This window comes from Carassius auratus, chromosome 29, assembly GCF_003368295.1.
Source record: "Carassius auratus strain Wakin chromosome 29, ASM336829v1, whole genome shotgun sequence".
In the NCBI taxonomy this organism is placed as follows: domain Eukaryota; kingdom Metazoa; phylum Chordata; class Actinopteri; order Cypriniformes; family Cyprinidae; genus Carassius; species Carassius auratus.
The window spans coordinates 8324189-8448199 of record NC_039271.1 but is presented as its reverse complement, the minus strand read 5'-3'; the positions used below and the strand labels follow the sequence as shown (position 1 = coordinate 8448199).

At 37.0% G+C, this 124011-nt stretch overlaps 5 protein-coding genes and 2 long non-coding RNA genes across 14 annotated transcripts in view; 3 read left to right on the top strand and 4 right to left on the bottom strand.

Annotated features, from left to right (window-relative positions):
• Positions 1-2966: 2966 nt before the first annotated feature.
• LOC113047990 (YY1-associated factor 2) lies at positions 2967-20604 on the bottom strand. Its single transcript, XM_026209471.1, has 4 exons — positions 20446-20604; positions 20029-20154; positions 9536-9688; positions 2967-4170 (listed from the first exon to the last, which is right to left on the bottom strand). Exons 1-4 carry the CDS (start codon positions 20469-20471, stop codon positions 3927-3929), a joined length of 549 nt encoding a protein of 182 aa, XP_026065256.1. The 5' UTR covers positions 20472-20604; the 3' UTR covers positions 2967-3926.
• Positions 20605-21645: 1041 nt separating this feature from the next.
• On the top strand, positions 21646-36744 carry LOC113047989 (periphilin-1-like). 2 transcript variants are annotated; one of them, XM_026209470.1, is made up of 12 exons: positions 21646-21820; positions 22885-22935; positions 23027-23074; positions 23328-23392; positions 23478-23687; positions 23922-23986; positions 26842-26976; positions 27078-27253; positions 28125-28160; positions 29376-29452; positions 31083-31214; positions 35924-36744. In XM_026209470.1, coding segments are annotated over exons 3-12 (1092 nt in total). In that variant the 5' UTR covers positions 21646-21820; positions 22885-22935; positions 23027-23073; the 3' UTR covers positions 36119-36744. The 2 variants fall into 2 exon arrangements, with proteins under 2 accessions (XP_026065255.1, XP_026065254.1); XM_026209469.1 differs by lacking the exon at positions 22885-22935.
• Positions 36745-36814: 70 nt separating this feature from the next.
• LOC113047988 (prickle-like protein 1) lies at positions 36815-60214 on the bottom strand. 3 transcript variants are annotated; one of them, XM_026209468.1, is made up of 8 exons: positions 59931-60214; positions 43765-43947; positions 41552-41665; positions 40911-41045; positions 39817-40020; positions 39529-39715; positions 38427-39272; positions 36815-38336 (listed from the first exon to the last, which is right to left on the bottom strand). In XM_026209468.1, the coding sequence occupies exons 2-8, from the start codon at positions 43933-43935 to the stop codon at positions 37411-37413; spliced, it is 2583 nt and encodes an 860-aa protein (XP_026065253.1). In that variant the 5' UTR covers positions 43936-43947; positions 59931-60214; the 3' UTR covers positions 36815-37410. The 3 variants fall into 3 exon arrangements, with proteins under 3 accessions (XP_026065253.1, XP_026065252.1, XP_026065251.1); XM_026209467.1 differs by having other exon boundaries at positions 59935-60212; XM_026209466.1 differs by lacking the exon at positions 59931-60214 and adding an exon at positions 46242-46468.
• Positions 58872-82306, top strand: LOC113047991 (uncharacterized). Of its 3 annotated transcripts, XR_003276383.1 has the most exons (6): positions 58872-58941; positions 59036-59122; positions 74910-75021; positions 77020-77163; positions 79950-79983; positions 80077-80510. It is a non-coding gene; the product is annotated as an uncharacterized LOC113047991 (long non-coding RNA). The 3 variants fall into 3 exon arrangements; XR_003276385.1 differs by lacking the exons at positions 79950-79983; positions 80077-80510 and adding an exon at positions 81550-82306; XR_003276384.1 differs by lacking the exon at positions 74910-75021.
• Positions 82307-110844: 28538 nt separating this feature from the next.
• On the top strand, positions 110845-113906 carry LOC113047987 (uncharacterized). Its single transcript, XR_003276382.1, has 4 exons — positions 110845-111163; positions 111701-111772; positions 112219-112321; positions 112485-113906. It is a non-coding gene; the product is annotated as an uncharacterized LOC113047987 (long non-coding RNA).
• A 76-nt stretch (positions 113907-113982) lies between these two features.
• LOC113047986 (pseudouridylate synthase 7 homolog-like protein) lies at positions 113983-117598 on the bottom strand. Of its 3 annotated transcripts, none has more exons than XM_026209462.1 (9): positions 117542-117598; positions 116532-117288; positions 116285-116444; positions 115707-115902; positions 115532-115630; positions 115365-115446; positions 114902-115194; positions 114647-114700; positions 113983-114550 (listed from the first exon to the last, which is right to left on the bottom strand). In XM_026209462.1, exons 2-9 carry the CDS (start codon positions 117277-117279, stop codon positions 114230-114232), a joined length of 1953 nt encoding a protein of 650 aa, XP_026065247.1. In that variant the 5' UTR covers positions 117280-117288; positions 117542-117598; the 3' UTR covers positions 113983-114229. The 3 variants fall into 3 exon arrangements, with proteins under 3 accessions (XP_026065247.1, XP_026065249.1, XP_026065248.1); XM_026209464.1 differs by having other exon boundaries at positions 115562-115630; XM_026209463.1 differs by lacking the exon at positions 117542-117598 and having other exon boundaries at positions 116532-117498.
• Positions 117599-117918: 320 nt separating this feature from the next.
• Positions 117919-124011, bottom strand: part of LOC113047985 (twinfilin-1-like) — a 7855-nt gene continuing 1762 nt past the window's right edge. Inside the window, exons 3-9 of the mRNA XM_026209461.1 lie at positions 123825-124003; positions 122234-122329; positions 122032-122136; positions 121002-121127; positions 120602-120752; positions 119622-119743; positions 117919-119462 (exon numbers count right to left, since the gene is read on the bottom strand). Coding sequence (XP_026065246.1) covers positions 119295-119462; positions 119622-119743; positions 120602-120752; positions 121002-121127; positions 122032-122136; positions 122234-122329; positions 123825-124003 — 947 coding nt within the window. The 3' untranslated portion in view covers positions 117919-119294. The remainder of the gene's footprint in view (positions 119463-119621; positions 119744-120601; positions 120753-121001; positions 121128-122031; positions 122137-122233; positions 122330-123824; positions 124004-124011) is intronic.

Sequence of the window (124011 nt, the reverse complement as noted above, 5' to 3'; positions counted from 1 at the left end):
ATGTTGACATCTTTCCTGTGTCTCTCTCCACAGGCCATCACAGCAGCTGCATCAACGGCTCTCACTGTCCAGGTGAATTCATCTTGTGCGCAACATCTCTGTAAATAAACTAGTTTTAGTTTTACTGAACACCATGAGTATATAAACTAGATTACAACTTATTTTCCAACAGACAGTCAGTGAAAGAAGGTGCTTCTCCTTTAGAAAATGTAGAATTTTTAAATGAGCCATTTTTTTTCTAACAAATTGCAGTCATGTTTGCAATAAACATTAAATGGACATAAGTGTAATAAGATAGACAAAGAAACTAACAAAACTAACTGTTATAATGGTTGATTAAACGTATCTAATAGGTTTCACAACAAAGAAAAAGATAACCTAAATGGGCTGATAAATAAGACCACAAGAAGGTGCTCTGTTCAGAATTTTTATTTTTATTATTTTATTATTATTTTTATTATTTTATAATAATTTAATTTGCAAGTATTTTAAAAAAATGTATGTAGACAATATACATCAAAAATAAACATAGAAAATTTTTAAAATGTAAAAATGTAAACTAAATGTGATAAATTAAACTTTTCATCTTTTAAACAAACTTGTTTACTCAAACTATCTTATAGGTTTTACAACAAAGGAAAAAATAAAACAACATTGATGATCTGATAAAATGATGGATTAGTAAATAAACAGTACCACAACTACTCCAACAAAATGAGCTGTTTCTATTCCCTAGTTATTTGCATTTATTTTCTAGTTTATAATTTTTGCAATACACTTTAAATAAACAAAATTAATGTAGATGTGATAGTTCTTAATATAACAAGTCTAAAAAAATTGTAATTAAAAAAATCTAACCATAATGTATTCATTGTGTGACATTAGTTACATGCAGTGTTCTGTATATATATATATATATATATATATATATATATATATATATATATATATATGTGTATATATATATGTATATATGTATGTATATATATATATGTATGTATATGTATGTATATATATATATATATGTATGTATATATATATATGTATATATATATGTGTGTGTATATATATGTATATATATATATATGTGTGTGTATATATATATATATATATATATATATATATATATATATATATAAATTTAATTAATTACCCAAGACTAAACCACTTATTTGCCTGTAATCTGAGCCTACCATCTGAAACACAGGTGTGCGTGAGAGGCGTGATTTGGCAGTTTGTGGTCTGTTGCATCACTGTTGAACATTTCATTCTCAACCATGTTGTCAACATGCCAGCGCTCTCCCTTGAACAATGAATCAGTACAGGTAGGTGTGAATACATTCGTCCATAAACAGTTCTCGAGTCTGTTTTAATGTGCATCATTTCCCGTTCATGTTCATGTGGATTTCAAGAGCGTTGGGCGTTTCCTGTGCATCTGACCTCTTATGTGAATAATATATTTCGCTGCAGCATAAACATACACGGAATGATACATTGAGAGAGAAATACTATGCAAACTCAAACACCATTTTGGAACAGACAAACTTATTAAAACATTATTTGCGTGAATTCCGCCGAACAAACATCCGCAGGTCTTAAAGGGGTGGCTGATTTCACTTTTTGAACAAGCATCATGTTTACTGAACAAAAATACTAAAGACAGAAGAGCGATGGCTAAGCACAAACTAAATGTAGAAACATATATACACGCTGATTCTACAGGACACGGACACTATTTCATTTGAAAAGTAACGTGACTCGCCCACTAATGACCAGCGATGTCCGGTTCAGGAACGAATCGTTTAGCCAAATAAAGGAAATGTTATAACGAAGGCGTTAAACATTTTTAGAACTGTGATTTTTACTACAGATTTTACAAATCTGAGTTTTTTATACATAAAACATGATAATAATAATAATTATATATACAGTACAGACCATAAGTTTGGAAACATTAATATTTTTTATGTTTTTGAAAGAAGTTTCTTCTGCTCATTATATTAGCATGCAAACACTATGCCAAGCCACATAATGACGTAATTATCTAAATAACTGCTGTGGCGGTTGTTTAAAATGATCTGTTCATAGGAACCGATTCGCAAATTTGAGTCAGGCAACTTACAGCAGAAAGACCCATGCTATGACAAACCCTTTAAAGATTAATTCCTCAAAACTTACTAGAAACTATTATCAAGATATTACTAGATATTTGTGTTACAGTTACTCATATTTATATTATTATTGATGATTTGATTTCTTATTAAATGCATTATTAACAAATAACTAATTTTCGTAGTTGGATTTTATAGAATTATGTGACACCAAATTTAAATGTTTGAATAACAAATCACAATTGTAACATGTATTTTTTAAGTAGGATTTTATTATTTAAAATTAATTCTTAGTATCATACCTACTAGTAAAAATGAAAGCTTAATTTGTGTAATAATAGTACCTAAATTGGTAGTAGTATCTTTAAAATAGTTCCTAATGTTTAGAGAGATGCATATTAAACGAAATAGTCACACATGTAGATTTATGATTTATAATTTAAGAGTGCCTGTGTGGAGCATAGAGGAACTGGACTTGGTGTTCTTTTCTACCAAGAAAACAGGCTTTTATAAAATCATTTTAATCAGAGGCAATAGGAATTAAATGTTTTCTGCTGTATTAGGCAATGTCTATTGAGAAATGGATTGTCATGTCGTGTTAAGACACTGCTGGTAGTTGTCAAGTGAGGAACAATACTCTTCCTTGTTTCTGATTCAACCCGTATGCCAAATATTGCATCACTCCTCATGGTGAGGTAAAAACCACAACACTTTGAAGACCCACAGCGAATATCATCGTCATGCATTTCACAGAGAAATGAACAGACAGCTCACCACACAAACAACCCAAATTCGATAATCACTCCCTTAAGGTCTTCGTTTGCCCTGAAAATAAGTTTTAGTTGACAACCGGAGTCTAAGTCTTACATTTTATTAAGAGATATTTCCTATACTGCAATATATTTATATACCACCGTTCATCATAAAGGAGGGGATGAATTCTTACAAATACATCTGTCATTTTTAGTCATAAATGTTATGTTTCTTTTGGAATTAACAGAATTAAATCAAGACAATCTAACACAAAACAGCGCTGGTAGAGCAAACAAGCCGCACAAGTGATGCAATCTATGACAAGTTTCAAATAAAACAACATGAACAACAACAAATTGAACAATGAATTTCTGAGTTTAAAGACTTTCTCATATAATTATACAAAAAGTACCAGCAGGTGCAACAAACAATGGAGAAAGGAAGTCCTGTTTGGGTCAGTTATTTATAGATGGCTTAACGCTCATCCTGTAATGCATTTAAGTATTTTAAAGTAACAATTTGCAACTGACATGTCATTAATGTAGAAGCAAATACTTTCACAACAATGGTCCAGTTGAAAGATTTTAAGCCCCAGGGCTAATTACCGAGATGTAATGGGTGCTGTTACAGGTTACAGATTGTTATTTAAAAAAATAATGGTCTATGAGAAATGGTCACAATAGTGAAGAGAGCGAGAATGGGTGTCAATGTCCAAATCCAAACAGACAACAAGATTTAACTAATTCATAATACTACCACATGCTATAGAAATTAAATTGTCAAAATAGCAAAACTCAATCATCAAAATTGCTTACAAAGTCTACAGTTTATCTCAAGCTGACCTTTCTGGGCACTGTAACAAACCAGGACGAGTGTATTGTGGTGAAAACCTATGTTTCTGAACTTATAACTGTGGTAGTAGTGAGAGATGGCTTCTATTGCTGGGTTAAGCCTGTGTCTTGGTAAGTCTTGGCATATATAAGCGCGCTCCTGTGTCTGTTCGTTTAAAATGGATATATTAGGTGCAGGAGGCTGGAAGTAACATTCATAATCCACGGGTTCCTAGTGAGATTCCCCGTTGAGTGAGGAACCCTCCCCTCGTGGGGACGAGGATCTGGAGATCCCCTTCTCTGTGTTGTCTGAGTTGGATCCGCTCTGGCTGTGGTGGTCTCCAGATGCTGCGCTGGAGGACGAACTGGAGGAGGGCTTACTTTTCTCCTTAAAGTCTGTTATGATAACCGTCAGATCTCCCACTGTCACTTCCAGATGTTGTGCACTGCTGCGGTCCACATTTTTTAATCTGGGCCTGCAGGATAGGGAGCAGAGAACAGATTAGACATGCTAGCCTTGTATTCACTTAAGCTGAATAATGACACTATTGTCTTCTGTAGAGCTTCTCTCATAGCGTTTCATAATTGATGAACTTGACAACATAGACACTGTCATTGAACTAAACTTAGCTGCACTGAGATACTATTGTCTTCCGTAGATCTGCTTTACAGCTGAAATTTAGTTTCATAATCGATGCATTTAGCAACATTAATACCGTAATATACCTGTTTAATAGTGAGAAGCTGCTTTGAAACATTGAATCTGTATTAAATAAAGTTAAATGGCTTGTTATATAAATAAAATTGACTTGAACTGCTAGTATAATAGAGCATAAAAGTGAAAACGGCAGCCTTGGTTTTCCAAGTATTTTCTCAATCATTTTTCATAGGCAATTTAAATTAAATCAAGGAGGCAATGAACCAATTTGAAGAAAAGTTTTGTATGTCAAAGCTGGCTTATCGTTATGCTGAAGGTATAAAGAACGCTCTGTGCGTGTAGTCAACTGCATGCACAAATGTGCCGGTGTGCGCTGTAGCCTGTATCATTTCATATTCAAGCGTGAAAGAAACTATGAGCATGCAAGTTAAGTCACGAAGTTACCAAAAAGGCGATTAAAGCTCTTTTAAAACCGTGCATCTATGCATGTATTTTTTATACATGAGTTACATTTAAGAACATGTTTCTGAAAATGCAGTGGTTTTCAAAACTGTTATGAAGCACTCCAGCACTGTCTCCCTCATCTAACACACCCAATTCATCTCATCAGCTCATTAGTAGACACTTTAAGAGCTGGAGTAGGTCAGAAAAGGTAAAGAGTTGTGAGAAAATACATGTCAGATCCACATCATGTTCAGCAGCCGCAGCTCTTAAAGGGGTGGCTGATTATGATTTCACCTTTTGAACTCTGCTAGTGTGTAATGTCGCTGTTAGAGCACAAACAACATCTGTAAAGTTTTCTGTAAAGGACATATTTTCTTTTAAAGAAATTGCTGTTTAAGGACTAGCTACAAAAAACGGCTGGTAGGGACTACAACTAGAGATCGATCGATATATCGATTTACTGATATTTTCCCCGATATTTAAGCATTTTATCATAATTGGATATCGGTTTTACCGATAAATGCCACCATTTTGTGGCTGTTTTGAGAATTGCAGAATCGCCATTGCAGAGCGTCTGAGGGGAGACGAGACAACAACGGCGTGCAGGTACTTGATTTGCTGTAGAAACTTTATTTAACATAACAGCCAGTTATGCACATATTAGCTGCATTTCATCAGCGGTTCTCAATTCCAGTGCTTGCGCACCCTGCTCTGCACATTTTGCATGTTTCTCTTATCGCTTCAGACATTTGTTCTATTGAACGGAAAGCGCCCTGCGAAGTGGACATTACAGGATTTTCCACCATGATTCCAAAGTGAATGTACATGTTCCATTCAAAGTGCACTGAAGTGTGCGAGACATGAATTTAAATTGTATTTATTTACAGAGGTATATGATGTCACACTTGTCCTTTTGTGAAGACGTTGTGCAGCACAAATCTGTGAATGAATGTTCCGAAGTGAGGTAAACTTCAACAGATTTCCCCTGCTCAGAGAGTAGGGACCATTTCAATGGGAACTCAGTTCATGCATGGAGCTCACTTCTAACGAGCTGGTTATCTGAAACAGGTGTATTAACAAAGAGAGATGCGCAAAATATTCAGAGCTGGAGGGCATGAGGACTGGAATTGAGAACTGCTGCATTACATAAATGCCTGATATGTAGGCTAGTTTATGCAGCTTTGCTCTAAGAAATAGAGACCAATCCCAGAGTCATGTTAAATAATCCATCAAGACGTAACTACCTGAATTAATATGTAGTCATGAATGAGCGCATGTTGGAAATAAAAGCGCTGAATTTAATTCTCTCTCTGTTGTCTATGCTCATCGTTGGCCTTGTGAAGTCAGAGTCATGCAGATAATCCGTCAATATCCTCTCCCAATAAAGACGTGACTTTGCATGAGTTAAATAATACAGCCATGAATGAGCACATGTTGGAAAAAAAGCGCTGAATTGAATTCTCTCTCTTGTGAAGCTGCTTTCATATTGCTGTTCAATTAGCTGGTTGATGTGGTTGATGCTCAGGAATTGCCCCAGCACGGCCACCGTATGCAACTTTTAACAATATTCACTTGTTTAAAATACCCTAAATTGTATTAACATTTAATATATAGCCATTATTTTGCTAATAAACATCTAAATAAATACAACCCAATGGAAATTATTTATTACTCCTGAGGCGTCTGCTGTTGCTTAGCAACAATGACGCGCTCTCTCCATGAAGACGCAGAAATTTCTTTAAAAAGGATAAATGGATTTCCATATACAGCTATGATCAGCTGTTCCTTCATCTTGGCTGAGCTTTCAACGTTGTTACGGGAAAGGATGGAGCTGAATGTTTAGTTCTTGTCACATGACCTGTGGTGCGTTTGCGGCATTCTGAAAAGTTGAGATGTTTTTAACTCGATGCGGTGCGGACGCGCCTGGAAAAATTATGAGCACGCATACCGCGCGCCTACATTGGAAATAATGAACTTGAGCGCGCAAAAGACGCGATATGTGAACGGCCCCTAAGAACTGCAGTCTTCTACAGTACTTCAAATATGCCGTGGAGAATCACAGAAAGTGACCGAATTCAAGAACATTGTTGCGGCATCTCTCAAGCAACGAAAAAACACCGCTAACTTGGAGAATGCAGTGAAAACTCCTGTTCTCGCATCTGCCCTAGACCCTCGACACAAACATGTCAGGTTTCTCGATGAATACATGAGAGAAGTAAGAAAAAAAAAAAACTTTTTTAAACATTATCAAAAAATTTTCCTTGATGCGAGTGGTGAGGATGCAGCCGCCGTCACTAACAATGAAGAGGATGCAATGCCCACTCGTCAGAAAAGGCTGAGCCAGTTCTTCAGCGATTATTACAGAGAGTCCAGCCGAGACGAGTGGGAACAGTTCTTGCTGGAGCCATGTATTCCACCAGATGAGGATCCCATTCGGTGGTGAAACCAAAACACGAAGCGCTTCACAAAACTTATTCGCTTAGCACACCGTTATTTGTGGGTCCCGCCAACGTCTGTGCCGTCAGAGCGCGTTTTCTCACTGCGGCCTTATTGTTAACCGACTAAGGAACCGACTTTCCCCCGAACATGTTTACATGCCCGTATTTCTTAACAAGAACATGTAAAACAATAGAAAAAAAAGCAAAAAAAGATTTGCTGACAGTTTAAAAGTTTAAAAGTGTAGGCTACGTTCTACAATAGCCTTAATTGCTGCAGGATGCTTTACGTTTTTTCTTTGTTCACTTTTTTTTTTTTTGATTTTAATCTGTCCTTTTGTTTGTTTGCACGCATTGTTAAAGGTTTTCAGCTACAAAACACGATGTGTAATGTTCAAGCTTATTGTGTGTAAGCTTTTTCAAAATGACAGAAACCATAAATGTTTCTGAAAAATAACGTCTGTCTCATTAAACTTAATTTAAATAAATTAATATTTGAATATTCGTTTATTGTGAGCTCAAATATTCGAATGTGATATTTTTGGAAAACGCCCATCCCTACTATATTCCAATATTCCAGAGAATATTATTCAGTGAATTAACATTATCGAGTGAATTATTCTTGACTCTGTAGCATTAAACAGCTTATAAACCTACTATAACGGTAGTTTAAAATCAAGTTGATACGACTCCTGTCCTTTATTTTCTCCATTTGAAAACATTAGACATTCAAATTTGTTTTGCTTATTGTTAATATTAGTGTTGTTGCTGTTGATGCCTTTTATAAATAACATTTTTATTGTAATATACAGATTAATTTTAACATGAAAGACAAATTTTCAACACTTAAAAAAAATGACTAAAAAGAGGAAAACCCAAAGTGAAGTATGTTCTTTTTTCACTCAATCATTTATTTACTTTATAACAGTTAATAAATATCGGTTGTGCATATCGGTTATCGGGCACATAAACATGCAAATAATTGGTATCGGTTATATATATAAAATAAAATAAAAAATTTCAGTCGATCTCTAACTACAACAAGCTTCTTATTGGGTTTGTGGCATCACTAACTCCAATGTTTACATTAACCTTGCCCCCGGGAACACACAACTACCCATAATGGTAAGGGTGCATGACATTTCTGGACGACGTGCACTAGGAGGTTAGCGAATCACAAACACACTGAGCCCGCAAACCAATCAGAGCCCATAGTGTATTTCTGAGGGAGGGGCTTCATAGAACCAGCAACTCAACAGACTGTTTTGAAGAAAATGGAAACAGTGGTGTAGAATAAAAGGTAAAATGTGAAAATTAGTGGGGGGTTTTTTTCTAATCAAGCATGAACATGTTAAACTGCACCCAATAAACACAATCAAGCTTTGGAAAAATGCTGATCAACCACCCCTTTAAAGAAGCCAAAATAACCTTATAACCCAGCTGCTATGTCTGTTAATCAAAGAACAATAGAAAAAAAAGGTAATAATAACTTCAGTAGCTTTAAAGATTAATCTATATTTAAATAAAAACAGTGTTTGATCATTTTATAACTTTTTTTATTTGTAATTTTCTATTTGCTGTAGGTCACAGATAAATATGACATTTATTATAATGGGTTTATATGAAGATTGATTTAAGTTTAAATAAATCAAAAGTTATTTTTTTAAAGTCTAATGTTAAAATGTATAGCTCTCAGTTATACTGTAATGTTGAATGGCTATAATCATTGGTTAAATACTAAGAAAAAATAAATTCAGAGACATCAGTAGTATTAGTACCAGTGGAAAACAAGATTGCCATTAAACAAATATTAAAAATATACTTTATGTTGTTTCTACATTAATTTGAATATTGAATGTGAAATTATTGCAATATAAAATTATATAAAAAAAACTTTAAGTGGGATTAATTGCGAGTATTGATACTGACCTTAAACTCTGTAACAATAGTGTAATATATAACAGTTTGTGAGTGTATTTCACATTGCTTCATGAAGGCATCAATCCCTGTTTCTCACTGGTGGAGATCTCATTACGATGCATGTGTAGTGTAAGTGTACAATTTGTTACAAATATTTGTATAAGTGTTGTATAATTCTCAGTGCACTGCAGTAGGTGAAATATATTTTATATTAAATTTATATATTTCATAATAGTTTTCAAAAGGACTGCAACAATACATGACATTTTTCAGAGTGAGCTACCTGCAATATATAAAATGCAAAAGACAGCCGCTTAATTTGTTTAGGGAGTAGGAACTATGCAGTAAATTTATAAACACAGAGACTGTATCGCAATATTTCACCTCATTTTCTTGTGGCTGTTCTTTTTCAGTGTCGGTTCTTTCTCGTTCTTGTCCTTCTCAGTCTTCTCCTTTTTCTCTTTCTTGGGCTGTGTGGGTGAAGCAAACTGCTGTGTGACTTGCTGTGCTACCAGCTGGGAAACAGGACGAGGTTTCCTGTGGGGGAAAAAAGGGAAGACTGAGAGGCGAGAAAGCAAGATATTTAAATCAGGATGACATGATTCAATCTCACCAGGGCCTGATAAAAAGGACTACGTGGGAAAGAGCAAGTTAAAACAGGCTTGAACAAACAAGTGTTGAAGCCAGTAGAGAAATCTTTCCTACATAGAGTAATCTGAGAAGAATGTGTTTTCTCAACTGTTGAGAAACAGCCGCAATTACACTCATCTGTTTTCCTTTCTACAGCAGGAAGACAAAAAACAGTAATTTAACTTCCTAATATAAGCTAATATCCCCTAATATACTAGTTCCCCCTGTCTAACCATAACATTGCAATAGCCTAACTATTATACTAATTAACACATTGACTTTGGCAGCCCTAAAATGTTTTATATATATATATATATATATATATATATATGTATATGTATGTATGTATGTTAAACCATTTAAAACACCAGATCCAGATTGAACCTATTGATGTAAATGGTCAGAAATTGTTAGAACAGCCCTTCTTGTTCTACTAACCTTGTCCTACTATTGTTTATTGGTAGGATACTGTTTTGCTGTTGTCATTTCAACACATCAGATGTTGCACCCCTAATTAACAACCTGACAGCTGCGGCAATTACAGATTCTATCTAGCCCTATGAGTTAACCATACGGATCTCAGATCAGAGCTCAGGGTGAAGTCCCATCAGTAGCATGGTGCTTTGAACGACAAGGATGCACTGTGACCGTTGCTCTGTCAAGAACAACAGCTGTTACACCAAAACCAGTCAACAACAGGGCAGTATGAAGGCCAGCATCGCTGCCTTCTGCTTTGCCAACACACACACATACAAACACAGTGATTTTAAAAACAGCTTCTTAGTATATGCGCACTGGTGCAATGTTTACGCTTTCATCTATAACCCCCGGGTGCTTTAGGAATAGCTAATGAAGTTACACATTGTGAAATTAAGACATCTAGATCCTTAAAGCATAGCAGCCAAGAATCGGTCATTAGCATTGATCCCAAGCCCAAGGCAAGTGAAAACAGCCATTATTAGTTGTTGTTAGCTGTCTGCCTACCTCACTCTGCTGCATGTCAAGACCTGGCTGCTTGCTGTGGACTCTTATCACCCTTCACACTCAGCGCTGTTAGAAGCACCATTCAGAGGAAATCAATCGATCACTTTGTGATGTATTACCTCAGTGCCAGTCAGATTAAATTGGCATTAATGTTGCTGATCCTGCTTATTTTTGTACATTTGTCATGATGTTGAGAGATTTTTTGTGGAATTACTCATTTATTAGTCAGTCATTATTCACTCTCCTTCTCACGTGTGTGTTGCAACTATGCTTTTATCTGTGCTATTAGTTTACATTTATCCCAACAATAATACAAAAAGACAATGAAAGCCAGTTAATATTAGAATTGTGCAACAATGACTCGCTGACTGTATATTATCCTACTTATTACATAAATAGTATCAAATAAAAAAATTCAATGTAAAAAATGGAATAAGTTCACATTTTTGAGTAAAGAAGAGACAATTCAGTGAAATGAGACATGAACAGCCATGTCATAAATCTAATCCATGTCAAAAAATTAAATAAAAAATCTTTGACTGTTCAATGCCACTAATCGAGAGATTTTTTTCTTTAAAGGGGGGTACAATGGTGTTTTGTGTATTCAGAGTTGTTCACACTGTTAAAGAGATGGATTCTCATGCTAAATATAGCCAAAGTTTTAAAAAATAATTAAGAAGAATGACTGAGAATTTCTGTGCTTACTTCCGGGTTTGTACACGTTTCGGATGTTTTTTTTTCGATCGTGGATCTAATGACGTAGATGAGAACGGAAGTCCTTATTAGAGCCCGACCGATATATCGGCCGGCCGATATTATCGGCCGATATGAGCTAATTGCATTTAAATCAGTCTCATGCTTCACTCATGTTATGGGGGTTGCATAGTTTGCCCACCAGAGGGCGGTCTACAGCTCCAGAGTTGCGGCAGCACCAGAAATCCACAAAGAAGAAAGCGATCAGTCAGCCACCTAGGTGAGTCTGTCGTTCGTCATGTGAAATGATTGTAGATTTAGTTCATACACTGTATATAAAAACGGTGTGGTAGTTCTAGTTAACGGTCCTATCATTATCACTTCTAAATATTCTGTAACATCACTTACAGCCACTAATGCATTGCTATATTAGATTAGCCACAAAGCTAATACCATGTTTATCAGTGGAAGAGCGCGAACGTTAATAAGAGGTCGAACTATAACGTTAGCGTTTAACTTATTCTTATTCTATTGCGGTGTGTTTCCCATATAATGACCGCGTAATGGGCCTTTCACACAGGACGCGGTATGCACAGCGCTTGCCACTGGGTTCAGCGTTGCCCTTCAGATACAACGCGATTTGCGCTGCGCTGCGCTATGGCGTAGGCGGAGTTTAAAAAACTTTTAGCGGGAGCTCTTTCATAGTCTGTTGTTCCTCCTTTCGGTCAGCAGCAAACATGTATCTGTCCCGTTGTAAGAAGCGAGCGATAGCGCTAGTCCTGCTGATGAGAATTAAGAGAGAAGCAAGGAAGAAGGAGGCTACCCTCAGGCCCAGGGAACAATTTGGTGAAATCAGGCTGGTTACGTTACTCTAACGCTAATATAGCTTCCTTTTTAGCTGGCCCCTTGAATGCTTGCTATTAACTTGTTTGAAGGTGGTTCTTCTCAAAATTGACAGCGGTGTGTTCATGACACTAACGTTAACCATTCAACTTCGAATTGATTCCATAATCTTCCGGTAACAGTAGGCTAACTTTACGTTCGCCAGCGCATGACGATGTTTTGATTCAGACTGCACAAAGAGAAGAGGAGAAGATATACGGGTCCGTTGTGAATGTGTCTGTGAGAGCAAATATAGTGTAGTTACAGTAACTACAGTAGGTGCGTCAGAAATGATTAAATCAGAGGGGACATGTAACTAATTGTGAGCTGAACAAGCGCTTTTCTTTTCTTTTTTTTCTTACATATTGTTTCAAAGCAGCTTTACAGACATAACAGGAATATGTTGAAATAATATTGTTAAATATAAGGAGGTTAATACCTATTGCTTGACAAATAAAAAAATATATATATATTTCTCATTTTTGCCTATGTAGGAGATCCCGGTTTATTATTATTATAATTCTAATGATGACATGAGTAATGATACATGGTGATATTATTAATACACATGCTTATTCTTTCTATGTCTCTCTTTCTGCCTACAGATGGCTGAAAAAGGTGAATGCTGTAGCAGCAAAGTGTGGGACTACTTCTGCAAATACTTTAACTTTAGTATTATAATTTATTTACAGTACACACACAGACTGTTAAAACCAGCTTCAACTGGAAGAAAGTAAAAGTGTTAAATGTTTAAAACCAGACTGTTTTTTGATCATTAAAAAATATATACTTTTGATGTGCAATTGTTTAGTGATTGAGACCGTAATCTAAGGCTTTTTTTATAACATTATCCCTTCTAGAAATTGGTTTATACAGCCCACATACATAGAACAGGCAGATATTTTGCTATTGAATGTTGTGTAAGTGCAGCTTATAGGAAATGGGTCTAATATCCAGTTTATTTTCAAAATCAAAATATCGGCTTATAAATCGGCTCTTTTCGAGTTAATATCGGCATCGGCCCCCAAAAATCCATATCGGTCGGGCTCTAGTCCTTATATGTACATTTCTCTCGGAAAAGCGCGCCTGCACACCTGTTGGCCAGAGGAAAGCGAGACCACGCACATCAATGCGCTTCAAAATCGTCAGCAGCGCTGCATATGATTTGTTCAAGAATGTCTCCAAATAAGTGCGTTTTTGGATGTGAGGAAAAGTTTACTGTGTTTAGCTTCCCCAAGAACCCAGCGATACATGAACAGTGGATGCAGTTTGTTTTTCCGGGGCAGCAACGGAGTGTATCAAGTGCGTTTGTGTGTTCTCTTCATTTGAGTGACGAATGTTTTATAAACAAGGCCCAAGTCGACTCTGGATTTGCACATCTTTTGCTATTAAAATATGGAGCCATCCCTGTGATAAAAGACCCAAATTAATGTAAGTACAATTGCACCAGATTTCTGTCTTGTGTTGAAAATCAGCCCATAAATGAATATATGGTAATGGAAAAACACGAAACATCAGTATTATTGCTCCACTCACGGCACGGTTCCAGGAGCCCTGCTTTTTCCGGAAAGAATCGGAAAGCTGTATTTTTCTTTTATAAATATGAAAAAACTAAACACTTTTTGGATATATGAAGGATGCAGTACTACTCTATAGGTACTCAAGATTAACATGAGATTAGGAGAAACTGTGTATGTTATGTACCCTTTAATTTGTAATGTCCCAATTATATTTTTAGGATGCATCAACCATTTAATAAAAATCAATCCATAAGGGATGCACTGCTAATTTAATAATTAATTATATAATACGTGGCTGCTAACTTAACTTACAATTGGATTGCAAATTTATATATATATTCTGTAAAACAAAAAATTTAATTAAATTACATTTATGCATTTAGTTTCCTTGTTTAATAAACCAGATGTATTGAATTTCTTCATATAATCAGATCAATGCCAGCTATTACATCAAAACAAATTTTTCCCACATTACGGTGTTAAGTCAGAAGGACACGAGGGCTGCTCTCCTCTGAGCCAAGAGTCTCTCAGATGTGTTCATATCTGCATGTTTATGTAAAAGCGTAATAATTGTACCAGGAAGGCTTGTGTACTCATGGGCTTGAATGATGGGAGGGGACACCATGATTAATGCGCTACACTGTGTGAACATGCAGTCTCCATACTGCTCCTCCTTTCGCTCCACTGCCAAGCCCGTTTGACAGATGGCACTCTGCTTCCCACCGTCCCACCTCTCCACACTATGTTTTTTGGTTCTTTCCAATCGTCTGCATTTCCTTTTAACTGCTTTTCAAAATCCCACACTGCAGATCCACACTGCTTCTCCCTCGCTTCAGTATCCAGCTTTCTCTCCTTTCATCAAAGCCCCATAACTGTCTGAATCAAAATGAGGCCAACTCATTTGAGACAGTACGGTCATGCGCCTTTCGCAAGCTTTTGCAAACTATACGCAAAATGTATCTAATAAATGACAACAGGCGCTTGTAATTAATGAAAAATATGAATGTTTTATGTGGCTGTTTGTTTATTTGGCAGAGGCATGATGGGAACACTTCCTCAGACTGCATTAGTTTCGCCTTTTTGGGCAAAGAGACGAGAATTCACAGAACAGCACTCTGAGTTTCTGCACACAAGCAATTAGAGAGGATTTCACATGCTGCTCAACTCTTTCAAATGCCACACTGTAGCAATTGACTATTCATCTAACAACTAACACCATATAGCATGTTAAAGCCTTTGTATAATTTAAATATAATAATCCATTATACAATAATAATAATTACAATATGCATTAAGTCAGGTGAACCCAGAACAAGCCTAATTATTCAACACTTCCTTTAGACCCACTGATTTATCGCATTCATTTAGCAACAAGAAAATATCACTGTGACAGCAGAATATGATGGTTAGATTTAGGCATTGCTCAGTAATCATTTGCAATTAGGGATGGACCAAAATGTAATTTCTAGACCAAAACCTAAAATTCGGGATGCATTTGGCTGAAAACTGAAACAGCTTTAAATAACTATTTATTATTTTATTAAATAATGTAAAGTAGTTGTTTTGAAAGACTTCATAATTTTAATTATACTGAATAAAAAAATAATAATAACCACACTTTTATTGAAAGTATAAAACTGGACAGAAAATATTAATATTAAATATCAATATATTATTTTTATTCAGTTCTATGCATCAGAATCAGATATAACCCCTTTTTGAATTATCAAAATAATGTACAGGTGCATCTAAAAAAATTAGAATATCATGGAAAGGTTCTTTATTTTTTGTAATTTAATAAAAAAAAAAGCAAACTTATATTCTAGATTCATTGCACACAAACTGAAATGTTTCAAGAGTTTTTTGTTTTAATTCTGGATGGTTATGACTTGCAGCTTAAAAAATTCAGCATCTCAAAAATGTGAATATTTTTCTCAAAGATCTTTAAAAAAAGATTTACAAAACAGAAATGTTCAAGATCTCCAAAGCAGGTTTAATCATGCACTCAATACTTGGTTGGGGCTCCTTTTGCACAAATTACTGCTTCAGTGCGGCGTGGCATGGAGGCAATCAGCCTCTGGCACTGCTGAGGTGTTATTGAAGCCCAGGTTGCTTTGATAGTTGCCTTCAGCTCCTCTGTATTGTTTGTCAGATGTTACTTATTTTCCTCTTCACAATACCCCATAGATTCTCTGTGAGGTTAAGGTCAGGTGAGCTGGCTGACCAATCAAGCACAGTAATATCATGGTCAGCAAACCACTTGGAAGTGGTTTTGGCCCTGTGGACAGGTGCTAAAGTCCTGCTACAAAATGAAATCCGCATCTCCATTAAGCATTTAAGCAGATGGAAGCATAAAGTGCTCCAAAATCTCCTGGTAGATGGCTGCATTCACTTTGGACTTGATAAAACACAATGGATCAACACCAGCAGACGTCACAGATCCCAAAATAATCACTAATCCGGAAACACACTGGACTTTTGATTCTGTGCCTCTATAGTCTTCTTTTGGACTCCAGACCTTGATTTCCAAATGAAATGTTAAATTTACTTTCATCTGAAAAGAGGACTGTGGACCACTGAGCAACAGTCCAGTTCTTTTCTTCCTTACCCCTGGTGAAATGCTTCTCATGTTTTTCTTGTTAAGGAGTGGCTTGGTTTTAGGAATGTGACAGCTGTAGCCCTTTTCTTGAAGACGTCTGAGTGTGGTAACTCTTGATGTGCCTACTCCAGCTTCAGTCCACTCCTTGTGAAGCTCTCCAAAGTTCTTGAATCGGCTTTTCCTGACAATCTTCCCAAGGCTGTGGTCATCCCTGTTGCTTGTGCACCTTTTCCTACCACACAATTTCCTTCCAGTCAACTTTCTATGAATATATTTTGATACAGCACTCTGTGAACAGCCAGTCCTTTCAGCAATGACCTTCTGTGGCTTACCCTCCTTGTGGAGGGTGTTGATGATTTGTCTTTTGGACAAATGTCAAGTCAGTAGTCTTTCCCATAATTGTGGTTGCATGTTCTGAACTAGCCCAAGAGGTACCCAGTATTTATACTCAAATTAATCAAACTAATCAAGCCCAAAATGGAATAATCAATTTTTTTGAGGTACTGTTTTTTTTCCCCCTAAGTTGTAAGTCGTAACCATCAGAATTAAAACGAAACAAAAAAAACTCCTTGAAATATTTTAGTTTATGTGCAATGAATCTAGAATATAAAAGTTTATTATTATTATTATTATTATTAAATTATGAAAAATAAAGACCTTTTCCATGATATTCTAATTTTTTTAGATGCACCTGTATAGTTCTACAAAGCTATTATTAACGTTTCACTGAAAATGCCTATTTGGGTGGCTGAAATTTTGGTGCATCCCTATTAGTAAACGAAATCCTCTGTTTGTCATCACCACACTGACAGTCATGAAGGATGATGGGTCCAGTTCTCTTAGCGATACAGCTATAGAGCTCACAGGTTATGTCAACAATTTATAACCGACAACCTTAAACTGGTTGTGACAGCACAAACATACATTAGTATCAAGTCAAACAGCACTCCAACATAAAAAAAAAACACATAATAAAGCCGCCTTCTTTCCAATCTGTCATCGTGAGAGGTCTTGAGTATGAAAAAAAAACTGCTTGGTTTAGAGGGGACATTCCCTCCATTTGTGGTAATTGAACGGTATAATACTCTCTCCTGCAGAGTGAATGCTTTCGCTGGAGGGCAAAATGTGTCGGTACACTGAAATTAGAGGTTTGCCGGCAGGTTCAGGGGGTCAACAGGGTAATGGCCTGAAATGCTCAACGAGAAGCTCTACAGCTTCATCAATTAAATGTCAGTCTGTCAGCGCAAGGTAACAACTAGGTAAACAAATCACTCTTCGAACACGAGCAAATATAGCCAGTCGAAATAACATTAAAAAAAAAACATTCACTTAGGAGCTTGTATTGTGTAATTTAAAAGGATAATTTACCCCCAAATAAAACTTGACAATTTTTTTTACCATCCCATTGTTCAAAACCTATATGACTTTCTGCGGAACACAAAATAAGATATTTAAAGCCCGTTTTGCCTGTTTTTGTCCTTACAATGTAATTCAATGGGGTCCAAAACAACTCAGGCCCTTATTGGCATTCATTGTATGGAAAAATTAATTTAGTATGCTACTCCTTTTAAAGAAGCTCTCCTTTCTTCATAAATAAGCGACATGTGAGAATCGCATCAAGAGGACATCATCACCTATCATTTGTGGCCATCCTCGAGGCATTATAACAGGGCAGATGTGCAATCATGGGTTTATTTATGGCCATGAGTGTCCGTGTGTGTGCATCCTGATGTGATGATCCCTCTTCTGATGATGGGATTCTTGATTAAGCCATTGAATGCAAATGAGTTCAGGCCGTCTGGACGCCAGCTGCTGTGGTGGCCTGGACAAGTGACAGCACCCCACCCCCACATAAAAATCCTCTGCCCTCTCACACGCATTTCTGCTGTGAAAATTTGTTAGCTTTAAAAAACTGCTGTAACAATGCTTTGATTTAGCATTGGTAATGGGATTTGAAACTTGAAAGATAATTAAACCTTTATAAACAATCTCCCTAAAGAAAGATGATCGTTATCTGGTGCTGTTGTTGAGAGCTGAGGTCTGTCATGATCATCATCTTCATCTACTTTTAGTGTGCGTTCATGTTCCAAAGCGCAGATGAGGAATGTCTTACTTCCTGATCTCATCAGGGAAATAACTGACTGCCGACTCAGTCGCTAACTGTTCCAAAACAGGATATATATGACACATGAGATGAAAGTGAGAAAATACAAGCCCATTAAATGTCTTCTCTGATGATCATTAGCACTGTCTCATGGATAGCTGCCATGGGAAAGACGTTATCTGTAAGACCAGTACAAGCAGAGCATTGGCTGACACTGACCGTAAAACCTCAGAAAAAACATTCACCTCATTCTCTATGATTAATTGAAAAAATATGATTTGGTTTGTCATTCAAAAACACTTAAATTGAAGCTCAAACCAAGCAGCTTTCTGTTAGTGAGCACACCAAATTTGCATGACCACCTTGAAGCTGTTGTGAAATCTATAGTAAATATTTCTCCCTCATGCAAAATTTCAATTCTTATTTATATTACAATTCACCAAATGGCAGTAAATGTGACCATATTTCTAGAAACATTAAACGATATTATGATATTACAATGATTTATCCTCCAATATACTACTAAATATACTTGAATTTATTACTCAAGAATATTATTTTCCATTTCTTCCCCATTTCTGTGAAATATTGCTGGCAAAAAAAAAAAACATCTGTTGTCAAAAGTGTAGTGAAAAAAAGCATAACTTAAACCGAAGTTTATTATAAAACCACTTTTCTATTGGCAAGCATGGTTAGTTTATATGAACAACTTAAAACCACTGTGTGGGGAAATCTTTCTCCCTCACACTAATTTTCAGATTCCTATTGATGTGACTCAATTTTGACTGGTAATATTTGAACAATGGTTAAAATTTAAAGGACAATGATAAATGTCACCACACAACATTATCATCACAAAAGCATTTAAGTGCTATACCATTAATACATGTATCTATCATAGATATTATCGGGTAGTACCAGTGCACCCCTAATGCTTTTACATCAAAACAAGAGGAAAGACATTACAAAAAAATACTTGCCTTATTTTTTATATTTGCCTTTTGACACACAAATTGTGAAGATTATGAAAATAAATATTTTTAACAATTAGAATTACATTAAATATACAATTATACAAGCCAATTTATTTACATTATTTTTAGATTGCTAATAGAAAAAAAGAACAGGATTAAAGAGATTTGCTCATAGGTTGTGTCATACCCAGCTAATGTAGTATAATTACACTGAACCGAAATTAAACCCCAATTACTTCTTAAATAACCTGCTTTAATCGGGTATAATGGATGTACAAACAGAGCGGTTTACTAACGTGACACTGACTGCTCACATTTGTTCCTGAGGTTATAAACATTGTATAAACTGTTATTATTAAAGACAAGGCTACCTCAAAACCTAGTGAGCTGGCTATCTCGAACGCATTCTGGGGTATCGAATGAAGTCCGAATACGAAGAGTGGGTCAGATATGAAGCACCAGTTCGCATTTAGACATCGTTTGGCACTCACCGCGTTGACGTGCCCTTCCTGACATCGCACATCATGCATTTGAACGCTTCGGCGCTGTTCTTGAATGTACACACGCTGCAGTCCCAGTAGCCGTCGTCGGAGGAGGGCTTCGCTTGCCGTTTCGGCCTTCAAAAAGCAAAACAAACAGAGAGAACATCACATCTCGGACTGTAGAAATCTCCCGACATACATATCTGATGCTATCCATGCACAACGTCAGCCAGACGCCTGCGCAAGCGACGCACTCTTTAATGAAATGACACTTTAGGTTGATAAAACAGCCAGTCCGCCATGGTGGCCACTCTGTTGCGTCTTTCTCATTCACGCGCGCTGCCTAACGGTCTGCTTCAAGCCCTGAGACGGTCCCGAGTTTCTTGAAGCCACCGGCTGTGGGAGTTTCTTTCTGTTTGTTTTTACCTCGTCGGACTCCTCTTGTCTCCCATGCTTCAGAAACTTTGTTCGAAGCGTCACAGGCTCAGCCGCCTCTCGCGCTCGGTCCTCTCGAGCGGCTCCCAGCTGTCGTAGAAACTCCAGCGCAGCGGCCGTCACGTGTCCCTGTTCGACCAATCCAGCGCCGATTTATTTTCTATAAAGAAGGGTCGTGGGGGGTTATATGAGAGTCGTGCTCCCGCTTCACCCCAAATCAACTGGGGGCCGAGCGAGTGCGAAATTATATATATATATATATATTATATATATTTAATAATAAATATATGCAAAATAAATAAGCTAACCTAAAGTCCACATGAAATCAAATTTTACTTTACTTTACTAGCGCACATAAATAGTCTTGAAATTGAAATTGCAATAAATATATAAGTTAACTATAAGTATATATAAGTTAATGCAGTGCGTGTGTGTGTGTGTGTGTGTGTATACATTAGGCCTATATAATTTGACAAAATACAGCACCTCATGGGTATTATATAAAAGTATTAAATAAACTCTTCATAATGTGCAAAAATTAATATACATTTCTCACTCAAAGAAGTGAAACTCACAGATATCCAACACACACGTATATATTTTTTTTAATAATAACAATACAGAGTACCTTCTGCAAATTGCTGTTTGACAAAGAGATAGGGATGTTAGACATAAACAGTGCTTTTGCTGGGCGCTAAAACACCACTCATATTTATCTCTGATATCTGAAAAGGAACAAATGGCATTTATCAAAATATGCAAAGACTCGAAATATGATAGTAAAAGACCTTAGGGAAAACATTTATTAAGTTATACATAAAAAAACAGACTTATTTAATCGCCAGAATCTTAATGATTTAAAAAAAATATATATATATTTATGTCGACAGCTGCATTTTTCACGTCTAATTTAAAAATAATTTACGTTTACATCTTATAAATCTTACTCTAATGATCGCAGCACGACCCGGAAGATAAAGAGGCGCCACTGTCACAACATAATTCCTTCTATCAGAAAACAAAGTAAAAAAAAAAAACTGCTACTACTATAAATCAAAGGTATTCATGAAGAACTCGTAAAATGGACATACAGTGAATACTAGCCTCAAATTTAATTTAACCGTAATTTTGTTAAGATCGTGGGGCTTTATTTTGAAAACAACATTTGATCTGAACCCGGAAACAGTGTGTTTTGGATTGTGGCGGTGGATGTTTAGCAACGGGCTGAACGTTTCACCACGTTTCGTCTAAAAATATTATTATTTAACAAAAGTTAATCGGCCACAAAAGTAAAAAAAAAAGCAATAATAATAATAATAATAAAAAAATAATTGACTGGTGATATGCCAAGCAAAGAGTGTGAACGGTATGTAAACAGTTATTTTGGGGTTATATAGGCATGGACTGGTGAAAGACGGTATTACAGCGTTTGATTTTAAGAGTTCGATGACTGGAGATGCACACGTAAGAACTGGAGTTGATTCCTCATTCCACTGTGAATTTAGTACAAACAAACAAGTAAACGCAGAAGAAATGTTATTGCTTATCGTGCGTGTGGTTTTGGTTCTAGAAATAACATTGCGCTAGAAATTATATTGCGCATATAAGTATAATATTGGTACGAATATAGGCGTTATATTGTAAGTAGATGTTATAGTAAAATAAACTAATTTACTTAAAAATAATAATAAAAAAAAACTTATATTTTAGTTAAATTATAAAGCGCCTAATTTTAGTTCTGTCTGTCAATAAAGCGTTCCAGTCGTCACGAGTGCGCGAGCTGTCTGCGTGATATCATATCAGGCCGTTATTTTTGGTACAAAGCAACGTTATGTTACGTAATGAACCGTACATAGATTGACTTGCTTACGATGTTTAATTAAGAGCAATAAGTTTTGTAAAAGCAAAAATGAACTTATTGTAAATAAAGTCTTGAACAACGCTGTCTAGACACAATTTTAAATAGTTCTGATTTTATATATATATATATATATATATATATATATATATATATATATATATATATATATATATATATAATCAGAAGGACAACATAGTGTTTTCTACTATGCAATAAAATGTTATAAAACTTCTTTTTTTTTTTTAAACGGGGAAAAACTGTATAGACTTATCAGCAATAATGAATGGTTATGGGCCATAAACTCGCTAGCTGAGAAGTTTGCGTTCTGCAAGTGAATAACACCTCGTGGTGCCATCCCAAAGAGGCACAAAATCTCTCGCATGGACCTTTTTCTCGACTGTTCCCAGGTGGTGGATCTCAATTCGAGCTGTTTTCAAAAAAACTCTTTCGTGGGCATCTGACCATAATACTAGCACTTACCTATTCTATTCTATTCGTTTTTTAAATTTATATATATAAAAAAATGCTGTGTGTACTGTGCTGGACTAACAGATTTGTCATATCACCAGTATACTGTTTCCCTCTTGCTGGTCTGATTGATTCTATTGTGGTCCTCATTTGTAAGTCATTTTGGATAGAAGTGTCTTTTAAAGGATTCAGTTTAAATACATAATAATGTGCCAGTTTCATGTACCTCTCATTTGTTCATAGATAACCAACCTACAACTGAAGACATTCATTTTCATTAAGAAACTAAAAGTAAGTTATTTAGATTTGATTGAATTTAGTGAAATATGATTAAATATGAACTTTAAAATGTAAAATTTGTATTACCAGTAAATGTTTTTTTTTTTCAGTTCTATGCAATATTTATAGTTATTTATTGTTTTGATGGTTGATGTATATTTAGTTTTAATTAAATTTATGTTGATGTAATCTCATGTGTAAGTGCCATATTGTTACTGAGGTTTAAATCCTATTAATATGTCATTTGTGTCTTTTTGTATCTCAGTGGCTTTCAGGAGAGATCGAAATATTAGAGATATTTACGAGGAACGGTTTCCTCCTGAAAGAGGGGTAAATACTTATTTTTTATAGCTGTTTTTGACCACAATCAGACATTTGGATTATGCTGTGAGACAAGCTTTGTTTGATTATACAGGGTCCATATCCAAGAGGAGCTCGAGGGGACAGGAGACCTCCCTTTGGGCGGCCAGACGAGGATTATGGCCGTGGTTTTGAATACGATGGACCTCGGTTTAATCCAAACAGTGCTCCTCGCAACTACCATGGAGAGGATCAGAGAGGATATCATGGAGACAGCCATCACTCATTTCCAAATGAGCACAGGGGTGGTCCACCCAGTCGAAGGGTAAGAATCAGAGGTCAAATATACAGTCATTTCTTTTCTTCTGTTTTTATTTCTGCCTTTTCGTTTTTTATTCTGGTTAAAGGTGCATATATAAAGGTATATATGTACATTCATTGGAATGGTTTCAGTTAGGTTTAAATAAAAAGAAGAAAAAAATCAGATATGTAAACACTCAACGATTGCAATTGTATATCTCACTTCATCATTATATAATTCTGTTTTGGATTTTAACAGGAAGACTTCCCGTACTACAGAGGGCAGCGAGAGGAGCCTCATGGTGGACGTCAAATTGACTTCAGGTATTTCATAACTTCAAAATGCCACAAAGGAAAAGATGTATTCATACATTTTTGATGGCCATATTCTAAATAAATTGAGCCATCTTTTCTCTTTCTACTCTTTGGATATGGTGGAATTCATGTATTCAGATTAGAATTCAATTAAATTCAGCTTTGTTGTCATTGAACATGTAAGGTACAAGGCAACAAAATACAGTTAGCATCTAACCAGAAGTGCAATAAGCAGTAACTATGTTACAAATGTACAATAAATATACATATATATATACATAATATACATAAATATACAGATAAGGCTATGGACATGGGTATAAGGCTATGGCCATTTAGCAGAAGTTACATAAATTGAGCCATCTTTTCTCTTTGGAATAGTGGAAATACTCACTATTTTATTATTGTATTCAGATTAGATATTGCAAAAGTTACTAATGCAAAATGGTTGCGTGCATTTCAGATAACCTTCAAACATGGTTTGAGTGGCCTTACAAAACATTTTGGATCCCCTTTACAATCTTTTTTTTTTAGTGCTGACCATTTCGGGATCTTAATACAGTGTGTAGACAGAATCAAGGGAGGATATTTCCATTGAAGCATGCGTCATTTCCCCAGCAGATGGCAGAACTGTTCCATCTGAAAACAAGCTGTGTTCCCTCCAGCTATAATGCCTTGTTTTTATACTTTGCATAAGTGAAGAAAGGAAACCAAGAAACAAAGTGAAGTTTCTTACGAAAGAGCATAAATCAAACTCTGAGTTGTCCTACATTCTCTGTTTTGGTTTTTGTGGTTCAGCTCCCATGGAAATACCCACAGACAGTCACTCTGCCAGCTGGATGATCAGTGCGCTTCCCAGTGGTTTTCTGTATCTCAAAATCTGCCTCTTGGGTAATTAATTGCAACAGTTAACAGCAGGATGGGGTGCAGCCAAATGAACTTTGTGTTGGACACACCCCAAAAAAAGCTCTAAATGGTGACATCATTGTTTTCTAGATGAGTAAAATTGCAAGACAAAGAGTCTGTATAAGCAAGCAGTATTTTTTGTAAAGTAGAAACAGAATACACTTGCATAGGATTCAAAAAACAGGAATAATTTTAATTTTCACTCAGAAATTGCTTGTCAATTTCACAATCGTATATATATATATGTGTGTGTGTATGTATATATATGTATATGTGTGTATATATATATATATATTTATATATAAGATGGTGGCGCTTTTGTAATTAGACAGTGAATCATGCTCGTCTAAACCTCTCTTCTTATTAAAGTTAGACATTCCCAAGATTCAGTTTCGAAGAATTACCTTTATATGGTTTTATAACGCATCTTCCTTTACCTATTCAGTGCTTTAATCTGTTCGGGATGGTTTGCAATTGGGAGAGAGGGGTTGACCTTATTTTTGGCTTGGGGTAATATCCTGGCTTCATATCGGCATTAAAGACAGACATGTGGTAATTTGCTCTGTTAGTCCAGGGCAGACAGGGTCACCTGCACTTCAAACAGATGTGAGGGTCATTAAAGTTTTGCGAGGTCACTGTGTGCGGACACATTGTCGTGTTTGATAGAGGGGAACCTGGCTGGGGTTCAGACCAGGGTCACTCAACCAGGTGCCTTTGATTCTGTTACGTCCTCCCTCTCGCCTGTTTGGCAGGCCGTATAAGTGGCACGTAATGGGCCTGCGCGACCGGAGGGTCCTGGTAGGGAGAGCGGGTGGAGGGGGAGCAGAGTAAACTGAAGGGTGTTTTACTGCCGCCAGGACAGATGTGTGTTAATGAATGTCTTGGCTGCGGGCGGACTCTGTTAGGCAGCGCTGCAACTTTTTACAAGCCTCATTTTGCCCTCCTCTTTGTGCAGTTTATATTTAGTTGCTTTTTACAAGCAGGATGTGAAGCCTGTGGCTTGGTTCTTACACAAATAGGTAAAGTCTTAAATGAAGCAGAGCTCAGTGTGGAAACTAGTTTAAGAGAATCTCCTCTGTGTCATCAGGACCGGGGGCGTCCTGCTGCATAACCAACAGGTTTTAAATCTTTAAAAAGTCTTTAAAGACATTTAATAGGCTTTAATGTGCATTACTAAATCAAAACTACCCCCTGCTTTTCTGAATATATTATTGACCCCTAAAAGCCTTTCAACACCTAAAGCCGGGGATAGTTCACCCAAAAATGAAAATGCAGAATCTATTTTTTTTTTTTTTTTTAAATTAGGATCTATTGTTGTTTTTAAACTTGCTGACTTTTATATTGTGGACAAAAACAATTAAAACAGCCTTCAAAATATAATCGTTTGTCATCCACAGGAGAAAGACAGTCATATGTGTTAAGAAAGTATATATGATACATATGAAAAGATGATCATTTGACCTGAGGCGGTGGAAACACTTGTCACCTCTCCCTTGACCCTTCATCTCAATACACTCTGCGTCTGACCCTACAGAGCACGGTTCATAAACGAGCATCTGAGATTAACAGATTGTCCTCCCCTTAACCCCCTTCTTAACCCGTAAGAGGACAGTGGACAGCTATTTAAACCACACATACTTTGATTTTTTTGCTTATTTTGTATATTTCTTTAACACATTTTGGCCATAAATTTTGCTTTTGTTCCTTTTGATTATTTTGGATTAATTTGATCTCTTTTTTCTAGTATTTAAACTTTTGTAGTATTTAAACTCTTCTGTTTTAATATATTTTAAATTGTAATTTATTCAGTCAGAAGATTGCAAAGAATTAGATTTTTACTTTTTTTCTATTCATTTAGTGTATTTAAAAAATGTTTGATGTGGGAAAAAAAATGCTTAATAGTTTTTATCCATAATGTGAATGCAGATATTTGTCTTATTTTCCTTTTCCTGTCTCAGACCGAGCAATCGTGCAGGTCCTGCCCCGAATAGTCGAGTCAAAGGTGCTTACCCTCCGGCCAGGTCTCTGCCTACAGTAGCCCCTGACGCAGGAGACGACACCCTCATACAGGCCATAATGAACATGGACAGGGGGTTTGTATTCAGACACGTTCAAATTAAAATACCCCGTGTTATTCTACTAGTGAACAGACACTCAAGAAAACTTTGTGTATCTGTACTCATCTCTTTCACAGCGAAGAGCGAGAGAACTTGAGAAGAAAGGCGCCCTTCCCTCCAGTACGTGAACGCTCTCCAACTCGGCGGGAATTCCCCCCTTCCCCTCACAGTCGGTCGGGGTCCAGCAGAAGCAGCCGCAGCTACACACCAGAGAAGGGCAAAGTGCACCCTTTCCCTCCCCAGCAGGGGAAAAGTATGAAAAATCCTCAGTCAAAATTCTTGTTCAGTCACTTCAAAGTATTTATTTGATTTTATATATATTTATTGCACACATATGTATAATAATGCATGTTTAATTTGTAGTTTAAGAGCTCAACAGCTCATATGAAATTGGTAAATGCCAATGATGTTCGCAGGTATAGACAGTCTGTCCAGCCTCTCTGCAATTTACTTGGAGAAATCTCATTGGTGGGATCTCCCACACACAGATGGTACAAAGGGTCAGTGCACAGCTTGAAGTGTAGTCTTTGACCTGACGTGGATTATTTGAAACGTGTTGATTAATTTAAGGGTTTTCTTGACTAATTTGCACGCAAGCGCATTCTAATACGCCCAGCTGCAGAGTGGAAGGACTTTCCCTGCTTGTTTATTTCTCACATAAACTAGATAAATGTCCTGAATGCTTCCCGGACAGGTTTGATTTGAGTCGTCGTGTTTGAAAATAGACAGGCTTGGACGTGACTGTACACAAGCGTCCTCCACAGACCTCCGATCACAGATGATGTCACTCAAAGCCTGTCCTAATAAAGACTCCCATCTGTGTTTGTTACACTGTGCTCTGTTACTATAATTAGATTCTCATTAATAAGCTCCAGAGCGATGCTTCGAGCTGCTAATATTGGATGCACGTTTTTGGGATGACATGATCTAAACGTCTCTATATTATGCGGCTCTGAGAAGATGGAGCAGGCTTGCATGAGATCATATATTCTGTCCTCTTATACTGATGAAGGAAATGCATCAAAAACACCTGAATTATTGCTAAAAAAAAATTGCAGCTTTTGGACAGTTTTTCTCTCTTGTTTTTTGATTGTGATGAACAAAAATGCTTTCCTGTGTTTCAGGGTATGAGGAGCCACTCGTGCCAGGAAGGGGAACGGGTGAGTAAAACATTTATTATTATTTTTTATTATTATTTTACATATTTATTATTATGCATCAGAAAGCCAGCATGAATTACATTTTGGAAAATGGTCATTTAGTCTAAAACAAAATAGTTTTTTGGTAAAAAAATTAGCAAAGCTTAATGGAACTTGTGGATAAATGTAATAATATAAATGTTTAATGTGTAATATTATTACTATATAACATTTTTTGTTCTTTTATTGTATTTTAGAATGTAATGATGTGATGGCTTAATCTAGGCTGAACTTTCAGCAGCCATTTCTCCAGACATGTCACAAGATCCTTCAGAAATCATTCTAATATGCTGATTTGCTGCTCAGTAAATATTTCTTAAAATGATCAACCTTGAAAACAGTAGTGCCGTTTAATGTTTTTGTACAAATGGTGATACACTAATTCTTTGATGAATAGAAAGTTTGAAATAGAAATCCTTTGTCACATAATAAATATCTTTAATTTCACGTTTGATGAATTGAATGCATCCTTGCTAGTTAAGAGTATTAATTTCTTTCAAAAAACAAAACAAAAAACTGCCCAAACTTTTGAGTGGTAGTGTGCATTTCCGTTCCAATTTATAGGATTTTTTTAGGAAATCGAAACTCCTCAAATCATACTCCTCTTAAATGCTGATAAGGACAGTGTAATGGAAGTTTAAAGGTCAGCCCGCAGTCACTGTAACTTGAGAGAAAGCGTTGCTAATCGCACCATCGTAGAGCCTCGTTTTGTTTGTCTGCTTTCCTCTCACTTCCTTTGGCCAGGGATCGTAAAAAGTCCACAGGCGTGTGTCTGATTGCTATACCTTTCCTTTTTCTCTAGCTTTCATTTGTTCCATTTATACTTCTCTTTGCCAGATGTTTGATGTGCATGAATACATGGCAAAGAGATTTAGATTTGAATCTTAAATCTGTGTAAATCTCCACATAACTTCTGGTTCTAGACTTCACTCTGCTCCAAATCAATTTTGCAACAGTCCTTGATCTCTCACCGAAGGAATCCGTAGGTGTTGAGCCCACAGCTCACACGGAGAGGGTCACAGGGTGACACCTGCGGTTTGCCTGCAGGTCAAGCAAGGCCATATTCCATGACTTTTCTGTTGATCCATGTAGAAACTATAGCTGCATTGTTGGATTGCGTCCTACAACAGATGCTTTGTTTCTTATGTTCTGATCCTGGTCTTTCATCTTCTACAGACAGGGAAAGGCCCCCCGGCCCCTCCGTGAGTGCATCACGTGACGGTTCGCCCCATAGCGCCGTATCAGCCACTAAGGTGAGTCACACAACACACACAGCTCCCAAACAGATGTACTTACCAGAACACTGTCTTTTATCCACTGAAATAATAAAGCATGACATGCCAGCAATTTCAGCTGATGGTGAAAAACACAAGTCAGTGACTGAAGATTTTTTTCCTTCTTTTTGAAAAGCTGTTTGCTTGTGCTTTCCTCTCTCTCTCATACGATGGATTTTAAAGAGTCCTGTTTGACGTATGAAAGCCAAGCGGCCCGTGTCGTGTTTATTCAGACTGTAAGCACGGTTCTGACACAAAACACGACAGGTCGCTGAAGGAGAGTCATGGACATCATTGGGCCACCCAGACTGCAGCAAGGCTAAAAAAAGAGGGAGAAATCCATTAGCTCAACTCTCGGCTTTAACACGAGATCTTATCGGCGACTCTGAGCACTCTGGACATGCTCTAGGGAGCACTGAGAGCCTAAAATAATGTTGTTTAGCTGTTACTCTCATGTATTCTACTATTTTTCCTTTTTTGCATTTAGGTGAACTGAATCTGAGAACAATCACGGTGAACATACAAAATATTTTATCTGATTTTTGTTTTTCTAAAAAGTGAATGAATGAATCTCTGTGAATATACAGTTTTATTTGTAATGCAAACAAGTTCTTTCAGTGATTCCCGAGACATGGGATGAAACTGCTTTACTTAAAATAATTTATTTGTAGTTTAATTTATAGTTATTTTTTTTTTTTTTGTGCATGTTCAGTGTCATTATGACATTTATTTTAAATTGTAATATTTATATGTAAAGTATATTATATAGTAAAATATTACAATTTAAAATAAATATAATGTCATAATGAGTATGTAAATATTTATTATAAAAACCGATATATTTCACACATTATTTTTGTATTTGATGGTGACCCATTTTGAATGATAGACGAGGAGAAACACATTTTGAAGAAGCACATTCGAATACATATATAAGGAATAATTTATATTTATTCTTTTGTTTCTTGTTCTTTTCCCATTACTCAATTCGTTTTGATTCAAGAACGCTTGAATCAAGATTCAGTTTCAAGCCAACACAACATGAAATGCCTTATTAAAGAACTTGTGTGCATTTCTTTCACCTCTGAACCATATAGAGATGAAAGTTGTTCTAGTTAGTGGACGTCTCAGTCCTCGAGCCTTTGATCTTCTTCCATAGCTCAGCTCATGGGGCATAAGCCATAACCTTGTGCCTTAGATGAAAAGTCTTTGCCAGTGTTAACTGGGCCTGATAGGCGGTCTCTTAAGTTCAACAAACACGCATGTTATGGGGATTCATTGTTTGAAGCACAAAGAATGCCTTGGGAGATCTCATCTTCAATATATATTCCTCTCCACTAACTACAAATGATTGTTATTAGCTTGGTTTGGTTGATAAGTGTGGGACAGTTCATTTTCTGAGACAAAAAGCCAACTTGTTCGACTTTTTTCCTGATTTGTTTCGGTTCTGTCATACAGTGCCGTTGTCCTGCTTTGCTTGTTTTCTGATTTGGAGAAAACAGGACTTTCCTGAATGTTGTTGTTTTCCAGCTTTTGTTGGGGTGTTTTACTCCGAATATGTTTCTGGATTAATGTAGGCTTTAAAAACGTCTTGTTCTGTGTACTGCAGGAGGACGTGACTACGGTGGAAGGGCCCCCAGATGAAGTTCCACCCACCGTTGATGAAGCTTCCTCCGTCATGGATGATGTTCAAGAACAACGAGCTCAAGCTATTTCCGCCAAGGCTCAGGAAATTGAGAAGGTTTGAGAAATGCCCCAAACACTTTTGAGCTTTTATTTCATTAGGTCTGTTGGTCTTTTTTTTCTTTTAATGGCCACATACTTGTTTTAACGCCTACTGTTCAGGATGCTGTATATTATTAATAGAGGTTTGGCAGAGTTAAAGAAATAGTTTATAACACTTTAGGTGAGTTACTACTTTAATGCATTGAAAGATTACATTATTATATTCAACAACAACTTTAAAAAAAAGCATTTTGAGTACTTTTGAGCACAACCACTTGCATGTATTTTGTCTTTTTCTTTCCTTTTTGGTCACTGCATTTACTAAGGAGATACAACGGTAAAATACCCACCATCTCAGCTTTCTGTATGAATTCAGAATGATCATATTAAAGTTCCTGCTCTCTTTTCCTCTTTACTGGCCCTATTAAATGAGAGATGGGATCCCGCAGGAGTGGTGCACCAGCCCTCCTGTTGAGCACCAGCCTTTGGCTCAAATGCTGCTGACGCTGCATGATTTTAACTGTTGGCTTTTAACCCAGTCTTGAGCTTTATTAGGTTATTTACATGTCGAAAAACAAATCAGATTTTTTTGTATGCATGGCCAAGCTCTCAATCACTTAAAAATCTTTTCCTGCATAAATGACTGACATATCAACATTTCTGTCATTTGTTCAGGATTTTAGTTTTTTCTTTGCTTCTTTTGAAGTGTGTTTTGATCTCCCCTGAACGCACATATTTCAGTGGCAGTGTGTGGATGCCTTTCAGGCCAAAGCCTGCTATTTCACAAACTGTGTGTGTGTGTGTGTGTGTGTGTTGTTTCTAAGTGTCCACCAGATGTTTAGCTTCTCCTTCAATCTGGTCTAGCCATCTCTACACTCTGCACTTTACCTTTTTTAAGCAAGTATTTAGCTGGCATGCGCTATACAGCATTTATATATATATATATATATATATATATATACACACACACACACACACAACTAAACAATGTACATCTAAAGGGTCCGTGAGACATAAAAGGATATATTCTGAATAATGTGCTAGTCGCTCTTGTCCATGCAGTAACATTGAGTGGGGTCCAAGTATTTTAAGTGTCAAAGCATCATAAAAATGGTCTGTGCAACACTTGAGCTAGTTTCCATGTCTTCTGAAACAATATGATGGCTTTCAAACAAGAAATCTTGAACCCTTGATCTCCTTGATTCAAACATGAGAGTGTATGTGATTTGACAATCAATTGTTCTTTTACGTTTGATCTTTTCTGTTCTGTTATCATTTGTTTTATCACTCAAAACTTATTCGAATGATTAATTCATGAATCGGACTGGTCTGGTTCCTGAGTTCAACACTTACTCAATGATCTGTTCACAACATTTAACGATTTACAGAGGAGAATTCAGTAAATAATGACTTCAAGTTCAGTTTGATTCTACCATACGCCATCATATGATTTCAGAAACCTTGAAGTATAGTGCACAAGTTGTCGTGGACCACTTTTGATTCTTTATGGTGCCTTTGCATCCTTTTTAAAAAAAATCTGTATACTTTTAGATATAACTTTGGTCTTCCAAAACTAGATGTGAACTTTCACTGAACCACTCTGAAAGTTATTAGTGTATAGATACTTTCCCATTCTTCTCACTTGCCTCTCCCGCCCTTCCTGAATAATTCTCTGCTATCTTAACTCCGAATCAGGAATGAGCCTCCCACAGTACAAAAATGACACTTGAAAGACTGAACAAGAATGCACACACTCTCAAGGTCCCGTTCAGCTTTCCTGTTTGATTGGGTAACAGAGGTGGGGTTCACAGGAAGTGTGTCGAAGTAGAGCATGCTCTACGAAATCGCTTCCCAGCATTCTTGGCATTATGAATTATTTAATCTTAGTGGTATTTTGTATGCTCAAGGTTATAAAACGTCTCATAAAAGGACACCATAGCAATATGAATTCAAATCATAATCAGTAATATTAAAAAAATGTAATCATTACAAAGCAGTAGAAAAATGGTAAGGGATAGAATAAATTTGCTTGAAAAATAGTGGTCGTTCAGAATTTCTTGTTAACCTCTACTTTAGATCAACCCTACTTTAGTTTATTAATGGTTTATTCTGTAAATAGGAGTCTTTTCTACTTTACTCAGATGACTTTCCGACAACAGTACCATGATCCCCTCTTCTCATCTAATTTGAATGTAATTCTAGGCCACACATACAGTTAATGCCCACATGGACTCTCAGTTAAGTTATTCATGGGAATCTTGTGTAATCTGACTCTCTCTTGCAGGGCCAGGATCTGTAACTCATGTTTGAGTTACATTTTACACATGGCAAACAATAAAATGGGCAAAAACAAATAGACTTTAAAGGACGTAAATATCAGAGAATGTAAAGGTGTGGTCACATTTACTGTTGCTCGATAAAATTTCACAGTTAAAATCGAGTTTTAGTAGGAATCTGTGCGATTCGAGAATTGACCAAAACAGATTTCTCAATCACGTTTTTCACGAGAGTTCGCTACATTACAAACAGTGATTTAAGATACAAGAGTGCATATTGATAAACAATGAACCTTTTTTTTTTCTGCTATATTTTTCTGGATTTTTGCTAATGTGATCTTGCCTTTAGACACGGACTGTATTGACTTGGACCAGTAAACGGCCACCCAAGAAACCATTCAAAACTCCTTAGCAACCACATAATGTCCTGGAAACCGCAAATTGTGCAAAGGCAAGCAGCGCTACAATTACTATATTACTACTAGGTTAAACTCTTGTTTCCTTAGTATACTATATGGTGATGATCTAAATTTATAACTAACATTATATTCTTATTTTTTATTTTTTTTAAATGGCACTTAGGCTACAAAGCTCCAGAAATCATTGGCTAAGCAGTAATGCAATTTAAACAGTCACACAGATTGACTTTTAAACTGCAGTCTCTCTTAACCTGCAGCCTCAGGCTACTGAGAACTTCCTTTCTACATCATTTATCCGTTCTATTCTGGAATGTTCTAATTAACTATTAGAGTCTTCTCATTAAACCTATTCGACTTCATGACTATTAGAGGCAGTTCTCACACAAGAACTCCGGGCTTTGTGTGTGGGCCTCGGTGATTCCTGGAACCAGGTGATCTCATTTTACTAGAACTTGACTCAGCCATGGGAAAGAGCCCTTATGTGAGAAGCTAATGAGGAGCTCACTGCAAAAATTATTAGTCAGCACAAATAGTTGGGTGGCTACATTTCTTTTCCAGACTTGTGGGGGCAGGTAGAAGGAATCACGGAAGTTATGATTTGTGTTTTTTTGTTTAATTATGCCCAAAGTTTTCAGTTCCTGTTATATTGTAAGTACTTCCAGATGTTGTTGTATGGTTATATAATGTCAGGGCCATGTCGGAAACTGCCGAGATGTTTAACCATCATTTTGTTTTTTTTTGGTTGGGTGCATTATTGTGTAGCTCCTTACCATCGTAAAGTCATGAGACTGATTTTATCACTGTCTATTATGATCTCCAGCTATAAGTTACATGTCCTAAGGGCTGTGTGTGAGTGAAGGTAATTGCAGAGGTTATGCAGACTCCCCTGGGTCTGAAGCATTGCTTTGATGTCCAGAAGTGTTTGATTATCCAACCACAGTAAACATAACTGAGCTCTGAGAGTTTTGGTTTGGGACTTTGTTCTATCGTCTGAATGGCAGTTCAGAAAGGCAGAATGTTCCCCAAATACACAACAAAACCGCTCTCCATCCCCTTGTCTTCTGTGAACAAAAAAACAGAAAGATGCTTTCATGGCCTGTTCTATGAGATGGGTCTTGAGACTGTGTCATTATTGTCTTTGCCATGAATGTAAAGTACAAGCACAGTATTTTGTTTCCAATTAGAATAATGCTGCATCTTTGCTGATTAAAAAAAAAATTCTTTTAAATGCAAATTTTCATTTAGAATAAATTGTCATTCATATACAGGTGCTTGTCATATAATTAGAATGTCATCAAAAAGTTGATTTATTTCACTAATTCCATTAAAAAAGTGAAACTTGTATATTATATTAATTCATTACACACAGACTGATATATTTCAAATGTTTATTTCTTTTCATTTTAATGACTATAACTGATTGTGCAGCCTACAGAACTAGACTGAGAGACCATTTAAAGGCTTTGCAGGTGTTTTGGGTTAATTAGCTGATTAGAGTAGAGGCACCAGGTGTCTTCAATATTGAACCTTTTCACAATATTCTAATTTTCTGAGATACTGAATTTGGGATTTTCCTTAGATGTCAGTTATAATCATCAAAATTAAAAGAAATAAACATTTGAAATATATCAGTCTGTGTGTAATGAATGAATATAATATACAAGTTTCACTTTTTGAATGGAATTGGTGAAATAAATCAACGTTTTGATATTCTAATTATATGACCAGCACCTGTAAATGCCAACAGGATAAGTACATATCTGAATGGTTTGCTTAGCAGAAAAAAATCTCGTTGTTCTACAGTATGAATTATTATCATCAAAAAAATGTTGTCTGGGCTTGTCAAGGCATGGGTTTCTATGTTGGTTAGAAAGCCATATGGTAAAGAAAATCACATTTTACAGTGCCACATTTAACACTGGAGATTGCCAATGACATTTGTATGCAAATAATCTTCATTTTTAAGCAGCAATTGTATATCGGACAATTTTACTACTTTATAATCTTAAATATTGGGCTGTGTTTTATAGGTCTTTCGTCAGGACTGTGAGACATTTGGCATGGTGGTGAAGATGCTGGTGGCCAAAGAACCCAGCTTAGAGAAGCACCTGCAGAACCCACTTAAAGAGAATCTGATAGAGATCCGTGAGCGATGCCTCGAAGACTTGAGAAACTTCATTGCTGAATTTGACGAGGTGGTACGACAGCCTGAACCTGCTGTCTGAGGTGGCCCCATTTTATTCACCCAGCATTTTGGTTCTTTTTACCCCCATGTACCTACACAAAAGTCATTGTTTTTATGGTTTATGTAAAGGCCATTGTACATTGTGTACTCTGTGTCCAGCTAAAAGAAATCTTCCTGGTCTGCAACAGGGCAAGGGAAAATCTATTTTATGCATTTCATTTATGCAGTTCCATTCATCCACTGACACTAGTCGATGCTAGGTTGTATAATCTTTTTGTAACCTTTCAATATTAAGAGGAAAAAAATATGTTAGAAAGCAAACACAAGGAAAGCAATGCCAGAAGGTTTGCTTCTTTGAAGGTTATTGCAGAAGTTATAGATATTTGATATTATTAACCCATTGAAGAGATTTACTAGATGATGGTGTTTGTTCTGATCAAATGTGCATAAACTGAAAGGGTTCTATGTTGTTGCCAATCAAGTCACTTACATTCAAACTGAGAAAAGTTCATGAATGAACTATGGTAAGTAATCTTTATGGGTTCAGCAAATTGCTGCTGTCTGTATTAAAGAATCTTGAACCTACTATAATGCATGTTTTTCCTTTGATTTAAGCCTTTTTGTGATTTCATGTTTGTAATTAAATAAAGGTGCTATGTTTAGTAATCAGTTTTTTTTTTAGTTTTCTTAAGCATCCTATGAACAAATGAAAAAAATCAAGTTGCAATGGAATGTATTAAATCTCTCTTGAATTATTTTATTGACATCTTATTAAAAATGGATAGTTTGGTTACCTGTAGGGAAATGTACATAATAGAGAAGAGATTCCCCCAACACTGTGTAAGCGCATAAGCATACTGTAGACAGAAAAATGTTTAAGGGTGCAGTGACACCAGCAGGGTAACATAGCGAGGCCATTAAGCGTATAAACAGTGCATATATATTTTTAATTTGCAAACACTTGGTCAATAAAATGTCTAACTTCTATTTTGTTGATCAGTAATTATAACTCCATCTGAGGCCAGGAATTGTGGTAATTAATCATTTAACATATTTGGATATAAAAATAGCAGTATTCCAATCTTAATTTAACAAAAATACATTGCTTGCACTATTAAATAATTATTTTGTTAGTCTACACAAAACTCACGAAATTTTGCTTTTTTGGAAATAATGCTTTTGCTATACAATAAAATATTTTACGTTACTTTCATTGTTCATACAAAAGCAACTCATCTGACACTCTGTACTTCTAAAGAAAGCTTCCAGCTTCTCTAGAATCACTCATGTTTATATCCCAGCTGCAGCAGATGCAGTCTTTCAGTCTAAAGTCTAAGAAATTATGCAGTTCTTGCCCTTATGACCTTTCTTTTTCAGTTTGGTCCGTGAGCCGAAAGGAGGTGTTAAAGCAGTGACTCGAGTCGGATAGTCCTCTGTGTAATAACGAAAACTTTGGGATCTGGGCTTAGGGATTGGCTGACCAAGAAAGAATCCCTCCTCCTCAGATTCTGAAGATGAAGAGGAACATGTCGAACACCAGTCGTCGTCGTCATCATCGTCACAAATGTTTTGGAAATGGTCCATTCGGATTATGCCCTGCTGAGAAAAGTCTGTTGGGGTTTGATGATAAGGGTGCTGACTGTGTGCTGAGTGATTTAGAAGAATACCGTTCCTGGGCTCTGGTATGCTTGAGCTGATTATCTGAGGCACAACATGCAATTTACCCAGATTTTTGGAAGGCAGGTGCAAGGCATTTTCTGAACGTGTTTTCCGGCCCTGTCTGCGTTTGTGATGTCTGTTAGCAGGACGTCTCTGTGGCTCCTCCTCCATATGATAGGTCCGTCTGCGAGTCCTCTCGCTCATCGGTGGTTGCCTTGAGCATAGTCCGCCATAATATCCTTTATCCATAACATCGTCGGAGAACTTCACTTGCTGAGGTCTGGATTGGGGCTGAGATTGAGACTTGGTCCTTCTCAGCACTGGAAGATGAAGTGGAGAGGGTGGTTCCTCTCCATAATAAGGTGGAATTCTGTCCTCTACTTCCTCATCTACTCTCTCTCCTTGCCCCAGTGTCTCCTCACGGTCCAGCTCAGAGTTTAAACTCCTCAAGGAATTAGCACTTCTGTGGAGCATTGAGGAGTTTAGTGTGCCCATGTTACTAATGTTATCACACTCATCAATCTCTCTTTCTTGGTCTTTCATGTTTTGGAGTGAGTAGATGGTCTGTCTGTCTCTGCTGTCTACATCCACCGAAGCTCCTGAGAAATTGGAAAGACATGTTATGAATAATTAAGATAAATTTAATAAGGGCTGACAAGTGCAAGACTGATAGAAGATGACCTTCCTACCTGTAATGTTTGAGAGAGCTAAAGAATCCATAGAATCTCCAATGTTGTGCTCTGCCTTCCGGAATTCACTTGTAATGCACTCCAGTGAGTCTTCATACCATTCCCTAGGCTTTGACCAGAGTCCAGATACTGCTGCCTGATCCATCTCCAGCTCTTGAATCTTTCTAGCACTAGCTGGGCCAGGGTGACTACCATAGGCAGAGTCTCCAAGTCCATCCTGAGACTGGGCCCAATACATTTCAGTGTGGTGCTTCGTACTTGCCAAATTATGGCTGCTGATCTTCATTTCTGGTTTGGTCCTGCTGGTCTCAGAGTCTTTCATCATCCATGGCTTGGCCGGCCTGGTGTCTTCCGTGTGAATGACACCACGATCTCCAAATTTCAGTAGCAGTTGAGTCATGTAGTCTTCATGCTCAGCCCAATCATCTACACAGTCCTCAGGGCCTTCCTGTTCATCCCGGTCTCTCCAGTAGCTGTCCTCTGCTAAGTTCATTCTCTCCAGCTGATGACACACGGTCTCAGTGTTGTCACCACAGAGACTAGAGTTCCTGTAATCTGTTGCTGAATAGAGTTTTGTCTGCTGGCACTGCTCTGTAGGGCGACTACTCTTGCCCATTCGTATGCTATGTCGTGATTCCCGTGATCTGGCAGACTGAAAAGCTGAGTCTGAAGAGTCAGAAGCATGGACATCCTCACCTAGGCTACAGTCCTTAGAGCAGTAGATCCGGCCCTCTTTTGGAAGGAAGGGGCAGCCCAGCAGGGAGGTTTTGCATTGGGCACAACAGAAGCATTTGTCAGTAGCATGCCAGTGTACACCCTCATATGTCATTTGAGCATGGTCGACTCCTGAATAAAGGTAAATCAACAAGTAAGAAATGCTGTATTTTTCAACCATATATTCATACAGGTGTAACAAGTCTGTTCCTTAAGGCCGTTGCGTTAACCCCAATTATATGAATCTAAACCAACCAATTAATGTCTTCAGGATTACTCAATATATTCTAGCAGGTATGTTGGAGCTAAAGTCTGCAAGAAGGTGACCCTCCAGAAGCAGGAATAGACATCCCTGCATACAATTTCAGTTGTTCCAGAGGTAACTCACCAATGTTCTCCCCACAGGCCTCACAGTACTCTGCATATAGTGACTCAAAGCATCCACAACAGAAAGGTCGGCCATCCTTCATGATGTACCTCTGTCCTCCCAGAACAGTCTCGCACTCAAAGCAAGAGAAGTGTTTCATGTGCCAGTGACGACCCTCAGCTTCAGTACACTCGTCAGCAAAGATTATCTGTGAAGAGACATGAGATTCGTTTTTTTTTTCTTTTTCTTGGCCATGCACGTTTAGTTTCTTTGTATACTAGCTCTTTAGAAAAATATAAATATCCTCACCTCATCACAAGCTGAACACCGTGGCTTCAGAAGCTCTGCATGATGTCTCCCGCAGTAGACTTTGCCATTGTGATAGAAATAGATGAGATCTACCAGAAGTTCATGACAGGTGGAGCAGGAAAAGCATGCTGGATGCCAGCACGGTCCAGGGCCTGCTCGTGAAGCAAACACTACCATCTCGCCACCCTTGATGTTCTCTTTACACTGCAATTCAGAGTAAGATTTTATGAGAATCAAAGGCTGGCATATGGTTGCTTTGGTCATACAAAGTCACCCTACAGTTTATTAGGTTTTACTCTGCATTCTTCTCTGGAACACAGACATGAAGTCTTAATTAAAATGGACCCCAATCTCTGTTGAAATGACCAACTGAGCATGACCAAATGCATGGTCATGGTCTTTTTATAAGTACTTTTGCCAAAGTATTCATTTCACAGCTGCTTCCCATTATTACTACATAGCTGTTGGCCTTGGAAACAGGGGTGTTGAGTGTCTCGCAAATTTAATTTTTTTTAAGCAAAGGAAACCAGAGACCCAAGATTAGCACTGCTCTGCAGTGTTTTGTATGGCAATTTGTGGTGAAGGGATACATCTGTTTTTCAGAGGTATTATGATGCTAGACTTTTTTGGTTAGTGTTTATAGGTCTTCTCAACAGGAAACAACCCTTTAAACTGGCTCTCGTGCTAACTTCAGTCCCCCAAGGAGATAGTATTTAGCCAAAGATTGCGTGTTGTAATACTTAATCCTTTCCATGAATTTTCTCTGTGCTTTGGTTGTCTTTAGGCCATAATTGGACCGTTTGCCTGATTCCAAGTTGTCTGATTTGCCATGACAAGTCAATGCTGTTTCCAAGTGAATGTAGCATGAAGCAGAAACTGTATGTTCATGACCGTAAGTAGATTTGATATTGCCAGAATTAACTGTCACAGAAATGACTACACTTCATGTGTAGAAGTTGATCAAATGAGTATAGATTAAAGACATTCACAAATCACGTTTAAGAGTTTGAATATGGTCTCTTTTGTGCTCTATCTTTAACTTTGATATGTGCAAGTTACAATTTCTACAGATGTGGGGGAAAATACATGCATACATGCTCGCAAATGTGCTGCAGGGCTCTGGCAAGCAGTTTTGGGGTTCCCCTCCCGAGTGCCTCTTTCTTCCTCTGAATGCTGAACATGTGGAGTTCTCGTCTCTCCTCGTCACTGAGGGACTGGCAGTATCGGATCTGTGTTGAAGCAAAGGTAGATATTTATCTGCTTAAATGAAGAACAAATGAATGGCTGATATAAGTTTTATCAAAGGCTTCATCCTCTTTTTAAGGGATGGGAAAAAATATTTGGGGCTAAGTTGAAAAGTACACAAATCGACCTCAACGTTTACAACAGACTTGTGGAACTCATACAAAAGACAAACAATTTGCTCTGTTTGGCCCTGCAGGGGGTAAACAATGATGCCACACGTGAAGAGCCTTTTAGATCTGTAACCCACAGTTATGCCAGGAATTTGTTAAAAGTACAGAGATCTAGGACTTACAGCAAGCATCATAAAAATCACAGACGTTTTATTGCTGCTAGAGGAAAGGAGAAAGATACCCCTGTGTGATAGTACTAACACATCTTTGCATGCACTTCTATCTGTGAGATCATAAAGTCCTCTAATAGAACCATTGTGTATTCTAGCAGCATGGATTTAATCTCTGTCACTTTCATTGAGTTTTTTTTTTCCGCATACCTCATTGTCATGTGGTGGCAGCTGATAGAGTAGTTGTCTGATCCTGTGTTTCTCTCCAGGGCTGTTGACATATGGCACCTTCTCCTCGGGCAGGCACGAAAAGTAGATCTGAACCTGTTGGGGAAAGAAGGTAAACAGAGTGAGAGGATTAGGGTTTGCTTTCAACAGCTGAAAGTTGAAATGAGACACCGGCCTCAATTGGTGCAACATCATTCAACATGTCATACAGATTTCTCCCGATCATCTCCCCCATCAAGTGGAAAGTGGGTATATCATTGACCGGGAAAAGTATTTTAACAGCGGTCTGTCAGTGGTGACCCTGAAGAATATTTATGGTGTGGTACACCATTAAAGACACTAAGATAGATGCCTGCTGGAATGTTCCTTGTGTTTAAGTGTTACTATCCAGATGAAGGCAGATTGTTATTTCTGTACCAGTGGGGTTGGGATGTGAGTGGGATTCAGTACCCAGAGCTGTCATACAAATTGCCCTAAATTCTCTCTTAAGTCTCAGGAATTGTGTTTTTGCCTTCAAGTTACAGTTTTTTCCTCACTCAAAGCTGCTTGCAGTGCATTTCACAGAACTGAGAGAAGAGCTTTCATGAGGATGTCAGGCCTCCCACTCCACGTTTTGAAAAACGCGGAGAAGGTGGGGGTTAGAAAAACACATTCAGCTTCACTCCAGACTCTCTTTCAACTCCAGAGTAGACCAACACCCACCCCGTTGGTTCTGCATGTGTGTTTGTGTATTGCCTTGTTTCAGGGAAGTGCCAACTAGCCCCTAGACACAGTCTCAGTTCTGTTTGCCTACTGCACACAGCAAGGCAAGAAAACAGGTTTTCTAAATGGCTGTTTTGTCGGGACTAGTGCTCGAACCACACAAGAACAATTCAAGCAATTTAAGCCAATGCACTGAGGAACACCAGTTTTGACAGTGGTAATATTTTTGAAATGGTAACACTTTACAATAATGTTCTATATGATAACTTAATCTAATTCAAAAGCTAATTTGTACTTCTCTAATTCTAATAGATAACTTAAAATATATTATTGGATATTATAATTTATGATTTGACATTTTTAACCTATATTAATAAATGCTGTTTAAATGTTTATCATACATAAATATTTATCATGCATAAATTAAAACTTTTTGTTAAGCGTTACCTTTAGAAACCATGGGGGTAGTTATATGGTTTTAATATAGTGGTGTGTAATATGGTTATTCAGTGAACAGTGGATTTGGGAAAAAATTACCAGACAATACAAGTTCTAGCAAACATTTTTGATTAATTGGCAGGCAAACTAAAAAGCCTAACAAGTCATTTGATTATATTTTTTTGAAAACAATGCTGTTAATTTTACTGCCAGACTGTGGCAGTAGTTTGTTTAAGCATTTTGCCATTAATGACTTCACTAGCTGAGACTCATCTCTGTGGGGAAATAAAATGCCTTGCAACAGCTTACCGCAGGGAGGATTCAAAGCAATTACCACTAATTCCTGTTTCTCACCATGGTATTTCTTTTCTACGAAAAATGGTTGACTTTTCAACATGCAAATATTTTCTCTCCCTGATTTTCTATCTCTCTGTAGCTCTTTACTAGTTGTTCTGCCCTTTAAAAATGTTCTGCTACTTTCAGCTATCAACACCCTGTCGGTCAGATATAGGTCACATGTTTGCACAATGTCAATGTTGAGAGGGTCCCGTCTCCACTCCGTAAGCTTGCCAGACTTTGCCCATGTCAAAGTGTATATTCATTAAGAGCTGTTGGCCTCCGTGCAAGGTCATGTGCAGCTGTGTTTCAGGGTAGATGAGATTCCAGCAATGCATGCACTGCATAAACCTCACATTCGGAAGCTCCGAAAATCTCATGCCCAAGTGTGAAGGCAGCCATCAAACTTCAAAAGCTTGACTGGCTGGTTTTATATCGCAAACCTAAATTGGCTGAGAATCAGACTTGAAGTAAAACCACAAGGAAAATGAGTTTTGTAGGGAATACTTTGAATCAGGTGCTTCTGTTTGGTGTGAAATCTGTCAAAAATTGTGAAGTCAGAAAGGGAAAGACAGTGTCTGCCTGAATTTTTGGATGTCTGCAGATAATTAGAAGTATCAAAAGCATGAGTAATGCTTTATACTTCTAGTTATGGCTGTCTGCCCTCGACTATGGTGAGAAATCTGTGCATGTAATGATAAATGAGGCTCAAGGTTTACCTGCTCAGTTCGTAGTCCAGGAGGAACCCATGTGTACTCCTCCAGAGCACATCCAGAGTCATCATCAGAGGTTGAGCTCCTCTGAAATCCTGTTGTCATTTTGGCTCCTCTCAAGTCCATGTCCGGTGCCCGAGTAATGGGCCAGATCCCTGATGTAGTCTCAAGACTCATCAGATGGGGCCACTGTTCACATAAAAACAAGAGAGGATTTGGATTTAGAAGTTTGATACCCAAGTTTTACAGCTGCATTTGCTTTGTGAAATATGCATTATCCTTATAATAAAATGTTCTCAAAACATCTCAAAAAGGAGATGGAGAGCAACCCCCAGTGCTAAAACACAGTGTGGGGTTTCCTTTATATATCTTGAGACTTGAGAATTGCCAGATATTTAAAATGAAGGGAAATTTTGCTTTGAAATGTCAGCCTATTCTTGCCTTTCAGGCCAAGCTTTAACACAATGTGTACATGAAGCAGGATTAAACACTCGTGGCTCTTTCTCCAGACCTGATTTATCTTGATGCTTTAGCACTTCAGAGTACTCTCTGTCAGATAAAATGCCTTTGGTCCCAAGGTGTTGAAAAGAATGCTACTGCTTCAAGTGTTTTGAATTGCAAATGAGCCCGATATAGTGTGTGGACGCCTTTGTTTGGGTTGAGATTGGTGCTTCACAAGCCCCCTCTCGGCTTGCCCCCGAGTCACAAGGAAAGTCCTAAAATCTCTTAGACCATTAAGTGATAGATTACTGATTGAATGTTTTATCATAGATCTTGATTGCCCACTATAGATAGATTTAGATGTTATGAGTTATCTGTTATTCTCAGTATTTCAGTTACCCAGAGATAATAGATTTGCAATACAAAGAGGCATCGATAGGTAGGGATACCTTGAGGCATATAGCATGTTCCCTGTTCTCTTAATGGAAAATGTCATTTGGATTGCCTCAGTTACAATACAGCTCATGACCCCGGTCAACTGAAAATGTGCATTCATTTCTCACATGAGTGCCCAGTAACATCTTAAAACCTTTGGTACTTTCTTTAAAAACGGTCTCTGAGAGTAGGATATGCCTGCTGTGGCTTCCAGAGCCAACATACACAAGCTCTCACATTACACCTTGTCACTCTCTGGCACGGACACAATGTGTTGCTTTGTGGCAAAAACAAAACCATTACGGATCAACCCTGCCCTGTTTTCAAAGGAACATACATAGTAGGAAAAGAACATTTGAAGAGAGGCCATTTTTTTTAGTCACAACATTAGAGAAATGTAAACGCTCCAGATGTTCGCCATTGATCTGACTGGCACCTCAAACAGGAAAGTGTGTGTTCAGTGTTGGCCAGGAGTTACTATGTCAAATATGAAATGCGTATGAAATAAACACAGACTGGTGAATGGATTAACTGAGGCTTGGATTACAACCATTTCACCTGAGGCTGAGGTTCAACAAGCCTGAGCTTCACAGAGCCAATATTGTCAAATCTAGGATATAAAAGTATCTCTAATGTGACGTGTCAGGTAAGCTAAGTGAGTTTGACAAGCTACAAGCAATGCTTTTGCCAAGCACTTATACATGCATATAGAGACCAAAGATAGAGCTAAAAGAAACCTGTAGCTCTTCATAAAGGCATAATGAAATTCATCCCATGACCAGTGCACTAACCAGTTTTGTGATTTCTAATAGACGTTAGTTGCCTTTACACAGAGAGCTAAGGCTGCTCAGTCCCTGCTCAAAATTCAATGTAAAGGCCCATTGCCACAAAAAAGCCAGACTAAATTATGCTTGCTCAGACCCTAGTCTCAAATTATAGTTGTAATTGCTGTGTAAATGCATTTATGCCACCTCTGAGCAGAATTAAACAATGTAAAGAAACCTAAAAGCCTATTTTGCCATGTACATCTGGCACTAGATAGTAAAGTTAAACAAAAGATAATGCGTCACATTTATTTAGTCCTTCAAATATTCAATTATGCATTATGTCATGTAAACTTGGACAGAAAAGGAGATAAATACCAGCTGAAGCGCGATTATACCTGCACATGCAATCTTACTAACCCAATGGGAAATGTCCTTCTATATTAAGACTTATACATGATAAATTATCATTTTTGACTTGGAACCTGCAAAATATTTGATTATTTTTATTAGAATGGTTACTAGATACTGTATGTTGATAAAATGTGTATATATATATATATATATATATATATATATATATATATATATATATAAAAGGAATTTCAAGTGTACATGTTGTGCCCCCTTATATCCCTTTTTTGTGACCGATTCTCATCTCAGCTACCTAATTCCAAACCTTATATGTATGGTCATAACATGTTATTTCAATTGCTACTTTCTGTAAGTCATTAAATACTTATCATTCAATCAGTCTGACTGTATGCACTGCATAGTCTAAAATTTCATATTTAAAGAGTAAGACTAATTTAGACTTGATTTGCATTTCGAGAAGCATCTTACCTGTGTGTAATGCATCCTGCAGAATTCAGGAAAAAGCCTCCAATTAGTGCAAGTTATGAAAGAAGGGTCTGGCAAGCATGACCACATCAATATCATGTAAATTTAGTCTAAATTCCCCTGAGGCTTTGAAGCTTGTATAGTCAGTGAGGATGCAGTTGTTTCCTGTGTTTCTGAACACGTTGAAATGAATGCATCGATGTATGTGCCAAGTAGCATGTCTCCGTGTAATCAGACCCCCCCTGGGCCAGCCCCCTTCACACTCAAGCCCTCCCCCTACACTTCAAACTGAAATCCACCCCCATCCCAAAACAACCTTCATCCACATTCCTGCTATAAGAAAGCTGTCCACATCCCACAGCAAACGCTCTCTAATCCACAGAGCCCTTTGTTTTGTTCCTAATCATTCAAAGTCAAGTACATCCTGGACAAGTTCATTCACCATTGAATGTTGCATCAAGGGCTTGTTGGTTTCCACCAATGTCCAAGAGTTCTGTTTTTTTTTTTTTCAGCTACATTTGTCACGTCAAGGAAGAACAGGGAGTGCTCAGGAAATATATGTTAACAAAACCAGATGGGGGATTGGAATAATGAATTATGTAATCTTACTGTCCCTTTATTTTTTTTAAGTTAACAGCTGTTGCAATACTTTATATCTGTGCATTTGTGTCGAAAATTGCTTTCAGGGAAAGTTTCCAAGTAGTGTAAGTTATGGAGGAAGTGTCTGTTCTTCCAGACCTGAAACCCTTCTGTGTAACACAAAAGAAGTTGTGTAAAAAAAAAGTTGCGTGCAATTTTCTTTTTTGCCCCAATGACTTTGATTTTAAGGAAAAAAATCATCTTTAACTTCAAAATCATCTTTTGTGTTGTGCAGAAGAAAGTAGGACAGGTTTGAAACAACATGAGGGTGAGTGAATAATCCACGAATTGCTGGCGTGATAAATTTATAAGGAGTAAATATTTGTAGAAAAAAATATTTGGTAAAATTTTTCTCATTTTATACAATGCAACTGGAAAAACACAAATATATGTTATCTGTTTTCAGTTAGTTAGTGTGTTTGATTCACTAAAAAGAACCGACTCATTAGAGTCATTCTATAAGGAGTCAGACTACATTGGTTGTGCTTTATGTTGTTGGGTCACTAAAAAGAAACGGCTCATTAGAGTCATTCGATGTCTTATCAGACTACAATGGTCATACGGGTTGGTTCCCAACCCTACTTGTGAGTCACTTTTCACAAGTTTTAAAGCATTTCCATAAGCTCAATATCCTCCTCCTCTTCTTTCCTTCAAGCTGAACTCGGTGTGTTGACAGCGACAATGGCCCCCCCATTGGCCATCTTTCACCTCCACACTTCAATCGGTTACAATGACCTTATTGTGTTGATTCCTTTCCAATTCTGGAATCTCACAAAGGAAACACCCCTGAGAAGACGTCATCTCAAGAAGCTGAATCAAGAAGCTTTAAGAATAACAGTCAAATAGCATAATAAGTTTTAGGGTTGTATTTAATCTCATAACGATACATTTTGTCTGTTTAAGTGAGTTTCAAGATGCCCCCTAAGTGTCTAATGATAAATGTGCCGTTTTTGTCATTATATGCAAAAGACACAAAAGCTGGACCCTCCTCACATGCATCTCTGTTTGGTCATAGCTACTTCATCACGATCCAGTCACATTAAGCCTATGTGAAACTGCTGGACTGAACAATTGCTAAATCATCCTGGTTAAATTTCAAGTCACCGTGAAGAACTTGAGCCTCTTCCAGATCTGAGAGGTTGTTTTAGACAGCAAGATAAGATAGCAACGTGAGTACAAGCAAACAAAGATGGATACCTCTTCGGGTTTTGGCAGAAGCTGTAAAGAACCACTTAACCACCAGGATGACCTTTGTTAGAAACCCCTTTCTCCTCTTGAGATGTTTATCAGGAACGCCATCGAAATGGCAGAAAATGCCACAGCGATTCTTAGTAAGAGGGAAATATGAAACCAACAGTATAACTCAAAGACGAACCTTATTTCTAGAGAAATTACACGTCATTGTGAATGTTCGTCTAGATATCGACAAACAAACCACAGTCAGCAGACCTTGTTCCCATCATTTCCTGGAGCAGGTTCACAACCCTTCCTGCTTCCTTAGAAAGTTTAAGTTGTAGTTTATTTCTTCAAAACCCTGCACAGTTACCTCTGCACTTAAAGGAAAGGGAAGCTACGTGCAAAACACCTAAGGTTCACATCCTCCTCTTTCCATTGTAAACAGTCCGACCTTCCCCTGGCAAGCTATTATATGCGATAACGCATATTTCACCTCATTGCCACGCCAATTGACAAGTGTTTAAGAATGGATGCTGCTCCGCTGCATTCACATGTCAGTGCTACCTAACTAATGACGCTTTTTTTCCAGTGACCCCTGACCCCTGCGCACACCCTGCTCCCTCTGCTCATCTCTCTAAGTATTTAGATTTGCTCTTTCCTTCCCATGTTAATGACAAGGCATCAAACTAATGGATCATGGCACAATTGGTTGCACGCAGCTGCTCCAATTACAGCAAAGCCAACAATTGTAAGCAAATACGGTCATGTTGGTGTAAAAGCAAAGTGTTGGATGCCTAGCTAGGTTTTTTGGGGGATTTCAGCATTACCTCTTTTCTCTGCATTCAGGCTTTGATAACTCTTTTTGTTTTCTTTTTGTTTTTTTGATAACCCATTTTGTTTATCTCAACCTAAGCAGGATGGTGATTGTGCTATTGATTTAATAACGACTGAATTGTAGAGTCTCACGCCGTATGTGTTCTAATTCACACTGTCAGAACAACATATCTGAGTTTCTCTCACCTGACAACTGCAGTCGGATGCCTTTTCTTTAGATCAGTCATTCTGATTTGAATAACACTGAGGAATGCGGAGGAGGAAGTGATGATGCATTGAGTACTCTTTCAGGGCATAACTGTGGATTGACACAGACTCGCTCTAACATATTTTCCCCTGTCTGAGCGTTTTTGTGATGTAATCGCATTATGACAAACAGAAATGTTGTCAGCCGTGTAAAATGATGACTTTAAGATCAAGCGGAGGCCTCTGCCAAACGGTTAATTTAGTAGTGGGATGAACACCTACTAACGCCTGCTTTTAAACTAATCATATAGGGCTCACGTCACATAATGTCATTGATGTTTTTTACACAAGCCGCTAGACACTGCATGCTTAGACACTGACAAAAAGTTAAAAATAAAAAGGTTGACTTTAGCTGAAAATATAAAATTTTAAATTCTTTGTTAGTTTAAGCCTAATTATTATGGTTGCAAAATCCTAAATCCAAGATTTCTCCAAAGAATTCAAAAAAATTTTTTTTTTAGAAAGAAACTTTAAAGTTTTTATGTTTTCAAATGGTTTCTCATATGAGTGTTAAAAAAGCACAATAGCTTGACAGTAAAGGAAGTTCAAATAATTTCCTAACAATTTACACAAGAAACAGCCAGAACGTTCTCAGATAATCCCAAGTAAAGCTACTGCTATTGTCACAAAACTTAATCCTAAACATCCATAGTTCAAATACACAAACTAAACAATAAAGGTTATTGAAATCTCAAATAGTCGTCCTTGAAATTTTCCATACAGTGCAGATCACTTTCCCTTCAATCACAAAGTCCTTATTCACACCCGTTATCAGTCCATTCACAATTCAGTCCACTAAAACTACTGAAGTCTGAATTTGAATTGAAGTGACTATTCACACCCGGAAACTGCCTTACAGGCATTGAAGCCTGATTTGAGTGATTATATTCTCACCCATTCCTGCCAGTCAAAACACCACATCCATCAGCAATGTTTTAGCAAGTGCTTTTCTCAATGCTGTGTTAATATTCATAGTCACGGAAGCGTAAAAAGACGTAAGCTGGTGTGAGATATCGGGTCATAAAAGAAAATGTTAAACTTGTCTGTGCCAGAACTTTATAGCCAGCCAATTAATGTTAGAAAGACACCTTCACAGGGCTGTAAAGCCTAATAAAAAACCAATAGTCATGTTCCTGAATTGAATGCAAGAGCAACGAAGGTCAGATTAGTCAGCATTACTGTCACACTGTAATGTGTAGAGACACGTTGTGTGATAAAGAGCTTTTTTAAAGGTTTTCACATAAGATAATTTAAAACCTTTTGACACCATCCACCATTTCAAAAGGCCAGCAATTACATAAAGGTCCCTGAATTAAAAAAAAAAACTGTCTTCCTATGTTAATCCAATGGGGATTTATGGTGTTTTGTGTTACATAAGCCACTATTGATAGTTCTCATAACTTAGTACAGTAAAACCAACATTATTCAATACGATTGCCACACAAATTATATGTATTGCACTAGACTGAAAAGAATCCTGTGGGTTAAAAAGATATTTGTATTTAGTCCTTTTTTGGATGGATGAATACCTCCATTCAGTTTGGGAACCTGACCTGAACCCGTGTTGACTGTAAAATACTGTATTAAGACTTTAAAATACTGTCATTGCATTTAGGTGTGACTGTATTATAAAAGTATATGGTATAATGTGGAGATAATTATAGTAATGATAATAAATGCGGTGCGTGTCTGGCCTCTCATCTGCAGGGATCCAGCTGCGTGTGTGCATGCATTTAGTTCATAATGGGCCCTGTTTTATTACTGGCCTCCATGCCCTCTCCTGCTTGCCTAATTTCATATTGTTAACTGATACATTCCACTTTAAAAAAGGAGAGGTCACACTAACCTCTCTAGACACAGGTGGGCTTACATGCAGAGGATATACACTTTCAGGAGTTTAACACTGGCATAAAAGACATGCACAAACCCATCAATTGTATTTGTATTGTTTGCTACAATAATGCCCATGTCTAATTTCACACCAAAATATAGTTTATTTTAAAGTTATACACTTTCAAGAAAAAAAAACTTGTCCCTGGGGCATTACCTTTTTGAAAGGTACAAATATGTACCATTAATGCACAAATATGTACACTTTAGTGCTAATATGTACTTTTAATGGACTTATATGTACCCTTTAGGAGTAAATAAGGTACAAATATGTACATTTTCAAAAGTTACCGCCCCAGTGACAGGTTTCGCACCTATTTTCTGAGACTGTACAAGAAATTATATATATATATTTTTGCATTAAGAAAATAAAGACTACATTTTGTGATGGATAGTAATTCTCCAATATATTTTTTCCCCACTGTATTTCCCACAGTTGACAATTTTGGTAATACAATGGTTTTATTTAAATGTGCATGAAGAATACAACATATGCATGCTTTAAATAATAAATTTTGATAATATATAAACTATTATTATTACTTTATATTATATAAACATTTTTTTTTTAATTTATTACTGTTAAGCACAACAAATAGGCCTATAATAGTAATCTGCAAAAAATGGCACAAGATGAAACCAAACAAAAGAGATAAGGCACACATACAGTGTCCACCTGGCCATTTGTCTGACAGCAAGCAATTTTTTATGTTTAAATGTAAATGTTGTACATGTGTGCATTCATTACTTATAATGAGCACAGAATTTAAAATCACGTGTAATTACAGGTTGTCTGAAAAATGTAGAGAGCTGAAGACCACCCAACCCAACAGCAACCTTTCTCAAACTCCACTAGGCTTCCACTGAGAGCAACGGTCCCTTACCTCTACATCTCCTAATTAAAATAATTTGGCTCATACTAAAAAAAGACCAAACATCTGCTCCTAATGCTGCTGACTGTGTTTTAATTATTAAGGCGATTATACTCCCAGGTCGACACGCAGAGGAAGCGCAACAGACAGGAGTAACAAGTAGAGGTACAAGTCCATGCGATTTGTTTTTATTAGCAAGGATACACTCTAACATGTTGAAGCAATGCGTCTGATATGTTTTGTTAGTTCGTTACTTAGTTTTTCCTGGCTCTGGATCATGCCATGCTGTTTAACCAGGTGCTGATGAAGAGATCACTGACTTAATGTAGTTGACGACCCTCACCGTCTAATGTCAGTTTACACTCATGTGGCTGTAACAAAAACAGCAAAGCATGGCTAGTGGCGTATGTGGTGACAGGAAAGCTCTAAGTAAACAACTTTTGTAAATGAGCTTTAAATGATCAGTTTTAACACTCAATCTTTTGGCTAATTGTATAGTACAGAAATGGATGTGAAACACAGACGCCTTTCACATGCGCAATTGTGAAAATATTTTTATATAAATAATTACACTCAGATATAGTACTGTTTTACTGTTAAAAGGACCAACCATATTTCTAATAGCCGAATGGAAGTCTTGCCCCATTGATAAAGAAGCCAGTCATCTTTTTTTTTAAAAGAAGTGCCGTCTGTTTGTTTACTTTTAAATGTATGTTAGCTTGACTAACCTGAAAAATGCCATTTTTATTTGCAGGTTTTGTGCTAAAGAAATAAAAACTTTTAATACATGGACATTTTTTACCTACCAGCAATGTTTTAAAGTCAGCATGAAATGGAAATTTATCTTATCTCCTTTAAATGCAAGATATTTATCATTCTAAACAATTCATCCATGTATATTTATTTATTTTCTTTGAACTCATAATTTGTATTCAAAATATCACAACTCCGTTGGCTGGTGAAGTGGCAGACTTTTCAGTAGTGACGTATGCAAGACTTCTCTGATCTTTTTATCTGCTAATTAAGCCCCTTTCACACTGCACGTCGGACCCGCAATATTGCCGGAACATTGCCGGGTCGCCTTCTGTGTGAAAGCAACCACGTCCCGGGATTGATTCCCACATTGAACCCGGGTCGGGGACCTAGTAACATTGCGGGGTTCGACCCGGGACGAGCGCTGTGTGAACAAAAGCCAGATCTAATGCTGTGTTGAAATGATTACGCGCGTTATCGCACGACTCTTTTATCGGCTGTTTTGAAGGAAGATCAACGTTCGCGACGAAAACATATGTGCAAACTATAATGAAGCAGAGATCAGTTTGTTCCTCACTGTCCGCGCTGACGCCGAGATCGTTCGCTTGCTTCAGTGAAAGTATAACGTGCCTTAGTGTTTTCGACTCGCAGATTACACGTCACGCGCTGATGTCACGTGTCGTTACGGGATCTTTACGGGTTGTGTGTGAAAGCACGCACATATCCCGGGTCATCACTGGCAGTGTGAAAGTGCAAAATCTAGCGACCCGGAAAAAATTGCAGGAACACTTTCCCTGTGTATTTGCCGGAATGGCAGTGTGAAAGGGGCTTTAATGACAGTAATGAGGGGTTAGGTTGATTGTAAAGGCTAAAAACATACATAGGTTGTTATACAATTCAGTCTGTTTCACATAATTCATAAGCTTGTAACATGACAAGCCTGGTGCTAAACACCAACCCTACTACAAACAAAACTGTACTTTACTTTCACTGCAAGGCTATTTATACCTTTTAGGATAGTGCTGGAGTAGCATTGATAATTTGTAATTCAACACCATGGGATGATATAGTAATCCTGGCATAATGCCTGTCTGTGTCAGGGGCCCCTCTGACAAAGTAATGCTATTCTGTTCCTTAGACCTGGGCTAAAGCTTTACTTCCTCTGTAGCTTAATCTTTTTGTGGGCATGTGGTTATTGTAAAGTGATACTGCACATCCTTGGTGCTCCAAAGACACTGATATGATAATTTATTCTTCTTTGGTCTGTAAATTGTCATCGATTTATGACACATTGTGGGATGTGTTGAAATGAATCTGTTTATCTTCTGCGGATACTCAAGTGAGAAAAAGACAATTTCGGCTCATTAAGAATTTAAGAATTGGGTCGTGGGAATGTAATGGATAATCCTCTTCCTCAAGTTTCTCTGAGGAGCAACAAGTATTATTGAAACGTAAAGCCCTTTGTACATGAAGAGGGGCCTTTTGAGATTTCCTGGGTTTCTAATGTAAACTGCATGCATGCACACACACACACACACACACACATAGCAATAGAGGCTATTTAAACTAAGTGCAAATAACAATATATGCTATTTACACTAAAATGATGCTATTTTTACTTAGTGTAAATAGCATGTAATTGCTATTTACACGAAGTTAAAATATATTTTCTTAGCATGCAGAAGCGTTTTTTAGTGATATGCTATTTACACTAAGTGCAAAAAGCGATAGATTCTATTTACAGTTAAAATAGCAGGATTTTTTGCCATTTATACTACTTATTGCAAATATTGGCAATTATCTGCACCTCAGTATTGTAGTACATTATAAAACCATACGCAATAAGTTAGTGAGTGTAAATTTACATTTTAATTCAAATTATTAAATGGATTGCCAACTTATTGGGACAATAAAGCCCACCCTACACTAACCCCCCAACCCAATACTTTTTTTTTTCAACTTTTTGATTATTTACTTTGTTTTCATTTAAAGTAAACGCATTTCTGAAAAAAAGTTTGCCAAAAGACGTATTCGAACCCGGGTCAATCTGCCAACAATGCACATGCAAGGCTTTTTGGTCACATCTTCTGCTTATGGTTTCATGCATGACGCTGAATCACACTGTATATGCATATATATATATATATATAATACAGTGTGAATTTCAGCAGCGTCATGGCATGAAAACCATAGAAGCAGAAAGGATGTGACTCCAAAACAAGCCTTTGCATGTTGCATTTCACATCTGAATGTGTTAAGATAAGGAAATCAGCCCGGGGGTTTTTCTTTTTTTTTTTTTTTTAGTAAAGCAAATGGTCTTGTTTCCGGGGGTTCATTCATATTAACACGGAGGATGATTCTATGTTACTTATGCTCGCTATTTAACCCCCCATACCTTTACAAGCTAAACAAGCATGCAATAAAATCGTTGCTTGGTTGCAGTGTGCTGGAAAGCCCCGAGCATTCATTAGTAAGCCACAGAAAATTTATAAGCACATCTTCCATCCCATGCTATGCGGAAGAAGCCATTACAGTATCTTAAAGGTGAAATGTTTTGTGATGTTAAAATACTTAATATGCAAATTCAACCATTATAAAATTTTTGTACAGGGTTCTTTCACACCTCACACCCAATGAAATGACATGACTTTTCCAATTGCTTGTAATTCCTTTGAATTATTGGATTTTTTTTAATATATATATATATACATATTGTGCTCACAAAGAACTAATTTGAGCAAAGAAAATATTTTGGAGCTGGGCATAACTAGAAGCATGTCCTATATGTTATGCATTTCTCATTACAGTTACTGTTAAAACAATGTTTCACCCAAAAATCTATATTTGAATATCCATTTGAACGTTTTTCTGCACCTGGTTTGACGTCCAAATTTTATCTAATGACTGTTTGTGATCCAATTTGAATGTGTGCAAACTTAATTTGCACAGATTTGCGAACTTATATTCACTGAATAAAGACTTAAACTTTGATATTTTCCAAAGAAATCTATTTTATAGGGCTAGAACCCCTAGAATATATAGTGCATGATTTTTCTGACTACTTTTCATTTAACAGTTCTCCTCATTTTAGGCAGAATTTTAGCACAATGGCGTAATGTGTTTGAGCACATACAATAACCACTATGCCACAGTTCTAATAGAATATTTGAGACTCATATGCCTGGTGAGTAGTCCATGAGTACATGTACTTAAATACGGATATCCTGATTGAATTTGTGACTTGGCTCAACGAGCAAATCAGCATTTTTAAGCTTTTTAAGGCCTGGGAATGTGACGCATGACATTCACATGAGAGTAATCTGAGGAGGAAGTAGGAAATCCATTTGCGCACAAACCAAGAAATATGTATCTGAAATATCACACCTGCTCCTATAAAACAGTTAGAGGTGTAATGTAAATGTGTAATTTATCTCAATGCCAATCAGACCGTGTCAGCACAAGCACTGATCTCTGCTCCTTCTCAATCCAAAGAGCCGTAATTAAAGCAGCATGTCACCTTTCAGCTGTCAGGAGGAGTGTATGATCACCTCCGCAGCAGCTGAGATGCCCTTATCTCCACGCTGTCGGAAGCGGCCGGCTGCTGAACGTCTGCTGCACGTGTTTACCTTGTTTCATCCTCACACTCTGATTAAAAGGCAGCTGCTGGGAGCCGTCTCTCTGACTGAGCCAAATCATTACCTGCCTTTAATCTTCTGCTCTGATACTGCCTGTTGTGGGTAATTACTACAGTGCCAAATCAACTTGTTCTCACTTGCATTTACAAAAAATTAAACAAGAAGAAAAGAAATCACAACAACTGCTCTGATCCCTTGGCTTTGCAAAGATTGACTCATTTTTACCTCATACTTATAATTAAAATTTTCTCTCCTCCCTTATGTTCTTTCAACTCAGATTATGGGATATGACGTGTTTTAATATCGACCTGCTGTTCCACAACATGTCCGTGGATATGATTTGGTTCCATGACCGAGCCAAGGCCAGACATTTGTGTTTCATTTTTCAGGCACCGAGTAATTAGAAACAACTCAAGCATCTCCCACATCAAGCCAGGCAAGCGCATTGACCTATACAAGCTGTCAGTCATGGCAGCTTATTTCCATTTTTCTCCGTTTTTCTCTGCTCACATTCAATCGGCTTTTCTTAGGTTTCAATAGGACTTTGTGTTGCTTGTTACACTATTGTTCAAAAGTTTGGGTCAGTAAATTAAAAAAAAAAATTATGTTTCTGAGCAATATCTAGACTGCATTTATTTGATTAATATTGTTTTATGTAGTTTATTCTTGTGATGGAAAAGCTGAATTTTCAGCAGTCAGTACTCTCCAGTCTGCAGTGTAACATGAAATCATTTGAAAATGCTAATTTTGTACTAAAACATTTCTTATTATTATCTAAGTTGAAAACAGTTTTGCTGCTTAATATTCTGCTGAAACAGCAATCCTTTTCCACCAGGATTTTTGGATAAATATAACGTTCAAAAGAACAGCATTTACTTAATATATTAAATATAAAAATATAAATCTTTTATAACATTATATAAGTCTTTACTGTCAATTTTTATGTGTCCTCACTAAATAAAAGTATTAATTTCTCTCAAAAAGAAAATCTTACAGAGGCCAAACATTTCAGTGGAACCATAAATATATAAGAAAACGTCATTTTGACCCAAGGTGCAAATATGGCTGATCATCCTCCTACCTTTCTGTCATTATGATTAAACTGGCACTAAAGACTACAATGACATCATGAACTTCAAACAACTACTAGCATTGACTTGCATTGCTTTAGACGATTTTGCTTTGCTGATGTTGTTCTCGTTGCTATCTGAGGAAATATGTGTTGCCTAAGAAGAGGTTTGAAGGGGTTTGGTAGTTTAAATACCAGCTGGCCTGTATCCGAATCTGAATGTTTGACTCAAAGAGCAGTCTGTCTCTGACCCCCTCTCCATGCTTGGCAACAATCACAGGCCGGGCAGATAGAAAACTGCCAAATGTGTTTGAGGTGTGGGGTGATTTGCATAGGTGAGCACACGTCAGGGCCTCCTAGTACAAATGGGCCACTGTGAACCTCCTCCGCTCGCCACTAGTAAATCAACACAGATACACATACAAGCAGTCCTCAGAGCATATCCTCCAGACTAGGATCTGGTGTTTGAATTGCTCTTACTGTCATTTGCGTAGCTACAAATATCCCTCTGTTTCACACATTCTATAGACAAATGTATTTATCATATAATTTCCGAACACTGTTCTAGCTTAACCAACTCAAAAAAAAAAGAGCTTAAACAATGCTTATTTTATTGTTTTGTTTATGTCCAAGACGAGCAAATTTGATTTCCCCATCTTTACCAACACTTGTCTTTATCTTAAAATCCTGATTTCTTTTTTTCTTTTTCTTTTTTTTTTTACAATTTCCATAATAGTCAGTTGCACAACCCAAGGCAACTTCAAACACGACTAAGAGATTTTTAGACCAAACAAGGGGACAAGACTACAATCACTCTCTGGTACCGTCAGCTGAAACCGAGCTTCACATGTGGCCGTAATGGCTCATCTATTAACCGAGTCTTTACATAACAACCTCAGATCTCTGGTGCCACATTTGGAAATCCGCCAGTGCTTCCACCCAATTCACCTGAGAAGCCCCAGGGGTCTATTTAACTGGTTTGTCATTCACTCCCACATGGAATGTCTTTTAAAATAGCAGGCATTGCATAAAGGAGAAGTTCACCCAAAATATCAATTCTGACTTAATTTAATTGTCCTTTTGTTTACTTAGTATTGTTTTTTTTTTAAATGTGACAAATTTCACTTAAGTCATTTATTTTCACCGATGTAATGATGTCATTCTGGCCTAACGCAAGCAATACAACACGAGGTTGAGTAAATTATGACGTTTTATTTTTGGGTTAAATATTACGCTAAATATGAGTACAAAATTGATTTTGGGAGGACTAGATTATGAAATTAATAAGTAATGTATTAAGATAGTCAGTTGCTCAGACGTTTTCTTCATATCTGTTGCTGAGCAACGGACACGACGACATCGTCAGGCCAAATCTTCACTAGCAGAACAACCGCTAGAGGACACCAACACCTAATTTACAGAGAACTCACTCGATATTCTCGATCAAAATAAGAAACAGCTCGATATTATGCAGTTCAAAATTTATATACATACATATACTACTCTCACGAAAGATGTAGTAAGAGTGTGCGTAAATCAGGCATTGTTCAATTCGCGCGCATACAAACTTTTCACAGAGAACCGACAAGGTTGAGTCTCTTCTATTCTACCTTATATGGAAATAGTCACCAACGGCTAGCATTTAAGAACTAACAGTATTCTTTTGTTTTTATTATGGAAAAGGTGAGTCTTTGGGTCATGGATCGGTAAGCTACATGTCAGGAGACCAAACGGCACCCTGATTGACAGGAAAGAGATACTTTAATGCCGGTAAGTTAGTGACCTGAGTGACAAGAAACAGCTGAGTGTGTGTGCACACATCTGGAGACCCGCGGGGTTTCACACTAGACGGCCATATGCTGTAACTCACCGTGAGTCTAAAAAGTTGTTAGGTAAAGTGTGGTGTTTCTATAGTTTAAAAATACAATTACCTCCTGAATCATTTGTGTTCATTCAGTCAGTTGTTTCATTAGTCAAGTTATTCAATTCAATAACGTACATTAAAATGTCACGCACACTCAAATGTTTTCAATGCTTTGGATTTCTGAACTTCTAATTGTGGATAGTAAAAAGTCTAACGTTAGGCGGTTTAACCGGAGACTTGCAATGTCTGTCGGAAATCTATTTTTTTTTTTAAATCCCAAAACAGGGAGGACCACTTTAAATCCCCCATAATTGTTATTTAAAAAATATCTGATATTTTGACAGCACGTATTTTCGTACTTTTTTCTTCATGGTTAGACCTCTTGACATTTTGTAGTCATCAAATAATTTTGTTATAACGACTTTCAAAACATATAAAAAACGATATGAGTATGGACTATTCTTTTTTGTTGTTGTTGTTGTTTTTGCATTTCTCATTTAAAAATATTATTTTATTTTTCATTGACCTACACGCGCATAGAAAGTTCACGCACTTTATTGCTTTCTATTATGGAAGACTACATTAAATTCATGCCTACGCAGCTGAAAAAAGATTTTTTGCACATCACAATACTAGAAATCGACATTTTATGAGTCTATACCAATTAAAACAAATCCGCGTATTTTAAGGGCATACGGAAATGCGCAAACATACTTACGGGGATGATATGAGTTGATTTATTTCCGTTGCTGTTAGAGAATATTCACAAGTTGTGTCATTAGCTCGAGTCCAGATGACAGAAGGTAAACCAGCGGTCTTTGTAGAGGACGTGGAGCTGTTCAGTATCCAAATAGCGTGAGCCAATGGGTCAGCATAGCGGAGACGCAGAAAGCGAGTCTGAATCCCAGCTGCGATAAGTAAACATGCAGTCTGCAGTCAGTTAAAGAGCCTGTGTGTTCAGTGCGCTGACATGACATGAGCGATACTCTCCGCTGATTGGCTCAGACGCGTGGCCCCCACCAGTCCCTCCACACACTCACATTCTTGCTCCTGCTCTCTCACTTTCCGAGGGGTGCAAAGCAAATTAAACATCAGCGGACGAATAAATGCGATGTTGTATATAAATGTTGAATGTTGATGTTGAATATAAACTGATTTTTTACTTTGATTTTTTTGAGTTTATATATTCTTTATTTGAAAAAAAATTGGTGGGGAAAAGTGAAATATAAACAGAATTGAGAAAAAAAAGTCGGAATTGTGTGATAAAGTCACAATTATGTTATTTTTATTTTTTATTTGACTTTTTTTTTTTTTTTTTTGCCTAAGGCGGAAACAAGCTTTAATAATAATGTTATTCCGTATTGTTAAAAATAAAGTATATAAGAAGTCCTGCACACTGATGTAGTTCTGCACATTTATTGAGAATAATATCATCTAATATCATGTGCACTTGTGTATATTTAAATATGAAATGTCAACATGCACCACACCAGACTTGATGTCAATGACAAGACGAACCAATAACACTTTATGTTATTGTCATCAAACCTGATGCAACAAGTCTTGAAGCATCATATTTTCAGGGCAAAGAGCACCCCAGTTGTCTGGAACTGTGAAAGTCTGGCAAGACAAGGGAGGCAGCGAGATTTACAGCACTCTTGAGGCTTCCCAAAGTGAAGTAGCTTGCTTAAGGGCACTTAGACTCCATCCTTGCCATGTTTAATTGAATATTTAAATTAGAGGCAGAACTTTGATTCATATTAATCAAATAGTTATTGCATATCTAGAATTCCCATCTTAGATGACTCAAAGTGCAATTATTTACTCAAAGTGCAATGCATTAACTTGAACGTTGACAGGTTAATGCTACCCAGCTGAGTTTCTTCAGCCGACAGTCTCGTCTGTCCCGTCCGTCAGTACCTAGTTACTGTGTGTTTGCGTTGAGACGTTCACTTTACAGCTTTAGAGTACAGAAACATCAATTTTCTGACACCTTGACAGAACCGGCTCCGCAGCTCTCGACAGCAGACGGCCTGGGCCCCTGATCTAATTCACAGGGCTGCCCCTAACGCACATACACAATGACAAAATGTTTCGACCATACATTTTAATCTCAGGGGCTTATCTCCCTATTCATCATTAGTCTGCACACACATTGACACACATACAAACACACACCTACCAGAACTGGAAACCTATAGTCAGCTTGTAGATTGTTTTCTCTCCCTGTCTCTCATTACTCTCTCCACCTGCTCTTCTCAGACAAGGACCCCTAACAGTGCTTCAGGCCCACAGACAACTGACACACTAATCCTGTTTACAATTCATTTCAACTTGTGGTTTAAAAAAACATGCTCATCAAAGAATTTGACTATCAAAGACACTGTGTGCATGAAATAGATTTTTAAATTAATTTTGAAATACAGTACAGACCAAAAGTTTGGACACACCTTCTCATGACTATGAAAATTGTAGAGTCACACTGAAGGCATCAAGGGCTATTTGACCAAGAAGGAGAGTGATGGGGTGCTGCGCCAGATGACCTGGCCTCCACAGTCACCGGACCTGAACCCAGTCGAGATGGTTTAGGGGTGAGCTGGACCGCAGACAGAAGGCAAAAGGGCCAACAAGTGCTAAGCATCTCTCGGGGAACTCCTTCAAGACTGTTGGAAGACCATTTCAGGTGACTACCTCTTGAAGCTCATCAAGAGAATGCCAAGAGTGTGCAAAGCAGTAATCAAAGCAAAAGGTGGCTACTTTGAAGAACCTAGAATATAACATATTTTCAGTTGTTTCACACTTTTTTGTTATGTATATAATTCCATATATAATGCCACATTTGTTAATTCATAGTTTTGATGCCTTCAGTGTGAATCTACAATTTTCATAGTCATGAAAATAAAGAAAACTCTTTGAATGAGAAGGTGTGTCCAAACTTTTGGTCTGTACTGTATATTAATAGACAAGACAAAAAGGAATGTCACATCATTGACCCTTTGTAGTAGAACACTGTCAACATCAAAATCCTTTTTTTTTTTTTTTTTACATACTGCAGGTCAGGAGCTGCTGTCCAATTGATTTCTTTGTCCTTGTTGCTTCAAAAATGGTGTAAGATGGCTTAAAATCCAATGAACTACACTTGTGTTTCACAGTTTATTCTTAATCAATCTAGCTAAGAATCTTAACCCTGCCAAAAGTAGCGAGTGATTCAATTAGATTCAGGGTGTTAGAATTTCAGAAACAGATCCACTCAAATTGCCATGACGTATCAGTTGTATGAGTTATATGTTGTATGCGTGATGATTCAGGGTAAATCACTCCTTCACGCTGTAGCCAAATCGATAGTCTGTGGTTTGGGTTGTGACCCAGTAATCCATTTTGTAGCATGTGAGAGAGTGAGTAGGTTTACAGACATTTCAGCTGACTCCTGTCTGTTTAAAACTAAACCTAATGGATTATTTTCATTTCTTCCCTGCATTTGCAACCTCTGGCAAGAATGCATGGCAAAAAGTCATTAATTTTTCATTAAGAGGTAGGAGGGGGTGTTAACTTGTAAGTCAGAACTTTTTTTTATATATATATAGCATTTGCTTTTTTGTTTTTACCAAAAATATGACCGCATCTTAAGTATGTTGGAAAAGTCTGATCTCCTTGAGAAGCCATACAAATTGTTGTATGCCGTACAGGATGATTGCCTAGTGTAATAATTGTTTAGGAGTATTGAAACCGACACACACGCACACCCACATGTTTGTTTTTGTGAAAAGTGGGGACATCCCTTAGGCATGATGGTTTTTATACTGTAGAAACTGTATATTCTATGGCCCTACACCAACCCTACACCAAACCCTAACCCTCACAGGAAACTTGGTGCATTTTTTACTTTCTCAAAAAAACTCATTCTGTATGATTTATAAGCGTTTTGAAAAATGGGAACATGGGTTATGTCCTCATAAGTCACACTCTCCTTGTAATACCTGTGTAATACCCATGTCATTATACAAAGTTGTGTCCTGATATATCACAAAAACAAGAGCACACACACACACACACACACACACACACACACACATGGACTCGACTGCCCCTGCCATTTGTTATTTTTGTCAGACATGTGATGGAAGTTCAGTGTATTCTTGTTCCTCCTTAATCCCTTTTATTAGTATTGTTGCTTCAGTTCATTCCTACCGAGTTCACTTCCAATCTTTCCTTAATTAGACTCTTGGTGCAGGATCCAGACTTTCTCTCAAAACAGGTCAAGCACACTTAAGTTCTTCACTGCCTGGCCTGCCCATCACATAAAGTCAGTCTTGTCCCTTCTGTGCCTTATTAGTGAGGCTTTAATTAGCATTGTTCTCTGGACATAATTGACAGAACGGAGGTTTGCTGTACATACTGAAACCTTCCTCAATTAGGTCAGATTATCCTTGTATGTGTATATATATATATATATATATATATATATATATATATATATATAGATAGATAGATACACACACACACACACACACACACACACACACACAGTGCCTTGTGAAAGTATTCATACACCTTAATTTAATTTTGTTATGTTGCTGCCTGATGTTAAACTGCTTTAAACTATTTTTTTTCCACATTAATCTACACTCCATATACCATAATGGTAAAGCAAAAAACTGGTTTAAACATCTTTGCAAATGTATATATAAAAAAAAAAAACACTGAATTGATTCCATTATTTGGGACAGTTAAAATTTAGCTCAGGAGCATTTATTTTGCTTATAGATGTTACTACAGTTTAATTGAAGTTAACCTGTGGCCAAATCAACTGAACAGGTATGCTTTGGAAAGGCACACATCTTAATAATAGGTCTAACAGCTAATAATGCATATCAGAGCAAATACCAAGCCCTGACGTCAAAAGAACTGCCTGTAGAGCTTAGAAACAGGTTTGCATCAAGCCACACATCTGGAGAAGAATTCAGAAAAGCATTCTGCTTCATTGAAGATTCACAGATGCATGTAGTCTCTGTTACCCTAATGGGAGAAATTTGAAACAACCAGGACTCTTCATATAGCTGGCCAAACTGAGCAACTGATGGAGAAGGGCTTTGGCTTGAGTGGTGACCAAGAACCTGATGGTCACTCTAGTTGAGCTCCATGATCATATTTGGAGAAATCTACGGAAGAACAAACATCTCTGCAACACTCTCTTCAGTTGAGACAATAGACTGTATAAAAACAGGTGGAGACGCATGAAAACATACGTTGCATAATTTGCAAGAAAGCACCCAAAAGACCCCCAGACTGTGAGAAACAAGAATCTCTGGTCTGAAGAACCTCAGTTTCAAGCATCAAGTTTGAAGGAAACCAGGCACTACTCATCACCTGCAGAGTACCATCCCAAATGTAAAGTGTGCTGGTAGTTTCTCAGCAGCAGGGACTGAGGGACTCAACAGAGTAGAAGAAAAGCTCAGTGAACCAAAATATTGAGATAGCCTTAATGAAAACCTAGTCCAGAGCATTCAGAAGCTCAGATTGGGCAGAAGGTTCACCTTCCAATAGGACAATGAATCTAAGCAAGAGTGGCTTATAGACAACTCTGTGAATGTCCTTGAGTGGCCCATCCACAGCCTGGGCTTGAACCCAATCAAATATTTCTGGAGAAACCTGAAAATTTGTGTCCGCACCCATCCAACCTGAAAGAGCTTGAGAGGTGAAGAGGTGAGGAGAAGAATGGCAGATAATTGGCAAATGCTGATGAGCAAAGCTTGTTGCATCAAATAAAAACAAAAAAAGACTTGAGCCTGTAAAGGTGCTTCAGCAAAATATTTAGCTAAGGGTTAGTGTTTTTAACTTCTTTTTTTTCTTCCTTTTTTTATACATTTAAGAAGAGACAATTCTGTTTTTGCTTTGTCAATATGGTGTATGGAGTGTAGATTGATGTGGGAAAAAAGTAATTTAAAACAGTAAAAAAGGCAGCAACATAAAAAAAATTAAGGTGAATACTTTCGCAATGCACTGTGTGTATATGTGTGTGTGTGTATGTATATATATATATATATATATATATATATATATATATATATATATATATATATATATAATTGTGTTATATTATTGTTTTACTGTATTTTTGATCAAATATTTTTACGTGACTAACACTAAAATTATGCTTTATGAGAAAACTGCTCCAAAAAGTTTAAACAGTCAGCATCACGACAGAGTTGCAGAAATCAGTGTGCAGGACCAGGCTTGCGAGTTGTGCGTTTTTCTCTGTTTCTTTGGTTCCAGTTGAGTACAACTGAACTGCTGTGGAGTTTTCCATATAATGAGTTTAAATTGAGTTTTCCTTTCCAGTGAACTCAGAGGCCAAGTGCTGCTGGAGATGTTGTTTTAGAGTTGTGGGACTCATGGTCACACTTTATTTCCAGTCTTTCATTGGCAGTTAGGAATTTTGACAAGTGGTTTTTCACCTGATTTGTGTTCTTTATCATCATTGACACTTCTAAATTTCTTTACATTTCATCACGCTGCTGACTAAAACCACAGCATCAACTCTGGCTGTTAATGCCAGATCTCTCATTAACACCATTATGTCTCTTGACACTCTTTAAACCAATATTAACCCAACGGATTTCAGTTCAGAACTTATGAAAGCACCTAAACCAACAAAACCTAGGGTGAGAATATCACTGATACTTGGAAGAGTAACCGGAACTGTGCAAGATCATTGATTGGAATGTAAAACAAATTGGGGGTTGTTGTGGACAGGACCAAGCAAATATCTAAATTATTTCCTGCTTGGCCTTGGGTGGTAGAATAGCATGTTTGGGTAGGATGGGGGGTAGGGAAGGGTCTCACCTTCTGGGTTGATGTTTACTGAGAAACAAACAGTGACAAAGAAAGGGACAAAATGAAAGAAAACACCATACCACCGCAAGGACTGTCTCAAACATATCTCCTTTAACTACTTGTGCACTTGATCATGTGCTTCTCAAAATTTTATGGACAGTTGTTTTCTTTTAAAATGACTAAACGGCACATTTAATACCTTTGTTTTACCACAATACATTTTTCATGTTTCTGGAAATAGCTGCTAATCTCCAGCATGTGTCGGTTGATCTTGATTTTCTCGTTTTAGACGCTGAAGCCCAAGGCTTCTTGGAGGGAAGGTTGTTTTCCCATCTTGGCAGAGAGGAAGTGGAGGGCGTCACAGAGCTCCAGGTTGTCTTGAGGAATGTCACAGTCATATAATAGAGCCAAGGGCCAAATAGAGGCCAGTGAGTCAAGATAGGAAGGAGAGAAAGTGGAAATGGAAATGTGGAGAAGAAAATTTGGAGAAACTGAGATTTTGAACATCAAACTGAGATTCTCTTAGCGTTAATAAGGGCTGAAGGACTTTTGGTTGTGTTGTTTTGTTTGTGCTCTGTTTTTGTTTTGTTTAGTTTTTTCTTTTTTTGTGTACCCCTTCGTTTTCTTTTGAGTTGTTTTTGTTTTCTTTTGTTTTGTGTGTGTGTGTGTGTGTGTGTGTGCGCGCGCAATTTTATTTTGGTTCGTTTGATCTGTGAACAAGGACCCAGAAATACAGTTTAAGCCAAATCTTCATTTTCACCCTCTTTTGTATTCTTTTTTTTTTCTTAAATGTCTGAACTTTAGTGATTAAAAAGTTCTTTATATACAATTTCGATATAAAATTTAGTTTTAATATGTTGGTGAATTTAGAAAAAAACTGTTGCTCTCATCAGATCATGCAAAGCACATTATGTGTAGCCTCTGCAAGTACTCAGAGTTAAAATGAACCAAAGGATCCGAATCCAAAGCAGTTTTTGGGAGGAATAGCACCCCTCTCCCCTGACAAATGGCTTTTCTCATGTTTCTGAGATAAGCCGGCCTGTGAGCGTCTCTAAAAGGCTGTCTGCACCAGGCTGTCTGCACCAGGCTGAGGTGAAGATCAGGAGGAAGTCTAGCTCTCCCCATGAGTCTCTCTGGGTTTGAACTTCTGCCCCTCTCCTGATCCCTCTCTGACCCAGTGGTCACTGGATGCTCTTAGGGGAGGGCTTTGCTTTTGGCGTGAAAGCTGGCAGCCGTGAAACCCTGAACCTCTATCCTCTTCTACCTATGACAGCCCACAACCATTGGATCTAAAGCCGTGTTCCCACCGCTGGAACTTTCCCCAGGAACTAGGGACTTTGTGCTGGTACTCGGTGTGTTTCCACCGCCGGAACCAGGATCTAAATAAAGTTCTGGGTAAACAGTTGACCCTCAGAAAGTCCCTGCTCGCGAGGTAGTACTTTTTCAAAGGTCTGGAACTTTCGGGAGCGGGACTTGGGCACTTAACATGCTGATTGGTTAAGTTCACCCAGCGTTGTGATTTCAACCACCATTTATTCGGATAATTTTCTAAATATTAGTGTTATTATCATGTTATTATATGTCATGAAATGTTTTTAAAGTATTTCAGGTGAGAATGTAATTGTTTAAAAGTCAAATCTGTGGTTTATTTATAAAGACAGCGCCTATTTAAAAATGTGTTTCGACGATTTCGGAGACTATCAGCTCCACGCGATCATGTTTACTGACAAGAGCCGCCTCAACTCAGCGAGTCCTTCTGACATTTGCTGCTGGCTCTGATGTCTCTTTAGTGGTTAAACATCAAATATAAATCTAACAGGTAATCTTTGGTCTTTATTTAATTTATCTATTAATATGAGGCAATTGAGGCAATTTATATAATATTTTGTTTCATTGTAATGTAGGCTGTATATGTTACACATTTCCCTGAACTACATTTCTGCGCCTATTAATATGTTTAAATTAAAACGAAAGAGACAGTGGTGTTTGATATCATATTTCATCTTATTGTAAATATACAGTGAGGAAAATTGCAGTAGCCAAGGCGAGCTGACTAATGTTATCAAGTATGCTGCTGTTTGCAGAATAACCAGACTTACGTCGTCCCGTTCGCGGGAGTTCACACTCTACAGAGTCGAATTCGCAAAATCTGAAATACAGAGGATGCAAGTCTGAAAATTTGCTATCTGCCTAATCTTCACGGTACTTTAGATTATGGTCGTCTGGGGGGAAAATATTTCCTGGGAAAAAAAGTTCCTGGTAGAATAGTTCCGGGTAATTTCAGTGGAAACACGTCATTAAAGAGAAATAGTTCATTGATGTTCTCATGGTGTTTTCTTTCTTGCATTCTTGATTTCTTGCTTTCCTTTTGTGTCACTAACTAGTTAGTTATTTACAATTCCGCTTTTATTTCCCAATCCCATTATGCCAGTATGGGCAATTTCGATTGGTTAAAAGGATAATTGTTTAATTCAACTGTTTTGAGTTTGCTTGTTTCTTTGCTGTCTCTGGAGTAAATTCACCTCTCTAGAGGAGTCATGTCTCATTTGAGGTCAATTGCATTTGCCACGCCATATGATTTGTTGCTTTTTGGGTTAATTAACCCCTAGACGTCAAGTTTTTTTGGATTGCAGGTATATTTGTCATAAAACATTATTGTAACTACTTTTTGGGTTTTTGCAAAACATGATTATAAATTATATTTTAGGGTTGCACGTTTCCTTTAAGGATTGTGGGACAACACAGCAGAGGCTACATTCATGCACATGCCTGAGCCTGAGTTGAACCCTGTGTTTTATAGTTCAGTCGGTTAAAATGAGTGCATTACAGGGCTTAATGATAGATCCTGCAGTAAGAAGAATTGTCATTGTCTGTGAACCCAATAATGCAAGCCTGGAGCAATGAACAGCTATTTCAAAGTAATCAGGGTTATACATTTAGTTAAGCCTCAAATGACAGGTAAAAGAAAACAGACTCTTAAAACTTGAAGCAATAATGCATGAAGTTTATTTTCTTTACTTCTATCAGTTATTACTATATCTGAAATTAATCTTTGATCCAGTGATTAATTTTCCAGGGTATTTACTCTCATCTATAGGAGTTTCCAGGCTGGCATTACAGATTTTGTCCCTGTAGTTAAAAGACAGTTCCTGGAGAGACATCTGTTGAACATGTGCCAGACGGCCTCTGTCCACACCTCTAGGAGAAGCTTTGAGAAATGGCTGCTCAGGGAAAACCCTCTACATGAGGCCTTGCTAAGACCAGCCCTTTCCCTATGTCCCTGAAGCAGATCCAGTCACAGAGGTTTTCTGTCTCTCTCACTCTGTTTTGGTCTATCCCTCATTGCAACTGCGTGATAACCATACTTTAATCTTTCTCACTCATTATGTCTGCCTTTCTGTGGAATTTGGGTGCTTTATCTTTTCTCCTCCTCTTTTTCTTTTCAAACACATCTATCATTCTTTTGTTACTTCTTTTTTTCCAGATTCAAGTTGTTCTCATTTCTTTCTTGTTTAAGTGTTTGCTCATTATTTATCACACACACACACACACACAAACAGACACATACACACATACATTCAAACAAGTCAAAAGTTTGGAAAAAAATATTTTGCTGTTTCACAATTACAAGAATGCAAAGAACGGACTTGTGTTCTTGTGGAGAACATTCTTGCTAAGCTTCCTTGGAAGAACGAACTTGGAAGGACGTGAAAACACAGAGCGCACCCTTATGAGTATTGAGATGTGCTGCGTTCTTGCTTAACTGATCGCATAGTCACAGCATAAGCAGCAGTCAATGAACCATAAATATAACATAACATTACAAAATTTTTTTATCATTTATTAAAACATTTTCTACTCTTATAGATATTATTTACATATAATTGTATATTGTTTTATTTTACAGCGTTATATGTTTAACTATTACCATGCTAAGATTCGTTTTAATATGCCAATACAAATACTGCAGACTTTCTCCGGGTCTTATAACTATTAAAATGAAGCAAAACAAAATGATAAATGTTTACCTTCAAGAGCCGTCAAGTATTTGCGAGAGCGAGTTTAAAGCTTGCAGGCTTCCGTACTCTGGCCACCCGCAGCGTCTTCTGGGATTTCTTATTGCTCGATTCTCTCAAGACTGCACTCGATGCATCCTTGATATCAAGAACACATCCGTGCACTTTCATGAGTCCTCTGTACTTGCGTTCTTGAGAATTGGAATTGAACTTCGATGGTTAATGATGACGTAAAGCAAGAACACAAGGACGCAAGATCACTGAAGAACGCATATTGAGAAACAGCCTTTATCTATATCTTTGTTCTGTTCTTCTGTCTGGCCCTCCCAAGATTTCTCAAACCATTTTCACTTTTCAGTTCCTTCTCCATCTTCCATTCCAAATAGCGTGCACCATCCTCTGTAAAATTTGATGTTTATCTACATGCATCAGTCTGTTCAGACGTGTACTTATTCTTATCTGTCTTATATGTCATCTCCCTGCCACACACATACACAAACAAGAAATGACACTGAACAAACCTGTAGGAACTCCAATGCATGCTCAGCACTGTAACTGTTGACTGAAGTGTAGCCAGGCCAGAGGCATTTAGAAACACACAGTAGTGTGACATGAAGCATTAAGCATCACCGTTGTAAACATGATCCTTGAGCAGAACACCTGTGCTGTTCTCACTCATAAGTTACACAAAAACAAACAAAAACAAATTCGTCATTGATTGCTGAATAATTCAGCATTCTTTCACCTGCAAAAATATCTGCTTTAATGTGCTGTGCTGACACAATTTTAACATGCATTTCGAAATATGTCCAAATATTACATGATAAAGTAAGCTTGGTTAAACACATTTTGAATGTTGGAATGACATAAGACACTAAACAATACTAAACAAAACAAAACACTAAATAAATCTAAACAAAAACCAGATAAAAGACATAAAACAAAACTAAAAACTAGACAAAACGGAACAAAACACTACACAAACACTAAGCAAGCCGCAAACAAAACTAAATGAAACAACAAACTCTAAAGCAAAGCGCTAAACAAAAATAAACTAAACAAAACACTAAGTAAAACAAAACAAAAAAATAAACAAACACCAGAGAAGACACTAAACTAAACCAAATAAAACAAAACGATATGATTGATAGTGACATACTGATATATTTTTCCCCAGTGAAACGTTTTACTATAGCAGAGAATAGCAGTGAAAACATACTGGCATTATGATAAATGGGTGTCTATGTGTATCTAAAAGTGTTAGTGCTTAAAGTGAGGTGGCCTTTCTAAGTGCTCAGATAGAATGTTGTCTGTGTGAGTGCTGGTGTGTGTGTGAGAGTGTTTTGTTCCCAAAGGACTGTTCACCAGTCTCTCTCTTTCTCTCTAGGCTACACCTGTCCTTGCCATCAGGATCTCTAATTAATCACAGAGGACCTTCTCCCCACTTTCTCCAACCAAGTATACTTTCTCATTGCCATATTTGGCCTGACAGATGGCTTCATAGCGACTACTTACAAACAGACAAGTAGATTCTCAACTTAACACAGCACGATGAATATATATGGCATCGTTGCTGCTTATATCAATCATATTCTCCAGACAAGGCACTTGGTCATATTCAATGGTCTGATCTCAGAGATTAAGTGGAAACAAACCACACTGAAATGACAGTTACTTAAAACAGTGAAAATGCCAGAGGCACATCTGTGTTTAAAAGCTTTTAAACTCTGTTAACCAGTTTGGAAGTGGCTTGTCACCTCAGGCCTGAGGTAGGCAGCTTTTCGGGTTTAGTGGATTTCCACAACCGAGCATGGCATCTCTCACCATCCCCACAACTATGTAAACACAGACCTGTGCCAGTGTAAACAGATGAACATGTGTAGAATATAATCTCTACTCCTTTATAGCGATTTGCACGGCTCGCAAAGTATTCTGTTGGATAGCTGCACACTGTAAAATCATTACAGTAATTCTCCCTCTCAGTGTGCTTTATTTCAGTAATTGAGGTTCTATGAGAAGAGAATAAAATATCTGCAAACCTTTTACAGTTATGTAAGTGAAGAACTTAACCTTTTAAAAAATAAACAGTCACTTAATGTAAAGGAGTTTAGGGGTCTAATTTTGAGATGTATCATTAACTAGTGAAACGTGAAGCTAACTTTGCAAATTTATGGCAAATTGGTGTCATGAAGTTCAATGCAACCCATTTCTTGAGTTGCTTTTTATTAATAATAGTTTTGGCATAACAATTGTTTTTGGAAAAGTGTGCTTTTGTCAGTAATTGCATTTAATAGTGTCAGAATTGACAATGGTCTAAAGAACTCTAAAATGCTCCAGAACTTCACTATATGTTATCTGGGAATCTTCCTTTTGTAATTCATAGATATTGATCCACTAGCAACCTCAATGTAGATGCCAAGCTGTACAAAAACCATGCAGCCACATTTTCTTCCTTTCCTGATGAAGAATAAAAAAATCAACAAACAAATCACCAAATAACATAGTGGATTTACAGCTCCCAAGGGGTTCAGATATTGAATCTGTTTAGTATTGTTTAATGTGAAAATTAGCAGTAGTATTATGCCTTATTTTTTTATTTAATTTAATTTAATTATTTAATTTCATTGCAGTATAGTATAGTATAGTATAGTAGTAAGTATTCTTGGCATTCAGCTTGTATTAAGCAATGGCCAGACCTAATAAGTTTTACTTTATAATAGTATATAATAATATATTATAATATTATAGTGTATTTAATATAGTTTGCTGTAATTTATTTTTAATGAACCGTAGCTAAAATTGCAGCAGAACTTGACAGCCTGTGATCATCATATCACTGCATGGAGAAAAAAATTAAGTTTTCACAAGAAAACATGCAATTTGTCTCTCATGTCACTCCAAATATTTTATCTACAAAAATCATGCTAATTATTATAAAAGATATTATCAAAGGGGAAAAAAAAGGTAAACATCTAAGGGGGAAGGTGCCAAATTAAAATGACATGACGTGACTTGTGACAGTGAAATTCACTATGATCTCATTTTGTGTAGAGTGTTGACCTGCACTTGGCCTGCTCTGGGTTCTTCTGATCAAGCTTAAAGTGTCAGACTTGACTCTAGGCATGTCTCCTGTCTGATTCAGCACTGACACAAAATGTCACTTCACGTTAGCTTGATTTAAAGACTCTACCGCTTCTTCAGAGCTCGTCTGGTTTGGATTGATGAGCCAGATGATGTTTTCAAGGCTTTGCAGCAGTTCTTTCTAAATGATGTAAGGGGTTAATAATACACAGTTTGGGAGCTATGAGGATAGAGTGGTATGTAGCTTTGTCATATGTTCTCCTCGTGGTGTAGATAAACATTGTGACAATGCTGTCCAGGACACCACGTTCTCTCATTCTCATTCCAGTCTCTGACTGCACGTGTCCTTGCAAATCATCTGTCACGATGCCCCTATGAAAGAAATCCCACCAGTCTGGGTCTCGCCAAATGGACTAGCAGCCATGAGAATGGGTGAGACCTCTGGCGCCTTTCAGATTCACTTCATGCCGGCATGCTATCTGAAATGGCGCCACAAACACACCTGATGTGTGACATTTGGATATGAAGAAATAACTGTTGTTTTGAAAACATATTTGAACATCCAAATATCACAAGCCGCTCTGGATGCAGTCGTCATTAGCTGATAATAATAATAAGAATAATAATATTTCTTCAGCACCAAATCAGCATATAAGAATGATGACATTTTAGACTGGAGTAATGGCTACTGAAGATTCAGCTTTGCCATTTAAAGATATAAATTACATTTTAAAATCAAATCAAATAGAAAAACACTATTTTAAATTGTAATGATGTTCCAGAATATTACAGTTTTTTTTTTTTATCAAGCAATTGCAGACATGGAGGGCATTTGCAGTATATATACACAAAACATTTAATAAATATTGTTTTGTATTGTTTTAGTATATATAATAACATACTTGTGTGATGGTAAAGTAAGACTATATAGTAAGACTGAGCTGCTTTGCATTGTAACACAGCATTAGCTGTTTTTAAAACTTTATTTGATGCAGACTTGATCCCATAGACACTAACTTTACTAGTTTCTGGGTTGAGACCAGTTGGTTTTAGGCACCCTTGGTGGAAAAGGGGCGTCTCTGGCCTGCATCAGTTTAATGTACTTCTACAGGTCTCTGCTGTGAGCAAGAAAAATTGCCCGGGGAAGAGAGAGTAAACCCTTGAGGGTTTTTTGAGGCCACATGTTATATGAGTGGATAAATGGAATGGTGTGTTTCTAATCCACGAGTCAAACATCAGTCTGCTGAATAATACATTTAGATACGCCATAAGAATGAGAAAAAAGAAAGAGGCTGACCAGAAGAGAAAAGCAACAACAAATGAGACCCACAAAGATGTCTATCGTTTGTCAACAAGCTCCAAATGATCTAGCCTGATGAATACTACATAAACAACCTCTTATCATATGAACAGAAGAGCCCTTATTTTCAACGTTCTTACAGAGTCATTGTTTATTTAGCCTTAATAACTACAGTCATGTCCAACACACCCCTCCATTCCATGAATCACAAACTAGATGCCCTTGAAACAAAGAGATACACATTCCACAGAGACTAATATACCCGTGAGTAACCACAAAAATGTTGCCGTGGGCTCATGGACTCCCTGATGTTTCAGTGCATTATGGGAGGTTCAACAGCATCAGAGATTGTAATGAGAGTCGGAGCAGAACAAATAGGCTTTGTAATGCTAAAGTTAGAACTACAGTGTGTTTTTCACATTATAAATATATGTATTTTCCCCTCATCTCTTTTTGGCAAAGTGGAGACCATCGATGGAGCCAAGAGAGGACCTGGGTGAGGGGGAATTGGATTTTGCAGTTGCCGGGCCCTCATGCTTTTTGAAGCCAAGAAAAGCAACCCAGCTGAACAAATGTGAGCGAGGGTTTTAAACAAAGCATAAACAGATCTCAGGGCCTCCAGACTGCTCCTACCAGTTTGAAATGAAAGTCTTTATCGTGGCTGCCATATATAACATTGCTGTATGTTTCTCCTGCACTTAGCTTGACAGCTAAGGAATACACCATAAATCACTTGTTACTTATTACTAAAATTAATATTGTTTTGACAAGGCTCTCCAATTGCTAAAAACGCTTGTGTTGGATGATGAGAAGGTAGTGGCAAATATGAAATCAAAAAAGGTTTTTTTTTTTTTTCCTTTTTTTTTAAATGGGACAGAAGCTACATTGTGTTATCAGCCATCTTTTCTCAGATTTCCATTTTAACACTTAACATTAAATAGAAAGTATTTATAAAAGTTTATAAACTAACAGATATTCAATTGATCAAAAGTGATGGTAAAGACATTTGTAATGTTACAAAATATTTAAATAAGGACTTCCTATTCATCAATGCAATACCATGCAAAGGAAACATAGCTTTTTTTTCAATGCTGACAACAATTCAAATATATTAAAATAAACACACACACACATCTTATGTGTTATTGACAAAAATGACAATTTTAAGGGTGAATATGGAAGTTTAAAGGGGGGGTAAAATGCTATTTCATGCATACTGAGTTTTTTACACTGTTAAAGAGTTGGATTCCCATGCTAAACATGGACAAAGTTTCAAAAATTAAGTTGTACGTTTGAAAAATTAAGTTGTACGTCCGGTTTGTCACAAGTTTCAGAAAGTTTTTTTCGAGTATGGCTCTGTGTGACGTTAGATGGAGCGGAATTTCCTTATATGGGTCCTAAGGGCACGTCTGCCGGAAGAGCGCGCGCTCCCGTATAGCAGAGCACTGAGAGCACAACAGACATTCACTGATCAGATCGAGAGCGTTGCGAAATGTCACAAAAGAAGTGTGTTTTTGGTTGCCAGGGCAAGACAACCCTGCACAGATTACCAAAAAAACAGCATTAAGGGACCAGTGGATGGAGTTTATTTTTACAGAGCATCAACAGAGTTGTGCAAGTGTTTTTGTTTGTTCCCTGCATTTCGAAGATGCTTGTTTTACAAACAAGGCCCAGTTTGACGCCGGATTTGCACATCGTTTATTTCTTAAGGATAATGCAGTCCCAACGAAAAAGGGTGACGATCGTGTGTTGGAACCGCATGCGGTGAGTAAAACTGCTTCAAATATCTCTGTGTTTTTAACTTAGCTATCGGCGCGTAAGCACATCAAGTAAACAACATGCGATGTTGTCATCAAACTGCACTTTCCACATGTACAGCTTAAAAAAAAAAAAAAAAGACGACATAAAGTGGAACTTAGTCATTTTCCAAAACTGCTAAGCAAATATATAGAGTTTCAGTACATACCACATAGAGACGTCGTTGCTGGTGCTGCTCTTGTTAAATTTCAGCCTCGGCATCTGATTCTGGATCATAAATATACGCTGAATCTGACTGTTAGCCATTGGTTTGTTTTGGATGATGTTTTTTTCCTCACGGTAATGTCACAGCTTCCAAACGCTCTCAACGCAAAAGCCTACTCGCGCTCGTGATTCTTTAGCTCCGCCCACACGTCACGCCTCCAGCCGGTCATGTTTTTCCGGGAAAAATCGGTACAGACTATCTTTCTTTTATGAATATAATAAAACTAAAGACTTTTTGGAGTTATGAAGGATGCAGTACTACTCTATAGGTACTCAAGATTAACAGGATATTGAGTGAAAACGAGCATTTCACCCCCCCTTTAATGTTTTTAAAACTAGCAAATTTTAAATCAGGATTATGGAAGCAACGTTGATGGTGTAAGAAATAATCCTGAGATATTTCATGACAGATTAATCATACAACAAAACAACTGGTGGATGTGTATTGGATGGGACTGGCTCTTGATTGGAATGAACACTTTCATCGTCTCATTGGACTGTTTTCTGGAAACCTCCAACTGTGTGTTTACATCCTTCTTTTTTCTCTCAGCAGGAACATGTCCCCTGAGCTGCAGGGTTCCCGGAGACAACCTTTACGCCGCTGAAGTCAGAGGTCGTCCGTTCCAGAGGGAAACAGTGGCGACACCCCAGAGGCGTTCAGTAGACTAATAGGACTGACTACATCATTAAGAAGGTGGACAAATCATTATATACACCCACACATTCATTAGACAGACACAAATCTGCAGGTCTGCCTACATTTGTCTAAAATAAAGAATGCATTTCAGATACATTTTGTTTAAAATATCATTGGCTTTGTTTATTCATTGTCATTTTCACATTAATGCAGTAAAGTTTTACATTTCTAAATAAAGTGCATTAAAATTTTGGTTGCACTTTATTTTACAGTACGTGTACTAACATGTACTTATAGAGTACTTACAGTGTATTTATCTAAGAAAGTTCTGGTAATACAAAGTAACTGCATGGGGTAGGGTTAGGTTTAGGGGTAGGGTCATGGTTAGTACCTAGTTATTACATAGTTATTGTAATTACTATAAAAAGTACATAGTGTGTACATGAGGAACAGGACTGTAAAATAAAGTGCTACCAAAATTTTCCGTAAAGAAAGTCCAAGGAGAACCACTGTTCCCCCTAAGAAGAGTCACCCCATCACCCTAAACTTGTCTCTTTAGTGTGAGCAATTGGATTAGGCCGTTGGTTCGTGTAGTGTCAGAGGCTAAATGGATGGCTAGGCACCATGATGGATGAATATTGCCAACAAGGCATCTTTCCATCTGACAGACCAACATACATCATCTATTAGCCTCATTTTTGGCCACTCAGTGGCCACATCATGACCAGAGTAATCAAATGTGTGACCAGTGGGACGGCAGTATCACAAGTCTGCATCTTTAAACCTTTATTGGAGCTCTTCAGCATAAACCATTTAAAATAATTGCATTAAAGATTTTAATCACATTTCATGTGTAGGAAACCCCACATGTGAAATCAAGAGAGTCGTAAACACATGGAAGTTTTGATTTAACATAGAAAGATGTTCCATTGTGAATTCTTTCTGATGAATGATTAGAACGTCTTTGGAAAAAGACAATCATCTGGCTAATGGATAAAAAGCTAATGGTTAATGATTACAAATCAGCTGGCAAATGTTTTGTTTAAAATTCACCTTTAAAATGATACATTATTTTTCTGATAAAAGAACTATTTAAAATACATATTTTAAATATATATATAAAAAATCACTTTAAAGTTATATATGAATGTATCATTTTATTGTTACATTTTTAAAGATTATTAAAAATACTTTAAATACATTTGCACTTGAAACTCTTATTTTACTGTTATGTTTGTAAACATCAGTATAAATAAAAGATATTCAAACTTAAAATAATGTGTTTTGTTGTTTTTAAATATTAGAACATAATAAATATATTCAAATATGCTTACACTTTTATTCATTTATTTATTTATTAGTGTTTTATTGTATTTTTAAACAAAAAAATCCAAGTGTATTATTTTGTTACATCTTTTATTTTTTATATATTTGCAAATAAAAATCATATATTAATGTTTTATCTTTACATTCTAAAGATTAAAATACACTTTAACTTTATTTGAAACGTTTAAAATATTGATTAGTGTATTGCTTTATTGAAGTATTTTTAAACAAATTTGCACAGATACATAAACTACATCTGTCTATTTATTTATCAGTTAATATTAACCAAATATTAACCAGCGATTTATTTAATACAAATAATTTTCAAATTAATGAATTATCCTCAATTTAGAGACATTTATCATCCTCAACATAGAATTTAACTCACTGATTATGATTATGATAATGAATGATTAAACTGGCTCCTCTGAATGTAATGAATGCCCTGAATCTACAGAACTGAATTTAGTAGTCTAAACCTGATTAAACATCTCTCATTATTATTGCATACATACAAGTATTGTTCTTCCGTCCTCCATATGTAGACATAGCCCCCAGGAAAAAACCCCAACCAACCCCTCCAAGCCCTGATTATTTGTGTACACTTTGGTTCATAATGCTGCCCTTATGCCCATACAAAAACACAAAACACTGCAGCTATTACTAACAAACCATTGATTCACAAAGAGATCTGGTGTCAACCTGTCCTTAACAGAACCCTGTGTGTCACCGCTATCTGTGTTTGCTGTTCCAAAAGGGCTGCTCACCATCTTCTTATCCAGTGGTTCTTCTGTTTGTATATGTGTTTGTGATGAGGGTTGAATAGGTTATTTTTCCCCTGGATTGACCTGTCAAATAAGAGTTTGAGTTTTTATTAAGCTCCACAAACATTAGGGCATTATTAAACAATGGCTGCAATTAACCATTTGCTTGATTAACTATGTGCCAGTGCTGGACTGCTCTAAAACAGGACAGCTGTACTTAACCCCCCACTGCGATGTAGAGCCAACGCAAATATGTTATTTTTACATTTTAAATATAAAGTTATTCAGTGAATACAGGGAACTTGTCTTGCTTTGTTTTTTTTATGGTCTCAATCAAAATGTAATTTATTGGTGAGATGAGCCTGGGAAAGTTAAAGGAACAATCGGTCATCATTTATTCACCCTCATGTCTTGTGAAACTGTATTACTTTTTCTACAGAAGGAGAAATTTAAAGAAAAATGGCCAAGCTTTTCTTTTTCATACACTGAAAGTGAATGGTGACCATGGCATTTCAAGAAAACATTTTCAATAGCTTATATTAAAGCTATCATATTTATTTAGATACATGGAATATAGCTCACAGATGTTATGGACTATGTTTTTGATGTCTTTTGTTGTGCTTAACAGGCGCTCTTCACATGTCAAGTCAAGTCACCTTTATTTGTATAGCGCTTTATACAATACTGATTGTGTCACAGCAGCTTTACATTGTCAAACAGGAAAATAACATCTTCTTTTGTTTTCCACATAAGAAAGACTGTTATACTGGTTTTGGACGACTTGAAGGTGAGTAAATGATGAAAGAATGTTCATTTTTGTGTGATCCCTCCCTTTAATCATTATTAAACATGTGTGAATGATTCTCCACATTCATTTCAGAAGAGTAATATTGCAAAGGCAGTGGGTTTTGTGACGTTTGAGAGGTGACTCCTGCTCAAACTCTCACCGCAGAACATCTGTGGCACTACAGATCAATACAGCAGTGAAACCATCATGATGAGGCATTACTAAACCTCTTGCTGCATTGATTCACAGCTGGAGTTGTGGCAGACCCCCAGACTGAATGTTGTGTGTGCACGTGCCAATTAATGACTAACTGCAGGCTAGCCAAATACCGCAAGCACAACACAGGATACTAAAGTTACTGAACATAGAATAAAAACAAACACAAGAGGTTTTTGAATGGTCACATGAGCCTTATTCGATATATCTATTTCTCTCTCACTCTTTTTCTGTTTTTCTTCTATGGTACATGGGCCTTGGTCATTCTAGGTTGGTTATCATGTTTCTTCTGGACTATATCCAAACCGAAGTGTTTCAGTTGTCTAAATATTCTCTCCTTTTTAACACTTTCTTAAAAGCATGAAATAACATTAGAAATCACATATTCATATACAGTGGGGTCCAAAAGTTTGACACTAATTGAAAATCTGAGGTGGTGGTGAGGAAAGGGGGACAGAGTCTATAGGGCCTAGAGGGTGACAGAGGCACAACTATAATTTTGAGGGGGCCCCAAATTTTTATTTTTATTTTTATGTTTATTCTGATGATAAAATAAGTAATAACAGCCATTTATCATTACAGTATTTTTTTTTTTTACATTTAATATGCTTAAACCATTACAGAACATTAAAATATATAAATTTCAATTTTAACTTAAAACAATGCTCACATAAACACATTATAATAAATGTCACATTTAGCTGTGCTTTTATGTATATATAAACTCAAACATTTGCACTGTTTCCAAAATAGCAGCATTTGGTCAGTGTCATTCAGACTTTAAAGAGAAATTTCCTTTTTTGTGAACTTTCTGGGACTCTGCATGGGCACTTTACAGTATGTCCCTCTAGACACCTGCAATGCAGCCCACTCATGTCAAGATCTGTAAGTCTGTGTTTTACAAAATTGCATTTTTTCATGTAGCCCCGAAGCTCTTTGCCCCTAAAATCATGCACAACATTTCCATTTCAGAGTTATTTTGGGATATGGATCTCACATGCACCTGTCTGAACAACAAATAGCAAGCACTATTTACCATCACAACAAATTTGGTCACAGCCATTGGTGAGAAGCAAACATGCTTCAACCTCTTCTGTATTTCAGTCCAAAACCAAACAAAAACAGATACCAAGAATGCTGCTGTTTTGTATTTAAATATATACTAGGCAACTTAAAGGTTTCATGGGCTCAAAAGTTGCTCATGTCAAGTCACTTTAACTGGGGCGTCGCTTGTGCCATTATTGTGGATTTTAATGGTAAAATAATGACACAAACTCATGTGGACACATCTTTATTACTCTGACAGAATTAACCACTTTTCATTGTTAATTTTCATTTTGTCCTTTATAGGCAAGTTTACCAGAGATGACTTAAGTTCAGCCAAGCCTAAAGGGGAACAAGTTTTTCTAAGATGATTGACAGCAACTCCGTTGATGTGTAGGAGGAAATGAATGAGGCTCTTGTGAAGAAAAGGTTAGTAATGAAATGGATGGATGCATGTGCTGATATATGATCTGATGAATCCTGTAACTTTGCCATATCTGTTTTCTGACACAACCTCTGCTGGAAAGGGTTAAGGAGCCTTTGTTTTCTCTGAGATTGATTTGTCTGATTAATGGACAGCTGCTGCTTGTGTTTGTAAGGCATGCATTTGGCTACACATACTGTAGTTTTTAAAGATGCTTCTGCATTTAGCAGGCTTGCACAAGGCTTTGGAAAATGATACACACAAAAAGGCCTGTTGTCCTTCGAACCTTGGAGAATGCAAGTGAAAAATGAATTGAACTCAGTTTGCTTTGTGCTGTTTTATTCTTGGAGCAGGAATGATTGGGTGTGTGGGGAACTGTGCCAAGACTACACAAACACAGATTCATATCCTACATGTCTCTCTATGGCTTTATGCTCGTGGAAGAGAACAAAATGAGGATCAAATGTGTAAAAACAAAAAATAAGTAGGCGTAAAGGAATAGAGCAAAGTTTTTGTACTGCTGTACGATGAAGGAAACTGCAATGATACACTTTAAAAAAAACTTTAAACAGTATTTGACAGTATTTAAACAAAACATGTTTCCACTTGTATTCTTTTTGCTTTTACAAACTGTGCTCTCATCAGACTGTATTGCGCTCTTATTAGCAAATATTCAGTGCATTTGTGTGGTTATTAGTAGTGTAGTGAAGAATCAAGTCACTTTAATCAAAGCAGATTTCTTTTAGTCAATGCAACGAATATGTCTAAACATATGTTGCAGTGCAGTTGCTGTACGGTTGCTAGGGTATTCTGAGTGGTCGCTAGGTGGTGGCTTAAGTCTAAAGAGCCCTCCTCCAAGTCAAGAAATTCCTCACATCTCTTCATTGGTGTCTGTGGGATCCCACACCCCATTGTTTTTCCAATTTTAATTTCATTTCAGTCTATTTTAAGTCTGATTGCTTAACCTTATGTGTGAGCAGTAGTGAGGCTTGCATTAACAAGCACCACTTTTGCATACGCTCTTTCTCGACTGAACCAAGACCGTAGGGTCTATGTCTCTTACTGTATAAATCTTTCAGAGAAATAAAAGTCTTGTCTCTGTGAGTCTCCACCTCTGATTTACGTGCTACAACATCGACTTGCACTTCATTCAGTGTTTTCTCAGAGCGCTGAACCCCTTCAGCCGAGTGGAGCATGTTTGATGTAAGTGTGGCAGACAGTCACTCTCCGTTTCCCTCTGCTCGGGTTTTACGAGCTTTGAGTATAAAACCACAGGCTGGACTGCTCAATAGGAAACAGTCTCCCAGTGGGATCATAGATGGCCTTGAATGAAAGGAGGGGAAGAGACTCATTCTTTTTCTGACATGATGGTATACATGACACTAAAGTATGACTTTCGGTCATGACGTGTTTCTGCAAATTTTTTTTTGTGCTCTAAAAGGAATAGCATTTTTAAAAGCCAATTTTTTCCCCTTTACATTTATTTTTGTTTATTTGTTTGTTTATTCATTTATCTAGCATTTTCTTTGCTGGTTCTGTGAGCAAATCTATGGAAGTCCATTTCTGCCACAGAGTTACAAAAGTCTGAATTGTGAAATAAAAAGTTGCAACTACCTAATTGTGATTTTTTAATCCCTTGGTGGAAACATACTTTCATATAAATCTGTATAAATATGAGGCATGGATTTAGACATGGTAAAATGTGCTATTTTTATCTATTTATTAATTTTAGCAAGAAACTTGAGAAGGCATTCATCTCCCACCATCACTGAAAAACAAAAATGTTTGCTTCCAAATAATTTACAAGCACATCTTTGGCTCATCGATGTGACAATCATAATTAGAGCGTGACATGGGAGGTCGTGACCCCTGGCAGTGCAGCCTATAACAAACGTTAAGCCCTGAGGCTGAAGGCAGGTCAGGTTTTAGATCAGGAGCTTCAGGCCCCCCAGTTTGGCAGGTCTACCAATAAACAAGGATGTGAACTGAAGGAAAGACCTAGACAACACTGAAGGTTTCGATTTCTGTATACCATAATTGTACACTGACCAGTGATCAAGCATGGTATGAATCAAATGTAGAATCTGATCTTTGCTAGTGAAAGCTTTATTTAATTTGCATGCTACACAATCATTTACAGATGTTAAACAAGTGTTCCTGTAGCTCAACTGGTGACGCATTGCGTTAGCAAGCACAAGGTTGGGGGTACGAATCACAGGGAACACATGATAGTAGAAAATTGTTAGCCTGAATGCAATGTAAGTCGCTTTGGATAAAAGCGTCTGCTAAATGCATACATTTAATTTAATTTGATTTAATTTAAAATATCTCCAGATTGCATCTATTGCTTACAACAACACCAAAACTGTTATACATTGTATTTCTATATATAGCCCTGTAGTTAATAATACATCTCACTCCATAGACAGCAGCAAATAAGATACAATCCATATTTGACTGTATACTACTGATTGTGTTTCTTTATATGTGTATATGTTTTCTGTTTAATTTCTAAAAGAGGTCTGTCATTCATTTGTCCAATTAGAATTCCTCAAAATCGATCCCATGCCCTCTTAAACCGTTTCTTTGTGGCAATGTAAGTTTATAGGCAGGGAACAAAATATCTAACACAGCAGAGTTTCATCCAATTGAAAAAAACAGAACAACATGGAAAAGAACTGAAGTCTAAATAATAAACAGGAGAGCAGGGAGAGATGAAGAGATAAAGAGATGGATGAAGACAGACCCCCTGACAATGTAAAGCACTTTGAGTGCCTAGAAAAGCGCATTTATAAATGTAATTAATTATTATCATTATTGTTGTTGTAACACTTTTTGCTTATTTATTTTGAAAATTTTAATTCAAAATTTTTACAATTAATCCTAAGTCATCTCCGATGTTAATGTCCCATGTCCCATGTTTATTAAATTTATAAATTTATAGGAATGACAGATGTTAGAAATCTGATCTCAGACAAACAAGTATATATTTAACAGTGTGTATATGAAAATAATTAATTTAATTAAATCTATCTATCTGTCTATCTGTCTATCTATCTATCTATCTATCTATCTATCTATCTATCTATCTATCTATCTGTCCGTCTGTCCGTCTGTCCGTCTGTCTGTCTGTCTGTCTATCTATCTGTCTGTCTATCTATCTATATATACAGTATTATAGTATTTGATTAACCATTTTTCATTAGACTTGTACAGTTCCCCAGTCTCTGTTTGTTTATTAAAACAATGCAAAAAATGTGAAAAACAAAACAAAACAAAAAAAAACCCGGTAGATTCCTTCTGGGCCTGCTGATAGGATGTAATCTGTGACCTCTGGGTTACCCATAGAGCCATGTGAGATACGGGTACTTTGGCTGAAGACATCACACGTGTCCTCTATCTGTCTATCTGTAGCCCACATACTATTATCTTATTGGCCAGAGATTCTACCTCTCATAGCAGCAGACTGCACATCTCTGCAATGACTCATTACATGCAAAGGCCTGTGGGAAGATGGAAAAAGACTTTGTCAAATTACATTAATATTATACTCATATATGCAGACATTGGCTATGCCTGTGTAGAAGCAAAGCCCGACATAAATGTATGGGTGTTTCTTGAGCTATTGGCACTTTTTATGTCCTAGGGGTTGATTTATTGTTATTAAAACAGATGTCTTTTCTTTTCCTTTCTTTTCTTTATTCTTTTATTTGCATTTTCGTTTCCCACCCATGCCTATGATGCATAAAAAGTGAAATTAGGCATTATATTCTATATTTAGTTTTTTATTATTTTATTTTATTCTTATGTCATATAAATGTCATATCCTTTCCATAACATCATTTCCACAACAGAAGTCTATAACAACGCAGTGCATAATTTGATGTGTTAAAAAAAGACTAATTTCTTCCGTGATGCAAATATATCAACTGTTAGTGGACAAATCAAATAAACTCGTGTTTTTCCAAAGAGTCAAAAATCCCTAATGTTGAAGAAACATCCTTATGATGACATATAATAAATGATAGAGTCAGATTATCCATTGTAAAAAAAAAACAACAACTGCAGAATGGAATGCCTGCCTCTCTTTTTCATTCTCTCTCTGTCTCTTTCTCTTAATAAGAACCATGTGTTTCTTCCTTCATCTTCATGTTCTCATAACACAGAGCGCTGTTCACTAACCTTCCCAACAGTGACCGTCAGTGTCTCTCTGACTCATAGGTCTTAAACTTAAAACACACGTGTTTCTGACTGTAATGTGTCCTATATAACTGTTCATCAGTACATAATGAGAATGTAATTGTAAAAGTGTCTCCCACAGGACAGAGTGCATCCATTTGCACGGAGCGCCTGGATTTAAACAGGCTGTTTGATTATTCTTCTCTGCTAAACCACAGACATTGTCAAGGTTACTAGACTAAAATTCTAAAATGCACAAACACCATAAAGTAGAGAGTGGTGTGAATGTAATTTTTACAATCCGCTACATTTCCGTCCCCCTGGAGTTTTTTTTTGGCAGAGCGAGAGCGTACAGGGACACAAGTGAGCCTGGTTTGTTCAAAGCTCTCGGTCGTTTTCCAGCATGCCCAGACCTCCATACTGGGCTTATCAGGCCTCCGCGCACATTCCACACAATGTTAGCTGGAGACAATGCTGTTACAATGAATGATCATGTATTTTTCCTTTCACACTCTCCCTTCCCAACATTCTTTCACATTTTCCACCCTGAAGGTGCAATCACTTCAAACATTAATTTGGGGCCCACGGTGTCTGTGAAAATGCGCAATAGGATATGTCATACTAGAGCTTTTGTATTATATTGTATTATATTATACTATGTTATATTACAGGCCGTTGAATGCTTGAATCTGATTGGCTGACGGAGATTCTTATGTAACGTAGTTCCAGTCAGTTCTGGACCGCATTACAATGTCCATATCACTTCGCCAAATGATGTAATGATTTGTAAAGGTCTTAAATCAGCACAATAACCAACACTAACAATAACACTGACCAGACAAATAAATATAGTGAGCAATATGATAAAAACGAAAGATCATTTCCATGTTTTGCCACATAATTCCATTTTATCATGTAGGTAAAGCATATACTCTATCTCCCCCGCTCTGTCTCCCTTACAGACACGCATGTATAACTTACAGTACAGAAACATACACGCGCTAACATTGTTATCACTACTCTGATGATTTTATTTTAAAAGCTACATGATATTTCTCACAAGGGAGGTAACATCGGTGCTGTTCGTGAAGAAAATGAACTTTTCAGTGTTATTAGAAACGCTGCTGCTGAACGATTTTGAGAGTCAATATACTCTCTCTTCTCTCTCTCTCTCTCTCTCTCTCTTTCTGTCTAGTTAATCCTTATAGAGAAGATAGGCCATTTATATGGGATAGTTTTAGTCATCTTTTTCTTTTTGTGCCCACACACGGACACACACACACACAAATAGAAGTTAGGCATGGGTCGACATTATCCATCATCCCTCATTTCCTTGGCTTTTTGCACTTTTTGCTAGTGGGAAAGACATGATAATATGGCTTCATTACTCTTCTTGCCGATCATACAACACCTATGAAGCTCACCCTCTCTCCCTATTATCTCTTTCCTCATTCAAGTGTTCCCAGTTGTTCACCTTCTGAGAGTCTTTATGTATGAGGACCTGCATGACGATGGTGTGTAGATGGCTCTAATAGAATCCATCTGTGGAGTCGGCCAGGACTATAAAGAGCTCTAATAAGATCAGCCTCGGGATGAGACTGTTGTTATCTCAACGCAGACACCTTCATCAGCCACACCGTCATTAAGGAGGAGCTGTGTTTTCTCATGTTGCTTGTTCTGTAGCTTTCTAATGCTACTTTCGATTCTCGCTTTCTCTCGCAAACTCATTTATCTGCTCTTTTCTCTATTTCTTCGCGTGTATTTGAGTGGTTCTCTATCTTGTAACAATGCCTCCAAATGTTTCTAATAAAACTAGTGTCAGGGTGGAGTATTGCTGGCAGATCTGCACTTTTGTGAGTTGTTCTTCGACATTTAGGGGAAAACGCTTTAAGAGGACTGCAGGGCAGTAACTCAGCGCTCTTTGGGGAGGGGTGGACAGTTTGGCATGGCTTTGAAAGGGGCCCAGAGAAAGGCACTCGTGCATTTGTCTTTTTTCATCACACTCCATGTTTCTGGTTTCTGTGGTCAAGATACGAATGATTGTTCAGGAAATGAGAAGGACCCAAATCTTTTTCAAACTTGTCATCGCCGTTAGAGATTTGCTCAGGCAGGTCATGCTGCCAGACGGCTCAAATGATTACGTTTAAGAGAAAATAAGGACCAGGATGTCTGCAAAGCACTTACCTTTGTTTCATACAGCTACAAAACTACAAAGACACATGACAAAAAATAGAACTGAAGTCTGAGTTAAAGGTGAAGTGTGTCATTTTTCAGGAAAATACCTTTTCCTCTGTTTAATGTGCAGTGACAACTATGAGTGAGCTATTAGTGACACTGACCTCTCATGTACAGTGTAAACACTTAAATTTAACATTGGCTTAACGTAATTGACGTAATAATGTATTGGGTTAAATTTATATTTTACTTAAAGGTAGTAATTAAAAAATCAGCATGTTTTTGCAGAATACACAACTTTTGTAAACCCTGGGTTAATGTTGTAATTTAAATATTTATTTATTTATTATTCACTGTATTAGGTTTTGTAAGTTTTATTATATGCTATATATAAAATTAGCAAGAAGTTATATTATGTTGTGTTGTGTTTTTTTTTAATAACAGATGAAAAAATGTTAAAATGTCTGGCTTTCATTTTTCTCTTAGATGCTGAAACTAAACGTGAACTGTACAAAGCTCATAAATATTTAATGAGGTAAGCTGGTTTAGTTTGTGATTGGCTGTCTGCTGCTTAAAAAAAATTAAAATAAATAATGCAATGCAATTTTTCCGTGCAACACTAAGGTCATGGGTTCAATTCCCAGGGAGTTAATAAACTAAACAAATGTAGATGTCATAATGTATTTCTCAATAAAAGCATCAGCAAATTACATAAATATGAAAATATCAAAAGTAGAGGCGCTTTAAGTTGCTGTTTTCAGTTTTACATTTGTGTTTTCAGTGTTTTCAGTTCTTCATTTTTCTCCTATGAAGTGCAGTATGACTTCGAGAAACCATCTCAATCAGAAAAATCACTTTTACCACTTCAATTTTACCACGTCGTGGAACATTTTAATTTTCACGGTGAACAAACAAATTGCTTGTTGCTTGAAACTCATTGCATCTGTTTGGCACGCAGTGTAGGACGACTTCAAAGTAACACCACCAAATATTACCCAGTGGATCATTTTTTGCAAGATCATTTTGTGTGTGTGTGTGTGTCTGTGTGTGTGTCACAGAAATATGCACCATCATTAGTCACCATGAAATATGAGTAAGCATAAATCTCTCTGCAGTACCTCAAGTGAAATGAAGTGCACTGTTTGATCACAAGCACATGAGACGTTTCTGCTTTGTGTTATTTTTTATAGATTTGTATTTTGGGATTGTTTCAAGGCTGGTTGCACTGTCAATAGCTCTCGGTTGTTTCCTTTGCTCTGTGACACATCTTTCTGGAAATGTTTTGGTGTGGTAATTGTTTTAAGATGCAGAGCTTGCTTCAGACAGAAGGGGAAATCATCTTTAAAATTTTCTGTGGTTCAGGGGTAGTAGGCACTTGCTTTGCTTTGATGTACTTCATCATGGGACTGGTCAGCAAATGGTTTATGACATCCACTGAAGTCATTTAATGGAATGAGATGTAAAGTTTGTCTAATTAATATAGTTGTTGTATGCAACATTGGTTTTTGAGACTTGGATATTGGCTAAAGATACATTTTTGGTAAGATCCACTTGTTCTTACCTAGCCCAGAGGCCCTGGCCATGTTTCTGAGGTCATCTTGTGATCCTTGTCTCATGTCTGCTCAACTGTTTGGCATTCTTGGAATGGAATGTGAAACAGAGTGGACGCTGCCACCGTAGTTGTCGTGGCAATGCAATTTACAGCCTGTTAACCCTGGAATTAGCATTGAGCCTGGAGAGACGGCATTCAAATGTTGTCCTTCATCACTGTGGATCCTCAGATTTTAACAGATTTTAACCTTTGCGTAGGTCAAGGAAAACCATATCCTGGGCCTCTCATGTTTGCAGATACAACCTTGTGCATGACTGGACTGGAAAACAGGTTCTGTAATGACTGGCTAGAAGCTAGATAGCAGGAAATGCAATTACACATTCAAGAAACTCCAATTACAGACCCTATTGACATGAGTTCAGTCCAGTGTGCAAATCATACGAATGTCAGGTGATTGACTTAAAACAAAAAAAATCTTTAAAGGCAATTTTTGAAGTGTAATCTGTTGAGATTTGTCTCATGCAAGCATTATTAAACCAAAATGATATTTTAGTGCATTATCTTAAAGGGGGGGCGAAATGCTCGTTTTCACTCAATATCCTGTTAATCTTGAGTACCTATAGAGTAGTACTGCATCCTTCATAACTCCAAAAAGTCTTTAGTTTTATTATATTCATAAGAGAAAGATAGTCTGTACCAATTTTTCCCGGAAAAACACGACCGGCTGGAGGCGTGACGTGTGGGCGGAGCTAAAGAATCACGAGCGCGAGTAAGCTTTTGCGTTGAGAGCGTTTGGAAGCTGAGGACAAAAAGCTAACCAAAACAAACCATGGCTAACAGTCAGATTCAGCGTATATTTATGATCCAGAATCAGATCCAGAGGCTGAAATTGAACAAGAGCAGCATCAGCAACGACGTCTCTATGTGGTATGTACTGAAACTGTATATATTTGCTTAGCGGTTTAGGAAAATGATTAAGTTCCACTTTAGGTCGTCTTTTTTTTTTTTTTTTTAAGCTGTACATGTGGAAAGTGCAGTTTGATGACAACATCGCATGTTGTTTACTTGATGTGCTTACGCGCCGATAGCTAAGTTAACAACACAGAGATATTTGAAGCTGTTTTACTCACCGCCTGCGGTTCCAACACACGATCGTGACCCTTTTTCGTTGGGACTGCATTATCCTTAAGAAATAAACGATGTGCAAATCCGGCGTCAAACTGGGCCTTGTTTGTAAAACAAGCATCTTCGAAATGCAGGGAACAAACAAAAACACTTGCACAACTCCGTTGATGCTTTGTAAAAATAAACTCCGTCCACTGGTTCCTTAATGCTGTTTTTTAATGCTGAATTTCCTTGGGTCCAAAGGGCACTTCTGCCGGAAGAGCGCGCGCTCCCGTATAGCAGAGCACTGAGAGCACAGACATTCACTGATCAGAGCGAGAGCGTCGCGAAATGTTACAAAAGGAGTGTGTTTTTGGTTGCAAGGGCAAGACAACCCTGTACAGATTACCAAAAAAAAAAAAAACATCAAGGGACCAGTGGACGGAGTTTATTTTTACAGAGCATCGACGGAGTTGTGCAAGTGTTTTTGTTTGTTCCCCTGCATTTCGAAGATGCTTGTTTTACAAACAAGGCCCAGTTTGACGACGGATTTGCACATCGTTTATTTCTTAAGGATGATGCAATCCCAACGAAAAAGGGTCACGATCGTGTGTTGGAACCGCAGGCGGTGAGTAAAACTGCTTAAAATATCTCTGCCTCCTTGTTAGTGCGTCCCCTCCCATGCCGGAGACCCGGGTTCGAGCCCCGCTCGGAGCGAGTCGTTGCTGCTGCTGCTCTCGTTCAGTTTCAGCCTCGGGATCTGATTCTGGATCATAAATATACGGCTGAATCTGACTGTTAGCCATGGTTTGTTTTGGATGATGTTTTTTTTTTTCCTCACGGTAATGTCACAGCTTCCAAACGCTCTCAATGCAAAAGCGCTCGTGATTCTTTAGCTCCGCCCACAAGTCACGCCTCCAGCCGCTCGTGTTTTTCCGAAAAAAATCGGCACAGACTATTTTTCTCTTATAAATATAATAAAACTAAAGACTTTTTGGAGTATTGAAGGATGCAGTACTACTCTATAGGTACTCAAGATTAACAGGAGATTGAGTGAAAATGAGCATTTCACCCCCCCCTTTAAATTTGCAACTGATGATTCAAACGTGAGTTTTGAGCAGAGTAGCGCTTGTTGTTTCTCCAATCCATGCAGACATGGTTTTATGCTTATTCTGCACGATAAACAACAAAACACGTAAAAAGAAAGTATAAGTCATTATAATCAGTAATTGCATTACACCAAATACACCAAATAATGTGGATTTTTAGCAACATCATATGACCCCCTTAAGTATTGTGTTCTGAAAAAAAAAAGTATTAAGATAAAGTGAGTTTAAATAAAAAAAATAATAATAATTTTAATGGGCAAAAAAAATGTCTTGTTTTAAGCAAAACACAATTTTGTTAATTATTTCAGAAACTAGGTTTAATATCTTATGTCGTTTTGCTTCTCAAGAGTTTTTAGATATTTCATTCATTTATTGCAGTCTATTAAAGTAAAGACATTAAACAGTACATTATTTTTGATTTGTTGATGCATCATTTGATAACACAAGTGATGAATTTGTTGCCAGGTAAAAATACACATTTTGACTAATGTCTAATCTAACTTTGTGGTTTCTGTTATTTGTAAATACTAGTGAATGTTTCTACCGTTATATTTAGAATTGTAGTATATGTAATTTTCAGACCCTCAGCCTTTTATTTTAACTTTCTTTATGGGACTCCAGCCTTATAGAGGTCTCTAATGTCTCAGTTGATGGAAGCTTCATTCTACTTCAACAGAACATCTCTTCAGTGCCCATATTACTGTCAAATATCTTTTAATGACTAAATGCATTTGGCCAGGCTTTACAGCACAGTAAGCTAATGTTGGAAAAGCCACTTTAGTGGATCCATCAGTTTAAGGATATAGACTACAGATAATATCAGGCAGGAAGAGAAACTTGGATCTTTCATTTCTGGATAAGCTTGAATCTGGCAAATGGTTTTAAATCTACTAGATGTACTGCGTTTATTCGTACAGCCTGTAGGCTACAAGACTTTGTTGACCTGAGGATCTGAACTGTGAGGGCAGCAGAGCTAAAGAAGAACTGGGACACGCTGGCAGACTTCAGACGCCGTCATCTACTTCTTTCCCAAATAGACAGACATAAAATGCTTAGACCTGTGTGGCAAGAGCTCTGGAGCCAGCAGAGTCAGATGAGGTGTGTGCAATAGCTTAATGCAAATTCAAGAGTTTATCCTGACATGGGAAAGCAGTGACTAAGACTAATTTAGGATCAGTAACATTTAAGGAAACCTTTTGCAGTGAATGCTCAGTATAGCAGTGTGGGTTTGAGGAGATGCAGGTTAGCTGATGTTTAGAAGTAAATAAACAAATACTTAAAATTCAATCAAGTAACTTATCAATCATTGTTCAATAATGTAACTTAATGAATCATGTAACTTACTTATCAAAGATTATCAATAGGATTTTGAATACAACTTATAATATATAAATACGTAAATAAATATTATTTATTCATTTATTTATTTACCTGCTGTGTTCAAAATCCTTTTGATAATCTTTGATTAAGTTACATGATTATTGAATGGAAAGGATTAATTAACTTTAAGTTTAACTTTTATTTAATTATGAATGGAGCTTAATGTTATTTAAAATGTTATTTATTTATGACTGTTAGCCTATTTAATTTGAATGGATCTTGATTAAATAAAATGCTATTTTTTTATTCATCCCTTTGTTCACTCTTATCATTCCAGATGTCTGAATTGGGTTCATACTTTTAGTTCCAAATCCATCTATTTTTTATTATCATTAAATATAATTTCTCATTCCAGTGTGTGTTTGTTAATGTTGCTTCCATAAAATATTTGCTTGATGTTCTTGTTTGTGTCAGAATGGTTATGGGGCAGTTACACTAGTGTGTAGATTTTGCCCTGATCTGGGTTCAAGCTGAGGTAAACTGGGACAAACACCGCCAGCAGCTGAATCATCACAGACCATCAGTGCTTTAGACACAGCTCAATCATACATTTTTGCTGTCACTTTAATATGCAGCGAGTTAATACACGAAAGGAGGCGGTGTGAGTGTTGGTGTGTGCATAAGCATTAATTCATGTTAGCAAGTAATCAGCATAATTATTTCAGATGCATTGCGAGATCAACTTGATAATGCACAAACACAATCTTTAACTCCTTATAAAACCACAGATTGTGATCATGTATACTGTTAAGGCTGGAAGGAAATTAAAATTATCTGAAAAAAAGTAAAATAAATGTTGGGATGGAGGTTTGACCAAATAATAGTCAGAAGGAATGAGGTAAGCGGCTGTTTATATGTAGTTATCATTATGAGTGGTGGGATTACGTGAATGCACATTTTGACGTTCACTACCTCACCTTTATAATCCACAAAATTAAACTTGACTTCTTGCAAATGCACGGATTAGATTCAATAGAGCTAGAAGGAAATTAAACCTTCTGGGCAAGAACAAGCAAATAGTTTCCTGACTTTAATAAAAACGTTCCACTATCTGGATAAATCTTGAGAAATGTATGAGCATCTGCAATGCATGCTCTTCCTTCTGAATAAAACATTGCTTTTGCCCCTTGAAATTTATGACGGTACGCTGGAAGGTTTCTGGACCTACTGGATAAACGGCTGAGGGAAGCTATAAGCTGGACTTTTAGCACAGAGAGAAAAAAACAACAACAACAACAGCTAAAGATATTCTGTAAGCTGCCTGTCACAGAAGAATGAACTGAGATTTATGTCAAAGGAAAAGAATCTCCTAGAACTGTGCTGAGAAATGGCCTTCAGCATCCACAGACCTGTGTCATGTGATTTATGAGTTCGATGAGGTTTCGACTTTAGTGTGGGAAGCAGCTGCCAAAGTGTTTTGACAGCACTGAGACTGAATATTTGACCGGCCCCCCTCCAGAAAATACACCCTGGCCCTCAGAAGCCCACAGCACGGCAGGGAACATCCACCCGAGATGAGCAGATAAGACTGATCCATCTTATCTAAAAATGGGTGACAGGACCTCCAATGAGTTTGCGTTCCACTTCTTTTAAGGAGATTTGTCTGAAGAGGGCGAATAAAGCCCAGTAAAACAGGGCTGCAGTGTGCTCGGTGAAGGAGAGAGAACATTTTGCACAGAGAGAAGAGCCTGTAACACAGATAGAGATCTAAGTGCTCATGGCCCTCACGTCTGGCAGCTGAACAGACAACATGACTGATTACACGAGGGGGGATTTTTTCAGCCTCTCCATGGAGAATAGTTTTAGTGAAGAGGGAATGACAGAGAGAAGGCATGAAAGCACTGGCTCATATCATAATAGAGTCCAAGGATGCCATACAGCTGACACAAGTAAAGAGAGAGAGAGAGAGAGAAAAAAAGAAAAGAGTTAAAAGAGTTGTCGCTCCGATTCCATGTTTTTCCTATAAGGATGATTTTACTGTTTACTATCAAAAGCATGGTGGTCATGTTGAATAGTCTTTTATTGCATTAATATTATATTACCTTCAAGTAATATATTTGAAGTACACTAAGTGCACATTCAATACGATAAAGTGCACTTCTTTATTTCTTTAGTTACAGTATAGCATCTCAACACAACGTATCACTTTGTGGAAGAATGTGCAAATAAAAATCATGCTAATATAGTAGCATTTTTAAAATGCTTATTAAGTATGATTAGTGTCAAGTCATTTTAATTATGTGACCAAATGTACATTTAACCAATACAGATGTGTTTAAATGTCCATGTTGGCTACACCGGTTGTTTGTACTATTTAAGTGAAAGTGTCCGTTCTGAACCCTTAAGATTCATCCTCTGTGTTTCCCTCTTCTGTCTGTCTAATCCATTAAAGGAAGTCCATTTATAATGAATTCATCATCTCAGATGTCCTGTAGTAAGGCAGGGGACGGTATTGATTATTACTGTGTAGGACACTCAGAAAGGTCAGCCTCCAATTGCACCTATGTTGCCCTTAAATCTGAAGATACCCCTGTTAATTCAGAGCCACCCCGGTATGCTGGGAAGCTGCCTGTTTAACGGGTCCTGGGACAGATTAACTTCCCACTGCAATCAATCAATCTCCTTCTGTCAGCCATTTTTTCCAAATCCGCATCCTCAACAAAAGTGGCCTACCCACAATCCCTTGCTCTGCGGGTTCAAGGGCGAGACTTACTGGGTGACTATGAGCACTGGGCCTCTCAGAGGTCTGACCTGCTCTGGTTTTTCATTCTGATGACTGGGTTTGCCTCCGAAACTCTAATTGGCAAACAAATTAAACATAATGGCGTTTTTTCTTGCATCAACTTTGAATGTTAATCCAAAACATATGGGCTCCTTTTTCAATGGCCCATAGTGTTTGGACTTAAAACATAGATGGGGAAGTCTTTTATGCTATTGTATTGTCATGCTTTGCTACTAACTGACTTGTATTTTACTAATATGACATTCTGTCCTTGTCAACTACATATAAAAATATTACAGTGAAATAGTGCTGCTTTCAGATCCTTGTATTTGAATGATTTAGAAATCGTCTTTATAAGTTTTATGACGGGACACTGTGTGCATTTGTGGCTTTATTTGACAGTATCTGGTGAGTTTGGATGTTCTCTTTAACCACTCAGATGGCCTGTTATGTACAAATACTACAGAAGATGTATTTCTTCTATGATAATATGCTGATTTGAGTGAAATCTACAATGTTCAGGTACACCGCCTGCAGTTATTATGGAAAATTTTGCCTCATGAATTTGGATTATATAATGCTGATGTAGTTTTGCAACCTTCCAAGAGCATCGCATCACATAATCTTTGGAATAATCATAACTGTAAAGGAATATTACAGCATTCAATTATAAGTAGGTTGTTACAAAAGATCAGTCTCCATAATTTATGTTAAAATCAGGAATATTAAGAAAATCATTTGGAAGGTTTGAATTAGAATTTGTATATATTTTATAATAAAATAGGTAATTAAATGAAAAAAAAAGATTCATTATGATAAAGTATTTTATCTATGACAGTAAGTAATGAAATATGTTGTATCTTGTTTCTTTCAATAATAGGAAAGAAAATCAATTACTTAAACCAGTTATTAAATATTATTTTCACAACATTTTTGAAATTTTTGACATGTTGTATCTTGTTTTTAAAATACATATTTATTATGAATAAATACATTTAAATACTTTAAATACTAACATTAAGTTTTGAAACGTTTATTTTAAATTATGATGCATAAACTCCTATATAAATGCATTTTATGTCGTATTGGAATCCTAGCCTTTTGTCTCCAATTATAATATTAGTCTTTGTCATTTTTATTTTCTTTCTATTTGCTGTTTATTAGAAAAGTCTTTTCTCCATTAGTTATAAGGCATATGTTGTAACCTTAGTATTGATACTCTGCTTAAGCTCATTATGGGCAGCTTCCTGATCATAGTATGCTGTATCTGTAGGTACATGTTCGCATCAATCAGCTAAATTCAAGTTAAATTAATTCAGATTCATGAATGCCTTTGTTGGGTGTACGCATGTTCAAAGAGCTGACAACCTTTTACAAGGTTAGAGCAGATAAGACAGACACCCACACGGGGGAATTTGCAGCACATTATGCAAATAGATGCATTCAAGTGAGTGGCTTACACTGTACAGACTTGATATGGAGCCAGTTAATGTCATTTAGTTCCTTTAGGACAGACGCATTACCTTATCTGCTTTAATTGGCATTAATAACATTTAGAGTTTGCGTGCAAAGTCGATAGTTTCTGAATTTAAGGTTTGAGTTGAGGAACCAGAGCATTTTGTTCATGCTTGAAGATTTAGAAACAGACATGTCAGATGACAGAATGTTAACTATAGCTGTTAATACGATATTTAAATCAGTAATTTTTAATTTAAGACAGGGTTCCTCAAATCATGCCCTGGAGAGTCAATACAAAAAAGTAGCTTTTTTTTTTTTAAGTGGCTCTCTTAGGCCAGATTTTAGGATTACTAATCTTAGTGATAGTTGTCATGTACCCATCCTCAATTTGAGCACAGCTCTTCAGCTCAATGGAGACCACCCAAAAACCTTAACAAATGCTTTTCTAAATCCTGACATATCAGAGCATTAAACACTAACAAGTCTCCTTTTCTTATCATTGTCAAAAACATAAAATAACACCTAATTTAAATGTTTACTCTTTCAATCTAGTCCCATGCAAAGCATGCTGGGTATTTTGGTAATGCTGATGTAGATTCACTCCTCTACAAGAGCATCCAGTAATGTAATCAATTTAATATTCATTAAAACTTAAAAGGGATATGACATGAGGGGAAAGCATGATGGGAACTAGAAACCCACTGCCCAATTTCACTTAAAGCAGTTTATGTAATCTCAACACAAATTAATTAATTATAATTTTATTTTACGAATTGAATGCAGTGTAATCAACTTGGGACAAAATGTTCAATAATTCTGTTGCATTTGCTCATTTTAAACAAGTAAATTGCAAAAGTAATGTTCTGTAATAAAGATTGCATTTGAGAGTAGAAATATTTAGGTCTACAGTTAACTTTGTAATCTGACAAAAAAAAAAAAACTGTGTCGAAAGAAAGATGAGTATCAGTTGCAATTATACGTTTTTTCAAAGTGCAGGCAAGATGTCATTTTATGTCTCTGTCATGTGAACACAGAGAGAATAGCACCATCTTTTCTTCCTTTTGTCTGCAAGAGATAAAAATAAGATATTGCCACAGGGATTCGAAGCAGCTTTCGCCTCCTGATGCAGTCAAGTGACCAACCACTCTGTGTTTAATTAGTCTATACTTGGATCTCTGAGACATTAAACCACTCTGTGACTGGAGGCCAGTGCAGCGTTTTCAAAGCTAACTGAAATAATAAATACACATAACATGCCAGAGTGCATTCTGGGAACAAAACCCAGGTACTCCACCTCAAAGCTTTGATGGGTATATTTAATTAAAGACAGATCCTCTTTATTATGTCTCTAAATAACTGACCCTTGATTCACGTCTGACTCCAAATGAACGTCTGGAGCCAAAGTGGATCGTGTGAGTGGAGCTCGGATCACAGATGTAGCTGCATGTTCTGAGAGGCCTGAAATAAAAAACATGCTGCCATTATCATTTGGCTCTGCAGTGGACAGATTGCTGTTCTGTTGTGGCATGTGCTTCCTCCGTTTGCTGATGTATGGCTGTGATGTTGCAAGAATGGAAATGTGAAGTCATCCGGAATTTTGGGTAGACCATCTGAGAATATCCATGAATACTTGCAGTAAAGTGAAGGAGGGTTTATTGGCTCACATAGTGGAGGATGTGCAGTGGATCCAAACGGCTTGAGATCAATGGTAAAAATGCTTCGATTTTGCATTCTTTTTTAAATGAAATATTGAGCAAAAATATTGAGCATAATTAAAATTTTGTTTTAATGACAGCAGCAGCCACATTTTATGTTGCATCCACTGTATGCATTAACAGTGGCCGCTTTCAAAGCACTTTTTCATAAAGCTTTAAAAACACAAATGTTTTTTTGAACCATTATTTCAAAACGTATTAAACCAGCCAAGTTAATGCATTAAACTACCAATTTCTAATATATATTTTTTTTACAGATTTTGTGTGATCTTTTGAAAAACATGTTTTTTGTAAACTAATTCGTGAAGCTTAAAAAAACATTTACACATATTTTGTTTCAAATCTGTGTTTTAGAGCATTTATCAAACTGACCATGTCATGTGATTTCAGCAAAAAAAAAAAAAAAAAGAAAAAAAAAATGTTTGCTACATCATTTCTGTTTTGAAATTTTGATGGAGGGCATTGATATCACAAACCTATAAACCAATGTCTAAAGGTTTTAAATGATCTCAACATGGTTTTATAGTTTAGGTTTGGTTTTAATGGTAAACGTGTTTTTAATAGAAAAATGTGTTATCTCTAAGAAGCCTAATTAGCCAAGCTTTCTTAATAAACACACAAAACAAACAAAAAAAAATTAATGAAGGAACTCAAATTATTCATGCACTTCATATTTAATGATATTTAACTCCAACGTGTCTTACCAAAACATACACTTAAACTATTACTTAGTGGAACAAATATGAGTTTACAAATAATAAAATGTTATAAGTGTATTAAATATATAAAGCGCATAAAATAACTATATAATATGAGATCATGTTAAGATGATGTAAACCAAACATTTGTTTTTGAAAAAACTAATCATTCCATGCAAAACAACTGATGAATATACTTGATTTTTAAGCATATTGTGGTGTCTGAGTTATTTTTATTTTTTTTTACTGTTCAGTAGAAATCTTTTTTTAACACCGCTAGTATGGAATGTAGACAAACAACAAACAGTTTTGACAATCCAGGACTACACTTCCTGTGCTATAGACCTATATGATGGTAACCACATAAATGCAACATGCATCATTCAAGCAAATTCTTCCCAAACTAGTTTTACAGAAGGTGTCCTGCTGCAGGGCATGATGGGTAACCAGCTTCACTACAAAGCATTAGTCATTTCTTCAGGTGGAAAACTTTTTTTAAAAAAACTCCTAAAGTTAAATCATTCTTTATTTTCTCAACAAAAAAAAAAGTAATAATTTTTTCAGAAGCTAATTATTTTCCCCTTAATTAGTCATACGCCAAATGCTATAAAAATAATCAAAGCTAACAACTAACTTATTCATAATATTACCTGAGAAACATTAACATACTCAAACAACTTGAAGTGAATCAGATGATTTTAATATTATTACTCAATAAAACAGCTCGTACCATATACATACAAATATTAAAACATACATAAAAAACATTAAAACAAAATATGTGTGATGTCAGATTCCTTGAAATAAAATTAGAATCTTCGTCATCAATATGAAACATCAACAATATTTTAACAAAATAAAATGAATGAATGACAACCCAGCACTACAATTTTGGCACTGTAGATTTAAATGTGGGTAATCACATGAACGCATCCTGCAAAAATACAGCAAACTCTAGAATACAGATTCCCATAAACACCACCACAAACTAGTTTTACACAATTTAAGATGGTCATGTTAGAATTCAGTCTGAACTCAATCTCTTCGGGGCCTGCTGCAAGGCATGCTGGGTAACTGGCTGCACCAAAATATAATTCAAAAGTATACATTTTTGTTGTTTTATATTCTCTTCTCAGACTGTTAGATTCTCAGAATGGATGCCGTTGTATTTCTGTGACAATATGGAATAGAAAGAGTTTCTCTGTGAATATGGACTAATGACATTCAGATTAAGCTTTTAACTTGCAGCTCTTTCTGGACACACTGATAAATGTCTGCTTTGATTTAGGAAAAAGCGTTTTCCTCCTTAGATTGATTTCTCCTTTCACTTCAGCTCATAATGGGGACTGGCTGACAGCGCCCATAAAAGCAACCATAATGGTATACTAATGACTGATCCATGAAGCTGCTTTTGTGCAAGTCCACTAAGCCTTTCACACACTCTGGGAAAGTGTTGAGCATTAAATCACTATCACATGTTAATTTAGGCGCATTACACAAAATCTGCTAGAGGCAAGCACAATCTGGCTCATTGTTTAGCAGTTTCAAGGCACTTGAGCTGAGCTTGACGGTAAGTTGCTATGATGGTAATACACAAGTCCACCGCAACAGGGGGTTTCCCATTGTTTTCCCCCATAGAAGCTAACCTTTAATAACTTGTGTAAGCATTTTTTAATCACCCCGTCTATGCACTTCTTAATGGCAGTCATCAAAAACCATTTACCCACAATTGTTTAATCTACTGCAGTCAACATAATGAAACGATCGTCCTGGGCTGAATTAAACATGGGACTCGATTGCTGGATAAACTGTGATCTAATTAAGCAAATCTTCCAATGCAGAATTTAAAATCATAGTGAAAATCACTTAAATAAAAAGATACTGATATAGAAAACTCAGTTAGGTCAGTCTTGTTTTGGAGCTAGTCTTTTCTTTGATGCATATGCTGTATCACCTGGTTTCTTGTGGTTGGTAAATGAATTTGAAAGGCATGGCTTTAATTGTGGGTTTTGCTGTAATGGATTCAAACTTGAGTCCAGCCACAGATCATAAACAAGAGAGGCAAACTCATTAGCTTGTGGAGAGCTTTTATGAGAATGTTGCATTGAAGTACTTAGTTTTCAAGCCTCTTGTCTATTTGCATCTGTCTGAGGAAATTTTGTGACGCAATATGTGGTTTTATTCTCTAACATTACATTCATTTTGTATATGCCATTGACACTGACTAATGAACCTTATTTCACCCAAAAATTTAAACTTTCATAGTTTACTCACCCTCATTTCTTTCCAGATCTGTATGACTTTATTTCTTCTGAGGAGTGCAAAAGATTTGTATGGATGAATAGTTGTCATCACCAAAAATGGTAAGTTTGAGTGTGCACATCTTATTCAATGTTAATAAATACCAGGTCAGTAATATATTTTACAAATATCGGTCATTTTAAATTTTTCGATTGGCTGCATCACATGACATTTTACAACCTTAAATAACACTGCCTTGTCAAAAAGTCAAATTATTAAAATAATAGTAAGCAGCGAAGCGGTTTTGTTAAAATACTATTATTTTTCAATTCACTCAAAAAAAAAAAGGTGTAGGATTTACTTGGAAACACTTTTCACACAGAAATAGAAATACAAAGAAACAACAATTAAACATGACGTTTTTTTAAACAGAAAAACTAAAATAGTATTTTCTTTCTGAAATTCAAATAAACTTGACCTTTGTGTGGATAACACTGTCACATGCTCAAGTTTTTCCCTGTATCTTTTACAAAGCATTCCCCTTCCTCAGCTGTTCTCCTCAGGGACCCATTCCAACCTTTTCTCACAGAGATCTCGTCGTTGCGGCACTGCTTCAAACACGTCCCGTGGTCATGAGATCGCAGGCTGATTGTGTCGTTTGGACGTGTGAGCAGATGCACGTGCGTCAGGACCCCGTGCTGTCCTACAGGATGCCCGAGTGACGGCGTGGGAATGCTGGTCGTTAGATCCGCTATCATCCTCTCTGCTTTTGTGAGTGCATAAAGAGTCAATGCATTGATCCAGGCCAGATATATAGGGCGTAAAGGCTTTCTATTGAACTGATGCCTGGTGCACTGGCTTAATGCGTAGGGGAGATAATGATCACACTGTCATTTGAGTAAGAGACTGTGCTGCATGTCAAAGATGGATGCTTTAGATAACACAACCAAAAGAAAAAGTGTGTCAGACCAAATGGTTCGAACATATTTATTCAAACAAACATCATTTGTGTATGTTTTTCTCTCACATTAAGCCTTTCCGTAATATTTAGTACATTCCACACAATTAAATATGTAAGTGATAATGTACCGTCGCCTACAGAATGTAAAACCAGAACTCAAATATGGGCTGAAGTCATTTTTGTGCTTTGTGTCATTTTGTGCTTTGAAAGTACTGGGTTTTCACACAACTATTTTATATTTATAGTCAGTAATGTCTGTCAGTGTCTACATCAGTTTGAAGGATTTCTTCTTTTAAAACAACTCAATAAGCATTTGAGATCCATCCATATCCCAATAGATAACAATCTCAGCTAAGAGCCATGCCGTTCTAAGGCCTAAGCCAAGATTCAATTATCTCTTTAGTTAAAAATGTACTTATGGAGATAATTCATTTTTTCTTCAGTTCGGATGGTCGCTATGGCGGCCAATCAATACAAATACACAGATAGAGACAATCATTCAAGTGAAAGGGGATGCTTCGTTTCACTGTTTGACCTCTTCAGACACTAAAATTAGACAGCTTTTTATTACTGGATTGAAGTGATTTGGAAGAAGAAGAAGTAGTGTAAAATGACATGTAACCCTCCCAACTGGAATTGAATCGTCTTCACAAGAAGATCCTAGCGCTTTTCCAACATTTATCCTTGTCAGGTCTGAGATAAAAGCATTAAAATGAGTTCTGGCATATGAGTTCTTATCATGGGACATTGGTTTTAGCATTGACCTCATAAGACCTCACAGATCAGGATTGGATGTCAATAGTTTTGAGTTGTATTTTTGTTCTCATCCTTCCAAACCTCCTTTAAATTAAGGCAAAGAGCCAAGCCTAACAGTCCCACAGTGCAGCAGATGAGAGAAAGTTATCAGCTGCCCATAAAATGTAGCCTATAAATCTGGTCTATATGGCTGCTCTTCAATTACCCCAGACGAGCTTGAAATTAACCTCATGTCGACCTGTTAGCACCTGATCCAATCCAGAGGTGGAGACATTTGCAGCGCCAGTGATAATGAGTATCATTGTCTCTGTCTCCCCACATCAAACGGAAACTTCACCTTTAGCTCTTTAATCGTCATGTGCAGCGTTCATGGCGCTAGTTAACGCAAAGCCCCATATCTTCAGAAAGAGTTATTTTCATAGGACCCACATTAACCTGGAGAGACTAAAATATTTAGGACGGTTCCAATGGATATTGGTTCCAGTCTTCTTTTGCTGCTCTGAAAGGCCGCATCAAAAGGACGCTGAAGGTACATTGACCACAGCCACTCAGAGCGAAATAGTAGTGTAAAGCTGATAGCAGCTCAACAATAGCGCTAGATGAGTGTCTCTTTAGCAGTAAGAGGGCCCAGTCACAGTAAGGACAGATCTCATCAGCCGATACATCTGAAGTGAAAGCGCTTTCTTCATGTGTGGCCCAGATATTCATTTATCTACTCTCCATCTTCTCTCTTGAGTCGTTTTGATGGAGAACAAGATGCGGATGCACTTGAGTGATAACCAGTGCATCATTGTGCTCTTATCTTGAACATAAAGCAAGTCAAGTCAACCAGTGTATTTTAATAACTGGTAAGATATTTGACGGGTAACTGCAAACTTTGCAGTTTTTCAGTGGTGAATTAGGTTTATGAGTGTGTTTGCTTTCTTCTAAACCCTTTTTAAAGGGGGTGGGGGGGGTGAAATGCTCACTTTCACTCAATATCCTGTTAATCTTGAGTACCTATAGAGTAGTACTGCATCCTTCATAACTCCAAAAAGTCTTTAGTTTTATTATATTCATAAGAGAAAGATAGTCTGTACCGATTTTTCCCGGAAAAACACGACCGGCTGGAGGCGTGACATGTGGGCGGAGCTAAAGAATCACGAGCGCCAGTAGACTTTTGCGTTGAGAGCGTTTGGAATCTGTGACATTACGGTGAGGAAAAAAAACAACCAAAACAAACCATGGCTAACAGTCAGATTCAGCATATATTTATGATCCAGAATCAGATCCAGAGGCTGAAATTGAACAAGAGCAGCATTAGCAACGACGTCTCTATGTGGTATGTACTGAAACTGTATATATTTGCTTAGCGGTTTTGGAAAATGACTAAGTTCCACTTTATGTCGTCTTTTTTTTTTTTTTTTTTTAAGCTGTACATGTGGAAAGTGCAGTTGGATGACAACATCGCATGTTGTTTACTTGATGTGCTTACGCGCCGATAGCTAAGTTAACAACACAGAGATATTTGAAGCAGTTTTACTCACCGCCTGCGGTTCCAACACACGATCGTGACCCTTTTTCGTTGGGACTGCATTATCCTTAAGAAATAAACGATGTGCAAATCCGGCGTCAAACTGGGCCTTGTTTGTAAAACAAGCATCTTCGAAATGCAGGGAACAAACAAAAACACTTGCACAACTCCGTTGATGCTCTGTAAAAATAAACTCCATCCACTGGTCCCTTAATGCTGTTTTTTTTTTTTTTTTTTTTGGTAATCTGTGCAGGGTTGTCTTGCCCTGGCAACCAAAAACACACTTCTTTTGTGACTTTTCGCGACGCTCTCGCTCTGATCAGTGAGTGTCTGTGCTCTCAGTGCTCTGCTATACGGGAGCACACCCTCTTCCGGCAGAAGTGCCTTAGGACCCATATAAGGAAATTCCGCTCCATCTAACGTCACACAGAGCCATACTCGAAAAAAACTTTCTGAAACTTGTGACAAACCGGAAGGAGTATTTTTGGAACAGAAATACTCCTTCAAACGTACAACTTAATTTTTGAAACTTTGTCCATGTTTAGCATGGGAATCCAACTCTTTAACAGTGTAAAAAACTCAGTATGCATGAAATAGCATTTCACCCCCCCCCCCCTTTAAATATTAGTACCCTGTTGAAAAACAAAAACAAAGGTATGTTTTGGAGCATGGCAGCTGGTTTGAGCTTGTTTAAGCTGGTCCTTAGTTGGTCATGAGCTGGTTAATCAGCTTCATTTTCCCAGTATCATTGCTAGCCCTGACTTACATTAAAATCCATTCAAAGCTATCATGTGGCTTCAAAATGGATCACGCTACCAAAAATGAAAAATCTGTCATCATTTACTTGCCCCTCAATTCGTCCCAAACCTGTTCTGTATAGCAAAAAAAGAATATAAATAAAGAGTATTTTAAACACTATTGATAACTAAACAGTTGCTGGTAGCATTTGACTATGGAAAAAAGTACTATTAGAGTCAATGACTATTGTTGGGTACCAACATTCTTCAAAATATCTTCCTCATGCAGGTTTGGAACAAGTGGAGAGTGCTTTGTCATCTTTTTAGTTCAAACTAAGAAGTGTTGTTCCAGCAATATTAATGAAGAACATGTCCTACTTGGCAGAATCACAGTAAGATAAGGAAGAGAGGAAAGATAGATTTAAAAAAAAAGAAATGGAGAAGTAAAGACTGCAGTGCTTTCTGGCCATCCTTCATTGGCAGTGATGGATGGACGTGTCTCCTGCTGAGGACTGATGGTCAAAGAGTGGAGCTGAGAGACATTTATTATTCCCTGATTCTGTTACAAGTCTCCATCCCAGCTGTTCCTTCTGTCCTCCAGCCTAAGTGACAAGATCTCATACAATCAATTATAGTTAGAGACTAAATCTGATCTGTGGGCTGATGGAGGTTAATAAACATGTTTGTTTACAGGCCAACTCCACAAGAGGGCAGACTGTTGAAGATGTTTACATGTGCCAGCTTTCACAGGTATGAGTGTGTGTAAAGCGCTTTCACCCTTATAATGTGCCCCACACCGAGCATTTGCTGAGGTTGGCAGTTTGTCAGTGCCATTGCTTAAGGCTCTGTAGCGCCGCACGCAGAACCATTAAAAATAACGAGCTTTCTCTCACCATGACAACCACATAACTCCTCATCATAGCAGAGCGCACAATAGTTTTTACAAGAGCTTTTAATTTCAAACCCATCCAGTGAAAATTCCCATTGGAAAGCACCTTGGCATTTTCATTGGCAAAACGTTATGTTACAATTGTAGATGATACATGAAAAGAGCGTCAAGAGACTATGGTTATGAAATGAAGGAGAAAAAACAGCACGGGATGGAATCATGTGAGCTCAATTGATTGTGTGTTTATTTCAGTTGGCCGAGTCCCTCTCTGAAATGTTAAAACACTGGAAACATTGCCTCCAACAATTGCTCTCGATCTCTGTTGCCTGTCAGTTGTTGGTAATTTAGCTAGTGGTTTCCACAGATCAATATGCTTGCCCTGCGGAGCTACACACAACAGATTTGTGTTCCATGTTCCTGCCATCATAGAGAAAATTTAGGACACTGGGATGTAGGAGTGAATCTCATATTTCACCCCAAAATCAAAAGGAAGAATTTTGCGGAAGTAATGGGTTCATATATATTTACAAATATTTTTACAATTATTTTTTTCTTTTGCTCACCAAGGCTGAATTTATTTTATTAGAAATATAATAAAAACTGAAATATTGTAAAATATTATTGACATTTAAAATAACTGTTTTTCTATTGTAATATATTTTACAATGCAATTTATTTCTGTGATGCAAAGCTAAATTTTCAGCAACCGTAACTATAGTCAGAGAGCTGCTTACACAGGCAGCACTTTTTTTCTGGATTCTCTGAAGGATAAAACATTCAAAAGGACTTTTTTTTTTTTTTTTTTTACTTTTTAATATTTCTTTAAAAATCACTTCATTTATAAAGTGTCATTGTGTCCATACAGGATGAGTTTTTTTTTCTTCTGAACTTCAGTAATGAGATTTACAGAAGAAAATGTGCTAATTTAACTCAAGATTACATTAAGTGAAAGGGTTTGTTTCTATCTATGCGAAATATAATTTTATATAATATAACTTCTTTTGATTTTGGGGTGAGACATGACCCAGACATTTCTTTGTGAGATTCATCAGTGAAATTCATCACAAAATAATCCAGTAATGCTTTGATGTTTTGTTCACTTTAGTGCTTGTTTTCACAAATCTCATAAAACTTAAGAAGAGGAGAGGACGCTGGGGTCTCAATGTCAACAACCGCATTCTTGTGAAAGCAAGACAGACAGCATTGTTTTTCAATTCCAAACAATTTAACATTCAGACCCAACTGGAGACTGTGCTTGCTCATCGGTTGCTTACCGCAGCTGACATTGCAGTATAAACAACATACCCCTTCCGGACAGATTTAAACAGTGACCACCATAGCTGAGGTCCACAAAACACACTGCTCTCTGAGGCCAGAACAGCGTGAAACATTTTCTGGATGTGGAAGCAGCTGGAATGCCAGAATGTAATTATTTAAGGTGACTGGAAAAGGAACATTACGACCCAGTCCCTTAATCAGTCCTTTTATTCTGGCCTTTCGGGGTTTGATACTGTAATTTAAAGGTCTACTTTGATTATTAGTGTTTTGAGGCCATGACTAAGATAAAAGATGAGATACATAAAGGATCTAAACAAAGTCAGATTAAGAAAAAGAGACAGGGTGAGCACTTGGTTTAGAGGCCATGAGGCTGTTTATGTTTCTTATGAATAAGAGCCTGTGTTTTTATAAACTTTCCTCTACAAGTCCAAGCCCGACGGACCACAGATATTGAGTACTGGCAGGTCTAGCATCTGCAAAGCTGCTCTTCAAGCACTGATGAAAACAATTCATTAGCTAAAGAACATTTTCTTTAAATAAATGTATTTTTCTTTCTTTTTAATGTTTTGGTACAATATTATGTTTTAACCCAATTGCAAGTGCAGTTTAAAATCTCTCACAGCCCCATTCAATACAAACAGTGTTGAATTTTTATTCATTTAGCAAAGCTTTTCTGCACAGATAATGTCATCTGGTGGTCAAAATGAAGAAGCGCACCCACTATGAACCAAAAAAATAAATGCAGTTTAGGACTTGAGTAGAGTAGTTGTGCACTTAAACACACAGGAATTACCCTAAAAAAAAAATCTCACCTTTTCAAAAGTTTTTCCACGTAGACTAGTGAATGCATACTTTAGTAAAGTGCGTGCAACATAAAAGCCGTCATCAGGAGAGTATGCAAGTACTAGCCTACTTCCTGTATTTTTACAGACATTTAATGGAACCAATAGAGACTTGAATAAGCAAATATCAGTGTAGGCTTTACACAATTTGGAATGCAGTCTGGTAGAAACTGTTCAGTATGCCATCCGCTCCACTGATGACAGTCGCCACAACATATTCAGAGATACTCAACAGCTGTAAAAGAACAGTTCCTGCACATTGTGTCATATTCCAGCCCATCTGCAGAAACAGCCTTGACCCACTGTGATAAACTGCAGGAAATACGGAATGCTACACATCTGTAAATTCACTAGCTTTGCATAATCTTATAATCCTAGGAGGTGATTCATATAAAGCATATGAAGTTGAATGATAGCCTAAACAATTGTGCGTTTTCTCTGCTTATGTTGTAATGTGATTGTAGGTCTGCTGGGTTTCTTGGTGTTGTTTGAGGCTCTGATGTTCTCCTGCTGCTTCACAGCACATTTATAAGGATAATGTTCCTGTAATATGATCTGAGTGGGTCTCACGTGCAGTTACTCAAGTAAATGAGAAGGGAAACATATACAAAATTTTGTCATCTATGTAAAAGTGAATGAAGACAGAAACAAAGTATATCACAATATCGTTATTTGTTATTAAAATATTATGTAAAATTAAATTGTTAATTTTCAATAATTTTGTATTATTGATTATTTTATGTTATAAAAATAAAAATAATTAAAATTTTACCATTGTTATTGACATTAATTTTAATATTTGATTATGTTTGCTATTATTATTTATTTTATTTATTATTTAATCTTTTTTTTAAGTATTTGTGTTTTCTTTAAATAATACAAGAGAACATATGTTCTATAAAATATAAAACTGAGGCAGAAAATCAGGGTTCAAGTTTTTCCCCTTCTCCTGCTTTTTAACAAATGAATGCAGTTACAATTATCTTCCACAAGTGATTAACACACACATTAACACATGATCTGGTGATTCTGGTCTCGTGCATGTGCCTGTTATCCATCCATTCTCCAAAACGCTTTGTCTATGTATGAGGGGATGCTTTCTGACCCATCGGAGAATCATTTCCACCAGCCCATTTTACTTTGGTTTAATTTGTATTAAATGTTGTGATGTTTGATTTTGTAGGCGTGAAGAAGCCAGAGTCTCACTCCTCTATCTCCAGCCTCATGATCATCCAGAGCTCCAGAGAGACTCACATCCTCCTCCTCATGAGTGACACTGAGGAAGATCCAGTCCGGCTTTACTAACTCCTGCTCGATTCTGCAAACACAACAACACAAATTAATTGTCTTAATTGTGAACAAACATCATACATAAAATCAAATAAACATCTACTTCAGCTATAGACTATATATATATATATATATATATATATATATATATATATATATATATATATATATATATATATATATATTTTTTTTTTATTATGTGTTTACATTATGAGTTGAGTTCACATTATGCTATTAAATTCAACAACACAATATTTTACCCTGACTTAACACATTCATTGAAAGCTTATCTGGATCATTAAAAAAACTACTAGATCCAAGTTGCTCTGCTGGTCAAATACCTGACAAAATATAGATTTGTTGTAAAATATTCTACATTTAAATGTCGGTCCTCTCACCTATGATTTGCCATCTCAGGTTTGTGGTTTGTTAAGAATGCAGATCAACTCATTGACCACAAGAAGGAGCAGATGATCAGCTTTTTGTCACCTGCCTTGTAAACATTGAATCACATAAAAAAGGGGGGGATTTTGCTTTTTCTACAGTAGGAGAATCTTAAAGCGCATTTTTATATATCATGGACAATGAGGCAACTCTGAGTCCGTTGGTAATAAAATATAGCTTATAAGGTAAGAACAGGAGTGCAGTTTTTCATCCGCTCCAGCAGGCCGCGTCATCGAGCTTTAGTTTAGTTACGTTACAGCTTCGGATGCTTGACAACAACTCTTGATAACAGTCGAAACAACACGTACTACAGACAAGTATAACTTATGCATATGGAAGCTCGGTTAAAAACTTCCATAACCACTTAACAGCACACATTTCAGACCATAAACAAACCAAACTGACAAACGCTGTGATAAAGCGCAGGAATAGAAGGTGTCACGCGACTCGCCTGTAAGTCTCCTTCTGTCCCGGTGTATTATTTGTTTACCTTACAAAATCACCACCACACGTCTAGCAGCACCTCGTTATAGTTAAGTAATTAAAATGTTTGTTCATGTGTAGGTCCGATTCAGAGCTCATGTCAGGTAATTCAGTCTTTGTTTACTTGCTGAACTCCCTGTCGGACCTTCAGAAAAACAAATGAATCAGTAGATTTACATTTATAATCAGTGAATTAATTGTCATCTGATATTCAGATTATAGAGCGGAATTATAAGTACTCGTAGTTTAGTCTCTTTTGTTGTTGTAGTTTTACTGTAGACTGATGTGGACTGGATTAATGTTAATAGAGTCAGTCAGTGTGATATTCCTGCTGCTCCATGGTTTAACATTAGAGCAGCACTGCTTTGCTTCTAATCCAAACCATAATATATTCAGTCCTTTTGTAGAAATTATGTAATGTAGTTGGGTACTTATAATGTAGACTTCAAACTGACTGTAATATTCTGTATGGAGTGATGTCAGTTTATTCATGTCTCTGCCCTACAGAATATAAAGAAGAGTTACACTCAACAGAAGCACGTGGACACACATTAATGATGGACATCTGCTTATGCACAGGTAATGTTTATAACGTGCCAGTTTGTGCTGTTTTGCTTGTACTGTAAATGTGTAGGTTACTATCACATTCTTTCACTTTCGAATTCCGATTTATTGGCCTCATTTTGGAATGGGGAGAAAGCTATTGTCTGCTAATGAGAAGTTAAATACGCGCTATAGGTAAATAAATAACTATAAGAATAAAGTGCAGTAAATTGTAAAAGTATTTGCACTACTATTCTGTGTGTTTATAATTATGACAGAACATCTTTAACCTAAAATTATGTTGTTTAAAATGTGTTTGTTATTGGACAGTGAGCAAAGTATTAAGATACTCACATCTTCTATGAAGGTTTATCACAGACTTTGTTTACATGCTGTTTTAATGCTGAACCTGTCAAACCTTCAGAATAACTAATTGATATGTAATATGTCTGATGATGTCTGTATTTCTGTCGTCTCTCTAGAATAAGAGGTGTCTTGTTGGTTGTAAACTCGTCAATCTGAAGCAGAGCTCTGGGACGTGTGGACAGACATCGCCTGTAACGATGGACATCTGCTCATGGCCAGGTAATGTATCTTATGTGTGTTCTAGTGCACTAAACATGTAGGTTACCATCATTTTCTTTTTGAAGGGCCTCCCCTTTGAAAAGCAAACAATGGTAACCTAAGTAGGTGGGGAAGGGATGGGGGATGAGATTTTAAGTAGCTTTTATATATTTATTTTTTTCAGTCTGTCCAAAAGCATAACCACTGCGGGTCACAGTGCCGGAAGCTCCAGGGGGAGACCGTACTGGTATCCCCCTTCTTTAGGCGCGCCTTCACACACACACACACCACCATTCACTCATATCACAGAGACCTGGCTGGGATTGAACCAGCAACCTCTGAACCCATGAGGCAGTACTCTTACCTGTGAGCCACAGGTCTCTTGTTGGAATAAAGGAAGGAACTTATATTTGACTGTTTAACTGTGATTACCCAATAAAGAAGTTAAATCAAGCTGGGTACATGATTTTTAGAGGTGGGATTTGAACCCATGTCTCCAGGACAATCTCATCCTCAGAGAACATGTGTTTATCCACTCACCCACCATGGATTCCCCTTACTTTTTTTGGCATGAGTAAGCAGTATAGGGATTTGAACTCAGAGCTCCCAGATTATAAGACAATGCTTTATCTCCAGAGCCACTGAGTCTGTGGAGTGAAGGTTTGTCTCAAGCTCATCCTCAGAGAATGTGTGTTTATTGACTTACCCACCATGTATTCCTCATTGTGTTCTGGCATTTGAGTGAGTTTTTTGTTTGAGATCAATGTCAAGTAAGCAGTAGTGGGGTTTGAGTCCACATATCCCAGATTAAACAATGCTTTATCAACTGAGCCACTGAAGCTATAAACTCTGAACGTCATTCAATTTAATAACAATTTTAAAGTCACCAATTGTGGGATTTGAACGAAAATGTATCTCCTAACCCACTGAGTCTTGTGAGATAAAAGATCTTTTGGGCAGATTTTTTTGCGTGTTGTGTATGATATGAAGAAAAGCATTGAGCTTTAGAACTGATGTCTCAGTCGCAGCATTATCTCAAATGACTGGTGTTTAACCACTATAGCATTCACAACAGCAACATCCATTCAGAGAGCTTCATTTGATTTAATGAAAACGCTTTCAAGTAAACCCTTGTGGGATCTCCCAGACAGAAAGATAAAACATCTTCTTCTGAGCCATTGAATCTGGGAGTTTGATAAGTATTTTGGACAAGGTTTTAGTGAGAGCTTTGTTTAAAATAATGAAAAGCCTTAACAAGTGTGGGATTTGAACCCAAGTCCTAATTATAACCGTATCTAAATAGCATATCTAACCACTAAATCACTGTGTTCTCAACATGCAACAGGGACATTTCGAATACCTTGTTAAATTTAACATAAGCAATAGTGGGAGTTGAACTCAGAACACCAAGATAAAAAAAAAAAAGCTTTATCAACATATTAAAGTCAAAGTTATCCTCTGAGTTTGCAATTACTTGTTTTGGGGTGTTTTTCATGAGATTTCACAGGTCATGCTGAAATTACCTGATTATTCAGAAATGAATCATGAGTGACATTCTCTCAAATGAGATCAAATATTCCGATCAGTTTTTAACAAGCCATACAGTATGTCAAATGTCAGTTATGTGTTTAAATGCATGAAGCAGAAATATTCAATTACTGAAGCACAACCAAACAATCAGGAGATTTGTCAATAAGATTTTTATTAAATCTTTGCATGTACATCTTCAAAGCCTATCAAGAGTTCCAGATAGATTGCTCACATCCTCCTCATCAATTACACTGGCACAGAAGATCCTCTTCTTTTCTTGCAAGTGAAGGCATAAATGCTTTATGACAGGTAGTCCTTGTAGTCATTTACATAATATGGAACAAAACAGCCCTTATATTTGACGTTACCAAAGATCCCTGTAAACATTTTTAATCACGGTCACTGTGAAAGATTGCTCTTCATTATCTCTCCGAGACACACAGTAGCGTAGCAGGACGCATCCAGATCAAAGGCTAGTGATAGACTGGGTGTGCCAGTCTCGTCTGACTGACCCTGCTGCTCCTCTGCGGTCCGCAGGCTGTAGGTAATATTCTGGGGCTTTGCGAGTAGGGGGCGATAACATCCCGGGACATTGAGTTTAAGGGGAGTCACTCTAAAACGGCATTGCCCCAAGCCATCCTGAGCCAGTCGGTCATGATACCACTGGCCCAGCAAGTTTTCAGGGTATTTGACACTATTTCCTGGCATCGGAAGAATTACCTAGAAGCAATTAAGCAGAAACACCATAAGGGACTGAAGGGTAAGGGTCAGCAGAGCAGACACAGTCAGAAGAAAGGAGACGGCAGAACATAGAACCTGGTCTAGTGAAAAAACTTCATCCTTCTCCTCCTCAGTGGTTACAACATGGACCTATAACACAGAAATTAAAGCAATTACAACAAAAGTCCATAAATGACATATTTTATATCCATCTATCTATAATTGATATTTTCATATAGATAGATACACCCTATATATATATATATATATATACTACTACAATTGAAACGACTTCAAATAAAATGTATTGTTTTTTTTCCCCCCAAACACTAACTTAACGAATTTCCTCACCTGTGGAGTGTTCAGTTCCTCTGTGGTGTCTTTGAGTCCCTTTTCAGATCCAGCCCAAACCAGATCTCCCTGGACAGGCTTAAAGCCCAGTTTCTGGAGCCGGTAGTTGGCAGCTTCGTTCCACACTCTGCTACAGTAAGAGTGGAGGTAGAAGACCCTCATGCTGTGGGGTAAACTGAGCCAGCCACGTATGCAACCCTCCTGTCCGCTGCCGTACCTGTGAAGCGCACGGAGCATAAGCCGCTCTCTGGCTTTGTAAGCTGGCATGAGAGCCAAACTCTCCTTGGCATTCCCTAAAGAGAGAGATCCGGAAAATGTTAGATGTTCTTGGATGTATAGGAACTGTATGCAAAGTCAGTCAAATGGGTTTTGAACGACATGAAGAATCAACACATGGTGACCACATTTGCATTTTTTGGTGTACTATCACAAGCTTCACAATCAGAGAAATCCCAGCACACACCAGTGAGAAGAAAATGACGTTTTGCCTTGTTCTGGAGATCTTCACCCTCCTCTGGAGTGAAGAACAGCTTAACAGAAGCCTCCTGTCCAAAGACAAAGGCTTTAGGACTTTTTAACAAAAGCAACAAATATAGATGTTAAATGGAAATTAATGATATGAACTGGTAACATTTTCTCCTTCAAGAGCTCAAGTCCTACTTGGTCTGCTTGGACACATGATCCACTTCCAAACCGTTGGGGACCATAATAATTTACGAAGCCTCTGTTCTGTAAAAACAAAATCATTTTTGTAGCTGTGTGTCTACGCCATTTATTCATTAAATACTGGTGAACGTATATTTACCTTCACATTTTCCACTGCCTCTTTTACAAGCTGCTGCAGTCCTCTAACTCCATGTTTATCATGAGGCTTCAGGTCTCTGATGACAAGATCAAAATGATTGCCCTGTAGTCTGCCAAGTTTAAGGGGTTCAGACACAGGACGGACGCGAGAGATCTGCATTCCCCTCCGCTCAAACTCGGAGACTTTGTCCAGCAACCTGCCAATAGAATTATTAAATATATCTACTTATTGATTAAACCTTCTGATGCCTTCTGATTCATTAATTGTGCTAGTTACAGTACCCAAATGTCTAAAGATAAAATGTGACTCCAAAAGTTAAACATAGCTTTGATTCTATTTATTTTTGCTCTCCACTTTTATATACAATGTAATTCATTTTAAAATATTATTTTGTTGTTGTTGCTTTTTTCTAGTAGTTAAGGTAAGAAAGAGAATATTTTCCGAGCAGAAAAATGGCAACAAAAACGGACATTTCCACTTACCCACTTATTTCATTAGGTTCAAGAAAAGAGAAGAAATAAATAATGGGAATCGACCGAACATTAGATAATGGACTAATTGGCTAATGCTGCGTTTACCGCTCTGGAGAGATCTTTTTCACCACCATGGCCTGGTAGGTGATGGCTCGCTTGTCTTTGATTCCTGCGTAGGTAAAATCAGACGGAAGCACTCCGAGTACAGCAGCCATATAGCTGATGGCCTCCAAAGTCTCCAAGTTCTCCTTTCTCAGTGTGAAAGCTGAGGAGGAAAGACGTTTTACATTTTAGGCAGGTTTCCATAGACTATCAGCTTTACATGATGCTATAAAATGTTTTCTCTGCTCACCGGTGTATAATATCAACTCCTCTTGAGAATCCGCTGCTCTCTTTTTGGGGTGTTTGCTTCTCTCTCTTAGTCTCACTGTGATAGAAGTCCTCTGCTGGTCTGTGAAGCTCTTGGTTTCCACAAGCTTTCCAAACCGCCTGCTAACAAAATGGTGAACTGAGGTTCTGTGCTCCTTGCTGTCATCTGGCAGGAAAGTGAACGCAGAACCAGGTACTTTGGCATCGATGAACCTGAAGAACTCCTCAGCTTCTCCCTCAGAGGCTAAGCTCGCAAGCTCCTTGAAGTCTGGGTCCTCTCTGACCCGAATTTCTGATTGGTTGGTCACCGTCTGGAGGAAGGGGAAGTTGTATCGTACTGCTCTATGGACAACAGCTCTCAGGTGTTTATCAGGATAAGTACCCAATGACAGTTCCACCTTTTCTTGCTCACCAGCTCTTACTCTCACTTTGTTAGTGAAATGTTCCAACTCTTGGTTCACAGCTGGACCCAAGATTATATTCAGATCAAAGCAATCCTGATTTAAAATGTCAGTGTCATCTGGTTTAGACTGCTTTAATTTATCATCCCTTTTGCTAGCCTGACTTGATCGAGAAGGACTTTTCCTAAGTTCTTCTTGAACATTAGAACTGTTAACAAGTTGTCCATTGATGTCTATCTCAATAACCACAAAGTCTTGGGGTGACTGTTTTATGGTCCCATGGAAACCTTCATGGTCTGATATAAAGCAGGAGAGACTGGGCCTCTCCATTCTTAAGTCCTAAACAAAAATACACTTAGCAATTAACTCACTCAATCATTTGGTTATTTTAGCGATTTGTTAACTTGTATGTAACGTTAATGTAAAAATATAATAAAATGTAAAAAAAGGGGAATTCTTCGGATAAACATTTAAATTATTATATAAAAACAACTGAATCCCTATTACAAAGCTGGTTTACTTAACCCTGTTACGTCAACACAAAGCAAGCAAAATGCACATTTTGGAACAGAGTGCTTCTGCTTCCACTCACCCGCTACTGTTGTCAGTTCACTTCCTCCTCACCACGTGGTCCCGGTCTTAAAGGCACAGAAGCATAAAGACGGGAAGGGCAGTGTATTCTCGTTTTGCGAGGATTCCAAGAATAGATCACTGATCTATATATATATTCTATATTATTGATCAGTGGAATAGATACAGTATTTCTTCAATTTGTAAAGCATGTTGTCATAAAATCGTAATGAGAAACTACCATTAAAAGGCATGTAAGGGGGCCATTAGACAGGTACCACAGGTAGTAGACACACACACACATATAATAGAATCAAAAGGCTTAAGATAACAAACGACTCCAAATTTAAAGGTAACTTCAAATCTTTTTATTTTTGTCTTTTATTTATTTTATACAATGCATAAAAAAAGACATTTAAGGACATTAACGATTCCTTTCTAGACTTCATAATACCCTTACATAGCAGACATGTTAATTAGTGGTTTGCCTGTTGTGAATCAGTAGATGGATTGTCCCAGAGGTTCAGGAACTTACAGTCCCTTCCCTTATGAGTGGTTTCAAAAACTTCCCAAGCAAGATGCTAAGTGAACTTAACTCCATGCACTGTATACATTAGTGTGGTTGCGAATGGTATTAAATGGAGGCTGAGTTATAAAACATTAATTGTGAGACAGACAGGATGACCCTAACCGTCTGAAACCACGGACACTCACTTTAATATGTCAGACAACGACATCATCTGGACAAACAGCTGTCTGGGCTTAGAAAAATAGTATCTCTGCAGGTTTAGTCTTCACTAAAAGAACATGAAAAATAGCTAAGATGCAAAGAAGCATCGCTTTTTCAGATTTTTTATGGCGAATTCAATTATAGACATATCTCTATAATTACACAATCATATATTTAATAAAAAACGACCAATTTTTACATATTAAAAAAGGAATCGGAAACAATTTCAGCACATTATTCTTGGCAAATCCTTCATCAAAATCATCCCTAACCTATCGCTACAAGGTTCAGTGGCTGTCAGAATACTGATTATTTAAAATTTGTCAACCTAATCAATCAGAAAATTAATAAATTATATATATATCCTCATAAAACAGAGCTGGACTTCTGACCTTCCTGATCAGACAACCACAAAAGTTAAGCCGTGGACTGTTTAACTTTCCAGGCTTGTTTTCCAACCATAAATCATGCCTAATCTCCAAGGGCAATTTCCCAGACAAATATTAACGTTACTCCCAAGCTAAATTGTAATTTTACAGAGTTACCATTAAAAATTAAATGTATACCTAGACTAGAATAGATATCTGATTATGGGAAACCATCTTTTTCTCAAAAACATTCTTCAAAAAGGTTTTTCCTTAAAAATCAATATCTATTTCTGGAAAATAAGCACTATATTTCAACAGTATTGCACTCTATATCATCATCTTGGCTAATATGCAAGTTAACAGCATAATAATATTAAAACTATTACCAGGAACATCACAGACAGCATCCTTGTAAACAAGTGAAGCTTAGTAAAATACATTCTTCTGTACCTCAGTCTGTGTTCTTCAATATATAGAAAATATTGCAATATCTGACAAATATCAGATTGCAAGCTACAAAATGTAATTTCACAAGCTTAGTGTTTTACTTTGTGCATAGTTCAGTCTATAGGGCTGTGGTCTACATGAGTCAAAGTAAAAATGGGAATTCGCTTTGAGGACGGGATTCCTTAGACTAAGTGGAATATACCACAGTCGATTTCAGAACAGGAAGAGGTTTAATCATCATCACCGTCGTCCCCTGCTGCCCGTGTGATTCTGCGGCCCCCCTTTTTCCCGGTTGGCCCTTTGGGTTTGGCAAAAGCTTGCTTGTGTGCATGCTGCTTGGGGTGAACCTCTTCATACAGGAAGTCACTGGTTAGTTCTTCACCATTGTCAATTTCCAGCTGAAAGGAAAAATTAATGTTTGAAATCTACAGCATTAACATTGTTGTAAATGGTCCGATAACCTTGAAATGAAGCATGCCTCCAGGAAAACAGGATGGTGTATGCAGTACTTAAAAATACAGTGAGAAGGGTTATATAGGTAAACAAATAAATAATACCTTTTTAGCAATTTCAATGCCTAAGTTTTTCTCCACTGTGTCTACGAGAGGGTTCTTGCAGCTTGAATAAAGCATTCTCTCTTTGATGCTGCATTTATAACCAGGCATAGAGTAGATGAACACTGCAAACACACACACACACAGTACTCTTGAAACTATTGACATATGGGATAAAACATGTCCAAAAATATTACTTTCCGTTAGCATGAAATAAAGAACAAAGAAAAAAAAGGAAGAAAAATAGAAATATAGAAATGGTAATTAAAAAAATAATAATAATTGGTCAACAGAGTTTCTATAAAATATATATATATATATATATATATATATATATATATATATAATATATATATATTTATACACAGACAAACATACACACACACACAGATATAAAGAGATATATAAATCATTTTATTCAGTTAGGGTGCATTGAATTGATCAAAAGTGACAGTAAATATAATTTCATAAAATACTTATTTTTCAAATAGAAGCAATTCTTTTGAACTTTCGACGGAAAAAAAAATTCTGAAAAAAAAATAGATATATTTTTCCACAAAAATAATAAGCAGTACAGCTGTATGCAACATATACAGAAATCATTCTACTAAAGAAATATATTTTTTTTATATTTCCTGAGTAGAATGATTTCTGAAGGATCATGTGACTGAAGGCTGGATTAATGGCTGGGGAAGATTCAGCCTTGCCATCACAGGAATAATTTATTTAAATACATAAAACAGAGGGCAGACAATTAAAATTGTAATAAAATTAATCACAATATTAGCATTTTAAACCTTATTTCTGATCAAATGAATGCAGCCTTGGTTAGCATCAATCAAAGACTTGATATACACACACACACACACACACACCTATATATATATATATATATATACACACACACACACACAAGTGTATATAACATATTTGCATTTAACATTTAAACACATTTCTTTGAACATTTGATATTCCTCTCTTACCTGTGGACTCAAGGTAGTCTCCTTCATGAGAATGTTTGTAGAGGAAAAAGTGATACCTAGCTGCATCATTTGGGATCCTTTTAGGTAAATCTTTCACCTCTGTGGGAGACGTGCTGGACAACTTGATGGATTCTTTAGGAAAATCTATTTCCTGTTAATGGGATAACATAATTAGTGTATTTGAACAAAACAATGTATTTCCGTCACATGCTGGTGATTCTGCGGGCAGGGGTCAACCCAACCAGTCTGTCTTCTAACAGTAAAAATACAGTTCTGGAAATTCTTCTTCGTTTTATGCAATATACAGGATGAACAGGATGTTACAGGATGAAAAGGAGGAATAAGATGCTATTGTACAAAGCCGCTGGGAGTGGTAGAGAGGGAAAAAGTCCTGAAGTACCAGTTGAACGTAGTTAATCCTTTTCTCCCTAAACTGCTCCAGAGCCTGAATAGCGTCTCTCTGCATAGGGAACGCCACTCCCTGAAGAGTCTGCTGCTTTGTGTCAACATGGATGTCTGTCTGCAACTGAAAACAAGCATATAATCCTTTAATAATATGTATGCACTGACCTGTATAACCAAAGCAGTCACAGTGGTTGTTAAATGATTAGTTAGGAACGAGCTCTGCAATTCATGTTGTAAATTAAAAGCAACGTTGTGTATAAATTCCTGAGGATAAAATCTTCCCAACCCTAAATGTTTGAATGGTATACTTAAAATATAATATAATATTTTAAAAAATGACACATTTTGTGCTGCATCCAAACAAACTTCTGCATCCTTTGCATCCAGGATTGGGACCAGCATTTTATCCAAACATCTATCTCTCTTTCAACAAATTAATAAACATAATAACACCACAAAGCTGCTTTCCTCTCCTCTGGTACATGTAGATTAGTGTAGCATTCTCCTCCTCCCACAGCTGCTCTGGGGGGAGTTCACTGAGCCTTTTCATTGGTTCATTTACGCTGCCTGTAATTTTAAACAGCCAATGATGCATCTAAGAGTCAGAGCGTTTCCTTTTATGGTATGAGGGGAGGTTTGTATGCATTGCCAGCAGCATCCTTTGCAACTGGTTCCAGGAGCTGGTTTAAATGAGAGAGTGCCTGGGACTGAGCTTCTCTATTTTTAGTCAGCGTATGTTTGCTGCTAAATATTACATTACATTTATGTCTCTTCCACAAATCATCAGTAAGCTTAGACATATACAGTAAGCTTAGACATATGCATGGTGATTTGGAACATGCCTTCTAAAGAGCAAGAATCCATCATTTTGTTTTGAGATAATGTTGCGCATAATGTAATGAAACTGACTCTTGGCCTGATATGAACTGTTGGACTGATGTGGTTACACCTTATTTTAATAAAACCTCAGCAGAGCCTGACTAAGGTGTACACCCCTGCTGTGTTTATGTTGGTGTCAGCATTACCTCACTGAGTTTGATTTGCCTCAGTTCCTCCTCTGCTGCAGTCAAAGGCAGAGGCGCCGCCTGGGAGCTGAGGTACTTTTTATAGCCATTTAGAGAGACATCGTCCTGAGCCGAAAGAGAGGCATTAATGGGTTAAACCTATGACTGTGATCCATTCATGTGGAGGTTTGATTTAAAGAATGGCAGGTGATATAAGTCATACCTTCACTGTGCCAAAAATCTCCTCTTTAATGTGGCCACCACCAAACTCTTTCTTTAGCGTGGCCCTCGTAGCAGCATACAACATTTTTTGTCGAACCTGAAAGGAAAAGTTTTTCAAAATAAGTTTCTGGATTTGCATGTTTTTACTTAATATATTTTCTTTTTAGGAACAAGAACATACATCAAATGAAATTGTTTTAGACCAACATACTTCTAAAATCCAAAACAGACATTATCAAAAACCAAGCAAACATATATAACAGACAACATATACAAATAATACAAATTAATTTATATATATATTTTTATTATTATTATTATTATTGATTGCCGTTTGTTTAACCAGGTAAAAAATTTCTGAGATTACAAATCTCTCTTACAGTCATCTGGCCAAGATGCAGCATTACATTATTATATTCTCCCATATTGTTATATATTATTGTATAATTATGGTACTACTTCTACTGAATGAATAAATACAAAAAAAAAAAAAAATAATAATAATAATATATATTACTGTCCCTCAATCCATTGAAGATTAATTTATTTCTTAAATTGAACAAAAAATCCTCTGCAGTAAATGGGTGCCGTAAGAATGAAATGAGTCAAAACAGCTGATAAAAGCATCATAATCCACAAGTAATGCACACAACTCCAAATGCCTTCATGATGGATTTGTTTCTTATAATCATGCAGCTTTTCACTTCACAAAGCATTAACTGATGGACTGGAGTCATGTGGATTACTGTTATGTTTTAATCAGCTGTTTTGACTCTCATTCTGACGGCACCCATTCACTGTAGAGGATCCACTGGTGAGCAAGTGATGTAATGATAAAATCTATTCCAATGAAAAGAAAAACTCATATATAATCTGGATGGTTTGAGGGTGAATACAATTTTCAGCAAATGTTCATTTTTGGGTGAACTATTTCTTTAAAACTCGAATCCAACAAGGAGGAATTTCTGGATTTCAATTTTAAAGTTGTTTTGTTATAGGAAAGCTTAAAGTTTGAGCAATTTGAGCTGGCTTCAGATGGGCATGAAGTGAACGATTGATTTTGGTGCGATTGGGACTCTAGCCATTTTAGTCGCCCTCTGGTCGTTGAACATTGAGAGAAAACATTAGAATTGCAAATGTGTAGCACAGAACCACAACTGTCCATTTCGTATCAGGTCACCCGTGCTTTTCATATAAAAAAAAAAAAAGAAAAAAAAAAAAGGAACTGTGAAAGTAGATCAAACTGTTTTGCTTAAAAGCACAAAGTATCCCTTATATGAGCTTACCTGATACTATATCTTTTGATAAAAGATCACATTACAGGGGATCTCCAGTTATTTGCACTCACTTAAGATACACTCATTTATTATAACAATGATAATGATCATATCCAAATAGTACTACAAAAACTTCTTATTTTAGGCTGTTTTATTATGGACTGGCTTCACTGGCAACCAGCTATTTAAAGAGCTTTAAACCAGGGATTCTATATATGCTGAGGATGGATTCAAATGCACTGAGCAATGTCATCTCATGATGTCCTTTGGCCTCATACAAGCTGAAAGAATACGACAGCATGCAAACAAACTCACTGGAGAGTGATCCGGAGACCAGGCCAGGAAGATCCACTCATAACCCTGGTTGTTGGTGGTATCCAACCTGTAGAGAAGGTACGAGGGCATGTCGTCCTCCACGAGAGGAAGAACATAGCTGTCCCATTCCTGGTCCCATTTCTTGGCAGCACGTTTACTTCCGCCAAGAACTAACTTCTCTACAGCA

Bases quoted from the DNA above. Each gene is read 5' to 3' on its own strand.
- LOC113047990 (XM_026209471.1), bottom strand. From the start codon at position 20,471: ATGGGAGACAAGAGGAGTCCGACGAG. The intron at 20,155-20,445 runs GTAAAAACAAAC...TGCTTTTTGAAG, and splicing joins GACAAGAGGAGTCCGACGAG to GCCGAAACGGCAAGCGAAGC. The intron at 9,689-20,028 runs GTGAGTGCCAAA...TTTCCCCCACAG, and splicing joins AGGAAGGGCACGTCAACGCG to GAAACCTCGTCCTGTTTCCC.
- LOC113047989 (XM_026209469.1), top strand. The intron at 23,688-23,921 runs GTAAGAATCAGA...GGATTTTAACAG, and splicing joins GTGGTCCACCCAGTCGAAGG to GAAGACTTCCCGTACTACAG. The intron at 29,453-31,082 runs GTGAGTCACACA...TGTGTACTGCAG, and splicing joins GCGCCGTATCAGCCACTAAG to GAGGACGTGACTACGGTGGA.
- LOC113047988 (XM_026209466.1), bottom strand. From the start codon at position 46,337: ATGATATTGATGTGGTCATGCTTGCCAGACCCTTCTTTCATAACTTGC. The intron at 41,046-41,551 runs GTATGCGGAAAA...GCTTCAACACAG, and splicing joins TGCCACCACATGACAATGAG to ATCCGATACTGCCAGTCCCT. The intron at 39,716-39,816 runs GTGAGGATATTT...GTCTCTTCACAG, and splicing joins GGTGTTCAGCTTGTGATGAG to ATAATCTTTGCTGACGAGTG.
- LOC113047986 (XM_026209462.1), bottom strand. From the start codon at position 117,279: ATGGAGAGGCCCAGTCTCTCCTGCTTTATATCAGACCATGAAGGTTTC. The intron at 116,445-116,531 runs GTGAGCAGAGAA...TTTCCTCCTCAG, and splicing joins GGAGTTGATATTATACACCG to CTTTCACACTGAGAAAGGAG. The intron at 115,195-115,364 runs GTGTGTGCTGGG...CTCTCTCTTTAG, and splicing joins ACGTCATTTTCTTCTCACTG to GGAATGCCAAGGAGAGTTTG.